The 144,179-nt window shown below is 37.3% G+C and overlaps 1 protein-coding gene across 7 annotated transcripts; it reads left to right on the top strand.

Moving 5' to 3' along the window:
- Positions 1–29,280: 29,280 nt before the first annotated feature.
- STXBP6 (syntaxin binding protein 6) lies at positions 29,281–126,754 on the top strand. Of its 7 annotated transcripts, none has more exons than XM_058026759.1 (8): positions 29,281–29,414; positions 47,287–47,359; positions 61,252–61,350; positions 65,498–65,683; positions 101,566–101,696; positions 103,492–103,657; positions 122,372–122,529; positions 123,685–126,754. In XM_058026759.1, the coding sequence occupies exons 4-8, from the start codon at positions 65,530–65,532 to the stop codon at positions 123,706–123,708; spliced, it is 633 nt and encodes a 210-aa protein (XP_057882742.1). In that variant the 5' UTR covers positions 29,281–29,414; positions 47,287–47,359; positions 61,252–61,350; positions 65,498–65,529; the 3' UTR covers positions 123,709–126,754. The 7 variants fall into 7 exon arrangements, with proteins under 7 accessions (XP_057882742.1, XP_057882743.1, XP_057882740.1 ...); XM_058026760.1 differs by lacking the exon at positions 47,287–47,359 and adding an exon at positions 35,822–35,898; XM_058026757.1 differs by lacking the exon at positions 47,287–47,359.
- Positions 126,755–144,179: the final 17,425 nt, after the last annotated feature.

Here is a 144,179-nt window from a genome sequence, read left to right as displayed (position 1 = left end):
AGGAAGATAAAAAGAACAGAAGAGGGTAATATTTATCAACACCTGAGTTTTCTTCAAGTTAGTAGGCATATTATGTTCGTTCAAACACTTATACGGTATTGGTACTATCTCAACATGAACATGCTTCAAGAGAAATCTTGCCTGTTTTCCATCTTCAAAAGTCTCACTCACTGAATATAAGCCAAGGTTGACTCAAAATCTGATGATTCTTTGCTTCCAGAATGTTCATATGGTACAAATTCTATATTCTGTATTTTATACTTTTGGGAAAGTATATTCTGTTCTAAAGGTAAAATAACAATTTGTGGTTCAAAAAAAATTAACCGTAGAAGGACCTGTAGCTTCACATAATTTTGTTATTTAGAAGATCTGTGAAACATTTCTCCTTAAAGTCAACCTTGCATACTGAAAGTGTTTAATTATCAAATTTATCTTCCTCGATGCGCCATTTCCTCAGTAAAATTCCATAGTTAAAACTTTGACCTCCTTACACTTTTTGATGATTGCTAGATGCAATTTCAAATAATTAACAAAATTAATTTGTTAGTTTAACACAAAAATTCAATACCACTCTTCTCAAATATCCTGTCAAGTAAAAATTAAGGAAAAGTAAACCTACAGAGTTGGAGAGACAGTGAGGAAAATGTGAGGGACTTGTGATTTTGCTGGTGTCTGGAGTTATATTTTGGTATAAGAGGTGAAGAAATGTTCTAAGAGACAGATGGATATAATAGGCATTAAGTTTTTACCTTTCTGGGAGTATTTTTCAGCTTTGAGGTGAGGTAATATTCTCTTTGAAATATTTTGTAGTAAAAAACTGGGAAATTTATCCTCAAGATCTGCAGACAAGAACAAGCATGATGGCAGCCTGAGTGTTTAAACAGCTAAACATTTAAATGTCATTTTAGGCACCTTCTGAGCACTGGCTTTTTGTTGTTTTTTCCTTAGAAACACCACAGAGAAGCCACAGTCCTGTTTTGCTGGCAGTGCATGAAAACCTGCCCAAGTGCCAGGCCCCACAACAGAAATCTGCTGCGCTCAGAGTGCTGCCTGTGCTTCTCAAATCTGCAGTCACCCATGTTCAAGGACCAGACCCTTATCTGATCAAATCAACTTAATGCTTCCACAGTAAATGCTTTATGTTCATTTATATCAGAAGGAAGGACTTCTGTGGATAAAGAAAAATAGAAAGTAGTGTGAGAAAAGTACAGAATTTGAGGAATTGCAAATGTAGTTGAAGATTTCCTTGCAGTGGAACTTTTTATGGATTTGCAAGGCATTCTTGAATATAACATTTTGGAAAAATGAGAGAGGAAATCAGTTGGAGACACAAAACATAACTTCGCATTATTCTTTGTGAGAAAAATACAGACCTGATCTCTTTCTGAAGATCTTACATTGAGAAGCTGCATTGTTAGCAAAGGCCCCAGTCTCAGTAGCAGTAGTTTTAAAGCAGCAATTCAGACAATAGATTTTCTTTCCATTCCTTGATCATTACCTTAAGTAGAGATTTATCTAAAAGCCATTTTTGGACACTGTCCCAGAGCACAGACTTCCTTTTTCTTTATTGGTACTACTAAAAAAGTAGAACCAATAGCTTCACTACACAGCCCATATATTACATACATTCAGCATTCCCCAAATTTTAATGGCTATAAGTGAAACTAATGACCACAAATGGATTAACTTGACTTGATTGCAAAAGTTAATTTTAGAGGTTGAAAACATTAATGTCTTATTTCAATGAGCTTTTAAAAGCATGGGACATAATGACTTTCCTGTGCATTGCTTTTAGGGTGTTGCTGAATATTAAATATAATTTTATTGGATAATAATATGTCTCTGCTATCAAGAAAAGTGACTCAGACTGGAAATGTTTCTACTTAACATAATAGATTTTCTATAATAGTAGTTTCTTCAAGTCGTCACCAAAGAAGTGGTGTTTCTCACACTAGACTACTTCTAGTATGTAACTGAACCAAACTTGCAGGAAATAAAGCATAATTTTCTTGTAAGTCAATAAACAGGATTAACTGATGCAGATTAAATTATTTCTTTCAGAGATCCACCGTGCAGGAAAAAGAAATAAATTACTTTTTAAATTACTCCTATTTCCTCAAGCTGTTTCCTGCTGAGTTACCAGACCTACAGTCACACCTCACATCAGGGAACACCCAATTTGGCAGTAGCTGCTATATCTGCTTTTACAGACAAGAATGCACCAATATTTTAGATATTAAAATTAAACTGCTTCAGTTGGGCCACAAAGAAAGATGCTTGTTTATTAATGCAGTTCATATAAAATTCTGTATTCAGTCTCTCATTTTCATAAGACCTATGAACCAATAGTACTAGTTAAATCAGGATAGTTAGTTAAATTAGTTAAATAAGCATTGGAATAAATATTTTAGGAGAAATCAAAGAACTGTTTTGAACTTTGATGAAACCTTTCTCATCCTAATGACTTTTATTACTTGAAGCTGCTGCTGGCCAGCTGTGACACTGACCAGATTCTCATGCAGCAGTTTCTTCTCATGTGTGAGAGCTTGTGATTAGACTTTGGGTGTAGTTATGTGTGTAAAAATGTGATCAACAGCTCATATCCCATCTGTGCCTACTAATTCCTCCCCTGTCCATGCTCAGTGTGAAGCTGTACCTGTAAAGGTGACAGGGGAATGTGGCTGTCCCTAGAGCCCACAGTCCGCCCCTGCACTGTAACAATGGGTTCACTGCTAGACAATTCAGACAATTCAATGTCTCATTGCTAACTGTGAGGCTTGGAGGAGGATTGGTCATGCAGCATACATCCAACATGCTGGAGAAAAGGTTTCCTTGATTGCTTTTGTCGGTATGTTCCTTGCCTTATTTAAATTATGCAAATAAACAGGAATTCTGTTAAGGAACAAGGTAGATCTTTCACTTTCTGCTTACAGGTTTGTAGTGTATCTTCAGTTCAATTTTCACACAAAATTTTTAATAACAGCTGTTAATTCATACATGTTCTTTTGGAAATAAGTGTCAAAACATTTTTTATCCCACTGTGTAGTGGAGCACAGAGTGACATGAAGTGATTTGGCCAGTGTCATACAACAGGTATCCCCAGCCCTAAGTTTTGCAACATGCTTTCTTATGCCTAGTACAGAAAAAAGAGAATTCTGCCTACTTTGATTCCTAGAAAAAATGCATTTTCTCTAGAAATATAAACATAATTTTTCTTCTTCTCTTCTAGTTCTGAAAAGCAAATTGATTCTTCCCATATTGGTCATAGATACCTGCAGCTAATAAATGCTTTTAAAAACTAAGTACCCAGATTTTATTAATTAATTTCAAATATAATCCCATGCAAAGTTGTTTGCATGCACCAACTACAGTTCCAAACTATCTGATCAGGCAACAAATAAACATTTTCCTTTGAGAGCTCAGATCAGCTTCAGTATTCCATGCCTAGAGAAAAATTCTTTCTCAAGAATTGTCTATGCTCAGAAACCAAAATGGAATATAATTTTCTTTGACTTAGCTTCCTCTTCAAGCAGTTTCTGCACAGCACTGAACATACGTCTGTAAATTAAAACATTTATTTGTGCATGGAGGGCAACTGCATCAAAAATTATGCGCAATAATACCATGAGCAAATTATCACCATAATATACATATGCATAAATCCCAGTTTTCCATTGTACATGTCTACAAAAGAAATTCTCTGTGGAAATGTACCCTGATGCAAATTTCAGGATAACAATATTTGAATCTTTATTTTTCGTTCTAACTGGAGTTTATTAATCAACATATTTAGTGTGTCAATACACACTCTAGGGAAAATTTTAATGTAGTTGTGCAGCAACCTGGAGACTTATTTCTAATGTTCTGATGCATTTTTTCAGAGGTTCTGTAAGTAGCTGTGATGAGTCAGATGGTGTCCACAAGCAGAACTGTTAGAAAAGTTGCAAACTATGTTCAACTGGTTTTCACATGGTGAGTTAACTTTGGCTAAAGGCCAGACTCCCACTTGGCTGTTCATTCCCTCCTCCTACTCAGCAGGATGAGGAGAAAATAGGATAAGAAAGATTGTAACGAGATAAAGACAGGGACATCAGTTACCAATAACTGACTTGAGGAAAATTAATTTAATTTATTGCCCATTAGAATATTTCAGATAGTGAGAAACAGAGAAAAATATTACAACATACTGCTTCTCCCCACTTGCCTACGTTCAACTTGACACCTTCACTCTGCATTGAGCTCTGGAAAATTCAAAGCAGCTCGGTTTAAAGAAAGAATCCTTCTTCTATAATGCTAATAGCTTACCTTGTTTCTTACACACCTTCTAGAAACTTAGTCTCTAACACATGACCTTGGTAGAATCACAAATTCTTAGGATAAGCTTATGTGGAAGGGACATACAAGGAACATCAAGTCCAGTTGCTGGCCCTGCACAGAAACGCCTGAAGAATCACATCATGAGCCTGAAAACATTGTCCAAACACTTCTTGAACCTCATTTCTCTCTGTGATAGGTTATGCTAAAAGATAATCAGTATTCTCATCTACGGAATGCATCCATTTTTTTCCCCCATTCCAGGGTGATGCTTTCCCAGATTTGATCAAACTTTAAAGAGTTTCTTAAATTAATGTGAACTTTGAAATTCAACTGCATAACTGTTACTACAGTAAATAGACACCATTTGTAGCACTGTAAATAGAGCTTCCAAGAAAGAAGAACTATTGAGCCACAGACAGATGGTATCTGAAATTCTGTATTCATTTTCCTGGTTACCAGGAATGGGTTTTTTTTTTTTTTTTCCTCCTGGCTATAATAACAGCTATATGTTAATAAAATGGCAGTTTTGTGATTTCCCTAGACATCAACATTACCTAGCAGATTTTGGATTTTTTTTTTAACTCTCTAGCACTTAGCATCTGTGCTATCTTGGAGCCTCAGGTTTCATGGTATAACAAGTAAGGATCTTGTCCTCATTAATTCAGGGAAAAACTTTGGAGTACAAACAATAAAAGGTAAGTTTAAAAAAAAATAAACAAAAATATAACTCCATGTGGAACCCAAATGGATTTGTAAGACAATTCAGCAGCTTTAGAAAGCTTTAGGGCCTGGCAATGCTAGATGCAAGCTTCCACAGTACAGCTATTTTGTCTTTTTTAAAATTTTCATTTGTTTTTCATTGTTAATTATCATTGTATATAATTCATATGTTAATTTTCATTGTTAAAATTTTCATTGTTTTTCATTTGTAGGAGAAACTATTATTTCATCTGATTTAAGACATATTACATAGAAAAGCACTTCTGAAACTTGAATAACTCTTCAAGACTCTAAAATAATAACTCTCTGAAATAAAGATGCTGACAGAGCAGAAAGTGAGAAGGTTGAAGGCTTAAAAAGAGGAGTAAGAGATTTATGTCTGGAACAGTTATACTTTGAGGGGGTTCAGCAGGTAATGTCAGACAGAAAAGAAATATTTTTTTCCAAAAAAGACAGTAAAATCCCTAGAATTCCAAAAAATTGGTTGTTATTGCAAAATGGGGCAAATTTTCCATCATATATTTTCTCTGATGCAAACTATGCATCATATATTTTCATTGTATATTAAAACACATGCTATATATGCAGTTTCAATATATCAATAATGTTTAGTCAGTTTGGTGACTTATAGAATTCATAAGTGTTTTTACCAAAATATTGCTGAAAATGCATATAAGAATAGAGTCAAAGCACTAATTAAATTTTACATCAGATTTACTGAAGAGTCAGCTAGGTTGTTCAATAAACATCTTCAGCACATGTAAGCTGGCACAGATGCTGGGAAGAGCATTCCTTGCCACCACTAAAAACATGCTCCTGTTCTCATTCGTCCCATCCTTACACCAGCACAAATGTCTGGGTGTGCTTGTACAGTGTGCAGCAAGAGAGCTGCACAGATAAAAATGGAAAGAAGGAGAAGAGGCAAAGGAATCATTTTCTGTCAGATCAGATCCTGCATCCAGTTCACTACTTTGACACATGAACAAATTTTGGACACATCTGAGCCTTGAGAGCAGGGAGCATACAGGTAAGGAGTGAGAAGGATTTCTCTGGTGGAAGTGGTGACCTGTAATTGCTGAAATGGCTGCTGAGAAATTTTCTTGTGAGAATTGCCAGAATCAGATTGTGGTATAAGCTTACTGTGCTACTTCAAATATTTTTTAAAATGACAGTTAGAGATTTTATTAGCAGCATTTATTTGTTGCAGGATTATATTGGCAAGTAAATCAGACAAATATGCAGTAAAGATCAGAATGAATAACCTACCACAATCTTACTTTTCTCTTACAGTTAGATTTCTTTTCTGCTATATTACAGGATTCTTTCTTATACTTTAGCCTGGATTCCATGATTTTCATCTATTCAGTGATACTGCCATCTTAGGATCTACACATGGTCATACAGAGAAAGGAGTAAGGTGTTAGGCCATTTACACTGAGATGTGGGTTAGTCTAGACTCATTACAGTTCATTCTGCTGTATGAGGAATGCTCTTTGCTGTGGGGCTTACTGGAGCTGAAGTACTTCTTTAAGTCTATTTTTTACTACTGGTAGAATGGCTGAGACTTTTTAGGTGAATTTAAAAGAGGATTTCAAAATAAAAACTTGGCTTCAGTTTCCTATTCTTAAGAAGTCACAGAGGACGTACTATTTTGCTTTTTATAGAGGCTGTGTTTTGAGATGTAAAGCCATTTTCCAAATACTTGAAAATACAAAATGCTTCCATACTGTTGGAGCCTCCTTTCAATATCTTTCAGGCTTAGGCTAAAAACAGAATTACCTTCTCCCTGAAGCACAAGGCCTCCTCATATAAAATACTGTCCATGCATATATTTAGAGGTAAAAATGCATTGTAGCCCTTTAAGAAGGGCGGTGAACTTCTCCCTGTACAGCTTGTTCTCTCATAATGTATGAAGTTGGGGAAAAGAATGGTATCTTCTCCTTTTGGCACTAAAGCACCATGTTTTTATACTGTCACATTTCAAGTCCACCATGGCTACAACTGAGTATGCTCAGTATGTAAGTCTGCAAGTGAGTGGGTGAGGAGTGGCTTTGTGTCTGTGCTGTAACATCAACACAAGGACAGCTGCAGGAGTTCTGGAGATTAACTATCCACTGGTCTTAGAGATAGCTGTGTCAGCTGCAATATAAATTTTACTGGTTTGAAGCTTAAATATATAGAGAATAAAAGTGCTGGAGAATAGATAAAGCAGAGCAGGAGTAGTTTTCAAGGTACTAAACAGACAACTTGGTGCTTGCAATTAAAAAAAAGCAAACAACAGACATAGTACATAGGGTTTGCAAATGCAATTTCCAATCTATCATAGGAAGTTCATTTCATATTGTGGAAATTTAAGGCCCTAATAATTTTCTATTAATCACGCCTTAATATAAAGAAATAATGATAGCTTCATGAAATTTTACTGTGTTCGTGTATATTTTTTTCTGGTTCATGTATATTTTAGTTCTTCCAGGGTTGATAAATGCTGGAAGAACTAAAATAATAAATTTTTTATGACCAAAGGGTAACTGCTGGACTGGGTACTGACACTGATACCAGAACAACTAACCTGTTCATCCAGATGTTTGCCTTCCAGTGTGGGAAGGAACCATTCACCTCATTCTTCTGACTACTGTCTGTTATGGTTTGGGCCTGGCAAAGCCAGAGCCCCCATGAATCTACCCTCTACCTGATATCTGCTGTGAGATGTGAGCAGGAATAAGCAAAGCAGGCTCCAGCTTAAACATAAAGAAAAGTTTATTAACTAAACTACACACAATTACTAAACTACACACACACACACAAAAAAAAAGAAATCACAAGGACAATGAAAACTACACAGAAACACTTCCCCCTCCTCCTCCAGATCCCAGTACAATTCATCTCCCAAAATTATCCACACTCCCAAAATTATCCACACTCGGTCTGGCACCACACTTTAGAAAATCAAATCTTCAGCTCATGAAGAGTAGACGGAGTCCTTCCTTGTACCACGGACTTCTTGTCACAATTAGCACCGCCCAGAGTCCTGCTATCTTGTGACATCTCCTTTCCATGCCAAGGTGCTCTCACCACCAGGCATGGGATGGGGCAGAGGCCTGCTTTCAGGGTGGACCTTTTTAAGGATGCCTCGTCTCGTTCCAAGCAGAGCACAGTCTCATCTCTGGGACCTTTGTCCCCCCCATTAGAAGATTAGAGAACAGTAAGTGAAATTACAGCATTCCTTGAACAGACTAAACTTTTTGTGTTTAAAAAAAAGGTGGGGTCAAAATGGAAGAATTGTGCATATTTGCAGAATTCTAGCCTGTTTGTCAAAGGCTTTTGCTAAACAGTGGTAAGATTGGACTGATCTACAGTGAGAGGTGAGCTGTAACTTGACAAAATAAGGCTTGACTTTTTTAATCAGTAAAAAATATGAGTTATAAGAAAAAAAATCTCAAAATATGAGCTTTATATTACACTAGATGAAGGGCATTTCTGTGTATATGTGAAAGGTAGATTAGTTATAAAACTATTTTTAAAATTGTGCTGACTCCATTTAAATTTATAATGCCTCTTGGAATTAAACTATAAATATTTATGAATTATGTTATTAATTTCTGTAACAAGTCAGATTTTATTTGAATATTTTTGAAGCAAAACTATTTCCTTGGGTAATGGAATCCAAATGATTAAATAAAAATGTTCATTTATAATAAATATCTAACATGAGAATTTGCAAATAGTTGTTTCCTTTGGTTTTTATCTTCTCTTAATACCTATCATAATAAGCTGTGAGCTGAAAAAGGTCATTTGTACTATGACAAAGATGTTCAAGTGGTGAATTAAGCCCTTAAATTATATGGAATACTAGAATAATTTTTTATCTGAACAAATCAAGTTTAATCCCCCCAAGAGGGCTGACTTTCTAGACATTAAATAAAACCAAAGGAAATATCTTTAGAACTTGAATGTCTTTTAATCTATTGTACTGAAACTAATGGCAAATAATTTCTTAAAATGTCCTTTTTATGAACTATTTTTGTCTGTTTAATAGGCTAAATGCTATGGAAGAAATCTGCAGAGAACTATTACCAACCACCAGAAATTTACAATTGATTCATTTCTAAATTACAGCTCAATAGCTATTAGAAGTTAGCTAATACTACATGAATCCTTGTTCAGAGAAGATATTGAATTACACATAACTGAAAGCTGTTTATACCCATGATAAAGGGAGTTTGATAGGATATTAGAGGACAAAATGCCAATTGTTTCAGAGTCATTCTAGTTCACATACCTGTGATGCATATATTAGTGACAAAGTTAAAAATATAAAGCAGCAGGTTTAGGCAGTAGCCAAATTTTCCAAAATTTCTTTTTGAGGCGTCTTAGCTTCTGTATACAAAGAAGACCAAGAAAATAAGCTTAAAAATGAAAATCTATGGAAAACATTTTGAGGGTGTGGGAGTGTTAAAAAAAAAATAGCTGAATATATAAATGTACTTTTCCCCAGGAATAAAAGGGGAAAATTACACATAAATATATAATGAAATAATCTCCTTCTGCTGCTGGAAAAACAAAACATGTTGATGTTGTTATTTTCTGTTTTACCTGGTGGGTTTTTTTGTGTTTTATTTTTTTGGGGTTTTTTTGGTGTTTTGTTTTTTTTTTTAATGTATCCATGTTCCTAGGAAAAAAAGCTTTTTCCTATATGAAGTAATTTTAATAGTAATATTTCTCAACATGAAATGGCAAAAGCTTCCTTTTATAGACAAATATTGGTAAATCATGAGAAAAGAAATGACATTCCTTTCTTTTTTTTTTTTTTTCTTTTTTTTAACAAAACCACCCAATACGTGTGGTTCATCCCGTGTGGTTCAGAAGGTGGCACTGTTCACCCTGTTGAATTTAAATGCTTGTGTGGCATATTGGAACAGGGAACAGCTGTCATTTAATGAAGTAATATGAATTCCTTCCCCGTCCATTAGCACATATGTCAAGCAAATGGAAAAGTAAAATGTATTTTAACAATTTTCTTATTATTCACTGATATAAGTCAAGTAATATCCTTTAACAATTCCAATTATGTTTCTTACCTGCCTCTCTGTGCTTTTAGTAGGTAAATAATTCTTGTTCACACAATGGAACTACAGACTGCAGAATTTCATTATGAATATCTTTTCTTAATTGTTTTTCTCATTGTCAGATATTTGTTATATGGTCTATTTTGTTCATTCTGCCCTCAAGTATACGCCAAACACAGTAAAGAGAGCAGGCCCTGAATACCTCTTAACTCACTCAAGTAAATTATTTTGTTTTCTCTCATAAAGAAAAGACTATTTACAGTTTTCAGAAAGGGAAAATAATCCACTTTCTAGCTGTATCACATTAACTGAAAAACTGTAAAATAACAGATGTCAGTGCAGATTGGATTTATTTTTCCAATATGCTTTCAAATGAATGAATGTGAAACTGTTTAATACTTGTTGTATCTCAGAAAGTTGGTTATATTTACATGATTTGAATGTCTGTTTTTTTAATGTTAGAGCTGCAGTCACGTATGTGGGAGGTAACTGGCACTTTCCCAAAAAAGGCTAGCTGTATGAGCTTGTCATTTAAGATGACAGATATCTTTTATTTCCTATTTATTTTGTGGTTTCATAAATCAGATCTTTTGTTGCTGTTGTTGTTGTTGGAGTTTTTTCATAGTTAGGTACTGAATGTGTATTTCTACTCACAGGAGAACACAATAATCAGATTGAGTCTAACAATGCTCTATGGGCAATGAAAAAGGCTCTCCTTCTCCAGGGAGAAAGACATTGTAGTCTGCTACAGTCGTGTTTCTTGTATTGTTGTTGAAGCTGTACAGAGATGTTTTCTTCTTGATGCAGATAAAGAAATAAATTCATTCATGGTTCATTACTTGTTGGCATCGTGAGAATGTGATAAAACGGAATACAACAATAAACCAATCTGCAGAGCTTATGGTCAGGAAAACAAATAATGTTATTGTCCTGTTACTCTAATCTACACCCTTGGATGCTGTGGAGTCACATGTACTTCCCTTAATGACACAGATTTTTTTCCACTTCTGTGCTATGGTATCAATACAGTTATGGAAGAACGAGCTGAGCTGGTCTCCAGCTTTCCTTCTACATCATCCACACTGTCAGCTTAGCTCTCTGTCTGCAGAGTCCTCATTAAAAGGGGAGTGGAAGGAATGAACAGATTGCTTTTTTCAGATTCCAGATGGAGTTTGTAAATCTGACAGGTGAAGAAGAGAAATGAGTTGGAAAGAAAAATTTTTGTGCTTGTGAAATTACAAAAATCTGTCTAGAAATTATTGAGAAAATGAATATTGGATAAATTGGGGTTGTAAATTATACTCTTCCTGAGTATAACAGTATCTGAGGGGTTAATCATTCAAAAATGCTTGAAATTGCAAATATGTCAGATGAATACCAGCTGAGATCCTTGTCCATGAACAGATTACTTTGTGTAAAGACTTGTGCTATTAGGTGTTTCCAAAAATTTTACACAACTTAATATGCTGAATTCTTTTGTGACCTTGTAAGCACAAGGCTGTAATTTTCCAGATATGTGTATTAAACTACACTGCACAGGTGTCTCACCAGGTAGCTCTCTAGCTTCAGGTCACTCCTTATTTGCTTGCTTGCTTCATATCTGACTGTGCTGCTTATTTGAAATGAACCAGACTTAAATAAATACGGCAGTTAGTTTATATGGAATCATCCTTGCTATACTTCCATACATCCATTTGTATGGAATCATTTTGCACATTTGCAAATATTGCAGGCAATGGAAGTCAGCTTGAAAGCTTAAAAGCTAAGGTTTATACTACAAGCCACTAAATTTCTATGTTTTCCCAAAAGGTAAGGAAAGAGAAGGGGGAAAACCTATTAGCATGTGATAATGAAATATATAACACTGCAATACAAATTTTCTTTATCAGTGTGAATAAGTATGTGGCTATATCTGACTGGTCTCTGCAAATCCAAGCTAAGCAGCTATGCAATACTACTGGCAGCAGCAGGTTGAGATGAGATATAAACTATTAAATATAAATATGAACATACTAATCCATATTCCAGATTACAGTGTGTCATGGTAGAGCCTTTACCTGTTTTGTAAACCCCTCCAGAGTACAGAGAGGTGAAACAAATGCTAGGTAAAATAAATAACTATATGTCACTGGGTTGAGCACTCCAGTACTTTAGAGTATTTAAAGACTAACACTACAAGTAACTCACAGAAAGTCTTTCATATTAATTATGATCCAGACAGGAATCATAATGTTATAGAAAGAAAATTAAATATGTTCAGAATATGATGATAAGAATTAAACTACTTAATTCTGCACAATAATATATGTTTTTATAGAATTACTTAAAGATATAAGGAAAGAAATCTTACTTTCTGTTAGCCTCTCACTTTGGTATTACACCGTTAATGTTAAATTTAAAAAATAAATCTAATTTTATTTGTGAATTTTTTATTATTTTCCCCGGTTTTGTACACCATTATTCTTGAAATAATTTATTAGTTTTGCATTTTCTTATTGTGAATGTTCTTATGTTATGTTTCTCTTGACTTTTCATGCAAGAGCTGAAAATTGAAATAAAAGGAATATTGCATAGGGTCAGTGCAAATGCTTATCTAATCCTTGCAGTGGCTGAGAGTGCATGCAGAAGAGCACAAGAACCAGGGTATTTATATTATCCTTTCTCTTTTGGATTCTGGAAGATCAGTAAAACTGGAGGCTTAAAAGAAACATTTTATGTTTATCAGCTATAAGTGGAACTATCTTCCTAAAGTTATCTTTCTCTATTATTTTTTAATACAGGAAAAAATTGTGTTTATTTTTCATTTACTGTGCTCTACCCTCCTGCCTTTATAGTAGAGACTGAATCAAGATGACTGTACTTTCTCCTGAAAGAGCAGCCCCAGAAGCTGTGAGTCCATCAAATCATGTCAAAGCACCTAGAAAAAATTGATATGTAAAAAGCTATTTCTACAGCCTGAAATGGGTTATTGTCAGGGCTTCAAAATCTGGATATAAATTTCTTCTGACCACAGAAGGCCTGCATATGGGTCAGAGCAGAGCAAGTGCTCTCAAGGAATATGAGATTCATGATTTTGCTCTCAGTGGATTGTAAACTGCTAAAGGCTGCATGCCTGCAGTCTGCATTCAGAAAACTCTGTCTCCTTCGTATTCACCGAGGGATATCAGACTCCTAGATGTCCTCTGGGGAAAAAATATATATATGCTGGGAAAATAAAGGTCTTGTCTCTGCCTCAGGAAAGTGTTACACTGATGCTTTTATAAACTGTGGAAGTATATTTGTGACCTGCTATGCTGTCTTGTACACTAAAAATTCTGCAGGCTTTTCTTACAAGATGTTATTTTTCCTTTAGTTTGATTTAGAAAGGAAAACTACCTTTTAGGCTAGTATTTCACACCTCTACTGTCTGCAAAGTATGCAGGAAAAAAGGATTATTTAGTCACTGAGTCAGAGAATTCTAATTTCTCTTCCCATTTTTTATCTTTTTGCCTTAATCTAAGCTCTTTAGGAAACAGACATATTATCTATTCTCACAAAGGCTCTGGTAGAGATCTATTAGCAACATATTTCTGAATTCTTCAGATTAATATATGACTGAAATGAAAAGTGCCCTTACTGACTATAGAAAATGCAGCTTGTATTGCCAGAATACAGCTTTTTTCATTGACTTAAGATAGAATTAAATTCTGCTGCATTTGTGTCCAGGGTGTGTATTAGTTAGGTAGTAAGAACTACCAGAGTCTCATTTATTTTGTTTCTGACCAAAAAAACAAGCCTTCTAAAAATATACTTAAAATATTACTTGGGCAGCCTCTAACAGAGCTTGGCTTTGAATTAGTCACCAAGTATTGAGAGATAATTATAGCACTTAGAGTGAGTGTGAGGAATTGTGGTTCTAGTTGCTGAAGCAGAGATAATTGCTGTGAACAGACTCTCCACCCATGCCATTCTATAAACACTCCTAGAGTGTTTGGGAGAGTGGTGAAGAGATTCCTGAATGTCCACGAGTTCATAGCCTAGAGCATGAAGAGAAAATTTGTTTCAGTGAAATCAGTGGTAATTTTTTCTTCCATAGCTGTGTCTTACTCTACCAAACTATGTGAGGCTCAGATGTGTTTATCAGTCCATCTCTGCAGTGTTAGCAGCATCCATCTGACAACAATACCTGCTTTCTGCAGAAGTATCCCCAAAGGATCGTGACTTCCTCATGACCCTCTCTTCTCTTTCCACGTCAGTCCCAGATGTCCTTACAAGCACCAGAAAAGCCACACAGGAACTGAATAAAAACAGTCCTCTCCTTGCTGATGCAAACCCCCTCGTTTCTGGTATCTAGCAACTCACTGGCATGTGCAGGTCTTTTTTTGTCCTCAGGATATGAATGCCCTCCATCCCATTTACATGGGAATATTTGGCATGTAATAAGTTTTCAGGTGGTCCCCACAGATGCCTTGATTACCACCATACCTTTTTTCTCCAACTTACACTAAAACTGGAACTGTACATAATAGCAATCTGCTCTATGTAGACTGCAGATAAAAATGCGTCCAAGGACTCCAAGGTTTGATGAAGATGTTGCCTAGGCTGGTGCCAGAACATGTTCTAGAAAACTTGCTGTTGTTTCTCTGTCCCCTTGTCAATCCCACAAGCCTTTTCATGTTTTTCTCAAGATCTCTCTTCTCTTTTTCCCACTTTCAGACTGGCCAAAACACAACTCTGAATTTGGCAGCAATTCCCCAAGGAAAGAATTCATCCAGATTTTTCTCCAAATGCAGCAGAGCATGTGGGGATACTCTGAAAGAATATGGAGAGGGATTTCACATGGAAGGAACTATGAAAAAATGCATACCAACTGAAAAATTCCCAAGTAGTAAGTCATGCATGTGATGACTCAGCTGGCCTAGGGAGCTGAAGCACTCAAGGCATCTCTGTTTCAGGTACAGACACTTGGACACTTATGTCAGATGTCCTTTCCACAACGGCAAGAGAGCAAGGAGCTTGTGAAGAGCTCACTATCCATTCTCACTAGGACAAACATGACAAATTGGTAGATTTTCTGAGACCAAGAATAGAAAATGAAGGCCCTTCCTTTCCTCTTTTCCTATACTTACATTTCCACCTACCCAATGGAATATCTAACATAACCACGCTCGCTCTTCCAGAAACCTGAATCTACAATGTGGAGTTCAGCTACCTGAAAGCCCAGCATCTAAACTTCCTTTTGGAAATAAAAATAAACTCCCATAGTCCCCTATCATCATCTAAGAAAATATAAGAAACATTTTCAAAGTATGACCATATACTGAAATAACTTTTGTGTCAGACACAGTAGCCTATGAAGATGTTTTCAAAATACAGTTCTGATTCAAAGTGCTCTTCATTATCTGAGTATGGACTTTTAACTTTTTGTGTTATGATTTTATCATATAATGAAAAGGATTCTATTGTTAGACTTGTTTCACCATGAAAACTGAGTCTGAGTTTGTGTCCCATCCTCCATTTGATCAGGCAAGTGTATGTTCTTTATTATAGACTCTGTGTGTTTTTAAGGCAATTGCATCTTATTTGCAGATCTCTACATTTTGGAAAAAAAAGCCTAGTGCTCTTGTGTCTACATTAAATGAACCATATTTTAAATATCTGAGAAAGAGTTTTCATTTATGATGTGATATCAGGAAGTAGTTTTTGTCAGCCCAGTCAGCAAAATTAGGTTCTAATGGAATTAATTATCCCCCACATGAGAAGCAAGCACTTGCAATGTGCCATCTTAAGAAGCAAAAGCATAAATTTAAATATGATTTTTATATGTTTTTAAATTAAAAATCACATTACATAATAATATTTATTGTCTATATACAATTTTTATCCTAGACAAGTTGTTGTAATACAAAATGTCAATTCCCAGCTAATTGTTGTAACACAAAATGTGAATTCCCAGTTAAAAACATGAATTCTTTTTTGTATTTTAAGTTGCTTCCCCTTGAAATGACATTGCAAAAAAAGATTTTTGGGAGTAGTTTTCAGTGTTTTTCAATATTATGTGCTTCTTCTGTGGGATTTTTACCTAAAAATAACTACCTACCTTGATATCTGCAAGCTCTTCACTCTGTCTATTTTAAATATTTTTTGCACACTACAAAGTGGCAGTATATTTTTAAGGAAATGCACTTATGGTCCTTTGGTGCTATATTCTGTTTCCAAAGATCTGTAAATAAAAATTACATAAAACTCAATAGTGGGTGGTTTGAGTTTTTTTTCTTATTTCTTCTGGCAATTGTCTGAAAGTATTGACATCAGTATCTGTATATTTATGTAAAGTTCTTCAATAATTTTGACTTTAGGGAACAAGCTCATTCTAATATTTAATAGCTAAATTCAAAACAGACTCTTTGTTCAGCTCGCTTTGCATTTTCAACAATTAGTTGATCAGTTATGATTTTTGAAAAATCTAATTACAGTCTCAGAGCTGTAGGACATCTTGGATTTTTTAACAAAACCTTATGTATTGAATAATCTCTTTACTCATCATGAAAACTGAATAAATATTAAATAAAATTTTTATTTTATTATAGAGTCGTAGAAAAAATTACTGAATCACCTTAACTAACATCTTGAAAGTAGAAAGTGAAATAAATATTGACTGATTTTAATGTCACATTGCTTTGGACTGTCAGGATGACTAGCTCTTTAGAAGAATTCCTTCATGAGAGCTTGGGGCATCTATAAAAAAACACCAGAACACTTGGGTTAGACCAGTTATAATCTGAGTAAATTGTTAGGTTTTGAGTTAGTGATTCTTCTTCTTCTTCTTCTGGGTGCTGATTGGTGAAGAACTGAGAATTAAAAAGAACAGACATGACAGGCAGCATCATGTTCGTAACCCAGATACAACTGGGGTGAGAAAGCACAAAGATGATCCCTTCTGTACCTGTCACTCACCAAGATGATGGGCGAGAGCTTTTGAACTGGTGAATGCCACCTCCCGAAATACCTTGTCAGACGATACTCAGCAGTAGCCTTTCTGATGGCCAGAGATGTCCCTGTCTACCTCCCCAGCTGCAGGGGGAGCTCAGCACAGATTTGTGTGCATGGGCATCGACTCTCTCATCTGGAAGCTGCCCCTTCACTGACGGCCACACTACAGCCCTCAGTCAGTTTTGTGCCCAGGCTCCAGACACCGCTTGGTGCTGGTGTCTGGGTGTTTCTGAGAGACATCTGGCAGTCAGATGCATTGCCAGCTCTGTTCCCTGCCCACCGCTCTGCACTTTTTGGAGAGCTGGGAGATGTTCTGTGGCTGCACAGCTCCATTCCCAAAGCCCAGCTGCTCTCAGGTTGCAGACCAGAAAGGTTTCTAAAGGGGACGCTGGAAATCACGGGGCTGAAAGGCAATGCTGTCCTGACAGTGATGTTTCTTTATCAGGGGCTATTTTTGCAGGGCAGAGCTAAGAAACAGAAGAGCCTAGGAACCAGCTGCCAAAAGCCTCCTCAGTGTGCCATGCAGATAAGCAGAGGAAAAACACCAGGCAGTCTGGAATGGCTCCCACATGCCCCCAGAGCGTGCAGATGTAAATGCCATAGTATGAGCTTTTCTGCACTCCTACCTACTCCTATTCAAATCTGAACTACTAAGTGAGCTGAGGCCATAGGGATCCCTCTTAAATCAACAGGAATGTATGGCCCTAGGTACTCACAAAATCCTTTCTCTCCTAAAAGTTTATCTCTAGTTTAATTTCATTTTTTTCTTACGTCAAACACTCCTTCTAGCTAAAGTTCCCTGATTCAGAGTTCTCACTATTAACACCTGAGAAAAAAATCACAGATCAGTATTTTGAAATCAAATATGTTCTGAAAACGGTCAAGGGATCCATGACGTTTTCAATTTATTTAGTTTAAACTGCATTAACTTCTAAAAGTGCACAGTGCAGTTCTTTGTATATAATTCTCTGTATTGCTGCAGTGTACCCAGTTATCTCGGGGAGAAGGCTTTACCATTTTAAATACTTGTATCTGCACTGTTGCACAGAAGAATATTAAACACATGCAAACAAAAGATTGCAGCTGAAAAGAAAAAATGTCTTGTGAATTTGGTTTACTGACTGTAAGCAGTAGAAGAGTGTTGGAGGTTTTAAAATCCTATACATACATATATATATAGATATACACACACACACACACACATATATATACACACACACACACACACACACACATATATATATATATGTTTGTATGACAACAGCTGAAAAAAAATGTTTTTCCAGTCATAGAAAGATGTTTTACTGGTACATGAGCAAAGTATTTGCTTTCATCAGAGCAAAATGGAGAAAATAAGTTTGAGAAGATTACAAGATCAAACAAGAGGTAACTCCATGGAAATTAGGGAGCTACAAGAACAGAGCAAAGTCAAAGTGCACATTTCAGAGTAGGGCCAGCACATCTTGATTATCAACATTGATATGCAATGGAAAAACACAAGTTAGCTGCAGTAACATTCTCATTCACAGAACACTAAAAAACAGGATTTGGACATTAACAAGAGTGCATAATTTCACAGTTTTCTCTTCCTCAACTGCCCTTTTTATTTTAAGTATTTTTAGCCTGACTACTTTCTTCACTTCCCTTTAGAAGGAATCAAGCCTCAGGAGGCAGAAGTTGCACAACATGGATATTTCATTTATTTTTCTTTCACCTTAAAAAACCAAAAGTTTACCTTTAGATACAAAAGCAAAAGTATACAAGAGATATCCACACTTTTTTCACTTTTTTCACTTAGGATGGGTGCAATGAAAGCTCATTTTAGAGCTGCTTATTTAAACACTAAAGTGCTCATAAAAGAAAGAATTTATCCTGTTTGCCAGAGATATGCAAGTTAAAAATAGTATGGCAGTGAAGCAAAACACATGATGACACTGTGCCAGATGACAACTAAATGGCCTAACAATGGAAAGCACATTAATTCTATATACAGTAAATTTTTTCTCAAATGCTCTTATTTTCTACACAGATTTTCTCTTCTCAGTTATCCTGTATGATAGCATGAACCAAAAGCAGAATAGCTAACAAAACAAAGTGTTAATACAAATTAGAGATATGATACTAGACCTTGGTGTTCGGGGAGGTGGGAGGGATTATTTTGTAGGAACCAAATTCTAGATTTTATCCATTGCATATCTTCATCATTATTTCTGTTAAGTAACAACAAAACTTGTTAAGAAATTATCAAACGAAAGGCCATTCTAATATTTTGTATATAATTAGTTGAAATGCCTCACAGGAAATACTTCTGGTAACAGTACTCAATGTGCTTTGAGAACTGAATTTATTCAAGAGTTTGTTTGGTTTTCATATTATGTTTTCTCTTTCTTTTATCGACAGAGGATGTTTTATTATTTTTTTTTCTTCTCTTAGTTTGCAGAAAGTTAAAGTTAGGGAAGAGATATAATTTAGAATCCATTAAAAAATAGGTCATTATCAGAAATGTTAAACACCAAGCCTAATCAAGACAAAGTTTAAAGTGCAAAAGAGGTTCTTCCTACCTTATGCTAAGAAATGTTTACATCAATAATTAAATGAAAGGAAATTCGTCTATTGTTACTATTATACAGAGACTGAAAGCTTTTCAGAACAAACCACACTTTAAAATTACCTGAATATCTAGAAGAGCAAACTTCAATTAATTGGAGAGTTTATGATCCTTCTTGGGAAGTTAACATTACTGGCCATAAATGGGTGTGCAATTTAAATAATTTTCTAACACTAAGGCAAAGTATTCTTATTTAAATCCTCAAGACTATAAATTTTTAAAGTACCTATCCATTACATGTGCTCAAATCCCTCAAATGCAGTATTGTCAATACAGTAACCTCTCCTCAAATTGATTATGTCTGTATATTGGCTACAGATATTGAATCAACATTTTTAGTATTTAAAGAAACCTCATGGTGTCATCAGTTGTATTATTTGGTAAGTGCTTTAGGGTCAAAACCACAGTATTGATCAGACTCCATCTTTGAAAGAAATAAACAGACTGAACATCTATTGCCTTACCTTTCTGTGCATGCATATGTGTGTGTCTGCACACATACATAGCTGTTTATTTTGACAAATATGGTTTCATTTGTCCCCAGAGGAAATGGTGGCATTAATCAGCTAATTATGAGTGCAAAACTATCCATTGGGCCTTTAATTATTTGTCAGAGTACACAAAGCCATTTCACCTGACTGATTTTTTTAATAGTTAAAGAGGCTGAGTACTATGTTATGTACGGGCTGAAAATTTATTATCTTAAACACAAAGTGAAACTCAAAAATTATTAAGTATTCACACTTGCTGCTTTCTTTTTTTTCTACGCAGTGGAACCTTTTTATGGCTGGAGATGGAGCTGACTGAACTGCAAGGCTCCTGGCTCTGCAGCAAGGATTGTGCAATCCCTGTTGCTGCTCCAGGGTTGGTGGGACACAGAGAGGATGCACTGGCCTTGCACTGCTTACGCCTCCCTGCGAGCGGCTTTTTCGCCTCTGCTGCAGAAAGTCTCAGGGCACTTGTACTTAATCCTCAAGAACTGTGGTTATTTCAGAATGTGACAATCTTAAATAGCATCACCACAGAAATATATGCATATGCAGGATATAGATACATATTTAAACATTTTAAAAAAGTTTATTAAATAACTTTTTAATTTCCTTATTAAGACCTCTGATTTTACTCTTTCTGCCTCTGAATACAAGATATAATTTACTGTTGATAATTGGGCAATGCATCTTACAGCTTTCAGATCGCAAGTAGGTTTCTACATAATAATCCTTACTATTCTAAAAATCATTCTCTGACATTCTCCTACTTTCATAAATCCTTATCCAAGCAGCATGTCCACACAAATTATTTCTAACCTAGTTTCAGCATGACCTCTGGAATTGGCAAACAGTGAACATCTTTTACTGTTAAATGCCTTAACAGGGCCTGTGGCTGATTTTACAGCAAGACTCAAATCTATCCCTGAATTTAACACTATTTCATACATTAAGTCTGTGACAATTTTGAAACTATTTTCAATTTAATATGTCCTCACAAGAGGCAGACATAAGGTCAGTTGTAGAAAAACAAAGATAAAACCCTATGAAATCTATTTTAATGTTACAAATCTGTATTAGAAAAAAAAATTGTCAACACAATTCAAAGAGCAATGATGCAAAATTATTTTTGGAACGACTTTTTGTATCTGCCTTCTTGTGTTTTATTCAGGCTGGTTGCAGGAAGTAAACTCATTAGAACAACAAATCTAAGGTCTGGAGAATAAAGCCTGGCAAGATCTCAAAGCTTCTCAAAGATTTATGTTCTTCTACTTTTTGACTGATGCTGAATCCACTGCTCTGTAGATACTAATTTTCTGATTTTTTATGGTTTAATTTGGTGATTCTTAAAAAAAAAAAAATATATATAAGGAGAAATATTGGTGAGTAAAAATTTTTACAGTTCAGTGTGTAATCCAAAAGCATGCCTTCTCATTGTGTTCTGCTTACGATGAGTATTTATAAGCAAAGGTTTCACGTTTTTTTTTTATAAGTAAGTGAGTCCTTTCAATTTTTCTTATGACTTACTCCTGCTTTGAAGATTCAGAAATACACAGCTTGGAAATCCTTGAAGGATTTTACATGGGATGTCACAAGAATTATAAGAAACTTTCTCAGTCTCTGAGAAAGACATCTGCCCACCATGGTGACAGAGCACAGCTTTGCAGAAGATATTGCAGTCCAGGTTCATCTCCTCGTGTCCCACTCAGGGCTGTGTCAGGATTAAACCTTCTCAGGCAGGTTTTGAATGTCTGTGCTGGCCTCAAAATAATCCAGATCCAGAATGTCTGTGCTGGTTCCTACAAAATAATCAAGATCCTACTCCCAGTTCCTCAGGTGGACACTTGAATCTAACTCAGTCATGGAGTGACTGGAAAATATTATTATGTTGAGACCTTCAGAGGTAATTTTGCCCAAACTCAAAGCAGGGCTCACTTTAAGGACAGATTTGCCCACTCTAGTGATGGCTATTCCACTGCTCCCCTGAGCAACCTCTCCCTTGGTTCTGAGAGAGTATCATCACTCTCATGCCCAAGAATTTAGTTACAGATGTGTCTATGGACACAGTAGTTGAGGCAAAATTATTATAGTTACATCAGTAAATCTCATTAAGAAAACAAGCCCCCCTTAACCACAAAGTTACAGAACAAAATGTACTGTTTCAAACCTAACAGCTGCCTTGAAATCATGGCCACACTTTTAAAATATACTTCTAACTTTACATTTCTTATTCTTGTGTATTATTTTATGCATTTAAAATGTTTATTCAAGTCTAAGATGCAGTGTTTTGCATATCTGGCCTTTACTCGGAAAGGTAAAATATACTTTATAAACTGTTATGCATGCCATTTGTCAAAAATTGGAGTAACTCCGTTTATTGGTTTAGAATGGTAAATTTGACCTGTCATTACCTGTGGATTTTCACTAAAAACACTCTTTTCACCTTCAAAATATCTACAACTGCTCTGGAGCATATGTTATCCACATCTCTCATCCATGGCTCCACTTATATTAGAAAATCTGTTAATCTCACCACTAGAAAGTAGAAGGTACTCTTCTAATTCTGAATTGTAATCAGACATGAGATATGAGATGCTTGTTTTTTAGGTACAATGTATTATTAAATATGGATTCCTTTGTATTGACAATTTTCTGTAAATCTTTGTGTTTATAGCTTTGACTGTCTCATAGAATCATAGAATTACACTTTAAAAGGAATGCAAGACTCTGCCTAAATTATTTTCCTTTAATTAAAATTCAGAGAGTTTATATATATATATATATATATATATATATATATATATATATATATATGTATGTATTAGGTATGAGTCCAGGCAGTTGCACACACAAGCAAAAGCATTCAGATAGCTTTCAAAGCCAACTGAAAGTCAAGGTGGTTTGACCTTAATTTTGTCACTTGCATATGCAAAAATAAAAGTCAGATTAAGGAGGCTTTGAAAACTGCATCTTCATAAACAATTGGGAAACCAACAATATGATATTGATAAAAAGACTACAGTTTCCAGAAATCTATTTTCAATGCCTTCTCTAGCATATAGTGGCACATATCTTCAGTTATCTATATATATGGTCTTTAAAACTACCTCTCATTACCATCAAGCTATTTCAAATATACTATTTAAAAAAAAATACCTATCTGAAGGAAATATATTTCATGTCCATTTTATATTTCAAATATAAACCATATAATGGTTTACATATTAAACAAAATTACGGTTCATAATCACTGAAATAACACAAAGTAATGGTTTTCTAGAAGAACAAAACTTTCCCAAAGCAATCAGATTTTTCTCTTTTTTTTATTCACAGCTGCAAGATGAATAGAAAAATAAACTTGTTTCTTTCATTTGTATTATCTAGTCTTGGACATAATTTAGCAAAGAATACTATGGAGCTGATAAAACATTACACAAGTGCTTTGTACAGGCATCACAGTAAATTATGCAGTGCTATTTGCTTTTTCTCCCCTTTACCATGAAGGGTATTTTTTCAAATAATTGCTGTTAACTTTCTATGAACTCTTGACTCCAAAGCAAATAGCAAAATGTAAAAGTTTTTAAATTAACTGTCATGAAAGCATATTTCTAACCTTTCTAAAGTCCTTGGATGTCATACTCAGACCCATGATATTTAACACCACTGTCCACATGGCTATGATACTAACCATTAAGTGATGATAAATAGCAAGGCATGCTGTGCAAATGATATATAATTTTATGTTGCATTCCCCATACCCTATTACAAATCACAGCAGAATTTCTGTGGTTAGGTCATATACTGTGCTAGGCCAGGCAGCACATGATGTCACTCCCCTGATAATCATAAGCATTATGCACAGATTTTATCTACTGGTCAAAAGAAACCTGTAATTAGTGACTAAGCCAACCAGATCTAATAAAATGACAGGGTCTTTCCAGTCCTAGAAGCATGGAAAAATCAAATCTCTTAAAAGCTTCCACTGCTGCCTAACACATTGTATGTCTTTTCAGAAAAGTGCATGTTCTAAAAGAAATTTAGGAAAATATCACAAACATTTCCAAGATGTCTGAGGCTCCCTTGTGCCTCCTCACCCTGCTCAACCTTGCTGTGCCTGCAAGTCTTCTGAGCCACCACTGGTCAATGAAGGCAATTACTCACCTCATTTTCACATAGTTATTTTTAAACTCGTCCAAGCATGTTCTGACAACACAATCCAGTACCTTCATTGCAGGAACTGGGACAATTTTAATGTATCCCAGTAATTAGGGATTTGGACTGTCCACATATAGATACACACATATCTATCTATGTCTCTGCATATCTTGATGTTATCTTAATTAATTTGAATTAAAGGTTATTTATTTTGGACAGTGCTCCTACTTAATGAAACATTTTAATTTTCAATTGGCAGGCTTAGACATCTGAGTTTGCAGTTAGAGATACTGCTTTTAGCGTAAACAGGAAATTAATAAACACCAGAATATATCAGTGAATAAAGAGTGAACAGAAAAATGGTGAAATATTTATTTCTCTTGCCTCATTTTGTCTGTCTTAAAGAAAATAAAACCATCTTTTGACTGTGGAACAGCATTCTCCATATGCTGTTCTTTTATTGACATATTGGAGTAGTGAAACTTCCTGCTCTTGTTTTATGGTGCCATAAGATGAGAGGCCCACAATGAACCTCCTTTGCTTTACATGTCCCACAGATCCTGCTGTGGAATATCCCATATCCTGACATGCTTTTTTGCTCAGCCTGTCTTGCTTCCTATGCTCAGTCCTTGTGGCTGCTCTTTCAGCCGCACAGAAGGAATACTTTCAGGAAGGTGTTTGAGGGGAGATATGTTTTTATCATATGGGAAAGGAACAGTCCTGGAGATAAGAGAGAAGGAATGCCTCCTCTGCTACCTGCCAATGCATTCTGCTGCTGAAAGAAGTGCAGAATTCCTGAATGCTCCTTCCATTGGTAAGAAAGGGCTAGAAGCAATTCGTCAAATGACCCTACTACCACCAAAAAGTCTCTATCTATTATTATAAACATCAATTTTGCATTGCATAGACACATAATGGGTTTTTTTTTGCAAACAGTAGTAAATCATATTAATTCTCTGGATTGGCTTGTATTAAATTTCTTTTTGTTTAGCAAAACTTGCTCATACTGAGGACTTCTACAAGAAAATACGACTCAGCAAGGATCATGGGAAGTATCTTTTTATGTTAAAATTTTATTTGTATCTTCCACAAAAATACAGAAGAAAATCTGTCCACTTTTCTACATATGGAGGCATTCTTTCATCATTGGAAGAAACAACACAACCTATTTATTCTGAAGCAAAAAGAAAAACAGTGGTGGTCCTTCAGATGACACAGTGGGGATGTGCTGTAGTTCTGCATTGGTCACAGATGAGTAGCTTCTGCTTTTATCCACGCTGCACAAGGGTTTACCCCTCCTGCCACCAGCTCTTCAAAGGGCCCCTCTTGACCCAGAGCCTGGCTGCTCTCCCACTAGGCAACAGGAACACTGCCTGCCCTAGAGACTGCCCCTGCCACCACCCAGCCCCTGACTCTCTCTACTCCCACCCACAGACTTGGTGGATTTGCCATGAGGGGTTTCATGATCTGAGGACTAGAACAATTAGCTGGGGGGGCAGTGTATGCAGGTGACTCAGAACCCAGTGCTGGCTCCTACCTGAGAATTCCAAAGTCCAGGACACAGCTCCCCTCTCTATATAGTTCATCAGGAAATTGTATCACACACTTTCTTATGATCCATTTTCTCTGTCTTGCCACTGTAAAGCACTTAAATTGCTTAATGACTTTGGCTATGCACTAAGCATGAGGCCCAGCACTTGTCATTAGCAGCCTTGTACATTCAGTTTATGCCACATATCTTTAAATAATGCATTTAAAAATTATTTCCTATATAAGACTTCGGGTATCCTGCACTGTTAGTGCTGTGAGGAATTGTAGATATCTGCTTGTTAGTCCTTTATCAAGCTGCTTATCAGTGACATTCTGGTAGTTCAACTGCATAACTGCAACAGTCAGACTTCTGCTCTCTAGGCCCACAAATCACTTCTTTAGCCTTAATTCTGAGGTCACGTTTCTCAGAAATAGTTTATTATCTAAATGTAATTTTAAGTATCTTGCACACAAACCATTTCAATAGCCTTATGTGTTCCTGGAGCAAAGGCTAAGGTTTGCTTTTGAATACTCAGATGAGTCTTATACACAGAAAACCACCAATATCTCTATTTCATCTCTATTCCAGTGGAACTGATGAAGAGGGAACCTTTCTGAATCTGGACCTCTCTCCTGATCCCACAGGATTACAGGACATACAGGCAAGCTCTGACTTTGTTTCTCAGATCTCACTCCTACAAATAGTATTCTTCTTAGAGATGTGCTTTGGTACAATATTTTAAAATTATTTAAAACACTATCACTACCTCGGTTCAAGCTCTGTCTCCTGGCCAGAGATTGCTACAAGGAATGTTTATGTTAGAGGTGAGGTTTGTTTGTACTGAGATAACAGACTATGAATTGGGGTAGGAGAGACACAAACATGTCCTGTTCTACTATCAAGATGGTAAGCTCTGTGAAGAATTCTGGAATACTGCAGTGGGATTAACCTTTCAAATTCATTCATCTAACTGGACCCCTTAGGCACTTAAATAATTTTATGTGGTTGACTGACACATTTTTTTGTGTTGCTTACAGCTGCTTCCATGTGGAAACCCACTTGCTTTCCTTGCTTTCCATGTGGAAACTCACTTGCAACCCACCTGTTTGGCATGAAGGTTGAAAGCTGCTGGACATTTTTTGTGTGCTAAATCTGTAACTAATAAATTTATCCATCCATAGGAGGAGAACAATGGCTGAGCCCAAGCATGCCACTCAGCCTGACAAGCCCAAGGACACTGAAGACATTTTACAAGCATACATGTCACTGGAAATGACAGGCTATATGCTTAAATATAAACTCAAGGCCAGCAATACAATTTACATCAATACATTTCTAGCAACATCAGTCCAGTAACTCAAATTAAATACTATCAGTTCAAAAGAAAATGGAAGCAAAAATTAGACAAATTTGAAAAGTCTGAGTAGCTGCAAGAATAAAAGCTGGAACTTTAATTTCTACTCTTACCTAAAACACATTGCTTGCAAGAGGGGAACCTACAAGAGGGGAAAAAAAAAAAACGAACCAGAAAACAAAAGAAGAGGAAAAAAATCAAAAACAAAATGAAAAAACCCAACAAAACAAAAAATTCCCAAAACCCAAAGCTTGCAAAAATACACTAAAAAGAGAAGAAAAAAGGGGTGAAAGGCTGAAGGGCTGAAAAGTGTCATTATTAGTGTTCATGAAGACATATTCAGCTTTTCTTTTGGTTTCTGTAATCAGGCAATACCCATTGTAACTTCAGCATTCCTAGTCTGTATGGCTGCACAAAAATTAGAAAATAACATTTTAAATGACCCAGTATTTGGATAGTAGATAAAGATGCATCACTTATCTGGATGTTCCCAAGTTTATCTTTCTAAAAAGGTCATGCTAAACTCTTTGAAGGCCTCAATCCTCAGATTCATCAGAAAAAAAATACCAAACCTTGTTTCCAACTTTGCCTTTCCTACCTGTGGCCTGTCCTCCCTGTTTTCCATTCATGGCTATCCATCTGGCCTGAAATTCACAGATGCTGGAGACACTGAACTCTACTGGCCATAATACTCACAGAAAAAAAGGGATCTCTCTTTTGAAAAATTGGTTTTAATACAGAGGGGCACCTGAAGGCCACTGGAGGTTGAACTTCTAATACATAAAATAGGAAGACATTTGCAGGAGGCTGTTGCCTACAAAAGTAGATTGACCTATTTCCATTATATCCATGCAAAATTTATTGGAATTAATATGAGTCACTGAATGGATTTCACAGCATTTCTAAGAGAGATCTAAAGGAACAGCAGCACAAGTGAGTGTAATGATCTGAAAAACTGAGGCTGTAGGGAACTGCCACTATGTAGCATCAACAACCATTGATTAAATGACAGGATCAAAACACACACACCCCCTGAGGAAACAGTCCGCTTACATTTCTATTCACTAACGGAAGTCGTACCAACTACAATTCACATTGACAATCATACAAAAACTCAGCGTTAAACATTGTAAAATAAAGTACAAAAATATTTTGCAATGTTGTGAATGTTTATTTTCTAACTGACTGGTTCATTATTTCCAAGCATTACATTCCCAGCATTGCCACAGTGGACACACAGCAGTGCTTGCGGCCCAGGATCTGGACACGTCACTGACACCCAATGTAGAAATACAAGAGCAGAATTTGTTTCCAGCCTTATCCTCCGAGCGTGGAGGAGCAGCCCGCTGTGATTCGTGTGACGCTTTAGCGGGAGACAATGCCTTCCAGGAACGTGGCTGGGGGCCTGGCAGCGATCGCACACCTGACCGCTCCCGGGATCTCCGCGGGCCGCCGGGAAGAGCCGAGCCCGACTCCCGCCCGCGGGCTCTCTGTGCCAAGGTGAGAACGCGTGTCTGTTCCCAGCACGTTTAGCGCTGCGAAACTCGCCAGAGAGCTGAAAGGGCGCTTTACACGTTCATTTTGGAGGTTTGCCCGTCTAAACTCTCAATTCCGGCGCCGGGCTCCTCCGCCTGCCCCAGCGGCTCCGGCGGGACTCCGGCCCGCGGGAGCCTTCCCGGCCGCGGCGGGAGCACGCCTGTCCTGCGGAGCGCTCTCGCGGAGCGGCGCTGCCGCCGGCCCGGCCCCACGGCGGCTCCACGGCGGCCCCGCGGGCGCGGAGGCGGCGCGCAGCCCCCGAGCAGCAGCGTTTGGGGTTCCCTCCCTTCAGCGCTCCCAAACTCCGCTCCAACGCGCTTATTTCCTCCTGCCTCCCAAGCCAGCTTCCTGCCCGCGCAGCCACCGCTTCTCCCCGGCATCCCGCCCGCCCCGCCGCGCCACGCCGCCGGTTCGCGGGCGGCCCGGGACGGTGGCGGCGGGGGCGGTGGGCGGCCCGCGGGCGGCCCCGATTGGCGCAACCGGCGCACGTGGGGCCGCCCTCACGCCTCGGCGCTGGCAGCGCGGCCGCCGCCGCGGGGCACGGCAGGGCAGGGCGGGGGAGCGCACCGGGCTCCGCTCCGCGCGGGTCTCCGCGCACCGCACCCGGCGCTGCGGCGGGGAGGCGAGAGAAGAGAAGAGAGAGGAGTCAAGCCGAGGCTGCGGAAAGGTGGGTGTGGAGGGGGGCAGGCGCCGCGCTGCGGGTCACGGTGGCCGTGGGGTGGGCGATGTGCCCGTCGGCTCCCTCGGTGGCGCGCCGCGCTCGCCCCGTTGGGGCTGCCGGCTGCGCGGCGCCCGCGGGCGGAGCTCTCGGAGGGAGCGGGCCGGCGAGTTAGTGATCAACTCCGCGGCGGCGTCCCCCGCCCCGGCACGGCGCCGGGACCGCCTGGGCGCGCCGGGGGTGCCGGGCCGAGGCAGCCGGGCGTGCACCCCGGGCCGAGGCGGCCGTTCCCGGGGCCGCGGGGCTCCGCCGAGCGCGGCTGGGGCGAGGCGGGCGGCGCGTCCGGCAGCGCAGCTCTTCAGCCCTCGCCGTCGGAGGCTGCGGGAGCGGGGGGGCCCGGCCTGCAGCCCCGGCACGGGAGGCTGTGCTCCGACACCGGCCCCGAAGTCTGCCTGGAGCCGCTGCTGCAGCCCGGCAGTGGTCGGTCCCTGTGGACCGTCCTCGGGAGGCTCTGCGGGTGATGGAAGAGAAGCACAGAACCGGCCAGTAAATGTTAAGCTGATGCAGTGCTCCCCTTCCAACACGATGTTTCAAGAGCAACCTTGTCAGTCCAGTGGACCGACCGCCACCACCTTCCCCGCTTTCTGTTTGAGCCAGCTTTGCTAATGGAAAAAAGTAAAATTTACAGTAGCTTGTAGTCATTACCCACTTGTGATGGATAATCCACAGCTGATGAAATCTGAAGTTCAAGGAAATATTTACCATTATTTAGAGAAATGTGTTATTCTTTTTTCATCATATTTTGCCCCCTGTCAAACAGAGGAGCTTATGTTTAAGGAATTGCATCACTTTGCAAATCCCTCTATCTTTCTCTAAATATAAGCTGTCTTAGGATGTCTTCAACTTGGCTGTTTTCCTTTTGTGAGTCAGAGCTAGTGTTACTGCTTTTCATTGCTTGAACGGGCTCCACAGACCCATGACACCTCTCTTCAGAGTTTTAAGAGTTGTTGCTCATGTGATGGGGATCATCTGGCGACTCTGCTTAACGTTACTGAGGCAGACAGGACCTTTTCCAGCCTAAAATACTGGAACATTATGATAAGGTATCTTGATTTTCTTTTGATTATGACATCTAATAAGTGCTGCAGTGACTAACAGCAGGGGAGGTCTGTAACGTGTCATCTCTTGTAAGGGAGGAGTAAGCTGAGGGCAGGGATGTTGTATCTTGCTGGTGATGCATTGCGTTAGCAACCCAGAGGTTTCTTTTTCACATCTGTAGTTTCCAAGCACACTTTACCTCTGATTTTTTCTGTAATTCTAGTAAGTTATTTTAATGAGGTCCTAAGAACTCAAAACATAATGAACACAGAATACTTGTGGTAGTTTGAGTGCAAGTAATCATAATGAGGTGTTGGGCTTTATTTTATTTTTTTCCCCATGCTCTGTGAATAGGAATTTACAGCTTCTTGCCCTTAGGAAGAATGTCCCCCATGGGGCTGATCTTGCTCTACTTGGTAAATACTTGAAAAAGTCACTTTCAGTGAAATGTTTAAGGCCTTTCTGCTTGAGGAAATGCAGTTACATTGTAGTCATGCTGCCTTAATTTCCGATCTATTACTCTTGATTTTTTCAGGACTATGCCTTAAAGTTGCATGGCACCTTTAAAAATATGCTGAGGTAAAACAGTGAAAATAAAATGTACTGTAACATTTTGAGTGTAGAGTGAAAGCACTATTTTGGAAGTTAGCCCAATCACCATTTTGTGATAGCTTCCTCAGGTGAAGAAATTTCCAGGTGGAAAAAAAAGGCTGTGAAGAATTGTGCAATGGAAAGTAAGGGGTATCTTTCCCTTGAGTAAGAGTGCTTTCTTGGTGACTGAGATTTCTGTTAACTTGCACATGTTGATTTCTCATCTCTATTTCATTTATTCTCAGGTTTCTGAGTGTCTCCTAGACATGGTCTGGATAGGAACATGTAAAGTCAAGGAAATGTGATGATAACATGGTGTTATGAGGTATAGAAAGGTCAAAGAGAGGTACTTTATGGGTTTTTTTTCCTTTGAGATTTGTGTTCAGATCACCTCAGTCCTGTGTGGATGTGGGATGTTTGGACAGTGAAAATAATATAATCCATTTATAAAGTCCTCAGTCTGAAGGTTTTTTTTTTTTTTTTGTCCTAGTTGAATATTCTTTCTTTGTACTATTTAAGGCTTCTTTTACTAGAAGTTCACTTCTTAAGTAAGATGAATTCATCAATAGGTACTTATTGTGTTTCTAGTATTGTTATTAGATTAAAGCATACATTTTAGAAAACTTAAAAATACCTTTTTATTAAAAAATGCACCTTATAAGACTATATGGGATATCTTCTGTTTTATAATTAATAAAATTCTATTAAATGCCAGCTCTGCAAAATAGTAGCTGTTAGTTTCCTTTGGGGAGAAGCATGCTGTCTAAGTAATAGTGCATTTGTTCTTTCTTTCTTCTTTCATTGTAACTTAATGTCTATTTCCAGTGTCCAGCTGGTAAGCTAACATTGCCAAGGTTGTACAAAAGTGTATTAATCACAGGTGTTCGGATATTATGGTGGTAAGAAAAACTTGTCTTCTGTTTTTAACCAAGCAGGAATGCCATAGCTAACATGTGTGCAGAGAAAAATCAAGTCCTTCAGGGGAACACTTAATTTTCCTAGTCCTGGGTTGGTGATCTGGTGATGCTGGGGATTGGAAAAATGGATGAAATAAAAAGCCTTGACATTAATATATATTGTATCCAGACATGCCAGTGAATTCATTAATACACTTTTGCATATGACTGCAGAGTTAGTGCTGCTTTAACTGTATAGAAGCAAGTTTAAATTTAGGCTTTTGGTTTGCTTGTTTCTTGTTCTGAGTCAGGAAATGCAAACTAGGATGTATCTAGTATTTTATCAGTTCTAATAAACATTGTGTGTTTGTTTACGGTTTCTTGTTGTGTAGCATTCCTTGGTTATACAGATCTTTAATCTTATCCCCAACAAATTTCTTAAGCTTGGAGAAAAGGAGAGGAAAATAGTAATAGTAATTCAAAACAAGAACTATGTTAACAAGAGATGGGACTATTGGTTTTCCTGCCTAAATGATGTCATAGAACATTTAGGCTGTAGTGTGCAGGGAGAAAGTGGTTTTAGGGAGGTGGGAAGAAGGACATTGCCTCTTACTACTTTTTTCCCTCCTCTGGGTAACCTGCTATCACAGAAAGGAATGATGATTTTTCAAAAGCAAATGCATTTCTGAAGCTGTATATAGCAGAATTAGACTCATGAAATATATGCACTGGGTAACTGAGAGCCAAAAAGATATCAGACCATTTAACGAAATAATTGTATTCAAACTCTTTCAAAATTGCCAGTATCCTCTTCCATCCTGAAAAATCTTTTCCCAGTCGTCCAATTTCTTTTGCAGTACACATTTGTTGGAGGCCCAGCTGACTTCTGGCATGTTGTTCATTGTGGTGCTCTAGAGCTCATAGTTGAACATTTAGCTGCCTTTTTTTCCATATTAAGCTTAGGCAGACGTCCTCTTCACCTGAGGTTTTTGACAAAGATAGTGCTGTGGAGCTTCTTTGTCATAAGTATAAAAGATTCCTTTGTAAATGGGATTGCATGACTATGAGTTAGCTTGATACATTACATATTCCTACTTTCCCTTTCATCATTTTTCTTTGCAGATAGTTTTGGGAAAGGATTCCTGCTGTGCTGAAGCGCTGCAGGTCTGGGAGCAGTTTGGACTGTAATGTTCCTGTGTTCTTTACAAGACAGCAATTGGATTTCTGATGCTTGGAAGACCCAGGTTTCTCTATGTGTGTGTTGTCAGTTTCAGACTTTTATATGTAGATAACAGTGCTAATCTACTGTCAACAGCCCCAAGGGGAAAAAAAGCAGACACTTCTGTAGTATTTTGATTTCCTCAGTGAAACAGGAACACTGTGGGAGTTCAAGGTTGCGCAGTGGTGCACAATTCTTACCAGTGGCTGTGAATCCAAGTTACTGAAGGTTTTTACGGTCATGAACTGCGGATTAAAGTCCAGCACTAAAAGCTGAACTTGGGGGTTTTTTGCCCTTTTAACTTGGTTCTAGTCTTGCTGTAGACATGAGAATGGTGCCAGCTCCAGCAATCTTTTTTTTTTTGTTTTTCTGCCTTTACTGTCTTGTGTGGTTTTAAACTTCAGACACTTTCACTTCATTATCTCTTCCCAGAGATTGCACATGTTTTTTATATATGTGAAGTTTCTAAGTAGTGTGAGACACTCTGTGTAATTACAGACAGATCTGTTAATAATAGGGCAAGCCCCCAGATTATGTGTATCTGTATGAAACACTTAGGATGGAGAGACTTTGGAAAACAGGTTTCTGGGTAGGTTGAGTTTTTCTTGTCTGTGCATAAAACAGTGCAATTAAATTTATAACAGTAATAAATAAACTTGTTTTGGAGTAGATTTCAATATAAGAAATTAACATACTCCTACTTAAGCCATGGTTAAATTATTAAGATTCTGCTGCTGTGGAAGCAATTCCTTTTTCTTGATGCATCACCATGAGATAAAACTGGAACTGTAACTTCTCTAGAATTTGGTGCTTGCCTGCAATTCATCTGCAAAAAAGAAATACTTTTAATTTCTTCTTGCCAACTGTGCTGGCCAACAAGTTTTTTATTTACACATTTTGGTTTTGGGTCTCCTTTTCACAGGCCATTCTGTGCTATGTTTGCAGGCTGTTTTAGAAAACACTCTTTGTATCTTGTGAATACTTGCTTGGAGAGCCAAAACAGTAATTCCTTAACTTTACTTATAGGTTTTCTTCAGGGTTGTTGAGGTGCAAAATTGAGATGTAATCTAATATTTTTCCTACCTTTCCACTTGCTAGTGTATTTAGGAGGAGGGGAAGAGCAAATAACTGGCCATATGCAGTATACGCTTGGAAAACTCCCTCTTGGTAATTAATAGAAATTCTAGGATGTTCATGTGCTTCCTCTTGAATTGTTTGCCTTTAATGGGCCATTATATGAGCATATCAACTTTCTGTATTCATTTAAAGCTACACAATGCTCAGTTCAAGATTGTTAATCATATTTGGAAAAATATTATCAGTTATTGACAGATTTGAATTACACAGAGTGAGTTCCTGTTAGTATTTACTTGAGCTGGTATGGCAGGTTCCTGACAGTATAAGAAAGTGTCCAAGAGTTTTGATATACCCAGAGGTTAGTGACTAGTCTGTAAGCACCTCTGTGACTTAAATATAGACATGGCAAGCAGTTTTTTGAAGTGGCAGTTTGTTCAGTGTAGGTTAACAATCAACTCTACCCTCTAACAGCAAACACTTGTCAGTCTGTGGGATGCCATGCTGGGGCCTTAGGCTTTCAGGCAGTGTGGAGAAAGGATGGGTGCTCAGAGACGTGCTCTGCTCATGTGTGACAATGCAAAGGGGCTTCTTTCTCGCTTCCTGCTAGCCACCAGCTCCTTGCTGGTAGGCATCCACTGCAGGTGGGCTCTGCACCTGGGCCTTTGCCACGTTTTTCATTGCATGAAAGTTACAAGATTCAGAGAGACAAAAAAGTGTCTGGTGTCTTTCCAGAGGAAAGGGCCAACAAAAAACTTGTATTCAGGTGCCCTTAGTGTCTTAAGGACAGATTTAAAGGTGGGTGCCTAAACTACAAATTTACAATTTTAATTTACAAATTAAAATCTAGATCTATGCTGAAGGGGTTGCCTTAAAGAAGCGGTCTGACTTTAAAAAACAAAAACCCCCCAGAAGAACCGTAGAACAGCTGATTTTGGATGGGACCTCTGGAAGTTCCTTTTTACAGTTTTATTATACCACTCTCTTTGGGAGAAGAGCTGTGTTAAGCTTAGCTTTTTTTGGGCAGTGCTCTCAGGCCCATGGTGTGATTCTTGGGCTTGTCTGTGCAAGGCCAGGAGTTTGACTTCATGATCTTTGAGGGTCCAACTCAGGATGCTCCATGATTTGTTTCGTGAGATATAGAAAGGAAGTTGCAGCTTGGAAATATAGAGGTTCGCTAGTATGAGGGGATATCAAACAAAGAAGACTTTTTTTGTAAGCAGACAGCTGAGTGAAGTCAGAGGCACATTCACAGATGGAATGGAGTTCTTGGTTACTGGAACTGAAATTTTCCTAACTTACATTTTTTTGAACCTTAAATGAGGACCTTTTAAGAATCATCTTACATTGTGCCCAAGCTATTAATTTTTGTCTCGATCAGTACAGAATTTCAGTTTCAGTATGAACACACTTTCAATATGTTCTTTGAAAAAACATTATTCTTGACTGATTTTAGTAAAACTCACAACTTAAGAAAATTAATGTGTCAATTATTTATTTAAAACATTGGTTTTACTGTAGCCTGTGTGCATTTTCAGCTGTTCAGAAGTGACTGTCAGAGGAGCAAAGAATGATTCAACAGCATATGAGGTGCTGGATGCTTCCCACATCATTGGTAGTGTATGATCTGTAATTGAAAAATGTAACCAAGACTGAATCTTTACATGTTTTCATGTTTCTTTTTCTGGGCAATTGACTAGTTTGGCTATAACATCAGACTGCGTTTGCTATAAGTTGGGGTATTTGGATCCCTTTCAGTTTACCAGGGCCTGAAATATACATACCGAAATTCACAATGGAAGTGTTTGTTTTGAAGATTCTGATTTAATTTGACTCCTGTGGAAGCTAAAGACTGTAGCTGACTTCACTGGGACTTGAACAGAGCAGGTAGGCAAGCTTTGTCCCACAGAGTTTCTTTAATGTTTCTGTTTCCTGTGTATTTAGTAAGGCTTCAGATGTTCCTTTAGTATGTAACTATAGGGCTGGGTAATGTGTTTCATAGATGCTGAGATGCCATTACAGTATATAAACTATTGTTTAAATATCCAAATACAAGATTAAGGATTTGCCATAGGTGATCAGTTGTACCTTGCAGAGTTGTTAATTAGACACAGATTGTGTTTTTGACTGAGTCTGGGCTTAAAATGAGTCTCTTTTATGTTAGTTCTGCATTGACTTGTGAGTTAATGCTGTCTACTTAGGCACCTGATTGTCTTCTGACCTGAGGTGTCCACATTTCCTGTCAAGTCAGTGGAAGGAGTTGAAAGCCTTGGGGGCGTGAATCACAGCATTGTAGTGTTTCACAAAATAGTAATGACATTACTTCAGTAAGCAGTGTTAAAAAGCATGAACAGAAGAAATAGCTTTTATGTGTGTTGGGAGTAAGGCAATACGATTTTGTCACTGCTGTGTTAGCTGAAGGTAGCTGTGTCTGTTGGGTTCCACCGCATTTACACATCTTGACACGCCACTGTCCCTGCTCACCCCAGTTTGCCAAGGTCATACTGAATTGTGGATGGTTCTTGTCCCCAGCCCAGGAAATCAGATGCTTGGGGGTGTCTCTTGAGAAAGCTTTGGGAAGGTAAGCTAATTGATTATCATTGAAATTTTTCAGGAGGAAGCTAGGACTTAGGACTTCTAACTTACTTTAATGATTTGATGGGATCTGAAATATGGCATTTAGTGTCTTAAAAGTAAACTCCTTGTGTCCAATGATATTTTAACTCGGAGCCCTTATCTGACCAAAGGCTAATGTGACAGCCTTTAAAGGATTAAGAAACCAGTGTGCCTATACCTTGATACAGGAATTTAGTAGATAGGAGCCATGTATAGGGCACCTTCAGGTCCTTGTGAGATTACATAAAAGACTAGTTTCATGTTCTGTTTGGTTGCTAAACAGTGTTTCATTTTAGGGGACAAGAAGTATGCAATTAAAAAATATTAGACTTCAGTAACTTAATTTTTTAGGGGGCAAACATTATGCATTTCAACCTCCCAAAAAGAAAACTTTAAGGATAAGCTCTGTAAGCTAAGAGATATACTGGAGTTAGTCATGTCATGTAAAAGAACAGTGCATTAAACTGCCCTTCTTTTTCTTTCAGTGGTGGTTATTGTGAAAGATAAAACAGTTTTGGAGTGGGAGTATAAGGGCTTATGATGGTTCCAGATGCTTGTGGGTCCAGTTCTACTCCTAGTTACTTCTGTATAAATCTTCTCATCATTCTTGTAGAAATTATTGCTTATTTGTGAGAGTGGGCAGGTCTAAGCTGAGGCAAGGCTTGATCCTGTTGTCCTTGGAGTGCAATAACAGTGTATCTGCATTCCTCTTAAGGGGCTGATGAGACCACGTTTGTAACTCTGCTTTCTGTTCCTCTCCACTAGTTTATTAGGGAGCTGGTTTAGTTTTCTGGATGTTTGGGTAAAGAAAACTGAGAATTCTCCAGAAGTATCAGACACTTATTTCATGTTTGTTCCCTGTGGAAACTTGTGAAGCAGGATATAGTGAAGATGCTGACATAGCTTGTGATTAGCTTGTTTCAGACAGTACTAGCTGATGTCTTCAAATCTTAACTTGGTAATACTGACTGGTTTTGTGTGTGAAAGTAGGCTTGGTGTTAATTCAAAAGCTAAATGTGCAGTTTTGTTTTTGCTTTTTCTCTTCTATTTGGTTACAGTGGAAAGTGCAGGAATGGATTGTCTGACAGTAACCCAGGTACCACTTCGGGTGCTAAGTGAGGCTTCCTTCCAGCTCTCTCTGAGCAGTGATTAAGTTGAAGAATGCATTTGTGCAGCCCTGTAACACTGACCTGATGGTCCCATAAGTGCTTAGAGATGCCAAACTCTCCCATACATTCATGAGCTGGGTGTGGTGACCCCTCATTTTCTGCAGAAGGAAATGATTGTAAATGAGTTGTTCAAGGTGATATCTGTAGTAAAACTGTGATAAGACATCTTTCTAGTTCTGTTTTTATATATTATCAGTGTATCAGACTTTATCTTTTAAGCAGTAAGAAATTTGTAATCAACTCTGTGTGCATTTGAAGGCCTCTTAAAAATTTGTGAATTCATCCCATGGAGAATCTTGCCCAATATATAACACAAACATCTTCTCTTTCCCGCTTATAACAAACCTGTTACTTAGGTTTTTAGAGTAAAACAGGCAGTGGTGTATATGGACTGTTCTTCTGTCTGTTTCATGGTGCATCTGTTGTGTCTTCCTCTGTGTCTGACATAGTTTGTGCATGTACCCCACACATAGTCTGTGCATGTCTCTGCACAGAAGGAAGTGAATTTTCACAGGTGGAGCAATAAAAGCCACCCTTGTGAAGGTGTAGTGTCTGGATGTTTCCTAGGGAGCTGGTTTGGTGGCTGTGAGCATTTTCTCACTTCCTGCTGGTGACAAAGCAGTAAATCCCAAGTTGTTTTTCCCTATGTTCCCCCCACTATGTGGTTTTATTTCATGTTTGTACAGCACATGCTTATCTGAACTTCAGGATGTTCCCAGCTTTGACATGAGCACTCATACTTACTTTTGCCTTTTCATTTAAACATTTCTCCTCCCTCCATTTTCAAAAGGGTGGCATGAGATGAGGTTGACAATTGATGTCTCTTATGACTAAAAGGGAACCTTGCTTTTCTGATAGCGGGGTAAATACATAATTTAGCGTGCAGTAAGAGGAAAGTGCTTTTCATTTCACTCAGTGAGCTATGCTGAGGACGGGATAGTAGGGGTTCAGAAAAGTGGAATCCAGACTGTGATATACTGTATTGTAGTATGTTATGCTGAATAAAATTTCCTGAAAATAGAAAAGAGATATTAGAGGACTCCCAGGAAATGCAGCAATTCCCCTAGAAACATGTCTGAGATGGGAGGAAATGAGAGTTCAGTACCACTGAAACACAGAGAGGTGCAATGAGTTGTCTTCTGAGGTGTGGGAGCTATGGGAGGTATTTATCTGATTAATGAACCAGTAGCACTGGTTCAGCTGTCTTCCATGGATGAGGATTATTCCTGTAACATGGTCTCAGCTGTGTCTAATCTCCTTCTAATGTCACTCTTTGTTTTCTGCCTTTATAATTTTGTCTGTTTTTTTCTCCATTTCTCACTATTTTTTTATCTTAGCATCCTTTGTACATTATTTTAATCATGGGGCTGTTCTCTTTCAAACCTCATTTAGCAGTCCCTAGGGATTTCTTAAGGGCCTTAATAGGTGTGTATTTTCCTGTCATGTGTCAGTTTGAACATTAACTTTGGCATCTTTAGTCAAAGATTGTTGACTAGAGATTGATTTCCTCTATTTATATGTGAGTTCTCACCTTTCTTCATGTTCTTGCTTCCTCATTTAAATAATTACCCTTTTTCTAGTTTATCTTAGAAACAAGGTGACTTTGGGTAGAGTAAGATGTGACCCAGATGACTGGAAAAGGGGAATAATTTTGCCCATCTTGAAAAGGGATAGAAAGGAGGATCCTGAAAGCTACAAACTTGCCAACCTCACCTCTGTGCCTGAGAAGGTCATGGAAAAGATGCTCCTAGAAGCCATGCTAGGGCATATTGAGGACAGGAAGGTGACTTGAGACAGCCAGCATGACTTCACCCAGGGCAGGTCCTGCCTGATCAAGTGGCCTTCTGTGTTGGAGTGACTCCATCAGTGGACAAGGGAAGCTGTAGATGTCATTTATCTGGACCTTTGACATGCTCCTCCCCAACATCCTTCTCTTTAAACTGGAGAGAGAAGGATTTGCTGAGTGGACTGTTAAATGGATAAGAAATTGGTTGGATTGTCACATCCAGAGGGCAGTAGTCAACTGCTCAGGGATAAGGGACATCAGTGACAAGAGTTGTTCCCTAGGGATCTGTAAAGTGTGTTATTTAGTATCTTCTTCATTGATATAGACAGAGGGATTGAGTCCACCTTCAGCAAGTTTGCAGGTGACACCAGGCTGAGTGGTGTGGTTGACACACCTGAAGGATGGGATGCCATGCAGAGGGACCTGAACAACCTCAGGAAATGTGCCCATGGGAATCTTAGGAGTTCTAACAAGAGCAAGTGCAAGGTGCTGCTCCTGGATTGGGGCAAGTGCACACAAGACCCAGTGCTGGTGCTGCTCCTGGGTTGGGGCACGCCCCAGTCTCAGCACAGGCTGGGGATGAGCAGCCCCAGGGCAGCCCTGCCCAGAGGGACTTGGGGGTGCTGCTGGCTGAGAGGCTGCACATGAGGCAGCCATGTGTGCTGGAACTGGATAACCTTTAAGTCCCTTCCAACCCAAGCCATTCCATAGCTCTGCAGTTGTGTGACTTACTTTGTAGTTTTCATTTCCCTCCACTTGCAATTCTACTCCCTTTTCACAATGTTTCTTCTGAGTTGCATACTTTAAATGAAACAACGAAGTTATTGATGATAAGGGGTGAAAGGTAAGTGTTCTACAAGTGCCACTGTGGTATGTTCTGGATCTTTCCAGATATGTTACTGCATTCTGTGACAGCATGTGAAATATTCCACACACATTGAGTAAATAATAGCCGTTATGAATAAATGCTTTTAAATTAGCAGAGCTGGATGACTTGTTTCTGAACATCTTAAAATGAAAAGTCTGAAGAAATGTAGATAGAATAAGGAAAGACCTGGAATTATGTTAGATATGTAATTAAATGGTTTCTTCTTATTCTGTTGTGGAACAAAAGAAGCCAATGCTTTGCCAGTGCTGAAGGGTCACTGAAAAGAAAAAGACAAATTTGAAATTGTGGGTGGTTGTTTGCCTCCGTATGGTGCTGGCAAGTCTAATATACTTTATTATGTGCAGAGTATTCTGTATTTAATTAAGCTTAAAATGTGAGTAATGTACATTCAAACACAAGAGAAATGCATCTGTTATTTTTTAATCTTTCATTGAATGGAGCAATTGATTTCAGTGTAGGATTATCTGTATTACAGGGTGCAGGACACTGAAGGGCTGCTTCCACTTTTGGTTGGCATTTTTCATTGTTCTAAAATGTCTGAGCACTTTAAATATGGGCAATATATATATAATACTTTGAATTTTCTATTGTGTTTCTTTAAAATTACTGGTTAAAGGTTATCTTTAGTACATAATTTACATTATTTCTAAATTAATTACATATGTATGTGTACCTGAGATCTTTGCTTTTTAAGAGGTGAATTTGCATCTCTGCATAACCACAATATTTTGGTTTTTTTGTTTTGGTCTTTGGTCCACATGGACATCTGAGGCAAAAACATTTTTGGAAGGTTTATTAGCAGTAGATCCTTGCTTGATTCCAGATGGAAATCTCTCAGTTCTCTTGGGGGTCCTATGAAATTGTTCTTTCCTACAGTAATAAAATAGTCTCTCAAGTACAAATGGTGCTAGAATTGTCAAGCTGAGCGAGCAACTAAAACTAATGAGTTGCAAAGAATTCCAAGTATGCATCTGGTTTTAAGGCTATACCCACAGTTTTGTGATATCTTTATTTGGGAAAACATCTCTTGCTTTCTTTACTTGCTGTGCAGATGGCCATACAAAAGATTGGTCTTTGAAGAAAGACTAAAACATCAGTAGGCATAGTAGATAAAAGCACAGAATGCACTTAACACTCCATTTCTCAATTTCAGAATCTTTCTCATGAGGATTTAGAAGCAGCTCTTATAATGATGTAGCTTTTGAGAAATTAGTATCCTTGTAAAAGCTAGATGAAAGCCTTTTAAGAAGTTGTAAGAGCAATATTTGTACCATGTGCTATGTGCCTACATTCATGACTCCTTTATTATAGATCTTGATTTTTACGGAGCTGCCTGTCCTTGCAAACCTTTCTGTATGAAATTTTCTTGGAGAGACAGAAGGTTCTAAAACACTAATAGATCTTGTAGTCTATAACACAAGTGTACTTTGCAAATGAAATGCTTCTTTCTTTTTTCAGCAAATGGAGTAATGTGAATACTTTTTTGAAGAAAAAACCAAAACCCTAAGCTTCCCCTTCCTTCCTTTTCTCCCTGACCAAAGTATTTTGGGATATTAGCTTTAAAAATGTAGTTGACTCTTCTTTTCATTTTCAAAAATGTTCTAACATGTAGACAAGAATAGTAAAAATTTTTAATCACTGCAATCCTGATAATATCCCACTTTTTAAAAAGTTATTAGTTCTGTTGGACTCTTGGAAGTATATGAACTTATGGAAGACTAAGTTCAGCTACCTTAGTGATGAATGACCAGAAGAAAGCACATCTAAATTCCATTTAGGGTGCACTAAGACCTTAATAAGGATGTTGCTTAGTGGGTCTTTTTTTTGAAACTTCTCTTCCTGTCTGTATACAGTGTGTTTCATTGGTGGCCTTGCTGTGCTTGTCAGGCTGAATAAAGGCTGTTAGTTCATATTGTGACTCAGCATCACCCCTGAAATGTATACTGTACATCTGCATTGTATGTAAACTCGCTATTAAAAAACCCCAAGCAACTTCTTAGTATTTCTTATACCTACCAAGGCTTAGATTCAGACCTTTGAGTTTCTGGGTGGGTTATTTTGCTTGAAGACTGAAACTTACATAGGCAACCCTGAGAAACTGTTGTGATGGTAACATGATAGCTGATACTTCCTGGGTAAGGATGAAAATGTTATTTGCAAAGTGAATGTGTGCAGAATCAAACGGATCTGCCTTATCTCTGTGGGGTGTGGGAAATTTTTGGTTCATTCGAGGTTGATGTGCCTTTGTCTTTTGTTTATACTGTGTTTTATTTTATTAGTGATAACATCTATGATAAAATGCATGGCTGAATCCTTGCATAATGGGAAAGCTACTGAAAGAGCTCTTAAATATAAGTAATTATCTGTGAGGCTTTACCTGCCTGTCCTGAAGATCTCTCCCAGGGATTTCTCCAGTTGTTGAACATAATGAGCACAGACCATCATTAGCTTTAAAGATACTTGTGTGCCTCACAGGATTCTGGGTCCCTGTTGAATGAATGACACTTACTGATTGTCTTGGAGGAAAACATTTCTCCTTTCTTTTGTCTGTCCTGTCATTGTTGCACATTTGTTTTTATATAAAAATCAGTAGGGATTCCCTTCCTTTTCTTGTTTTCATCTTTCTTAAGTTTCTTTCTCATTGTTCTGGTGTTACATACTCGGATTGCCTTTCTTTTATCTTCTGTTTCATTCCTTCACCAAATTTCACATAGGTATGGGTGGTTAAAAAGACTATTGCATCAGGTTGCCTACTCAGGTTACAGCATGATTAGTGTGAAAGCTTGATATTGAAAGGAGAAGATTTCAAAGATAAGTGTTAAATTACCAGCAAAAATGTACAAAACCTTGATATTTAACAAGGTGTAGAATATCATGCACACTTCAGTAAAGAATATTGATCACAGTACTCACAGAAGTGTATTAATAATCTGGATAAGATTTTAGCAATCTAGAACAATCAATCCTAGTTGATGCTAATTTGCTTAAAAATATTTTCCTTCTGACTTCAGTGTACATTCTCACACTTCTCTGGCCTTGCCACTGTATTGTAACAGGGCTTACACCCCCTGAGTAAAGCTATTTTTAATTCCTTTTAGGAATTAATAGAGGAGGGAATTGTGTTTCTGGTGAAGCCAGAGCTGTGTACAAGGAAGTACTAGGTCTGAATTGTTCTTATTGCAGTTGTGAAAAGGCATCAGAGCAGTAAATAGTTCTGTTGTATAGCAGGAAAGACAAAAGACAGTAAACATTTGCATTTGATCTTGAATCTGATTTACTTAGTTTATTTAACAAGGCTATCTGCTTTGACTGTAGAAGAGCAGGAACTTTTGGTGATAAGGCAAGTAGCAATTTGAGTCTCCATTTATGCCTTTCCTCTGGTGTTTGTACCTTGGGCTTACGGGGAGTCAGATACCTTGAAGCAGTTAATAGATCTGCAAAAGCTAGAAGGAATACTGCTCACATTTGAATGCTCAGCAAACATATGTACGTTATTTTAGGAAACCTGACAGGTCTTAGAGTAAACTTAAAAGTCACCAAATGTACTGGTACACTGAGAACACATCTCCTCAGTGTGAATACAGCTGCACTACCCTCCTGACTACTGGGAGATAAGATCCTGGGAGGGGTGAGTTCTTGTAACAGAAGGCAGAGAAAACCTGCTGATGTTTGAAGGACCTAGTTCTTTCTGTGTGTGAAGTGCAGTTAGCATCATCTTTGCAGTACAAGGGAAGAGAGAATGAGGTAACCTTCTTGTGAGAACTTCAGAGTCCACACTGACTGGGTTTGAAAGCACTGTATGAAAACATTCTGCAGTTTGCTGTCCCAGCCATAGTGTAGCCTGGGAATAGGGCTGAAGACTATGGTTAATATCTTGGGGTGTTGACAAGTTGCAAATGAAAAAAGATTACCTGGGCTTGAAGGGAAGATTGTATTCATCTTCTTTCATTGTCAATTACAGCAGAAATAGCCAGAATAACATGTTAATTTCAAGTAGACTGTTCAGTGTAGATTTGAAAGCTCTGAAATATGTAGACTCACATTTGTTCATGAAACTTGGGTAACTTGAAGCAAGTTGGGAATGTTGTTCTCCGTTTCACCTGCACCCCTCTATTCACATTTTGAAAATATATTGGGATTGTACCACTGATTTCTGTCATGTGTGATTGCAGTGTTGTAGGTTTCTGCCTCTCCTTAAATGAAGGTGGGAAAAATGACATCATTCCTATTGTCATTGAAAGCGTGTTGTTGAGTAATAACAATGAGGGCATTTTATTAGAGCTGTAAAACTGTCCCAGATCTCTCTCTCTAGTCAAAACCTTGTTCTTCAAACAAGACTGAAATACTCCAAAATGTAGTCTTCCAATATATGTGAACTAGAGGACACAGGCTCAAAGATCAGACACAACATAGTGTAAGCACTTACTGAAACTAAGTTTATGTAAAAAGTGGTAATTTCTTTTTCTGTTTTCTTTGGGCTAAAGCTAATAAAAGCAGACTTGTGTGGATCAGAATTGGTAATATTCCACAGGTATGGCATTCAGATCCAACACTTTGCTCCTAATTTCTTTTCTTCTGTATCACCTGCATAGTACTGCTGTCTCCTTCCCCCCCCCCCCCCCCCCAAAAAAAAAAATGTACTCTGGAGATCCATAAATTGGGAAGTTATTTCATCTTCTGTAACCAGCTAAGTTCATTATCACTTCTGTGTATTCAGGTTGTGGTATGAAATTTGCAGATTTGAATTGCTCAAGACATTCCTCAAAACTATATTGAAACAGTAAGCACAGGACAGGAGTTACAGCTTGATGGAGTTGGCACAGGACAGGAGTTACAGCTTGATGGAGTTGAAGTACAGGTGTTGAACAGAAAGTAGTACTGTGGTGAATAAATAATCATGTGCCTGGATTATCATAATTTTAAAGGATATTGGGGCTGATTTAGCATAGAGACAAACTTTTTTTTCTTGAACTACATAATGAGAGGAAACATTACAGTAAGAGACAGACTGTTCCTGCCAGACACTAGAATTATGACTACATTGATAAAGTTAGTTGGGATGATTTTTTTTCCTTTCTAAGGTGGAGGTGGCAATTCCTCTTTTAGAATATGATTTCTGAGATCTTCTGTTAATATGTGCAACAGTGAGACTGCCAGAAAATGGCTTTCTAAAAATGCAATCTCTTAAGTCAACCAAATGTTTCATTGCAAGCAGTTTCTTTTAATCCACAAGTCAGTAGGCATCAATCCTGTTTAGTGGTTTGAGTTTTAAAAGGAGAACATTGATGTCACACTGAAGCTTGCATAATGCCAGTGGTGGCTGCCTAATACAGACTATTTCTATGAGCTGTTCTAAATTCTAGACTTCACTGGTAGTGCAGATACTGTACATAATTTTATGGAAATAGAAATGGATGCTCTTCTGGATATTCTTTTTTGCATTGTTTTCAATGTTCAAGATTCAGAATGACCAAAGATGATCCTTTTGCCTACCGTTTTCCACCAGTGGGCACAGCAATGTTTGTAAATATTTCCAATTTAGCAAAACAAGCTTATGAAGGTAATCAAAGAAAGGTCAGTTTGAAATAGAGCAAGAAGAGAAAGGGAACCTTCCCCTGTGATACTGTCCTTCTACTCAGGTGAGAATGGCTTGGAAATGTGACCTTTGCATATGGGTTTGCTTCTTTTTTTCCCTTTTTTTCCCCTGTTGGTTATTAATAGAGTGGGTATACTGGAGATTAACCTATGTTAAGCCCTCTGTTATAGTATGTGGAGTGCGTCTCTGAACTAAAATGGGAAGAGGGAATCTTATATGGGCCAGAAGGATACAATTTATGAATGTGAGTTTTCAAATCTAGTGTTTCATTTCAGTATACTTTCAGTTTGCATCTGTTTATGTACTTGACACAGTATTACTACTCATAACTTTAGGATTGACCATTCAATTGTTGTTTTTTTTTTTTTAATTTTGTATTTTGGAGCATTTTGTATTATTAGACCAACTAAAATGTAACAGTTTGTCGGTGAAGTGGATAATATCTTTTGCTGCTCTGGCTTGAAGGAAGAGATGTGTTCTCTGCTCATTGGGTTACCTCTTTGTTTTGTATGATTGTGTTAGAAGGTGGTAACTGGCACCTTGCTTTTTCGTAGTATTTAAGGAAGCCTTCTATTTAATATAATTTGCTGTTCTTCAAGGTAACTAATTCACATGTGCAGTAATTCAAAGGAAACCAAAAGGAGGTTACACAGAATTTCACTTTTGGCAGTGCTTGGTAAGCATGTTTCATCATCCCAGAAATTCTGTTCAGTCAAAGCCTAATTTTGGAAAAGAAGAAAAACTGTCTGTTTCTGTCTGGAAATTGCTTGATACAAAGCAAGCAATTAAGCTTTCTGCCTAAAGACTTGTAATTTGTATTTGAAAAAATTAATAACTGTAAGGGAAAACTCAATAGGAGTTGGAATCTTTCATTTGATTTCAACTGTCACTAAAGACTTTCATTTCTTCACCTAACCTCTTTTTATGAATATGCTCTATGTTTCTAGTTTCCTTCTCCTTTGGGAATGCTTGATGACTGTCATTGTGGATTTTTATTTGAGTGAAAATGACAACTTGAGTGTAAGTGACAGTTTTCAAATCCACTTTTAAATAGATACAAATTTTCCAAATTCTTTGTAGATTATATCAAACCCCTTGCCTTTAATGGGTCTGTAGGATCTCTTCAGCAGATGCCAAGGAGTCCATCTTAAAACACTGTCAGGATCACCATTTATCCTTTGCCCATTGTACTGTCTGTGGTTTGCTGCAAAAGTGCTGAGCAATCCCAGCATGGATACCCATGATTCACGAGTCTGTTGCATACCTTTATCTTGTGCATAAGCCCTGCAGTTGCCTCATGCTTATGTGTCACAAGCACAGGCATGAGCCTGGTGTGTAACAGGGAATGCTCAGGTAAGAGAGGAATGCTTGGCAGAGCACTGCAATTAAGCTTGGCGCAAACAGGACGTGTCCGTCTGTCAGATATGAGCTGTGCGTTCTGCGACCAAAATGTCCAAGTAAGTGCTCATCCTTTGCGTGGACAGATATGTGGTGTTTTTGATCCGTCAAATGCTAAATGACAGAATCATCATGTGCTAAATGGAAAGCTCTTACTTTTTTCAGTTTTAAATTTCGATTTCAAAGATTTAAATCTGTATTTCTTCTAATGCTGTTCAAACTAATTTTGTCAAGACAGGGACTTCTGATTTTGAAATGTTAGATTACTAGTTTCATTACTACTTTTTAATGCATTTATGCACCCTGGCAGTGTTTGTGAGTTTGAAGTATTATGCAGATGCAGCTGAGGTATAAATAAATGACATTAGTAGTAAGTTAGACTAAAGGATATTAAAACAGGCCAAGCAATTACTTGTTCCATTTATTTATATCTTGTATGCTTAAGGGGCGTTTCCTTTGGTTTAGACAGATGTAGCAATGACATTTCCTGATTTCATGTCCTGGGGCAAAAAGATACCTTTATACTACTATATACCTAATATTAGCTGCAGCTGCAGTTAATTCTCTGTTCTTTCTGTTTCTAAGGCCTGCTTTCCCAGCTTTCTGAAAAGCTTCTTACCTTTACTGTTTCCCACAGGAGGTTACCTTGAGTTGGTGTTAACTGCTTAGAGAAATATCAGTTCTAAATAATGTATGTTTGAGTTACCCCCAGTAGGGAATGGATCTTTTGAAATACTTCTGAAATCTATTTCCTGAGTTTCCGTGGAGTTTAAACTTCTTTCTGAACAAAAGCTTCCTCATTCTCCTGTCACCAAAAATGAGTTGATCCATTGTTTTTGGTGTTCTACGATAAGTAAGTCTTAATTGAAATTATGCCTGTCATTAGTACCTGTTTATTTAGGTTTTATTGATATTTTCTGCTTTGAATTTCAAAACGTCGCCTCCTTATGCAACAGAGAATGATGTAAAGAATCTTTTTTATCTGTAAGTGGGTATAAGAGTGCTTGTTTACAATGGGCAGTTGTGCTTGTCATTTTATATATTCACTGACCAAACAGGGAGCAATCCTGTGGAAAATCCTGTGGAAAATAAGCCTTTGAAATTCAGCAAGGTTTATTTTGAAATATTACCTCAAAATTTCTCATAACTGTTCAGGGAGAAGTTTGAGTCTTATTTTTTTATACCCAGCATTTTGAAAAATAGAACTAAACTATTTAGGCTTGTAGCCTAGTCTCTTACTGCTAGTTACATCTTCTAGTATCTGTGAAACTGCTTTTTTTGAACTGCTGCACAAATTGCTCAAAAATCTGATTTTAAGTGTTAATTCCTCTGTTATGTGTACACCATAGCAATGCTAACTATTTGAACTTGTTTTTCTTTCTGTTCAGATGTGGTTATAGGTTTAAGGTTTTATTTTCTGTTTTAATTTCGAGTTTACTGTCTTAAATTCAGATGACTGCCTACTGGTGGCCATATGGAACAGGAACCATTCTTAACTGTGAGCGAGACCATTTTGTGCATAATTCTCCTTTTTGGCCTGCTCTATTTATCATCTTACTAGAATGGGATTATGCTCCCAGGATGTTGATAAATGTTGATGAGTTGTAGTTTGAGCGCTATTATGCATATTGTATTTGAATAACCAGGAATTTTTATTGACACATAAAGGATGTATATGTCTCTCTAATTATCATAGTGTTGTTGAAGTGCTTATCTTTTTGTCTTGACTTAGAGTGGAAGAACTGGCAAGGCTTGGCAGCTCCTTTGCCTCCTGTCTAATTTGGGTTTCTTGCCAGTGTCACTGAAGCAATTTTTAATGTGCTCTTATTAGACTAGAATTGCTTGTATCATTTTTCTTTTCTACTAAGTCTCAGCTCAGAGCTTGTCAGCAGGATTATGTATGTCCTTGTGATGCTGGTGTTTCAAAGAACGTTATCAGTTACTTTGGCCCTGTGCATTGAGGCTTGCCTACAGGAGGTGTGGTGACTGAGGGAGATGCTACAGCCTTTTTAGGTCATCCTTAAATCAGGCTGCTGCTGTCATTCTGCAGAAGTTTTGCAGCCCTCCCTCTGAAGATCTCCATCTGCAGTTTTGAAGTCCTTGCTGCCCTTGCTATCCACATATAAGCAGAAAGTTTTTGATTCAGTGGTATAGCTTTTCAGACGCATGTTGTCTTCTTTCCCACTGCTGAGCTGGGCAGTCTCTTGTATAATTATCTTTTATTTGAAGAAGAAATAACTCCAGCTGGCTACTGCTGCTGCATTACTGTGTGCAGGCAATGATTAGGTGTTCTGACTTTCCTTCCTTGTGCTTCTCTACTCCCATTGCTTTTTCTGTCCTTTGCTGCTACCTTCTGCAGTAGTCACTCTCATTATCTGCCATCCATTACTTAAAACATTCTAAAAGCAAGTAAAAATAAGTTTTGTTTGCTTGATTCCTTTGTTTTCCCTTCCCCTGTCCTTATGAAGTTGGAATAATTGCACAGGCTTTGGATCCTGTTTGCTGCTTAGTGCGTTTACTCAAGCTGTTGCTGGTGTTCCTTGTGCAAACAGCTGCTGGTGGTTTAAGTTGATCTTTTGTTTCTCACGTTGTTAAACCTGCCCAGGCGCCCTGTGAGCCCTGTGGTTGTGGCACCAGGAGTGGTGAGGAATCCCTGGGGCCCGGGCTGTTGGGTGGCCTCAGCCTGGGGCATGGGACACCTCCCTGGGGATGAGGGCAAGCCCAGGCTGGGGTATCAGCCCACCAGCAGCTGGGGGGGCTGGATCAGAAGAAGTTCTGCTGAGAGGAACTTGGGTCTCACAGGGCTATAGGGATGGCCTGAGGCCAGGCCGGGGTGTGGGCCCACAGGTGGGACTGGCTTGGTGGGGCTCATGGCTACCTGGAGGGAGCCGGAGAGGAGCCCTTTAGAAAAGAGTAATGCAGCAATAGGACTGTCCTGCTTTATCTTTTGCATACAAAGTAAAGCCTGATTATTTTTTATTATGAGCAGGACGTACTGAAGGAATTAATTCATAAACAAAACATCTGTCTCTCCAGCAGTTTTTTTTTGCTGGGATTGGAATGAGTCATTTGGGTTTGGGAACTGTGCTGGTCTCAGCACAATGAGATCACCAGAAGACTTAAGGATTTTCACTGTGTTTTCCAGGAAGAAAAAAATATTTTGTGAAGTTAGTAAAACTTACCCTCCTTTTACATTTGCACATGGCCACCTACTTTTATGCCTTTATGATATTGGGAACTGTCTTCCAGGAGAGCAGTTTCCTTTTATTCTCCAATAAAGCATTACAGAGACTTGGACAAGACTTTCTATACTAGTAAAAGTTAACAATCTGAATGTGATCACAGGAAATGAAGAATGTCAGGAGTGGTAAGGAGCAGTATGTTGTTGCCAATTCAGTTTTGGCCTAAACTTATATATGGGTAAATACCATTGTTGAGGGAAAAAATTTGAGTTGACTGACTAAAAGTAGTCCATAAATGTTTAAAAGGAAATAAGATTTTAACTGTAACTTACTTGAAAAGCAGTGTTACGGCGCTAGGAGATGGAAAATAGTCATTGAAAATGAAACTGTGTTCTTCTGCACTTGCCTTTTCTGAGGTTTTATTTATGAAATGTTAGTTTATTTATCTAGCTAAGTTATTATTTACTTACAAGAAGAAATTGAAGTGATCAGTGCTTTGCTGCTCAGTCAAATTGAATTGACTCAGTTAATTCCTTTTAACTTTTATAGGAGCTGTAGCAGGTTTTTTAATACTGTCTAGCAAGGCTATTGTAGCTGTATTCCCTGGATTTGGTGCTGTAGCTCTTAAGGTGAGAACAGTCAGTAATTTTGTTGGCAGAAATGCGCACAGTCATGTTAGCGCAATCACTTTGCACTTGATCTTTCCTTCCTAACACTTTATACAATTCTATAAATTTGATTTGTATAGAAACTGATCCAGTCTCAGGCCCTTAAAAGAATCTAGTATTTGTACCTTACCTGCTGGATCCCACGTTTGAGGTGTTTTGTTACTGTGGTGGTCAGTGGCGCTGTCTCCATGTCTCTTGCATATATTCTCACTCTGAGATTCTCTGTTTGACAATCTCATTAAGCAGTGGGCTTCTGTGCTCCATTTATTAGTAATAGGCCCTTACATAGTTTTCTTTCCTTTTCAGAGTGGAATTTTCTATGGGGGTTTGAATTTTCAAAGTTTATTTTATATAAGTCAATATGTCCTAGATGCATAGAAGTTGAGGAGGAAGACTTTTGGAGCATGCACTGTTACTTTTATCCTTGGCAAGGCTATTAGGGCACAGGAGTGAACTGCTTCTTGACAGTCTTTGACATTTTCTTATCTCGCCAGCCCCTGGCATAGCTGTAGTCCAGCATGGTAAAGCCCAGTCCTGGATTTCACCATGCACACTGACACTCTATGGAATGGCCTGTGAGGACCACCTTCAGTGCTTCTGAGGGGAGAGGCTTGGCTTCCACTAGCACAGGAGTTTCTGTAGTAAAAGAAACATCTTCCTCAGTGCATGAGCAGAGACTTGTGAAAGCTGAACAAAATGACAAGATATGTACTCCCAGTGCAATGTGCTTCTCTTCTGATGGCATCGTAGCATTTTGAGAAGTGGAGCTTTGTCCCTCCCCTTTTTATCATAACCTATGTTATTTCTGTTATTTAATAAATTATTATAAATAACTTATTTATGTTATTAGTTTGTTTCCTCTGGTAGAGTTTGGGTTCTCTCTGCCTCTGCTCAGAGATGATTATGTTATGTGGGTAAAAGAAGTTTTACCCTTCTGTCTGGAATGCGGAGACATCTTTGTTAATCTCTTGTGGTAAAGTAGTTTGTTACTCTGTCGCTTGCCAAATGCTTCTTAATCAAGGTCTTGTGCTTGGAGTTATACTTGATTTTTACTGGTGTTTCAACAGATATTCTCTGTGTCCCATCTATTCTTCACCAGAAGCTGGGATTGCTCTGAAGTTTCTTGACTGTAACTGTACCCATACTGTTTGAAAAAAAATGTATTTGTTTCACGTACATCCTACCTTCCTTGTACCTGTGCTCATGGTGCCTATCTGGATAGCTAGTGCTTTAAGGCAGATGTAGTAAGCCTTTTGTTTATTATGTACTTAATGTTGGCAAAATGCTGTTTTCAGTGTGGATCAACAAGCCACAGAAATAAGCCTTAATGTCAGTTTCTCAAAGTACATTGTTTGTCTTAATAAGTTCCTATATACCTTAAACATGCAAGCATATTTTAGGTGTTGGAAGTTGTAAATGTGTCTTGTGAATTTAAAGCCACCTGTGTAAGTTCTTAAGCTTCTTTGACTGTTGCGTTAGCCATTATGAAATGAATATGTTTGAAGTAAATTGTAAGAGTGATTAAGTCTAATGAATGGCCAAGTATCAGGTTATAAAGTCATGCTTATTTACCTACTGACTATGTGCAATGAAAAGTAAAGGGTAAAGTGAAGCTTGATTGAATCATTCATGTTATTAGATTAACCATTCTCTTTTAATGTATCTGATTGCTAGATGGGTGATTTTGAGGAGTTACAAGTCTGGAGATAATGCTACTGATACCATTTATGAATTTTATGGGTTTTGTTGTTACTATGTCTGCAAAATATATGAAAGGAAAAACCTATAGCTAAAACACCACTTGATTTAACATAAGATGTACTTAAAATTTTTTCTGGGTGCTGTATGTAAGCAGTTAATTACTGAATTATGGAACTGCATTTAACTACTTACATTGATTGTTGGATTACAAAGACAAAGTAGTTTAATAGCTTTTAATGAAGTGTGGTGTTAGGATTAGTAGGGGTTGTGGGTCCTGTTGAGTAAAGAAAGAAAAAGATAAAAACTGCAGGTGAGTCTGTAAGTTCATTGTAACAGGATGTATTATTGTCTCTGAAATGGAGTCAGGATTCAAAAATAATAAATTCTAAGAATGTAATTTTAGGGCTTGGTTCTAAAGGAATGTGCAGAGATGAGGGTAAGGTTTGAAGAATGAATTAACCCAGTGAACTGTAGATTACTGCCAAGAGTAGTGCATATTCCTTCCACAGTCTCACTGTTTTGGTACTAATGTGCAGCTGCAAATTTTAGTATTGGTTGAGTGTTCTAATGAATCAAGAAAATACTGGGAGATGAAGGATGTTGACCCCTTTATTTGGTAACATCCCACAGGTTATCTGGCATAAGCCACTACTGAAAAACTTCTTTTGGTTGAGGACTGGACTAGATTTTTTTTCTCTGTGAAACAGTATTCTTATCTGTAACTGCAAATTTCTGTCCTTGAGCAATTGTAGGAGTTGCTGCTATTGTGTAGTGGTGGTTAGGTTTTGTATAGGAGGAGAATTTTCATAAGGCTGTTTATTGTAGAAAAAGAGTGATTTGAGATAAACACATCTGTATCTACATGAATTTGTTTTGTAGGCTGCACACCACAGCCGGGCCTATGTGGCTGTCAGTTGTTTTGCCTTACCTTGTATTCAGATGTCTTAGTTAAAGATGGAATATATTTCTTCCTGTTGTTGGCGCAGAATGTATTTATGGAGTAAAAATCATAATTCTGTATGGAATTTGTGCTCATTTTTTTGGTTGGATGCCATTTTATCTAGGGGTTTGGCCATGTAAAATATGATGTGGGCTGGTATGAAGTTGATTTTGGCACAGAATTGTTGCAGAGAATTTGTTGCTGTAGACCTTGTGAGTTACTATACATACTAATCTGATAGGGGAAAATTGAAAATGCCACTCAATTTTAAAATGTGTATTTATCAATCAAGTGTGCATTTGGTGCTAAAATTACCTTTTCATAAGCCTGTGGAGATATACTGAGAGATTATATTATTTCAAGGTCCATAGCTGTGCCTGCTCTTTAGAGACAGCATAAATTATTCATTACAAAGTGGTGGTTGACATTTAAGTTGGAAGGGTGTCTGATATATTGATTGAGCTGGTGTCTTCTGGGATTTGTCTGAAGGAAGACATACATTGTATATTTTGTCATGATTTTGGTTGCTTTTTTTTTTTTTTTAACAGCCCTCTTACTTTGACATGTGATATTGGTAGATGTCTGGTGCCTGTAAGTCTAAGATCTGTGTGCAGTAAGCATGGAACCACTCCTAAATGTATGAAGTGAATGATACAGGGAGTTTGTGTTGAATTGTCTTGCTGCATCCCCACTCCCTGGACAGGAGGTTTCTTAGCAAATGTAGGTGTTACTCTTTCATCCATCTTCTCACACCCTCATGTTGCATTGTCTTAGTTTCAGGCATGCAGAACAGACATGATTCTCCTAATGTTTTCACTTCAAATAAAGGCATTCCAGTCTCTTCCTTGGCAAACTATAAAAAGACAAAATAGAAATAGAGAAGGATATTTTTCGTTTGCTTGGGCTGTCTAGGTTACCATAAATCTTTCATCCTTCACTGTGCTGTTATACTGTTGTTCTCAGAATTTAGTGTAGAACTGGAAAATTTCGCTGTGTGTTTTACAGGTATCCCATACATTGATTAATACCACACTGATCTGTAAGAGATGCTAATCTAAAACTTAATGGTATGTCCGCATCCATAAACCTGATGAAACCTTCCCCTACCTCAAGAAGTTCCTACTTGTTCCCTGCAAGGAACAAGTATTTTTATTTTGAAAGAAGACTGTCTTCTTCCCAAGAGGCTATCACTTGACAAAATTTCTGCATTGCCCTGTTTGATGGAAACTTTCCAGCTATTAAAATAAAACAATTCTGCCACTGATCACTGATTGGAAATTACCATGAAAATAATTAAGGAGGACTTACTTGAGAGGAGATGAGAAAAGCCAGTAGTTTCCTTTCTAGGTTTTTCTCAGCTTTCTCTAAGATTGAACAGGTCAGTCCTCAAACCCAACCAACCAAAAATAAAAACCCCCACAAAACCCCATAAATTTCAATGTGCAAGGTCTGTTTGCAGTCATGGTTTTCTTAAATAGATTCTGCCAGGAGAGCAGAGCTAAGTATCAAACATAGTGGGGGCTAGAAGCCGTGGATGACACTTTAATCATTTCTGAGCTGATAACATCCCTTGAGCAAAACACTGGATCAGACCATTTTATTTTTGTTCGTAATTTCTTAAGTTTGCAGAACACTCTGCAATTTTGCAAGCCTTGTTGCACTCACCCATTTTGAAGTGAGTGATCCTTGTAACTGCTGGAAGATTCTTGGAAAGAAGTATGCAACATGTCAGAAATGTGTTCAGGTTGTGTTATTTGCCAGAAAGAAAAACTATTTATTTAACTGCTGCAAAGTATCAGCACATGGCCAACAGATGGTTTACTACTTTTACAGTGTTTGTTTTCCCTCAAGAAAAACATTCATGTAGTAGTTCATAGAGGTGTGTCTGCTCTTACAGATATCTTAATGTCTCCAGAACTGCATACATTTCATTCTTAAAAGCATTATGCATTTTGTTAGTAAGTTATTCTTCTTAGACATTTGGAGTGATTGTTAAAACCCCACTATTTATATTTACCAAGGAATGTTGATTCACCTTAGATGGATGAAATAAAATGCTTTAATACCTTGATGTTATCTTTTATTGTCTAGTCCCAATGTATTACTATGCTTTTGTACTTTTCCTCAGCATTAAAGTAAAAAAAGGAACTTTTTCTTTTTTTTTTCTGGTGTGGGTGTTGCAGGTTGCAGTTTAGAAAATTGAAAATATATAGCTTGAAAGGCCTGACTTTGTTCCCTCCTTCTCTTTTGGGATATTTAATTTAATGGATGACTGCAACTTGTACCAATATCAGTTATGTGAGGAGGAATGGAAATGGAACTGGGAGGATTTGTAAAACCTGATTTCAGAGTGTACTGAATTATACTAGTTGGAGAAAGCAAATGGTAAGAGTACTGTGTGCCAGCCATCAGTTCAAACAGTTTTGTAGGTTTTTATATTTTTTTCTTTAAAACACCTTCAGCTGATGCTGTAGGAATAACCTGTCTCTCTGGCAACCTGTACACTAAATTATGAATCCATTTAATGTATTTTTTCAGTTATGAGTACTTAATAAGTCAGAATCTTCCTGTGAAATGTCTTGACAGCGTAGGTGATGTGAGTTAGTGTGTTGTAGTTATGGGCTCTATACTGCAGTAATAGCATTGCATCATTTGTTTTTTATATTCCTATAGGCAACAGTTCTGATAGCTGTGTAACAGAGACAAACTTTTAACCTGACTTTTGCTACCTCTCTGTTTAAGCCAACAAATAGTGGAGTCAGTATACCAAGAAGTTGTATACTATCTTGAGCCCCATTTTTTTCTTTTCAAGACCCATACGAGCTCCTGTTTTAGCACTTTTTAGTAAGCTTGGTTCTTTGTAGCAAGTTTTGATTTTGAAAAATTTTGTCTAGATTGGCTCCATGCCATGTCTTCTGTCAGTGATTTCAATATTTGATGAAAGTCCATGACATTTTGGGTTCTTCTCTCTTTAAAGCACGGTTTCATGATCCTTGTAAACTAACACTGCTGGTGGCCCACGGGAGCCCCAGTCTTACCACCTGCACTTCATTCCTGTGTGCTGACACAGAGCTGTGGAGTGCACTGTATCAGGGAGCTTGATCTGAGTAAAACCAAAAGAAATCACTATTTTTTAAAGATTGCTTAAAACTGGATTAATTCTCGTCTAGTTCAGTGCACTACCACAGAAGCATTTATGTTGTCATAAGGAAGAGAAGTACAAAAGGAAATCAGTAATTTCTGCCAGTACAAGTGCTTGTGGTGGTCATAAGTTCAATGAGAAACAACACAAACTACTAAAAGAAACTGTGCATGTTCTAAACTACAGCCCTTTCAACTAGTTCCCCTTTCCTTGAGGAACATGGCTGCTCCTTCTCACCAGTATCCTTTAATTTCATTTTTTAGTGATTTTTCTTTGCCAAAATACAGACAAACAATTGAACAAGCAATAATAGCTCAAATGCAACTTCAGATCAGTTGATTTGGGTTTGTGATAAAAGTATTAGGCCATGTGAATAAGTTGGAGCTGCTTTAATGGTGTCTCTGATGCTGTCTCATGTGATATTAGTCACATTGGATTAGCTAAGGAAATTGAGTTCACATGAAAGTAGCATAAGATGTAGAAACAAGTGATTTAGACATGTATTCTAAGGAGTTGGTATCTTTCTAGTTCTTACTGAAGGAGCGAAAGAAAGCTGTGTTATGTCTCAAACCCTTTTAACTGTGCCAAGTGATGGCACACAGAATGTACCTCCTGACTTTTGGTGGGTGTCAATCTAGAGAACTGCAAGTGTTAAAAGACAGAATTGGACTATAAAACTGTTGTGCAGTAGGAGAAATAGCCTTAAAGCAGTAAATACAAAAATCCCCTGTTAAGTTGGAATAATTAGTTATTCAGGTGTCAAATGTCTTCTTTTTTCCTTTCCCACAAACAGATTGAAGAACATGGTAGATGTTGAAGTGAAGCTCTTGTGTTTTGCTGACTATTTATGGCAGTAGCTGTGTAAGGCAGTAGCTCACTCCTTATAGGAGTCTGTAAATCTCGAGTTGGTAGGGGCCCATAAGGGCCACTAAGTTCAACTCCTTTCTCCTCACAGGGCTATCTAAAACTGAACCATGTGATAAGGGCATTGTCCAGATGCTTCTTGAACTCTGATAGGCTTGGTAAGGTGGCCATTTACCTGGGGAGCCTGTTCCAAAGACACAACAAATAGTTCTTTCACTTGACTCTGGTACCGTCAATGAAGCTGTGAGTCCAGACTTAAGGATTGCATTTCAGAAAAGATCTAGGGTAAAGGGAAAAGGCCTAGAGAGGTGAGGTGTTTGGAGGAAGAAATCTGTGAGGAATGGCAGAAGAAACTGTGGCAGTTCCTCCTGCCAATGAAAGTCTAGGGCTGGATGTAATAATTGGTCTTAAGATGTAAACACTTCTGAAAGGTCATAAGAATGAAGCTAACCTCTTAAGACTACGATGTGCAATGTTGTTATGCAAAAGTAGTAGTTCTTACTGTTGTGAATGTCCCAGTGTCCTGAGGGCAAGTTTCTAGAAATGCAAATCTGGTCTCTCTGTGGCTTTGTTATAACATCTGGTAGTTCCTAAATTTCTTGGTGAATCTGTGTGATTAAAAATGTTCCTGTTAAAAAAGGATGACTCTAGCACAGGCTTCCAAGAAGTTCCTGACTGACTTTTGGTAAACAGTTTTGTAGATTGCGGGGTGCTGTTTAATGTGGTGTTGTCCATCTTTATTTTCAAATTCTTACATTCTTGAAATAATAATGACTTTCAGATTGTGGGATTCTTGCAAGGAGAATCTGAGTGGGTCCCTCTCTAACTGTTGCTCTTTACTCAGAAAGACCTGGAGAGGGCTGTACCTCCTCTACAGAGATGCCTTTGCCTCCCTGGGGCAACTCGCAGAAGCACCTCCTGCTTTTCGCGCCAGTTCCAGGGGAAGGCACGTTTAGGGAACACAGCTGCTTTTGGCAGTTAAGAAAATGCTGAAAGGATCAGTGTCCACTGATTCTTGCATTATTATTTTATTAATTTCTTATGAATATAGTCTTGATCCAGAATGCTGTGAAAACATAAGCAGAAATTAATTTTGATTTGCTGCAGTTCTTCAATATATATTTGTTTTCTGCACACCTGTTTAAAATAATCTACTAACAGCCTGCAGCTATTCACACACAGAATCACAGTATAGAAATGTTATGTCTTACATTTGAGTTGGATTTTTCCCAGATTGCAGTATTTTACATTCTTTTCAGTATTACATCCATTTTGTGAGCTGGAATCTATAATACTGTTTACTAGGACCTTAGCTTCTAGATGTGGAATTGCTGTTTTCTTTTCAGAACATGATATATGACGTGGAATATACAGTAACCCGTCCCTCAGTATGTTTCTGGTGCCTTATGTCACCTCCTACTTAATTTTCTGTACCATTTAGAAACAGTTTAGGGGCACAGTCTCAAAAGAATGAAGTGATACTGCATCTTCTGCTTTTGCTGCATTTGCCATGAGGAAGGTATTACTTACCATGATGCTCTGTGTATGTATTTCACTCAGCAGAGCAGAGTGCAGAAATGAAAGCAGCTGCTCTGCCTTCCACATCCAAGTGGGACTGGTTCTCATTTGCCCATTTATGGGATTTCTGTGATGTCCCTGATAATCTGTCTTTGTAAGGAGATGTTTGGGTTTTTTGTGAGGTGATAGGGGAGGGTGTACCAAACTTTTAGGTGTTTTTTTTTTTTTTTAAGATTGTGTTACAGATTGAATAAACTCAAAAGTACCTTCCTTTTTTTACTGTCTCTTTATTAATATGCATTCCATTCAGAGCTCTTTATCTCTTTAAATCTGTAGGTCCATACTACTTGCACAGAATCCAAATCAACTTCTCTTGTAATGAAAGGTTATAGGAAATGCCCAGGGCCTCAGACTGCCTGCCTCAGGTGAAGAAATGTGTTGAGCATTGAGGCATTTATTGCTTCTGTCTGACTGTAAGATCCTATTAATGTGCACTTCTCCTCTCCAATTTTTTTTTCCTTCACCAAAAACATCACATGTTCTCAGGCCACATAATATGGTAGTCAGTATAGTCTTTCATGGTTTTTTTGCTTATTCTAGGAGCTTTTGAGAAATTCAGTGATTCAAGCAAGGCTTCAGGAAGGTTTCAGTAAACAATGCTGCACAATTTCTATAATCAAACAATGTCTTGATTAAAAACAAAGTTAAGGCTTGTATTTCAAATTTACAGTAAATTCTGCCATGTGTTCGTCTTGGATTAGGTGGGCTATGTTATAAACCTTCATTTAGAAGACAGAAAGAAGTTACTGCTTTAGCATGTGAGATTCAAGTTTTGTGTTTAGGAGCTGCTGCTCTCTGAAGTCTGCCTATGTCCTATTCAGATTGATTGGGCAGTTTATTTTGTAATTACATATGTAAGTAAAAACACATTTCTTGTTTCTAGTTTGAACTGCTACAAATACAGTTCTAATTTAATGATTTTCATATTTTAAAATTAATACATTATTGAAATGAACCAGTCTTTGCTGAGAAGTTATTTGGAAAAATAAATTGGAAATGTGACAGCCTACAAATAACTCTGGAGAATGATTGAGGCTTTCTCAGTAAATACTTCTAAAAGTCATAAACCCATGTTAATGGGAAGTAATGAAATTTTTCTGGCTGCTGCAGTGGCTGCTGATATTGTCCTAATTCAAATAAATATCTTTCAAGCAAAGCTAGATTTGAAAATAGGATGACAGAAGATGATCTGATTTATTTTTTATGATCAAGCCTTTTAAAGATTTTACCTTGACTGTTTCGGAATAAGGTTGGTCAACTGATTTGATCCCTGTATGCAGAGCTAATTAAACTTGGTGTTATTCCTCTACAATAAAATTACAATGTAAATGTATTGCAAACCAACTTTCAAAACTTGTGTGCTTTAATATTTGTTCTTTGAAGATTTATAAATAAATTTCCTTGGGTTTTAAATGTGGTTTTTTTTTGCTTTTTTTCAGAATTGTACTAGCTATTTGTTTGAGATGACAGCAAATACAGGATTTTGATGACCTGTAATATTCAAAGTACTTTAAACACTTCCAGCAAGTAAATACCAGGCAAGTATCACAATAGCAAAAGTTCTTTTGGCAACAGTGTGTCTTGCAATTATTTCCTTAAGTAAATGTCATCTTTCAGGATAGTTGCTTTATTAAAAGCAGATTTGAGTGCTTGCTAGAGTTACTATTCCAAGAATAGTTGGTTGCTCAGATGATTTCTCACTGCAGGCAGCATATCAGTGGTTAGCCTGTCCTGTGAGCCCTTCCCTGTTTGTGATTAAACTGAAGATCCTTAAAAACAGCCAGGTTTAGCATACTGAACATTTTTTTCCTTTTTTTTGGAAACCTTTATGTCCTTTTCCAGCTCTTGCTTTGTATTGTAATTTACTCCTATTTGAATTCTGAATCCTGAGGATTAATTTCCTTTCTGCATACCTATACCCTCAACAAAGATACTGTAAATCCCTTTTTTTTCCACTTATTTGCATAGAGTCCTATGAAACATGTGGGTGTAAAGATAAATTAGCCATTTGCTGGCTGTTTGCCTGAAAACAGTCTGAGATTCTGGCTGACCAGAAAACTGTCCAGCTTTTTTTTTTGGTTATTGAACATGTGGGATGCATTAAGGATTCAGCTTAATTATCTTGGTTTTATTAATCTTCTTTTTAAGAAATTGCCTTTAATTGTTGCCCCCTCACATACTTCTAGAGGAATAGTCAGCTGTTCACAGAGGGAGCTTTTAGTGATAGAAATATAGTGGAGAAGAACTGTAGTAGAGAAAGATGTGAGAAGATGCAAATGAGCAGCGCATTGCAGGCACTTTTTCAAATCCACACAGGAATCTTTCCTCTCTGTGTTTCTTCTTTGTGCTGGGGCCACAGTGTAAATGCTGACATTCTGTTCCATAATGCTATAGTAGATGGAGTGAAAAATTGCAGAAGAAAAAGGGGGTCTTTGTTTAGCCTAAAGCATCAGTATAATAATTTGAGTGGAAGTAAATATGTGGAACAAAGCATGTGAGGCAGGAAATGTGGTCTCTTTCTGAACTCTTAGGTTTACTGGAACATTTAAATCCCCCTTTACCTCAGAGGGGACAATGCTGCAAGCACTAATGCACTGTCTGAGAGTGCTCAGAGATCCTCCAACAAAGTTTCTTTAAGGATTTTATTTTGTATTTGAGTACAAATGGGAGGAAAAAAATTTTGTTCCAGTGCATGAGTTCATAGGGGCCTTGAGTGGAAACTGCTGATGGTTTGAATTTGTCCTGGAATGTGCACCAAGAGAGAACATAATTGTGCAAAGAAATATGCATATACAACATAAAGTTGTGCATGTACAGGCAGGGGTTTGGTTTTTGATTTTTTTTTTTTGAGGAAAAGAGGGATTTTGTTGGAGAATGGGAAAAAATGAGACTTAATAGTGTTCCTTGAGGGAGTGTATTTTTTTTTTTAAGTAAAACTGCCGGATTTTTAAAGTAAAACTGCCAGAGATTATTATCTCCACTTGTGAAAACAGGGAGCATTGGAAGGCTTTACTAATTTAAACAGAGGTCTTCTGCATACCTCTACTAGTGCATAGGTGAAGGCTGCTTATTTGAATTCAGCTGCTGATTTTTTGACCTATGAAAAACAACTTCATCTAAACTATATTGACATCTCAATCTCAGAAGTCTGTTTGTACACAGGCACAGTTAGTTATTTTCTTCTTTAAATAAATGGGCTTTTGTGGTTTGTGTTAGTGTCAGTTTTCACATCAGATTTGGCAGCTGTGTCAAGTACACTCTGTGTTAGATTAATTGTTTGAATATGGCTTCTGAAGCTGTTGTGAGCCCAAGTTCCGGGTACAGAAGGATCAAGATCACAGTCTCTGAAGTCAGGAGTCCACACTTTAGTTGGAGGTTCCAGTTACAGTCCAGGTATCTGCTGTGTCTGTGTACAGCTGCTGGTAAATGTATACAAACCAGTTTAATGTCAAAGCCAGTGGCAGCACGCAGCAATAAACCACTAACATTTTGTGATACTGTAGGTAAGAAAAACTTGCATCTTCTCTTAATCTCTACATCCCTGAGTAATCTTTAAAGTCATATTTTATTTTACAGTCCGTGACCATTAAGAAAATTTCTGAAAACATCTATTCAGCAACTCAGTTGCAGAATTAACAGCATCAAATCATTGCAATCTGGAAAGCACTTTTTCAGTTGAATGTCACTTGAGTGTCTTTTAACCTGACAGTACTTCTGTGTGTTTTCCCAAAAAGCTAATCATTGAAAATTCTTTAGGCACATGAAAGTCTGGGTTTTGCAAAGATTATCAGTCTCTAGTTCAGTCAGGAGGGGGTCTGTGTGTTTAAATCCATTGTTGTTAACAGTGGCCTTGAATTAAAAAAAGAAAAAAAATTAACCCAAAACTAATTGCAGTGTTCCAACAGTTTAAATGCTGGTATGATGTACTCTGCAAATATTTCTATAATACAGAAGAAGAGAGAAGTATGTGATGAATGTGAAACCAACACATTTTCTTTCAGAACTTTTTTCTAAGTAACTGCCATGTAAGTTTATTCTTTTGATTCTGTTGTTATGTGAATATATTCATTTTAAAGGATAAGTAACTAAGATGTTGGGGTTTACAAGATCACAGCTTGTCAGGAGCTATGCATTCTTTGATCCCTTGAAATTGGTCTGGATTTTTCTTTTGATGGAGACAATTTCTAAATCCAATTCACTTTTTTAAAGGTTCATGTAAAATGGCACAGGATTCTGTTTGCATCCCAAAATTAGCAGGTGATGAATGAAGTTTGGACTAAGTTGTGCTGTCTCATATGTAGTTTTTTTTTTAAATTTTCTCATTTTTTTAAGATAAGGGAATGTCATAAGTAGTGACAACAAAACGTTGAGACTGAAAGTGTTAAGGCAAGTACCTTGCTGGTAGTATGTGCACAAAAAATAATGGATCTGTGGCTCTATTGGGTTCATAATCTAATTTGACTGTAGTTTATTTACATTTATTTTAAATTATGGCAAATATCAAGGCAGAATTATCAGGTAGTTCAGACCTGAGTATAATCATCTTCGTAGTAAGGATGTCAAAAAGATCTGTGAGCTTGAAAGTTTTAGTAAAACAGAAATGTGTAAATTAATGTATGTGCATTGGAGTGCCATTACATTGGGACAATTAAAGGTGTGATTCAACAGTTTCTGTGAATGAGGGCTTGTGTGTGTGTTACAAGAGTCAGTGCAGAACCAGTGGGAGTTACAGCTTGCACAAAGAACCTGTTAATGTCGCCTCTCAGTTCTCCCTCCTTTAGTTAGGCCCCTCTCCAGGCTGTGGTGAGGTTTGCTTTTTGGGATGTACATGACTAAGCAGCTTCCCTCCTCCCTCCCTGTTCTCTACAATAATTTTTTCCTATATGAATGTGTATGTCTCTCCTGAGACAAACGTCTCTCCTAAGTCAACTGTGCTGTTTTGTTACGAAACACATCGAGGAACTGACCTGGGTCAAAATGACACAGCCCAAAAGCAGAGGTGTGGTTGTGTCTATGTTGATGCTGATGGTGTCTCTGACACTGTTTCCTGTGCAGTTGCCCAGTCAGTAATTCCAGAGCTGAGGGGACGAGGTGCTAAAGCTGCAAGAGCTGTGCAATCAGGTGCTGTCACCAGGAGCGGTGCTCCCGAAGGAACAGTCTCACCAAGTCTGAAGCTGTCTCTGTGCTCTGGGAATGTGACTTCTTGTGTGCCAGCACAACCACGGTGCTCCTTCCCTAAGCCCTTGCAGAGCTTTCCCTGTGTATGTGGGACACAGATCTGAGTTTCCCTCAGTTATCAGAGGGGGAATTAATGAAGCTTTTATGCTGCATGAAGTTAAACAGGGTGTTTCTCTGAGAAGATTTTGCAACATACTGAAGTGCTAGTGCTTCTGCCCAAAATAAGCTAAGCTTGTATGAGCAAATTTAAGAAGTGTGGAGAACTTCAGTGAAGACACTTAAATACTTTGAAAATTCTGCCTTTACAAATAGGAAATTATTTTCTAAATTCTTTGAGGCATTAGAAACTTTCTTTAAAGGTCAGAGTTTTTAATGCCTGAGTAAGTAGATTTTGATATAACTTAATAGTTTCTAATATTGTGGACTTTGATACAACTTGAGAGTTTGTAATATTGTTTTATATTTATGATTTTATATTTTATTTTTATTTATGATTTTTATTTTTAGAGAGCACCAGTCTGCTATACTTGTGATCTACGATGAATGCTAAATCTGCAATCAGCAAAGAGATTTTTGCCCCACATGATGAAAGGATGCTGGGAGCTGTTCAAGTGAAAAGAAGAACAAAAAAAAAGATTCCTTTTCTAGCTACTGGGGGTCAGGGTGAATATTTAACATACATATGCCTGTCAGGTAAGTTTAATGACTTTTGACATCCAGTTATTTCTTTAGGTTTATCTTTGATTAACTGAGCAACTGTTGTCTGTAGCCATAAGGAGCTGGATTGTTCGAATCTTCATAGTGTAATGAGAGAATTGTAGCACTTGTACCTTTTGTCTTGAGGAACCACATGCTCTAGGCTGTTCATATTTATATACTATAATAAATTGAACAGGCGGTTTCATTGTTTAAGAACCCCTAGGTGTTCTCACAGCACAGCTGCAGAGTATGAACAAATAGAATATTCAGTAACAGTCTTTCCTTAGCCAGATTAAGATATTTCTTAGAAAGATGAACTTTTCAGGACATTGAAGTGATATACAATGTAATTTTTTATGCCATGTTTCAATGACTGCCAACTGAGTGTGTGTGAGTACCTTTGGTATTTACGATGATTTAGTCGCTTATGTTTTTAGGCATATCAGTTGCTCCCTTTGGGTGTGTGCATCTTGCTGGAAGTACAGCTAGTGGCCAAAAGCAATGTGACTCTCAGAAAAGTACAATTATGTTTGAACTAAATGAGAGCTTCATGAATCTTTCAAATTGTGGTGTTATTTTTTTAAATAATGTTAAAACTTTCAAAGCACAGGAGCTAAAACTCAGTGACTCTACTACTGTTCTATCACATCATACATCTGCCCAAAAAGTGTACATTTACTGAATGTTGTTGAGATGTATTCAGATACATATGTACAAATACTTCTGTTAAAACACAAGCTGCAGAGGAATTGCACACACATGCAGAGGTCAGCGAGACAAAACAGAGGACCTTTCATTTACAGCTGAGTATTCTGCTTGTCATTGTAGGATCATAGAATATCCCGAGTTGGAAGTGACCCACAAGGGTCATCAAGGCCACCTCCTGGCCCTGCATTTTGGTAAACCCAAAAATGGCACCATGTGTCTGAAAGCATTTCCAAATGCTTTGTGAACTGTGCCAGGCTTGGTGCTGTGACCAGTTCCCTGGGGGCCCTATTCAAGGGCTTGAACACCCTCTGAATAAAGAACACTTCTCTGATACCCAGCCAAAGCCTTCCCTTATAGAGTTTCATGCTATTTCCTCAGGTCCTATCAGTGCCCATGAGAGTGAAGAGATCAATGTGTGACCCTCTGTTTCCCCTTCTGAGGAAGCTGTAGACCACAGTGAGGCCTTCCCTCAGTCTCTTATTTTCTAGGCTGAGCAAGCCAAGTGACCTTAGCCATTCTCCCCACATAGAGAACTTCAAGGAAGGATTTAAAAATTTATTCCCCTAGGCTGTTCCATAGACTTGTGGTTGGAATACTCTGTGTTAATGTAAGAACTGCATGCTTCAGTCTTCTCAAGGTGTAGAGGAAACTAATCTAGGCCTCTGAACTCTTAAAGAAATGTTTAAATCATTAATGTTTTTAAGCAAAGCTAAACTCTTCTTTTGGCAGTCATATTTTTCAGATGTCAGTCCAGTTTCTTTTTCTTAAGTCTTCTTGTAAAGAGCAATCACATTCTAAGTCTGTGCAGTAAGTTTTGGGATACACAGGTGTTTGATACCCATGTTCATGATTAAAGGTTAGAGATGTTCTCTATGCTTACAATTTTCTGTAGGCTAAATATTCCATGGATGGATTTTTTTGTCTTTTATTTTTTGTTATTTGATATTCGGTAAAACTTAGCCCTCCTTCTGCTTCCCCACCCCATATTCACATATATCAGTCAACATGGATTTTAAGACAGTGAATGGTCTTAAATGCATTTATTGTTTTACTGCCACAACATATTATGAGTAGGGAAGAAATAGTGGATGTCCTGACTTAAGCAGAGTTTGCCACTCATGATAAGGAGAAGCATTCAGGTTCTAAATAAAATTACTTTGTGGCAGACACTGAAAAGCTGCATATTGATAGTGCAAGAACCCTCACATATGGCTCACTATTCATGGTGTTTTGCACTGATCTGAGACCAGGTTTTCTCATACATATTTATAGTTTATACTATGAGAGTACAGTATGATTGGTAATATCAGTAGGCAACAAAGTGACATGGGAGAGGACTGCCTGGCTGTGTTTGATGTCACATTCCAAAGAGCCTGCTCAGCAAGATTATGCAATTCAGTAGGGTCAAGTGCAGTTATGTATGTAGTCTGGAATCATCAAAGGTGCAAAACCACGCATTGGGGAGCCAGTGATTCTGCCACTGTGTAAAAGAAATCGTGATGAGGATAAACTGTGAGTTTTGCCTATTCCTAATGGCTGTGAAGTAACAATGCTTTTAGTTGTAGCACGTTGTAACAGAAAAAGTTTCTGCTTGGTAGGGCTAAGTTAATGTAATCATGGCAATTTAGCTGTGCCCCAAAGGTTCCAAGATGGATTGTATCTTGGGACAGCAGAATATACTTGATTACCTTCCTTTTTTGATGTAGTGTGAGGCAGTGTACACTGTGAAGCAGTCACAATGGTGGCTACCTCTGAATTTGTATTTACATTTCAGGCAACATTTCATGTGCTTTAGTGCTGAGTGTTGCAACCTCTTCCCTGGAAATGCCTTTATCAGCCTTTGACTCTTGTCCCAGGTTTGCTATGTATTAGGTAAACAAAGTGACTGGAATATCTCTGTGTTCATAGTTTTCTTGGACTTATTCAGTTTGGCCTTTGCTGAAAAGAATTTGATAATTTACTCTTTAGAACAGAATTTGACAGTTGAAAGAATAGAAACTGACTCCTTATATCCTTAGGGGATATAAATATAAAACATCGTGTCTAGTTGTAGTTTCATCCAAGATATGGTACAGAAAATGAAACATCAGCCACTGTGACAGCTACTTCTATTTGCTGCTCACTTTGAAACTGAGAAATTACACAAATGGTTATAACCAGAGTTAAATGTTTTCCTTTCAGTGTTGAACTGAATTTTGGTGTTGAAAAGACATTTTATCATAGTTGTTTATTTGAATTTCTGGAAGCGTGGATAGAGATGCTGAGCAGGGAGAATGCCTTTAGCCTCAGAGATGGGCCAGTGAACCATTAAAAGAATCAAATATTGAGCAGCACGAGATGGAGAGTAAGGAAGATTCTTCTTTAGTATTGGTTTTTGAAGTATGTACTGGGTTTTTTGATTGTACAATATTGAATACTGAGATGTTAGAAGTAAACATTAATGCTTGAAAGAGGCATAGATAAAGCCTGTAATCTGAAACTGGACACAGATTAAGCTAAGAAAGCTGTAGCAAGACTGCTTGATAGCCTGGTGGTAGCCAAGCAGCTGGGTTACCTGCAGCTTTCTAGCCTAGTGTTGGAGCTAGCCAAGTTAAACTGGCAAACAGAGCCAAGACGGATCTTTAAGGAGTTATTTAGCTGAAGAAGAACAAGAAAGGAGTAGACAGATGGGAAACACAGAGGTGGGGTGGCTGTAGGCAGAACAGAGAAAATGAACACTGGGATTTTTGTAATGTAAAAGAGGATTTAACACAGAGAAAAGACAAGAAATTCAAAGCTGAAAGTGGATATTTATCACCTCCTCCACACTAGCAGACCTAGTGAGAGTTAGTGGATCAGGTCTAAGTTTTAATTTTGTCGTCATTGTCTTATGTAATTGAAACATAATTGTTTAAAATAGTTCTTAGCCTTATTTAGAATTCTGAATTAAGTATAAAATGCTTAAACGGTCACTTCAGAAATATAGGTCATTGGCCTACTTGCCAATGGCTGGTATTTTCCCTTCTGTTTAAATGTTGTGAGAATGTTAGTTCAGTGTTCATCATATTCGCTTTCAATCTGACCCACTTAGATGTCAGATTCTATTGTATATTTGAATATTTGTACAAAAAAGGTCATGACTGACATAAGAGAATTGGTCAGCCCAGAAGAGCACACCAGCCAAATGATGGTCTGGTCTTCTGCAAGCTCTGACGTGGACAGCTGTTTGCAGACAGCTGCAGGCCAGTTGTGGTGCTTTGCCCAGCCCCATGGACCCAGACTGGATCATGCTGGACATCTGGGCACAGACTGGGATGTTCAGCAAGGACTGAACAAAGTCCAATGCAAGTTTCATATTGTGTTTTGTTGTGAAAATTCAATTTTTTTTTTTCAGAATAGAGAAAAAAACCAAACAAGCTTCTTTCTTCACTATCTTATCTTGGTAATGGCTTCTTTAAGGTGAAGGTTTGATAGTTCAGGTATTTGTAGGGCAAGTAATGTCTGGCTCCTCTTGCTGTGTGCTCAGTGACCTAAATTTACTGCTTTAAACTGGCCATAAGTTGGATAATGGAAAGCACTGATGTTTTTCAAATTGTTGCAAAGTGTGGTTACATTCATTATATTCATGTACTGTATTATGTGTGTCTAAATAAATATATATTAAATGTACACATACAGCATATAACTTCTAGTGCTAATATTAACAAAACATAATTGCCTTCATCTATTTATAATAAATTATTATGATACTGACTATAGTTCTTAACCAAGACTCTTTTCCTTCCTTTGTCAGAACATATTTTGTCTTTGTTAGGTACTTCTGGTATTTTAGCTCCAAGGTTCCCATGAGGAATTTTATAAGGTCAAATATCAGTTGCTCATAATTTTAAAGAGATTTTAAAATCCTTTCTTAAGGGTCTTTGAAAAACAAGACTGGTGCATTTTGAGTGGAAGCCAGATTAACCTTCTCTTCTTCATTATTGATTTTTCTGTATATATTGAAATAGAAGAGAAAATGATGAACTACTTTGGAGGGTAGGATGCATTTATTGATTGTATCCTTAATATGTCTTGATGCTCTGATCCCTCCTGATTCTGAGTTGTCCAATGTAATATAACCAGTCCTTTTCCACAAGAATTTTGTGTAGGAGGGCATCTTTTTACAGCAACACTACAGAATTATGTATTTGAAAGCATTTAGTCTTAAGATTTGTGTGTTTTGGTTTGCCTTCTTTTTTTCTCTTTTTAAGGTGGAGGAGGAATGTATGTGTGTTCCTGTGCATCCTCCCAATACCCTACTTGAGCTTATTCACATGTAGGAAATATTTTCTAAATGGCAAGCTGAAGACATGGTTATGTGTCTGCTGTTCAGCACTTTTTTTTTTCCCCCCAAATTCCTTCAGAATGATAAAGCTTAGCAGTTTACTGTGCATCAGTATTGTTCCCTAGAGCTCAGTATTGCACCCAGTCCTAATTAATATCTTCATTTATCATCTGGATGAGGTGATCAGGTGCATCCTCAGACAGATTACAGACTACACCAAGCTGGGCAGGAGTGTTGATCATCTGGAGGGCAGGAAGGCTCTGCAGAGGGATCTGGGCAGGCTGGATCAAGGAGCCAAGGCCAGTGGTATGAGATTCAACAAAGTTCCAGATCCTGGAGCACAAGAGCCCCAGGCAGCACTACAGGCTGGAGACAGAGCAGCTGAGAAGGTGTCAGGTGGAAAAGGATCTAGGAGGGCTGGTCAACAGCTGGAGGAACATGTTCCAGTGTGTGCCCAGGTGGCCAAGAAGGCCAATGGCATCCAGATCTGTATCAGCAACCGTGGGGGCAGCAGGACCAGGGCAGTCCCTCTGTACTCGGCATTTCTGAGGCTGCACCTGAAGTCCTGTGTTCAGTTCTGGGCCTGTCGCTACAAGGAAGACTTTGAGGTGCTGGAGCATGTCCAGAGAGGGGGGTAATGGAGCTGAGGAAGGTTCTAGAGGGTAATTCCTTTGTGAGGCAGCTGAGGGAATTGGGGTTGTTTAACCTGGAGAAAAGGATGCTCAGGGAAGATGTTACTGTGGCTGCCTGAAAGGAGGTTGTAACAAGGTGAGGGTCAGCCTCTTCTCCCAGGTAACCAGTGATAAGACAAGAAAATGGCCTCAAGTTATGCCAGAGAGGTTCAGGCTGGACATCAGGAGGAACTTCTTCACAGTGGAGCTTCTTAAACATTGGAATGGACTGCTCAGGGTGGTGGTGGAGTTACCATCCCTGGAGGTGTTCAAGAGAAATGACTGGATGTGGCAATTAGTGCCATGGCATATCTGACATGGTGATGTTCAGTCAAAAGTTGGACTTAATGATCTGAGGTGTTCTCCAAGCTAAATGAATCTGTGACTCTCTGAGCCGTTTTAAAAAATGTGTCAATACACAGAATTTCTGTTACTAATGTTGCTTTCAATTCTATTCTGACTTGGTCTCTTGAAATTGTTTTTCCTTCCACCTCAATCAGACATAAACTCCTTGAAAAGATTTCCAAAATCTCAAATGAGAAATCTTGGAAAAATAAGAAAGGAAAAAATGTGAGCAAAACAAAGACATTGAAAACAAAAACATTGGAAAATGTGAGGCATCAGATCTGTTTATTCAGTCGTATGTAAATTTGCAATAATTAAAAGGAATAAATTCAATATTCATAAATACAAAGCCAGGTTTGATGAAACAAGATTTATGCATAAAACAAATTGGTTGTAAAACTGTAGACTGGAAGTTGTACAGTGGGAGCTGCTTGTTGCCTCATTCATCATAAAAGAAGCTTGATGATATTATTGGACTTTGTGGGCATTTTCATGGAGGTATGCAAAAATTACATAAAAATAACTACATGAAGTAGTTATGTTGCAGACTCCCTCAGTCATCTCCGTGTTCCAAAGAGAAAGGGGGCTGTGTAGAGCTTTATCCATTTATTGTAATTACTTGTGCTGGGTAGGTTTGTATTCCTCAAGAGCTGGCAGCCCCTTACTTCAGTGGTGATGATGTATTTCAGTGCCATGTTTTGCCCAGAACGTGGCAGATGCTTGCATCAAGTTTAATGCCAGGTTAAAATGTTTGAATGTCATGATGTCTTTTGAAACAGTTTGTTCACTCTTGGTCCAAGTGAGGCTTTTGGCAGGGTTTGGTGCTATCTTGTATGTGATAAAAATGCAGAGCTGGAAAGTAAGGCTGTACTTAACAAATTTTCATGGTAGCTGTCCCTTCAAGTTGGAGTACAGCAACCATGCACATAAGACCTGTGTGAGTATCCCCTAATTGCTAGCTTTGGCAGAAGCTGTTCTTGTGGTACCATAACAGTTAAAACTGCTGTGTTTTGCTTTGCAATGGGATTCATTCTGAACAGTCTTAGTTTTTGTAGTGCTGGGGTGTAGTATGTATAATACCCTGACTCACTGCATTATGGATTGTTGAACTAGAATCATACTGGGCAGAAAACATCTGGAATGTTCCCTTGATGTTGCATTTTAGAAAGCATTTCTGTTGATTGCTGTATAGTTCTGCTCTTAGGAGTAATATCATCTTGTGAACAAAACCAGAAGTTCTCTTTCTGCCTGACCAATGCTTACAGTATTAGACTCTTTTAGTAGATAAACATCAGATTAAAATCTTATCCTTTTATAGTACTCCAAGCTGTATGAGTCAAAGCCTGTAAATTTGCACCATACATCTGGCCTTTAAATACTGTACTGTGGAATAATTTTCAGCGTGGAGCAGCACGTAAGAAATACTTAACAAAGGAACTGCTAAGCTGATTAGAATACTGCATCAAGCTTCTCTATCATTGGGTAGATTTTATTGTTGCCTTGACAAAGAGAAAGATGAATAATGCAGTTCTGATCTCTAAATATTTTCTGTTTGGAACTTTAATCTGTAAATAATCCTTTTAAAGCAAGTAAAATTGAAAAAAGATCAGAACTGATGATTGATTTTCTGGTTTGTTTAGCCTGTGTCCCCAGTTTATGCAAACTGCTGCCACAGGAGCTCATATACCAATCAAGTAGCAAGACAGACCTGAAAAATGCAGTAGGGTGGAATTAGTTAATGGCTAAGTCTGTCTGATCGTCCCTTACTGTTACAATATCTGAATGTTTCAGACTTTTGCATTAAAAATAAGCTCATATTCTCATGTATGCACGTATATGTGCTACTGTGAACAAGTGCTCTGCATTTACAGCAGGCATTGTTTTTCCTCCAGCCTACTTGCATTTAGATTTTTAGTAACTTGTTTTTGTACTCTGATTATGCATATCCTAACAAGAAGGAAAAAACAACATATGAAGGGTGGGGAGGCTGAGAGAATATAAACTATGCAAAGTTTTGTTGGCCTTGTATCAGGGAGGAGCCTACCCATTAGTCCAAGTTAAAACAATCTCTAGTAACTGTTTAGTTGGAACAACTTCATAGAGAAAGTCTGGCACACCCAGTCAGCTGCTTTTCTGTTCATTAGAGCTCAGCAGCACACAGTAACTCTCAGATAGCCTCAGGGAGTGACAAAGTTAAAACCCTACAAATTCTCTAATGTTGCTGTTTTAAACAAAATTTCATTTGGGTGAGATTTTCAGGGGCTGAGTCTGAGAAAACTTTATAACATTGCAGAGCATACTTGTCAGGCAGTAAAGTTCCTTGGGCATTTTTAGCCCCTAATTCTAAATAGTTATTGGAAAATTACTTTAAGCATTTCATTCTCTTTTCACTTTGTCTACTTAGACCTGTCTTGGGAGGACAGGCTCAGCTGGAAGGGAAGCTGCAACATAAATGTCTTGCTGGATGAAATAACTGGTAAATGCTTTTCCTGGATAATATGATATCAGCCCCTGCTGTGTTAGTTTTCTTAAACCTGTGCCTCATGTCACTCTGTGGAACACAGATAGTGTGGAACACACATAATAATGGCAAGAGCAATTTTCTGTGACTAGATCAATGGCTTGGAAGGGAATAGAATGTTAAAAGAACATTCTCTTACTTCTAGCAAGAGAAGGGTTTACAACATGTATTTGAAGCAGTTATGCAAAGTATGCTTTTTCTGAGTGAGGCAAAAAAAGTGGAAGCTGAAGTAAACAAAAGCTTTAGACCTTCAGATACTATATTTATTCACTTGCATTAATGACAGATTGCTAAAGAAAATTTAAGTGTCTGGGAATATCTAAAGTTGTCTAGAATACTATCTGAGAAGATTTTAGGCAGCTGAAATTTGTTGAATTTGCTTAAAAAGAAAACAACATCTAGATAAAGAATGCTTAAAAGTTCTGGAATAATTTCTGTTCGCCTTTATTTTTGTACTCATATATCATTATTTCTTTTAAGAGTAGTTTTCTTAGGTTTAGCACACATAAGTTTGCCATACAAATATGGAAACAATCCTTCAGCTGTACCATTTCAGGGAATGCTGCATTTTTTCCCAGTGTCCAATCTGTAATGAAAGGTAGTTGGGAAACAAAACAAAAATTTTCTTTAAGTATGGGGAACAGAAAATGTGTCAAGGAGATGCTTTGAAATATTTTAGGAACTGGGAGAAGGCAGGGTATTTACAGTGACATTAGCAAGAGTCTGAACTCATAAACCACTGTGTGTATTGACTGATAAAGAAATTCATATTTTATTCATTTGGACCCCTAAATTATTTTTTTAATTTGAAAATAGGTATTCCTTTTGTCTCCTGTTTTCCCCTGACCACCTAGAGATAAAAAAAAGTAAGCAAGTTTGCTTACAAGTTTGTCTTTGGATTTTGTGTTGTACTTTGGAAGTATTGTGAATCACATAATTCCATAAATTCCATTTAGGTTGGAAAAGATCTCTAAGGTCATTGAGTCCAACTTTGAGCAGTCATCACCTTGTCAGCCAAATTGTAGCACTAAGTAACATGTTCACATCTCCAGGGATATGTTCTGTGATCTGTGTTAATATCATTTTTAACTAAAAGTGAGATTTGTTTGTGTTCCAGCTAGAACCTGATGTATCCTAATAAAATATTTTTGTGCCTAGGTCAAATAGCTTTTGTTCTGGCCAGGGAGAAGGGTGAGGAGGGGAAGAGCAGAACAGAAAGAATCAACGTGTGCAACTACACCAGCTGGTTGAACTGCATACTTCTCTTGCCTCTAATGATGTGTTGGAGCATGAGTTGCCATTGTGCAAGTTAGGATTTTCAGTCTGTACTGAGATACTGTGAGGACTAAAGTATGTCATGGTTGTGAGAGTTTGTGATCCGTGTGATGAGAAACAACTTTTCTTTAAAGGCTCTAATTGCCTTTTAAATACGATAAAAATGTGTCCTTGTTTAATAATTTTTCAGTCCTTGTGTTACACTAATCAGAGAATAGCAGAATAGCCGGGGTTGAAAGTAGCCTTAAAATAATCATCTGGTCCAGTCTTTATTTGTTCAATAATATATTAAAAAAATAGTGTATAGTGAGGCACTGGTGTTGCTCAGACTGTCTGCTGGAATTATCCAGAGCAGCAGCCTAAACAAGTAGAAATGGTGTCAAGAATAGTTGTAACTATTCATTTAGGTAGGTAGCACAGTCTCAAAGACTTCAGTGACCAGAGGTGTACTACTGCTTTAGACTGGAAATTTAATGATGTGTAGAAAATCTTGTAAAAATTACATGTATCTGTGACTATCTGCTGTTCTGCTTTTTCTATTGTGTTTATCCATAACCCACGGTTTCTCACTGATTCAGCTCAGTCACTTCTTTAAAGAATTTCATATGGTTCTCAGGTCTGTTTGATGTGGACCTGTTCAAACAGCATTTCTTTTTTTCCATTTGCTTTTTTCTCTCTTTAAAAAACACCTGCATTATTTAGGGCAATCAACTTGGTTTCATGATGTCTTTCCCCTTTTCGCATATCTGTAATGCCTTTAGAAGATGGGAAAAATATTTGAAATTCCCTCTTTCTGTGAGTAGCTACAATTCTAAAACAAATCAGTTGTGAACAACTTCTTTTAGTCGTCTGATTTGTGGAAGTTTTACTTGGGCAAGGTTTCTGTTTTGTTACTTCCACTTCTAAAATGTGCCTTTTTCTTTATGATAAATTAATTGCATTATTTAGCCATGGCTATTGCTTCTTGGAGAAGTTTCAGTCGCTAACCATAGTTGTTTCACTTCAAGTTAATTCTTGTTTTAATTTTGCGCACTTCCTTCCTGAATGTGAATATTCACTAGTAGCAAGCCATTGTCCCCTTGGCTCTATTTCTGCTTAACTCAATCTCCAGCTGTCCAGCTTTGTGCAAAAATCTCTCCTTTCTTGAAACAAAACATAACACTAATTCTCTCTGCCTATGCCAACTTCTTCTGTTCCTTACACTAGTAATGTTGCTGATTGTTAACGTGATGAGATTATTCCACCCTCTTTTATCTTCCTGCTCTTTTTAAAGAATCCACTTTCTGGCTTTTCCATCTTGCAGTCAAGCTCCTAATTTTCAAAACCTCATCTGCTCTTTTGGACCATATTTTTGTTTTTCCTTGTTTTTCCCTTTGTTTCTAGAATCCTGCTGCAGCTGTAAACCCAGGCTTCCGCTATGCCATTTCCGTGAAAATTTGATATGCTATCACTTGGCTACATTCCAAGTTCAGGAGGAAGGAATCACTTGGAGTACATAATTCCTATTTCTTATTTTCTCTGACCACTTTGTCTGCGCTTCAGTTGGATGTTTGATGTTTCTGGCAGGTTTGGGGAACTCCATGCTTTGTTAGTGATTGGCTAATAGGAGATCAGAAGGTATCCAGTTGAATTGTGTAATATTTGATTAAGGCAGTCCTAGGAATTGCTTTTCAGCTCTGTGCAGAAAGCTTCTGCACATAACAGAAGGGCAGAGAAACTGTTCCTACAAAATGGTTGGAATTTTTTTGGCCATAGAGCTAGGTTTTAAAACTATTTGAAAAAAGTAAGAAGCTCACAGAATAGTGAAGAAATAATGATTACTAGAGCAGCCTTGTAGGGCTGTATTTTTGTCAGTAGTGAATGTCCATTAGGACACATTTGTAGGGATGGAGTACTGGAAAAAACTGTGTTGCATTCTTTTAAATGTTTGACATTTATCTGTAAACTCCTATGGTTGTGCTCTGGCTTCCTTTCCACCTGTTTAAGTGTATTACTCCTTCCCTCTAGGAAAGCTCTTTGGCTTTATCATTCATGCTTCATTCTCTTTCGCCTGTTAATCTCAATGAAAAGAGAATTTGCAGCATCTTCAGCTTTTTTTGTCTTCCACAAATACTGTCACATATAACAAATAGTCTATTACATTGTCCATGTGTTGAGGCTTAAGTAAATATGGAAGAAAGGGGTACAAATTGAATTCAACACATACACCTTCTTATGTTTTAAAATTAGCTTTAGACATAGTTCCTCTATTTGTTATAAGTTTTCTCACAGCATTTCTTGCAAAAGAATACAGATAAAAAAATCAGTGATATGGTGACTTCATTTTTTCTCATAAAATACTTTATCTCTAATAGTGTGACATGTTAATAACACAGTTTGTCATAAAACATCTGCATGTACACAGAAAATAGAATAGAAGAAATGAAAATTCTTTCAGCTTTAAAGTGCTGCCTAAGCAGACAATTAAATTTAATCATTACAGGAATGCATCAGTTTGAGGGTTTATATTAAAATTGTTTTCCTAACTATAGAAATGTTTTTTAAAGCATGGGGTTTGTTTCATTTGGAACATACTACAAATATCTCAAGAACTAGATGGAATTGATATTCAGAAAATTCTGAAAATTTAATATAGGCAAATGCAGCTTTGTCAAGCTATTTCGTGACTATGTGCTTTATCTGTCAAAGCAATCTGACTCAGAGTACACATAGAATTTCCTAGAATAGGAGGAACTTGACTGACATGTCCTTTATTATAAGATGTTATTTTTACTGAATCAGTAGTTTCATAATCTAGTTATCAATATTCTTGAAACAAAGGCAGTTGCCACCAAGTTGCTAAGTGACTATAAGCTTTCATGAGGGGTAATTAGTACTGTAAAGAAAAGGGGTGGACTGCTCACTTTTGATATTTCCAGTATAAATCTAAAAATTCTTGTCTAACTTTCCAGGTTAATTCTTTGACACTGGTGTGGCTGCAATTTGTACAGAATTTAGTTTTGTCATATTGGATAGTGAGTACCAAAAGATATCTTACAAGAACCCTCAAATCATAATGTAGTTGATTGTAGGATTGTGTTTCCACAAGGTGTGGTACTTCCTTCTTACCTAATTGTTGGCTAGTGCTTAGTTTCATTTTAAAGCAAGTGGAAGCAGGATCTTTGAGAGTTGCAGGATCTTTGAGAGGTACAGGTGTCTGGAAGTGTCAGGACTAGCTGATGCCATACTGTGCAAGGTGTGCTCAGTACAATGTGCAGCCTGCATCTTAAGGTGCAGCTGGGTAACTCCTCTGCTCATACCTGCTCTCTGGCCACATCTTTTTAAGTGGAATCATCAGCCACCGGTGAATGAGGCTCAGAACCTCTGAGAGGTCTGAGCACATGTTCATAGGGCATGTGTTCATAGATTTGTTATTTTAGCTTTTGGTAGTCATTGTATTGAAATGCAATCTGGATTAAGGGATTAACCAGCGTAAATTAGAAAGAATATTATTCACTGAATAATATGCCACAAAGAATATTATTCACTGGAAATTATGATGGCTGCAGAACATCCAAAATGGGATTTAACAAGTCATCAAGGTACTATTTCTGGATATTTCAAATGCCATGAGGATCTGCAGGAATTTCTTCACCAGTATAATTCAGTAGGAAAAGAGTGAACAGTAGTAGTAGTAATAGTAATAAATGAGATGGCATTCCTTTCAGTGTTGACAGTAATGAATTGAAAAAGCAAACTGAGGCCTATAAAAGGAGTTTGATGTACTAAACTGATGTTTATCAATAGATGGAAACCATGTGTTGGTAAGGCTTAGAATATGGAAGGGGTCAGTATAATATATGAGCGGGAAACAGTGTTTGTTATGGACATCTCTAAAGAACTGGATGTACTTTCAAAGGAAATGCAGAGTGATGTCACATGTTAGCCCTTTTCATATGTGAACCTTTGGGATTGTTTTGTTGCTCTGAAGTGCAGAAAATGTTTCAAAATTACTTTGTTGTCTTCCCCATCTTTTGGGTTGTACCAGTAAATGGGTGATGTACAATTGATTACACTTGTGTAATCTGTAAAACCTCCGTCTATGGGTTAGCATTGTCATAATGCAGTAATAAAATTTAATGGTTTTCTGCTTATGCATTGCTGGGAGTTTTTTAACTCTGCAGGGTCATTCATATGATAATCAGTCTTTACTGTGTCTTGTTTGTATTACATATTCTATAGGATCTCTGTGGGTAGCATTTGTATAACCTTTCAAGATGCAGCTGCTGCTGATGTTACTGAATCCTTTTCATTATGTATTCATTACAGAAAGATAAATAAATAGGTTTAATAACAATGGCAAGAGAAATCTATTGCAGTCTGGGATATACAGATGCAATTCGTATAGCCTTTTTCTTTATTTTGTGTTCAGTTCTAAAGTTCTTAATCATTAATACAGCAAGAATCCACTATGAATTTGCTGTATAGTCTCTTAAATTAAGTTTAAGGCTGGCCATCATAGGATCAAATAATGAGTTACTAAAGTCTGGGATTCCTATTAAAGCCAACTGATTAGTATACTATATTGGTAAAGGAAATCCCTGAAAGAGATATTAATCTGAGAACAATGGTAGTATGTACTGTATAAGATTCTGATTTGAAAATAATCTGTTAAAAAAAATCTCATTCACTTTAGTACGTAGGGTATCAGAATTTCTTGCTTGCTCATGGAAAATCTTAAAAATAGAGGAGTTACCCCTCCTACAAAACACTACCAGTAATACTGTACATTTTTTTAACTTCTCAAGATACAACCCCTCCTGAGACTTGTTCAGCAGAGGAGTTGGTCTGAACTGTGTGTGTGGAAGGGTAAGGAATTACAGGAACTTGAAGTAGATGTTGAGACGACTGATTTTTCTCAAACAGCTACAAGCAGGGATAGAGAATAACTCAGCCAAGTATCAGTATGTTCCTACTCCAGGGACTTGAACTAGCTAATGTTATTCCTAATGTTATTCCAGGCCATGGGCTTTTGAATCCATGTTTACTTGCTTCAGTGAGAGAAGTACATGCAACTCTGATAGCTCTCTATCTTTCTCAGTGAAGTATTACTTGAGTGAGATTTTTGTGGTGTTGAGGAGGACTCCAGGCATTCTTAAACAGAATTTGTGTGTTTATACATGACATTTTTAGACTAATAGGTATGAAAGAGCACACACTGGTGTTTCTCAGGATGCTGGTATGTAGCTCAAACCCCTAGTCTCACCCCTAATGCAGCAAATTGTGTGGGGAAACCTGCAAATATTAAAAGTCTTGATCTTATGTGTAGGGAAGACTTCAAGGTGGAAAAAAAGAAGGATGTATCTGAGGCTGAGTGCAGGGCAGGTCTGTTGCTTAGATTTGTTTTATTTTCAGCTTTCTGACTTGGTTTATGAAGAAAATCCTGAAAAAGCCTTGTTTGATAATGTTAAAATAATTGATCTGCAACAGATCACAAATACTTAAGTAGAATTTTTGAAAAATGTACTCATGTATTGTGTGTTGGGATTTGGTTATCCCAAGAAGTTGTGGATGCCCCATCCCTGGAAGTCTTCAGGACTAGGCTGGATGAGACTTTAGGCAACCTGATCTAGCCTGCCCACAGCAGAGGGAGATGGAACTAGATGATCTCTGATGGTTTCTTACAATCCAAGCCATTCTTAAATTCTGTGAACAAAGTGTGAATGTATTTGTGTTTTAATTTGATTTTCCAGATTAGAGTGATTTATCTTCTTACCCTGATCTGTAATTAAATGCAACTGGTGGATGCCCTTCAGGCATATGTGAAACACAGTATCTTAAGCAGCTTCATAAAGCCATGTGTTTGCATTCCTGTCTGAACAGCAGCATCTCTAGCAATAATCCAGAGAACTTGCCTCAGCATTAATATAGGTACTTTGGGTGAATTTAGTGATATATCCAGTGGTGCCTATTGTGCTGGTAGTTGTAAGGTTTTAATTATCTACTTCATGCTGTCTTTCTTTTGTAACTCTTACAACCAAGTCTAATTGGCAGTGCTGCCATGGGAGACTGTACTTAGTGTTCTGTTGTCAGTGGTTTGTTAAGGAGAGAAATGTCTGGCTGACATAGCAGTAAAAGACAGGTAAGATGTAAAACATGAACAAAATTTGCATGCTGTTTGAGTAATGGTATCACGTTGTGCTACATTGTTTGGTGAATTGGAAAGTGGATAGGGTCCTAAGGCATTTATAAAACTGAAGGAATTGAGTTGCTTGATGACAGCTTCATATTTAATTGTTTGCTGAAAGACATATACCCTTTCTTTTAATCTTGTATGTTAAGCTGTCATAATTTCAGATAAAGTTATTAGGTAAATATTTAAATTAATTAAATGTCAGAAGATAGAGTTCAAGTCCTATGTAGTATCTTGAAAAGTATTATAGGAAACACAGGTCACGAAACTGTTTTAAATTAGCATGGTCTGTTTTCTTTATGAAAGTGTATTAATGTGGTATAACTTCTGACAACTTCATAGCTTCTCACTCAACCTGCTTTTTAACACTTGAAATAGTTTTAAGCAAGTCTTAAATCAACAGGTGGATGACAACTTGAACCAGAACTTACAAAACATTAGATTAGAAAAATGTCTGTTTACTAAATTGATGTTTAACTGATACTTAGTCAGCTCTTATCCAACCTAGTGGGGACTGATATAGTCCAAGTCATGAAAGAAAAGGAATTAGCTCAATAATGTACCAGGGGATGTTTCAAAATGAAGAAAATTACCAAAAAAAAAAAAAAAAAAAAAAAAAAAAAAAAAAACCAAAAAGGAAAAAAAAAACAGAGCAAGAAATAAAGTCTGAAAAAAATCTGTAAAGCAAGTTCTTCAGCATAACTCTTTTATTTCTTTGGTGGCTCTTTAGGGAGTTGCCATTCTCTCCCTCTCCAAATGGCACTGCAGTTTGTGCAGTCATATTACTGATCCAGGTCAGGAACTGATTCAACTGAAAAATATTTTTTCTTTTCCTGTGTTCTTTTTCATCCTGCTCACTCTGCAGTCTGGTTCCACCTGTGACTGAAAGCCATGGCATGGGACAGAGTGAAAGCCAAGGCAATGGGAGGAGGCACCTGCCAGCAGTACCTGATTTATGGCATAGAGGTACCGAACTTGTGACCGTGACCTCTGCTGCCTCTGCACTGTCGCTCTTGTTTGGTGCTGGTGCAAGTCCTGAACAAATTGATTCCATGCATTTGGCCAAGCTGTATTTGAATTTATTGAGACCAAATGGTGTCTTCATAAACAAGTTATGCACATATTAAAAGTAAAAAATAAAAATATTATGTGTTAATAATCAAAACAGGAAGAAAGTAAAATTCACAAGGCTTACTATGCAAGGGCTTTCCTAAGCAGCGACAAGTGGTGTTACCCCGCTGCTTCAAATGTGCTTCTCCCCTTACACTAAAATAGTCATTTCCATAGGCTCCCCTTGATGAATCAGTTATATATACTAGGATATACATTTAGAGGAACTTAGTGACATAACAGCCCATTATATGAATGAATATATTCACAAGCAGCAGAGCATTCTCATCAAAAGTATTAACAGCTCACAACCCAAATAAGTGTTTTGGTTCAGTCACCTAAGCCTCACAGATGGCTAGCCCATTGTAAAGAGGATATCTGTCTTAAAACATTTATTTCTACCAGATTTATGTGAAATATATGATTTATTTCCTCGAATCTATTGTACTTTATTGTCATTGAATGAAGACTTACTAAGTATCAACTTTGTATTACATCAATGTTGAAAAAATTTACATAAATAAAAATATTCATTTTTATATGCTTGGCAATTGATTAACATGTCATGAGTTTCAAAAATAGATGTATAATATATCCTTATCTTTCTAAGGGAAAATGTTGATTCTGATTGGTAGCATCAGGTGAGTTGGGAAGAACATATGCAATTATTTTTCTTGTCACATTCTAATCCTTGTATCTTATGGTGGGATATCAGTAAAGGACTGCTTCTCTGTAAAACAGAACTATTGCATCAGATAGCACCCTTTGTCATAGGAGTACAATACTAATGAGTGTGTTCCTATGGGTGGGCACATGCATGGATGACCTTTCTCCAAGGTCTTTTTAAAATTAAATTAGTAACTTATGTCTGGATAATTTGACCAACACAGAAGTGTGGAAATGTTTCTGCCCCTTTTTTAGATTCCTTTTTCTAAATGCCTAGTATGTAGGGGTGTTGTAGCTGTGAAAAAACACTTGGCTGATAATGCACTTCAGCTCTCCTTAAGATACATTGGTGTGATTTAATTATTTGCTTTAAAGTAATCTGATCCTGGTTGTATTCTTATACTTTTTCTAGTCATATTCAATACCTGTTAATCAGGGAATGTTCCAGTATAACTTGGCACACAAAATACAACTGAAGCAGACATCCCTTTAAAATATAATTAAAACCTAGAGACCTTACTATTCCCATGTAATTGTCCAGTAATCCTTGAGCATTTGTAATCTGTTGAGATGCTTCTTTTAAAAGTCTGCTCATCCTTACTGTATTTCTTGTGCATCATGCTGCTGAGTTTTACTAGGGAGAGCAAGATGCTAAGATGGAAACCTTCAAATGAGATAAGGCTGCTCTGCTCCCTTCCCCTGTAATTTTCGTCCTTGTATCCTTTTAGTCTAAATGCCTTTGCTTTCTTTCCATGATGTAGTTTCTATGGCTATATTCTGGATCACATTCAACTTCTTGTGTTGGCAGTCTTTGCAATTATACCACATTCAGTAAATCTCTGAAAAGGCTAAATTGACTTCTAAAGAGCCTTTTGAAGGCCTCATTACCATCATTTTTTGTCCTGACATGCTAATAGGAACACACCCCTGCACTTTTAGCAGTGCCAAATTATTAAGTAGTTGAATACCTGTTCCTGTAGCATCTAGATTTTCTAAGGTAGTGCTCTTTTCTTTTAGTATCAAATAGCATATTCTGTATAGCTGTGATAGAGTCAGTCTGTGGGAAACCAAGAACTGGGATGCAGATGTGTTTCCTTAAGAACTGTTGAACCAGCTGATGCTGCAATGTACTGCTTGTACATAGCTGTCTCCAACAGACAAAACCTTTTTGGATACATAGGTAATCTTGTGGATTTAAGACCTTAGTTCATGTAAGAGAAAACCATTTCAGTTTTCTCAATCCTGGGAGGACCGAAGGGTTCAGTGAGCATCTCTTGCTGATGCCACGGGAGATTTTGCAGCAAGTGTTATGAACAAACAGCTCTTGCAGTAGTTAGGCAAATCAAATGACAGGTACTAATTACTGTGTCCCAGTGGTTCTCAGGTCCCATTTACTGTTTCATGAACAGAGACTTAAGTTTTGAAAGACAAGTTATTGCTTCTTGAAAAGCCAGTGACAGAAAAAAGGCCAAGTAAGGAAGAACTCAAATAGAAATGGTGTGATGATTTCAATATGTAATTTTAATTAAATTTTTTGAGTTCTCAAATGATCATGTGAAAAGATGGAATGGGGAATTAAACCCCTTATAGTAAGGGGCCCTATTCTTGATCTTTTATTTATGTATTTTGGGGTAAAGCACAACAACTTTGGTTTTAGTAGAACATCTTATCTAGTAGCAGAATGCTGTTCTGAGTGAGTGTAAGCTGAAATGGCTGTATTTGCAACGGGTCATTAACTGGGAATAACTACCAGATGGAAAAGTAGTGGAAGTTAATATTTGTGAAACAAGGTAAGGTTTCTCAGTAGGAGAATTAGCCTGTAGGGTGGGCTGTGGTGTTTTTCCTCCCTTCCCCCACCCCCCTTTTTAAGGTGCTGTGTCTAACTGCCACTATTAATGTATAGTTAGGCAAGTCAGCTATTGAATACTGATAATTTTTAAAAACTTGTGTTTCTAGGAAATTTCTCTTAAATTTCACTCCAGAGCAACTTACGTGATATGATAGCTTTATTGCTACAGTCTTGGGATTTGGAAATATCCAGATGATTTTCCAACCTTCACTGGGAGACAGGGTCAGACCTGCAGAAATTATGATAGCTGTTGACAATATGCTCATATTGTAAATTCTTCAAAGTTGTGAAAGCAAGTCTTTAGAGTGTGAAGCAAACCCTGTGTGGTTTTTTTAAGTACAAAGATTTTTGCATTTTTATTTCAAGCCTTTTTAAAATTTCAATTCTGTTTCCAACTTATAACTCTAATCTGAAATTTATTTATTCAGTAAGGTTCTAGTATGCAAAAGAAAGGAAAATAAAGGTTTGTTGAATGGGTTTGTCTTTGCAGGGACTAATTTTTGATTTTTATTGCTCCTATGGCAAAATAGTAAATGCTTTCCCCCTCTCTAACAGAAATTCTTCGGCAGCCATTCTGTTTAATTTTTTTTGTTTCTAAGGAATTCAACAAATACTCTTGAGTTTTCTAGAAGGAAAAGGTCTGGAAGTGCACTGTATTTTCTTGGTGGGTAGAGGGCAGAGAAACCAGCTATAAAGGCACCACATTTGGCTTGCTTTGAATTACCTTGGTCTCCTTAAGGTGTGTGCTTATCTGAAAGAAACAAAACATTAAAATTATTCACTGTTTAGAGCTTATTTGCACCAAAAAATGGATTCCTGGCATTGAGAGAGCCAACTACAAAGTATAGATCTTAATAATAAAACAGGTCTTGATGCAATGTAGTGAGTTCTTCCAGGCTGAGCAAATCAAAGCAGTCGTTTATTGCTGAAGCAGGACACAGTTTGGCACTGCATGGATGAAATTGTCCTCAATGTGTACAAACAAAAAAATGTTAGCCTTAGGCTGTGTGTGTATGACAGTGGTCAGGAGCTGTTTTCTCCTGAAACATTGGGCAGGGACATGAAGCTCTGATCCAGTTCTCTTTTGATGTCTGGGCCTGGCTGGCTGGGAAATCATACAGAAGAGAACCATTAGGGGAACATAGATTGTGGCAAAGCTCCTTGTCTGTTCTCCTTTTATCTTGACTTAGGAAGATTGTCATACCGTTGTTGCAGTGCTCTGATAGGAAAGGGAAGTGTTAGGAGTCTGAACTGTGCAGACAGTAGTGGTGTGTAATACAAATGTGGGGCTCTAAGCATTGAGAAATTGATAGATGGGCTGCAGTCCTGCATCTGCCAGCCCCACTTCCTGAAACTGCAGAGACCTGAGCCCAGTAAAGTAAATAACCTTTGATTTGAAATGAGACTTTCACTAGCTCATACCAGCATGCTTTAGACTTTTTACAGTGTTCTTTTTACTGCTCAGCATTTTCCTTTAGCCACCTTGAGTCTGTCTTTGTCAGATAATGATTATTTATTCTTCTCTCTATTTTATATTTCTTTCCTTTTTAGTATTGGATAATATATTTTGTTGAAATGATCAGTAATTCCTTTTTAAATTGATGGTAGCGCAGTCTTTACAAACCTTTTCGTTCATCTATTGGGTTTAGTGTTTCTGGTTTTGCTTCTAAGCTTGAACTTTTTAAGTGGAATTATATGGATTTGTTGCTGTGGTACCAATAATGCCTTGTTCAGCAGTATAGCTGGCTTCCAGGCTAGAATAGTCACTCTTGAATATGTAAAATTGTCTCTGCATGAGAAAAAGGTATTACACAGGAATATTGGTTAAAGGTTTTTTTTTTTTTTTGTTATGTAGATGGGAGTGGTCTTAATAGAGTTGCACTGAGAAAAGAAGCCTCTGATCATGGCTATGCAGTCCTAATAAGTTCTTTAACCATGGCAAGGGGAGGAGAGGAGCACAGGGCACAAGGAAGCACAGATAATTCAGTGGTAAATTCTCTGTATTCAGAAAGAATGTGAAAGGGTGTTAGAGTATAGAAGATGATGTGTTTCAAGATAAGATATGCATTTTTTTTTAATTTTTGGCATAACTTCAAAAATATATATCCTTGCCAAAAATACAAAAATAATCTCATCTAAATCAAGATGGTTGGGGTAAGGGGCAGAGGAGAGCAGTCTAAAACCTGTTTACTAGAAATAGCCATTCTTTGGCTTTTATGTAAGTCACTATTCTCTGAAGTAAGTCCTGGTTCAACTTTTTAAGTGCCATTTAGGCATTAAAAACTAGAAATAGATTGCTTGTGATGCTTACATTTATTTACTAACTATCCTGTTACACTGTTCTCCATTTATTTACTAACTATCCTGTTACACTGTTCTCCAGGACTTATTTTTTTTAAATTTGAGGGTTCTTAATAAGTCTTAAACAACATAAGTCTTAAAAACAACATTCACTGGGAACTGCTTATGATGCTGAAGTTACTTCTCTTCTTGCTTTGGCTGAACTTTGTTGTTCTTTTGCTTCTTTAATCCATAAAACATCCAATCTTAAGTCCTCGGTATAGACAGTCATGAAAGGATTGGTATTGATTGCATCAGTTGATGAGTGCCTATAAAGGCCATGTGTGTAAATCAGGATTGGACTGGGACTTACACCTCTTGACAGCCTGTCAACCAGCTGGACAGACTGCATAATATATTGTAGTCTGTGGAGAGGGACTTCATGTCTTCTGTCTTCAGTAAATGCTAAAGTTCTCAGTAAAATAAGGTATCTTAAGTCAGTTTTGCTTTTAATATATTGACAGTGATACACCAGAAACTTACAATTTCACAGTATTTAAATTTTTTTAATCTGAGTCAACACTGTCATATTTTTTCTGTGGAATTATAAAAGTGTTATTCACTGAGTGTTTTTGAGGGATCAATTTTGTAATTTACATCTCTGGACAAAGTTGTTGAAGCTTAACCTAATTGACAAAACCTGCAACTTAAAAGGAAAATTTGTTTCTTCAGGAAGTTTTGACCCTTTTTTGTTAGTCAGCTCTCATCATATTGTTTTTGAATTTTAAGTTTAAAAAGTAATTATATGTGCCATTGTTCTGTAAGTATACTTTTCTCTTTCTTAATGCTTTTAAGCTCAGAAGTCAATACATGTAAATTACGTTCTGAATGTTATGGCTTCGGTTCTTAGTTGATTGTTTGATCACATGGCAAATGTAATTTCAAAGGACATTAGCTTTTTTTCTTACATTGACTTAACATCTGTATCATTAATTGATTTACCAGGGAATTACTAATCTGCATTGAAAATACAAAGCATTACTAATACTCTAGTATAGAGATTGACAGCAAGGAGGCGTAGAATGAAGTAAAATTTTGAAGTATCTTCTAAAATATGTCCTTAACTCATGTAGAATTTGCAGAAATAGTTCATGGAGTGTCTTAGGGGAGGTGCTTTGATTTACCTACTGATCAGTGTTCAGAATTTACTTTCTAAATTGCCATAGCTGAGTATGAGTGCATGTGTTGCAGTGATACTGATTTGCTTTGTGAAGATATTACTCAGGATGCAGTCACGTGTTTTGTCTGCAGCTGTTAATAATTTCAGTAATGCAACTGTATTTTCATTTCAATTTTTATAATAAAATTTTATATTGGACTTTTTTATTTTGGAAATGCCAGTTATTGTCTTGAGGAGAACATGGCTAGATGCTGGTCTCAGTAGCTACACTATAAAGGTTTTATATGTTCAAGACTTGGCACGCTTAGAAAGACTTTTATTTCACAAAGAGTAATGGATTAAGGAAACTGAAAAACCTATGGAGGTATTATTGCTACTACTGTAGTTCAAGTTAAAGCCATTCTGTTCATGTCTTAAACAGCAAATTTTAGTGTAGTTCCAAGCCCTTGAAAAACACATTGATACATTTAAACTAAGCAATTTACAGTCAAGATGACAGATTTTCTTCTTTGCTGCACCATTTGTCTTGTTTTATCAAAGAGTATTTATGGATGACTCAAACAGGTTAATTACAGGACAGCCTTCATGGACTAGGCAGCAGACAAGCCAAAAGTCATGGTGATTCTTGGCTGTAACTGTGCAGTGGGAAGAAGCTATTAGCAGCAAATTTACAAGCTATGAGGCTTAGAATAATGGATGATATTAATACTATGTATTAGAGGACAGAAAAATCAAGCAAGTGCTCTACTGTACCTAAAACTTAAGAAGAGACAGAGGACCTTTTCTTTCAGGATGGGAATTTTCTGTGTTAGAGGTATATGAAGCAGAGAATAAAAAACCTCCCAAGAAGTCATAAACTAACTGACAAAAAAACCCTTTTTACAAAGACAACTGTAAATACAAAAATGTCTGTAAGTTGTATAGTAATAAATTTCATGCAAGAAAAATAGGAATTGTTTTGCAAATGTTGACAATCCGTTGTTAGTCCTGGTGTTTGGAGATTCTTCTCTTTATTTATATGTTTAATTTTGAATGGAGGCAAGAGAAAAAAATTATAGTCTGGTAGAAATACTGTACATTTTTTCTTTTACTTTATTTCCCTACCTTAAAGTGCTTGCAGTTTTTACAGAGTGGTCGGCACAGTAAAAATGTCTGACATAAGAATATAGAACTTGATCAGAAGTAAATGCTGACAGCAAGAGGGCAGTTAAGTTGAATAACAGAGTTATTTCTGGGTAGTGTGTCATTTCTGTGTATTTTTAGAGTTCATTCAAGCTCTCACTATAAGCTTAAGGAAAAATTACTTAAATTGAAAATTGCAAATCAAATTTAATTTGTAAATCTGCTCAGCACTAGGCCCTTAAACACTATGTTTCATCTGATTTTAAGTGTTAGACCCTGAACTTTCAATAATTAAGTAATGCTAAAGTAAAGTATTGGTGCGGGTAAAAATTGTGTTACGTAAACTGACACTAAAAGACAAAATATCTATAGCTCATTACATTAATATTCTACATTACAGCAGTAAATTGATGCTTGTAAAGGAATGTATGAATACCTGAGTAGATCTAATATCACTCACTTAGATGGGAATAGTGTCGTGTAGCACAACTTTCCCTGTCCTTGTAGGCAGCTGGGGTAATTTGTATAGCAGAGCTGGAGCTATGAGGTGAGAGGAGGAGCTGAGAGGAGCACACGGGGCTCAGAGCTGTGATTCTGTGTCTGTGCAGTGGCTCAGTGTCACAATGGGATGGCTGCTGGTGGCATGGTGGCTGTGGAAGCTGCTCTGCAGCCAGTCCTGGTTCATTTCCTTTTCCATTACTAAGATAACAGGATGTGCTGTGTCCCTCAGGTTTGCAGGTGATGCCTAATTGGAGGGGAGGGAGGTAGGACTTTCAGTAATGTGGCTCGTGTGGCTTTCAATAACGTGGCTCTAGATGTGGGAATGGGGAAACAGAAAGGGACTTCCTGATGTTTGGCCAGGACAAGTGTGAAATCCTGCACCTGGGCTGGAATAATTCTCTGCTGGAGTAGAGGGCTGCCTGTCAAGTCAGGAGAGGAAAAACAATCCCCATAGGAAAGTGAAGTTCTTCATTTGATTTACTGTCTTTGGCAATTAAGTAACCTCACTGAATGATAATGTTTGCCCCAGTTTGAGCAGGGGTTTGACTAGGTGACCTTGGGAGAAGTCAGATTCACTTTTGTGATCCTAAATTGTATAAATGAGCAGGCAGCTGTGAAGGAACTCTGGCATGTTTTGACAAAGTAATTCTGGTCTGTATAAAATCAAGAATGTTTTGGTAATCTGAGTGCTGTGTACAGGCTTCTTAGAGTTTCATGATGGAATTGGTACAAGCAGCATACACTTTTCTGCAGAAAGAGCAGAGTGTTAAATTCAGATTAAATCTCTGTCAACAAGCTGGATGCTTTTGAAGACTGTCACGTACCAGTGGCCTTTTTTTTTCCCTGAAGATTGAGTTTGGATATCTCTGTTAGTCTTGAATTGGACTTTTCTTTGAATGACGAGTACAATAAATAAGAATCAGGATGCTGTTAAATGCAACACATCTAGTGAGAGATGAAAGGTTCTATCAAAAAAAAAACCACTTGATTTTATATTTGCTCCCTAAAAGTATTGTCAAAAGTATCTCTGCTCAATCATAAATTAGTTGGTTATCTTTTCCAGAATTTAGCAGTGTAGTGTGTCAAAATTGGAACAATATTATGCTGTGAAAGAAATAGTGTTTGATTTTAATTTTCCAGAGTAATATCCCTTGTGAGGAGGTCTGACAGTCAAGTCTTACTTATTAAAGTTGGTATTTGAATCTTACTTTGCTTTGCAGTGGTGGATGTTACATGTTAATTCTGAAACTATTGGATGGACATGGTTTTATTTGGTGTGTTTCTGTATCCTGCTGTAGAATGGGTGGACCTGATATGTTCTGCTTTAGGTTAAGTGTGGCAAAAGATGTATGAAAGTGAACACAAATTACCCATTTTCTCAAGATTTAGGCAACAAGTATGGTGGGTCTTCTCAACAGATTATGGTAGATACAAGAAGTGGCCTCATTTAGGGTCTTCCATTTTAAACAAATCAGAATACTTATTTTCATCTGGTCTAGTTTGAACCTTCTAGTGTCTGGCTGGAAGAACTCAAATGCATTTTCTATTTCAAGTGTGTTTCCAGAGTTTCTTGTGAAACATATAGCATGGTACATATGATACACTCTGTTACCTCCAATGCACTGCAAGGGACAGAAAAAAGTTGGTCAAAAGATGATAAAATGTCACGAGACAAAAAAGCTGCAACGTCACATTTCATTTTTCAGGTTGTGCTCTTCTTTCAATCTGCTTGTGTTTAGAGTTCATAAATTCAAAGATATACTTTTAGAAAGATTGCCAAAACCTGCCAATATTTTTTGTCGGTTTTTTCACATTTTCACAGTCTTGCCACGTACCAAATTGCTGGTCTGCACCTCAGTTTCTACTTTAGGAAAGCTGAAAATCAGTTAGAAGGGTTAAGTACAGGGAGATGTAGTGAGCAGTTCGTCCACTGTAAAATACACCCCTCATGTTGCATTTTGGATGAATGCATAGTGACAAAAGTAGGAGCAAGCCTTCAAGACATTATAGTGTTGCTTGTAGTATCAGTTCTCTCAATGTTCAGATTGTTGGCAATTTTTCAGCATTTCTTCATATCCAGACTGTGTTCTTATGGCCTTTTTCTTTTTCTCCCTCCCCTCTTTAAAGTCATTTTACTGTACTTCTAGTTTGGAGAAGTGTCTGTCCGCTAAATGCTAATATGGTTTAGGGCTTTTTTGCACTATTGTAACATTGTATTTTTTTCTCTCCTGATATATGATTTATGGAGGAGTTTTTTTTAAATTTGACTGCAGTACTACTAATGTTCTCTGTAGAACCACCCACCAAGACAGCAGGCAGCTCCATCCATTGTAGACCTTGTACCAGCATTCTCAGCATGGCTGGAAGCTAAGGGGGCATGTCTGGTGTCTCAAGTTCAAACTGCAGAGTCCTAGATAGTGAAACTACTTTAAATATTTGAGATTATAGCTCTCTCTGATCCAGACTTTTTATGTTTCATGCCTGTTCTTTGGGCATTTTTTTCTTCTTTCACAGACAGTCTTTCAAACTGTTGCATTTATCTGCTATAGAATATCTTTAGTCTTAACCTTTTGAATGTAGAAGAAACCCAGATCTGAGGAACAACTCTTCTTTTTTCCTTCCACCTATTTTTAATTTGGCTATAAATATAAATGTATTTCTAATACACAAAATCTGCAAAAGAGAATAATTGGATTTTCCCCTCTCAAGGGCTGTTATTAATGTACTATGTCTAGGAACAGTATGGATATTGCTTTAAAAAAAGTATACTTCCCTCAGTGTAAGTTTCCTTTACCTTATCCTTTGTGTACTGTCAACTAATTTATACTTTCACTGGCTCTTTTCTGGTAGGAAATTGGTCCAATTTAGTCAGGCAAAACACATGCTTTCAGATAATTCATACTTATCTATTTGGGCAGATAAAATCCTATTGTTCAGGTACTTCAAAACAAAATTAACCAAGCAGTAGTGCTGTTAACAGACATGAGTTTATTTCTGGCTTCATGGCAGTTTTTTGTTTCAGATTGGATTTTTTTGATAGTTGTTACTTTGTAGAGCGAAATTAGAATGTACCTCTCTAGTAGTAGCTTCTATTGATTATATTTACAGACTGAACAAAATTAGTTCAGTCCACATAGACTTGTTGAATAATACTTCAGTATTGACCTGGAGTCCAAAATAAAACTTTAAAATGTTTCCAAGCTGAAATTTATTTTCTTATTTGGCTTTATATCACATTTTAGCTGTACCTTTAGGTACCTCCTCACTGATATATTTCTGGGGTGTTTATTGGTTTGGGGATGTGTGTATATGTGTGTTTCAATTTCTTCATAGCTTTAAGTGGTTGAAGTCTGACAGACATTTTTAGTTGCTTATATTGAGATTTAGATGTTTTCATAACACCTGTATGTGAAGGGTTCTCTAGAATTCTCTCGGACAGACTGAGTTACAAGTGCGTGGAATAATTTGCCCACTGCTGTTCTGACTTATGCCATTGCATAGCAAAAGCTGGGGATTTTGTCTTGGATGACTGTAGTAGCCCTTTCTTACATCTGCTAATGAAAAGTATTTTTTTAGTAGCAGTCTCATCTGCTGTATTTTAGGTCATTGATTCAGTGCAAAATCAAGAAAAACAGAGTTTTCTAAGTAACTTTGAAAGCTCCAGTAAACCCTCTACCCTCTTATAATGGGATTCTCTTAGAATGTAGGATCTTAAAAGTTGTTGGCCAGTTTGTTTTGTAACCTGAAGCCTCTCAAGTTATTTGAGCAAGCTTAGAAATTGAGCACTATTTGTTAAATACCATTGTCCTTGTATGAGTTACTGAGTAACAAATTCAGGCTTTAATTTTCCAGAGCCTCTTCCTGCCTCTCAGGACACTTACTGTGAAGTTCAAACATTGTTTTCAGGCTGGTGAGGTAATTCCTAGTGTACTCTCTGCTAAGGATGCACATCTGTTAACTTGCACGGGAATTTTGCCAAATTCCACTTAAGTTGACATGTACTTTTGTGCTATTGATTTTAATTGGTTCCTCACAGTTTCAGGTGCTGAAGTGACCAGAATGTGATAAAAGGATGACCCACATATGTATTCACTATGGTTTGTGTCTTGAGCCTTGATTTCGAAAATAAATTGAAATGAGATTTTCTGCAGTGTGCATACATGCTTACAAGGTGATTTTAAAGTATACTTGCTGTTCAGCAAAGTCTTTGCAGAATGCTGCCTGCCTTTTAAGGGAAGGAGAGCAAAGAAGATTGAGGGTATAAGTGATCCAGAAAAATAGAGTGAACTGAAATTCTCAATCACCAAATATTCTCCAATTAAGAGACAAGACTCTATCATGCCAGGAAAAGGTGAACTACTAAAATAAAATGCTCTAGGTCAGGATCAGCTGGAGCTCTGTTCTAATTGAAAAGGTCCCCTGATGAAGATTTTGGTGTCTGTGTTGTGAGAAATTCATCATTCTTCCCTGGGACATGGCTTGAATATCTATTATCTTCCCTAGAGTGACCCTGCTTTGGTAGATCTGCCTGAGCACCATGCTGTCCTCTCAACTAGGTTTTAACTAAAAACACACACAATAAATCTGCTGGTTTTGACTAGAAGTATCTTGAGTCCTCAGATGCAGCTGACTGTGCGCAGGAAAAAGGAGGTGGGAAAAGTTTGAAAGTTGGCTGCTTTGCAATATAAAGTAGTAAAAGGCAATTCAAACAAAACCTGGAAGTTCAGTCATCATTCTGGAAGTGAAAATGTGTTTAATAAGATTCCTTTGCAGATATTTGCAGTTAAGCAGAAGCTTTCTCTCTGGTGACAAAATGAAGTCTGCCATTCTTGCCACTGTTACCTACATTTGTCTATATAACTGCCACTATGAAAAGCAGCTGCCTTGATATCAGTAACTTAAACTATATTGCTGTAGTATTTTAAGAATCATTTAAGCAAGTTATTAATTTAAAACTGAAAAATTTCTATACTTATAGCTTTAAAATTTTGATAGAAACAAAAGATGAGTCTTCTGCAATGGATATGGATGATGAGGGGTTCAGGTGTTTGAATAGTCATAAAGTTTGTTTTTAAGGACAATTATTTACACAGTTCTGTGAAAAATAAATGGGGGAGGGGGAAACAAAGGCAAGGCATTCTGCCTCTGAGTAGCAGTTTTTTATTAATACAGTCATGTTCAAAGACTCTCACTTCAGGCTTATAACACTTCATGGTGTCATATGCATGAACAAAAATAAGTATTTTTTCATTGCAACTCAAAGCAATTTTTTTTTTTTCATTTAAAGTCACCAGAACACTTTTTTATGTAGTCCTTTATCTTAAGAAGATACAGCATGTATCTTAACCTGAATTTCCAGGTTAACCAATTTTTTTAGTACTTGATTTTTCTTTTACCAGTCAACAAATAAAGATAACTTGCATGTAGAAAGAAAATTTATTACTTACATAAGACTTCATTTCAAACAATGTATGAATATACGTTAATTAAGAGAAAGGCATTTCATAGATTTTTATCCTGAAGCATGAGGCTGGCAACTTATGGGCAGTGATGCAGTAGAGCTGATTTAAGCAGACAGATGATGCACATTGTTATCTGAACTACTGAGAAGGGCTGTGGGAAAACCAGTATGTGTTTAGACTTAGGAGTAGTTTGCCTCTTTTGTATCTGAAAGCTTCTCTTTCTTCCAATTTGATGTCAAAACATTATGCTGTGCCTAAAGAAACAGAAGGAATTAATGTTTGGTTACACTGCTGTGTATTTAGGGCCATTTACATCCTCATGTCCTATTTGGCAAGTGGAGAAGGTGGGACTGTGCTGCTTGTCCCTGCTTTCAACTCCTTAGATCCCAGATGGTAAGAAAGCAGCACTGTCAAATGAAGGAAAGAGGAAATATGGGCAAAAAAAAAAAAAAAAAAAAAAAAAAAAAAAAAAAAAAAAAAAAGGAGATGCCATTCTGAGAAGTCAGGCCTCAACTTACAAACATTTTGACCAGCAAGTGGGAATTTAATCCTGCCCCAGTTTTAGCTGGTTTTGTTTATTTTCAGTGAGGCTAGCTGTCTTTTGCTGCAAACATATCCTTTCTTTTCTCTGTACCTAAAAAAATATTAATCCTGGAAGTGGCAACATAAGTCTGAATTCTTTTTGCCACAGTCTTCTCAGAGCATCCTTTTGTATTATATATAGATCCTAGAGGTCTAAGAAGTGTGGCAGGTGTGCAAGAGGTACTAGTTGGACAATCACAGTGGGAAGGCTCAAAGTTCTAGAATTAATTCAGACTGCACATTAAATCAGAACAGTTGAAACTGTTCTGAAAAAACATGAAACACTACGAGTTTTGGTGCTCAAACTCAGAGCTGGAATTGATAGGTAGCAAAGCAGATTGGAAACAGTTTTCCTAAAATTCACATGTTATACTAAGACAGTTTCATGTATATCTGGCTCTTACTCCTCATGACCTAAATAAGTCAGAATGCACCTGTTTGCTCCATCTTGGTCTCAGCTTTATTTTTCTGATTGTTGGAAAGGTATTGTAGGAAAATCTGGAAGTTGCCTGCCAAGACCATACTTTGGGGACCATGTGACCTGAACAGTAGTAGCTTGAACTACCTTGTAGCCTTGCAGAACAAAGTAATACAAACTTCTACCATCATAAGGGTTAAGGGAATATGTGTGTGTCCTTTCCCCTGCCTAGTCTTCATTTCCTTGCTTTGGGAAGAGTGTAAGATTTTGAAATGAGGGGAAAACAATTGTAAGGATGTCTTAGTGACAGAAATACCTTCTTATACTGTAGGAATAGAGATAGATCATCTTTTCTTTCCTTTTGCTTTGGAGTTATATAGGTAAGAATAGCAAATGGGGGCCAGGCCTCATAGATATCTTAATGCCTTTTCTTCGAGCCTTTGTATTTTGACATTTGAAAGAAAACCCAAGAAATGCTTCTTTCTCAATCTTCTGGGGCATTTCTACAAGTTACTTGTGCTTTGTCCTCTGAGACAACATTGCAGAATTGAGTAGCAACTGGACAAAGATACAAAAAAGTCACCAACCTCACAAAGTCTTCCATCATAAATTGTTGTAGCTGATTTCTCACATTTTCTTACTTCACTGATAACTCTGTTGCTTAAAAAGAAGAAATCTTATTTTCATCTATGACATGCAGAAATGCTATATGAACCTACCATTTATTGATGGCTTCCAAATAAATGTATTTTGTCCACACTGCTACAGCTTGTTATTTTGAAGGCACAGTGTTACAGTTTTAGAAAAAAAGGCAAAGCAAACAAAAAAAACCACTTAAGATTGAAGCATAACTTAAATATTGGCTTTTATTAAGATAGATGATGATTATGTAAGATCTTAGCAAAAATGCCTAAATGATTTGTTGGAGAGGGAATGCGTCTAGGTATATGTAATTACTTCAACATTTTTTCTATTTTTTTTTTTTTAGAAAATACTTTTTACGTGTTTGCAAGATAACTCCCACTCAGTGGCTGGTGAAGTGCTCTAGTTTTTTAAGCAATATAATGAGCAGCTAGTGAGGATGGTTTTCCTGGCTGCCAAAGGGTTTCTCAGTAGTTACAGTGACTGCCATATTACTGTCAAGCTGTCATGGACTAAGTGATGGTTTTAAAGCATGTTTGGTGGGTTCATGAGAAGCTGATTTTTTGAATGCTGTAGAAATGCTAATGTTTCCTAAAATACTGCCACACAAAAGGTGAAATGCAACTAGATCTGTTTGGCTGTGCACAGTAATCATGAGTGTGAGATGTAAAGGAGGAGCTGCTGTTTTCCCAAGAGGATTGTGCCATTTATTTTAAGACTGAATTTCTGCTTAAGGTGATGACATACCCAAGGTCCTTGTAGATTCCTTCGTGGAGGAGTAGCCCTCTTGGCCTCTCCCAGAGTTATGTGGTGGATGATACAGAAACAGTCATCTAATCAAGATGCTTTTATAATTCATCAATAATAGGCATTTTTGGGAGGTGATGAAGTTTGGAAATGTAATGTAAATCTTTCACTGCAGTGCAGAGCACTAATGGCTCCAAATGAAGACAAAGCTGCTGTTTATTGATTATTAAAAGTGCTATATAAAGAAGTTTGGAAAAGTAGATTTTGGATCTGTCAAGTGAACCAGTTTCTGGAGATGCTGAGACTGGACATTTAGTGTTTAAATATCATCTGTAAAATTTTATATTCTCACCTTGAAAGATTAATGCCCCCTGTTTCCAAGAGCATTTAAATGTATGTTATGTATAAGCCTTCAGAACAATAGGAAGTTTGCTACATTAAAGTTTAAGGCTATACATTTCATGATTGGTTATCCATGAGACTCTGAGAGGGAAAAACATATAGTGTTTCCTGGTGTCAAACCCTTTGTTTTGCAGAGCTGATAGTGTTAATTGTATGTGTGATTTACATATAGTAGGCACAATTTTTTTCTTTTTAATACAAAACTCATTTAGCAGTAGATCATTGCCCATTTTGCATGGAAAGAGAATAATCCATAGGCCATAAAAGTTGAGCCACTGTTAAATAACCTTCAATTAGTACTGATTTGTAGAAGATATGTGAAACTTAGTCTAGTAGAATGCTGTAAAGTGTTTGAATACAAGCAAAGAGTAAATTTAGGGAAGATAGGCACATAAACTTGTACAGTTTTTGAGTTTGTTTCGCACTCACTGTTGTGTAGGTTTGAAGTAGAAGCAGAATCTGTATATACCCTGTAGGTATAGATAGGTTTCCTGACACCCCTGCTTAATTGGGATTGTTACATTTGGATGCATGGGCCATGGAGCAAGCAATGGATCTTTAATACTAATCTCACTTCTTAGTAATAGCAGTCTTTGCATTTCAGTAGTCATTGTGGTCTAATTTTGCTGCCACCTTTCTGATACTACATTGATCTTCTGTGTTCTGTACCATTTGATGTAAGATTCTAATCACCTACTTCACTATGCACCAGTTTGGCTCTCAGTGCTTCCACTGCCTATGAGATTTCTGGCAACTTGTTTGCTACATTCTTGTCAATAGGCTGATCAATATACTGAGTCCAGCTCTGCTTTCCATTCCAAGGTAGCTTCTTAAAAACAATTATCTCCCTTGTGGAATGCTAGTATCTCTTTTTTCTTTTTCCCTGCTAAAATTTCCTTGGAATGAATTTTCTGTTTATCAAGTTGGTGTTAGGACTTTCACAGACACACTCAGAACTGAAAACATCTAAATCTGAGATACTGAATAGAGCTTTTCATATTAATCTGCTTTTGCTAATGTATTCCAAAGTACATTTAAAAACAAGACACTGATCTGTGTGTTTTAAAATTTTCATCCTAAGAACCAATATTAACTTTTTAACTTCATGGAATGATAAGGTATTACATCAGTATTTACTTAGTGTTTAACTGTCTTCTGAGTGCATGCTTTTTCAGAGTGGGAAGCCTGTTAATTTTCCTGGATATCTGGGCAAATGGGGTGCACAAAAATAAGCAATCTTGCTGTTTAAGTCTTGATTATTTTAGAAGCTCTCTTTGACTGCCAGCATCTAAAAGCAGAGAAAAGCAACTTTTTCCAATAATACTCTTATTTGGTGGACCATATGGGTAAAATTATTTTTGGAAAGAGTTTAGGTAGGAAAAAAATAGATGACACACCAGCTTTAGTAGATTATGCAATACAATGATTATACAAATTATTCCTTCACTGAAATTGGAAATGTGTTTGGGAGTGACTTAACGTACAGCAACAGAAAACTGGCATGTAAATAAAATACACATTTGGCTACAGAAAGTGTCTAAAGCTACTTATAGAACTTCCATGGGGTTACACTGATTAAAAGAATATTTGTTTAGAGAAAGCATCTACTGCAGGAAGTCAATTTTCCTGCTGTTGAAAAGCCAGCCTTATTAAGTGCTCTCTGAAAACACGATTCTGACTTAATGATACACTTATTTGAGAATTGTATTGCTTTTTTTTTTATTCTTTTCCAAAATCAGCGCAGACTTCTTTTTTGTGGTTTAATAAGTAATATTATTATTCATGGTTGTTTGTGGTACCTAATATTTTGAAGGGAAGGTGTCAAAAAAAATTTTAGTTCCTTAATTCTTATACCTGTTTTTTTCACAGACTATTGTCTGATTTGATGGATTTACTATGTAGTAAGCACATATACCTATGTTTCTTGGCTGGCAATCAAATGTCACAAATGTTGGTGGTGTTATACAAGTATGTCCTACGTGTACTATATTTTTCAATCAGCAATATGAAATTTAGTCTAAAGTAACAGGTTTTTTTCATAAGGTGTATATACTTACATGGTCATATGGTTGGGGTTTTTTTCCTTCTCTATTTTCCTAAATTGAGAGAAAGAAACTAGTAATACTCAGTGCTGGATATGAGACACTTAAGCAAATTAGCATGGGGGAAAGAGAACAGTAAGGTAATTGATGGTGCACCTTTCCTATGAGGAAAATCTGAGAGAATTGGGTTTTTTCAGCCTGAAGAAGAGAATGTTTTGAAATGACCTAATTGCAGCCTTCCAGTACCTGAGAGCCTAAAAGAAATCTGGAGAGGGACTTTCTACAAGAGCATGTCGTGATAGGACAAAGGGAAATGGCTTCACACTGCAAGAGAGTAGATTTAGGTTTGATATTAGGAAAAAAAGTCTTTACTGGGAGGGTGGTGAGGCCCTGGGATAGGCTGCCCAGAAAGGTGGTCAGTGCCCTGTCACTGGAGCTGTCTAGGACAGACTGGATGGAGCTCTGAGCAACCTGACCATGGCAGGGAGATAGGAACTGGGTGATCTTTAAGGTCCCTTCAAACCCAGACCATTCTGTGATTGTAAGAATGAAATGGAAAGACCTTTGTTGTAGTGCTGGGTGCTGGGGTTTTTTACAGAATGTTGGTAACTTAAGTTGATAATGGCTAAAATATATCCAATTTTGAGTACTAAACAGCTTGTTTGGCATCATACCACCATTCTGAGAATAAGGAATATGCTTTTCAGTATGTTATCTTGGAAAGATAATGCATTCTGCTGTCAGAATTGGTGACATGTATTTGCTTCATGAGACACTGTAGAAAATACACCAGCAAAACAACTACTGATAAGTGAAGTAAACAGCATGCTCCTGAATCACAAAGCCCATTTTAGCTATATGTTTTTCTATATGTTCAGTGACAAACAAGAAACCAGCCCAAGCATCTATTACAAAGGTGAAGCAATTTGAAGGCTCCACGTCATTTGTGAGGAGAACGCAGTGGATGCTCGAGCAGCTCCGCCAGGTCAATGGTATAGACCCTAATCGGGTGAGTTTGAACTCTTTTCTAGAGAATGAAAATTGAGCTGTTATCTAACTGATTTGGGAACCAGGCATTCTTTCTGTTCAAAGGGTATCTGGAAATATAAGATACAGGTTTAAGTGCAAATTCTCAAAAAAAGAAATAGCTAAGTGGGATATGTGAAGTAAATTTTAATGGGAAACATAGGAGGAGACTAAAACTCAGTCCTATGGATTTTTTCTTCTTATCTTTCCTTACTTTCCTTACTACTTTCTCTTTTCTTTGTAAAGAGCCGAGTAAGAGCCTTGTTTGCTTCAGCTTTAAGCCTCTTGAGGTCTATTTTGGCATGCAGCTGTGCTATGAGATAGAGCAATAGGTAGAATTAAGTACAGAGGAGGTTGCTGAGATTCAAATTTGTGCAATCTTGTGAATCCTGCATTTTTTCTAGGACAGTCCTTTCCTCAGATATTTTGGTATTCCTTATCTTATGCTAGAAAATGTGGTAGTGTCCTTTAGCTGCAAATGGCAAGTGAACACTGATTTAAACAAAAAAGTACCAAAAATAAAATAAAATAAATCAGCCCTATATTAAATAATTGTGGAATTATTCCTTTAATTTGGGCTATGCAGCTCACCTTGAGCTATCTCAAGGTGAGGTTGTATGAATATGTCTTGGGCTTATGAATGCAATTCTCCAGTACTAAAACAACATATTTAGAAGTTAAAAATGTGTCTCATATTATGTGCTCACAAAATGATTTTGTGTTCTTTTTATAGCAAAATATTTTTGTGACTAGCTCCCTTGTTTCTTCAAAGCTGTGCTCTGATCAGCCACCTAAGCATCTTAACTATGGTGCACCAAATTCTATCACTCGCCAAGTCTTAGTACCTAAGTCCCTAGTACCAAGTATAGTTATTACCTAAAGACTTGGTACAAAAAAGAACCCCTTGTCCACTGCCTTATGAAATGCAAGGAGTGCAGTTATGTTTTCTGTGGGTAAAGGGACTATGAAAGCAAGTGAAATGACAAACAAGTAAGGGATAAGAGTTTTAGGTCCTTTTACAGCGTCTGCTATGCAGCTAGGTACATAACAGATTGAAAGTCCTACCAAGCTCTTAAGCTTAGAAATGTTTCCTTCAAGCTACTCTCCTTGTGAATTCCCAGGGTTATCAGCTGGAATAGAACATTTACTAGATCAGCTTGCAAAGCAGTGTTTCCCAAATATTAAATGTATAGCATGATTCTTGCATCAATTCCTTTTATTTTGGCAGCCAAATCTGGTATAGAACTGCACTGTGATTTGTTCTGGGAGTGGCCTTTTGCTCATGTTATCCTGAATCCTTTGCAACACTTTATGAAAATGCTTTAAATACAATAACTAGGACTTGTTAATTGCGTAGGACTTAGCTTATTTGTTTGGTTGAGCATGGAGAGTAGATCCACATCTTCTATAACGTAGAGTGACTATAAATTTTGTGTTGAGAGACATAAATGCTTGCATAATATAGACGACACAAATAACTGTATATCTGAAGATAGCAATGGTTTCTTATGAGAATTTAGCTTTTAATTTTTTGATCTAAAATACAATTTTTTTTCAGATCTTTTTGTCATAGCTGACTACTCCTCATTAAAAATAACAGTAAAAGAGCCCTCCTGGCTGTTTGGTCTTTTTCATTCAAAAATATGCAGTAATACCAGGATGGTTATTAGTTGCATGACCTTTCTACTTTTTGCAACACAGTATGTTTGATAAAATATCTTACTCTAAGTCATTTGTAAAACAGGTATAGTAGTAGTCTTCTTTCTTTTTTCTTCTAGGATTCCCCAGAATTCGATTTACTATTTGAAAACGCGTTTGATCAATGGGTAGCAAACACAGCTTCAGAAAAATGCACATTCTTTCAGGTTCTACATCATACTTGTCAGCGATACCTTACAGACAAGAAGCCAGAATTTATCAACTGCCAATCTAAAATTATGGGAGGTAAGTGAATCAAAGCTTAATACTTTGCAGCTGGACATGAAATTATTTGCATGTGATTTATTCTGTGTTCAGATAATCTTGCAGCCTAATGACATCTTGAAATCATGGGTCTGAACACGCTAACTTAGCAGTAAACTTCTAGGCTTCAGCATTTCTCCACCAAGCACCACTTCACACTCTTCTGTTACCTTTTCATTCCTTTTATTTTAGCTACTGAAACTGATAACTATTGATTGACAAATTTATCTGTATCTGTTTTCTTTTAGTGTCTTCTCAAACTAAGAAAAAATGTGCAAAATTTCTTGTGTGTTCCCTGATTCTTCCCTTTTCCATGTGAATAGAAGTTCTTTGTTTTCTTCTTGGTGTAGTGGTGAGGAGGGAGCTGCATTAGTGGGAGAAGATATACTCTACAATTTTTCTATTTCATATATGAAGTCTCATGTTGGTTATCTGTTTGCTAACTTTTCTTACTTCATTCCTTCCTGCAAATAAGTTGTTACTAATAAAGCAAAACTCATTTTGCCTTTGAACTTGTGTTATTCTTTTAAGCTTGACCTGTCCAAAATCGAGTTCCTGATTCAACTGACCCAGTATTAAATTTATCCTGAACAAGTGTCATCAGAGTGGAAAAAACTGCCACTGAGGTTCATAAATAGATGTTTAACTTCTACTTTTTCGACACACACTAGACTCTACCATGTCCCATGAATCACACCCAAATTCTACCTTTGGCAGCTTCCTAGATAAAATGGGAGTATTTAGTAATCCTCTGATAGCAGGTGATGACCATTTCCATATTCCTTGCATGCCATTCTGACTGGGCACAAGTCTGGTCTGTGTATGTACGCACACAGTGCTGCATACAGACATTGTATAGGAACTAATGAATCTGCTCATGGATGCAGTCCTTCTGCTGTTCTTCACACTATCAACTTTTCCCTCCCACTGGGTGATACACTCCTATGGGTAGGTTTAAATTTGACAGAACCTGTACAAACTGTAAACCAAATAATAGTTGACTAAATGTAAGTGACTTGCTGTGTCAGCCTCACTGAGCCAGCTGTTTGTATCAAAACCCATTTAGTCCAAAACCTGAAATACCAAGAGGATTTTCTGGAATGTATGTTGAAATGTGTTCTCAAGCTCAAATTCATCCCGACTAGAGAAATTAATGTCCAAATGTAGCCAAGCAAACCAAACATAGACCTGAGGATATAGTTTGAACTATATGATATCCAGTTGAGAATTTACAACTTGGGGTTTTTTGTTGTTGCTGTTATGTTGGTGCTTTTTGCTAACTAGTCAAAACAGTATATTCAAATCATACTTAAATCTTAGTGCAGTCAGATTTCAAGGCTTGTCACTTCATCCCCTCAGCCAAGGCAGCATAACATTTAAAGTGATATTCTTGTGAACCTTCTGGGGATGTGAAATTAATACTTTTTCTTTTTGATGGTTTGACAATTTAATTTCTAATACTCTACAAAATTTTTTAAAAATAAATTATTAGAATATATACATGCATGCATTCACATGGTTTTTTAAGTCATTATATAGATATGCTCATCTCTAATAGGCATGTGGGTAACATGTATCTTGTAGCTAATACATATTTTCAAAAATAAAAAAAATAATTGCCACCAAAGAACAGTTCTTCCTAAGTGGAACTGAAGATGAAAGAACTTGAAGGGATTGTTTACAAGCCTACTTATCTCATTGAACCTTGTTCCTTCCTAAAGGATAAATGTGAAGAAAGTGAAACTCATGCTGCTCCTGTTTCTGCAGGGAGTGCTTAGGAGCTTAGCTTTAAGTAAATAAGGGTGTTCTGGTGGAACGCCAGATCCTCTTCATGGCCTTCCTCCTTTTACCTCCTTTCTCTCTCACACACAGTTACCCATGCATTTCCCCCCATAGACCAGAGCCCTGCTACTGACACTCCTTCTGCAGAATCATTTTTTGCCTTATTTTCATTTGTGTGTCATGTAATTATGGTCTGCAGAGTTAAATACGCTAGACTATTTTCTGTAACTTGATTAATGACATCAGTACTTGCAGCAATAATGAGAACTGACTGATGGTGTGGGTGCTAATTCTGAGAACAAAGAAAAAATTCAAGTTTAGGCAGACTGTAACAAGATTCCTCCTACTAGTGTCTTAAACTAAATATTTCAGGTTTGTCTTATGTTTAGAATTTAGGTGAGCCCTGTCCATAGCTTACATCCATTCTGGATGTTATCGTGGAGAAGAAAGGCAGGCTTTGGGGCTAGAGGCCTTTTTTGACTGATTTTTCCCCTTGTGTAAATTTATACCATACAGGTTCTGATACTGGAATGTGTGTAATTTGGAGTATCTTTGTGTTATGTTATTTGGTGGCCATGTTAGTCGGGTTGTATTGCTTTTGCAAAGCAAAGTTGGAGATGGCTGGTGTGCAGAAACCCTTAGAGGTTGTGTTCATTGGAAATGCTTGATTCTTGACATAGCATTGAACTGACACTGAGGATGCATTTGGTTCTCATTTCTGGATAGAACCTTGAGGTACAGTGATTGAAACTCTTCAGAGATTAACTCAGGCCCTATAATAAAGAACAAACATTTGCTGCCACCTTTAGATGCATATTAGAAATGCATTTGGTTTTAAGCTTTGCCCTACCTCTACACATTGATATTTAACAATTTTTCTGCTGAATTAATCAAAATATTCTTGGAAACCCAAAATGATGGCATCTTTACCTTTGTGACCTTTTCTGTAGGACACCCTGCAGGAGTTATAAATGAATCACTATGTTTCCTCCAAGAATAAAATGCCAGTGTGGGAATGGTAATGAGTACTTTTCCCATACAGTATTACTCATCTTGGCTTACCACATTTGAGACCTGCTGAGCATATAGTGGTGTTTACCATTCACAGCAAGATTAATGACTGACCAAAGGAGACAAACAAAAACTTGTGTTAGAAATTGCCCTGAGCATCCTGGTCTAGTGTGTGGCATCCCTGTCCATGGTGGGGGTTTGGAAATAGATCCATCTTTAAGGTCCCTTCCCACCCAGGCCGTTATATGACTCTGTGAATTAGGATGGGAAAAAAGACAATTGTTGTCCTCCCTTCCGTCAGATACCTGGTAGTTGGTTGTTTGTTTCAGTTCTCACCTGAAAGACATTGAAAACAATGTATATTTAAACATACTACTCTTGCAGACATTCACATGTAAATTAATTCTGATAGAAATGAATTTGACCCCCAAAAAATTAAAAAACTAACAAAAAGCAATAACTACAAAGGTGAGTTATCTGCAGTATCTGTTATTTTGGTGGTTTGCTGTTTTGAAATGACCAATAAAATTTAGCCATGTTCCCATACAGAAACATTTTTTTTTTCAGTTTATTTAGGTATTTTTTGCCAGCATATACCAAATACTCAGTTATTATCATTCTAGAGATGAAAATATTAGAAGTGTTTTCTGCTGCCTAAGACTATTTCAGATGCTTGCTCTTATGTCCTGCATATTCATGTCAAAACTGATCCTGCTTTGCAGTTTTACTTAACTATATGTATTTTACTGATCTTAAACACATAAGCCATGTATTGAGATTCAAATTAATAAGAATAGTTGAGATCTTTTTTGAGATAGAAATTTGGCATATAATCTGAGCTCTAAATTAACTTCTAAAAGAGGAAACTTGTAAGGAAAACAAAAGTACATTATGTTTTTGCAAAATCTGTAGGGATACATAAATTGAGAAGGGACATTTATCATTATAAAGGTTGGTTCCTTTTTCTGATACGTATGACTCTGAGACAAGGTAATGTAGAAAGCATTAAGCAACATATTTGCTTGACTTTCTGAAGACTGAAGGTTTAAGTAAGATGTTCTCTTCAAGATGCAGAATAATGCTGTTTGCCATAGAAATTGGTTGGTTTTTTATTTGTTTTTTTTTTTTTTTTTTTATCTAGTTGTTAGATTTTGATGTTTACAGAGCCAGACTGGGGCTCTGTGCTTTGTTATAGTTACTGATTCTGAAAGTGTCTGATTGGTTAGACTGTCTTTTATGCTAAATCTTAATTATTATTGAAAATATTGCTTACTTAGAATTAATTATAAATGTATTAGATTAGAATTTAAAGTTTTACAAGTTTAAATATATTTTTCCATTTGGAAAGTGGGTATAGATTGTGTTAATCTGAAATTGATCCTAGTTAGGTATTTTCTTAATGTATAACTAATACTTATTATATAGTAGCAACCTGTCCTGGCATCAATGCCAGTAATTAAGAACATTAATGGGAGAAGATAAGATTTTCTGTAAGGAATTTGTGACCTGTCCATTCATCTCTTAATCCTTGTTGTGTATATTCTCCAGAACTGCTAGAACTGTAAAACATAATGGCTTTTCTGTTTCTTTTAAAGAAGGAAAAAAAAAACAGTTCTGGGTGACAGACAAATGATATCTGTAAAAGGGAAAATTATTTCCTAATTTCAGTAATTTGATTAAACTTTAATACTGTATTGATGTAGAAAGGCAGAGACATCAAATGCTCTGATGGTGTTGAACCCTAGAAGAATCCCAAAGTGTGTGAATGTATTTGCCTTGGAAAACTACAAATAACAGCCTTTTTTTTTTTTAATTTGAACATTTATTAGCACTCAGACCAGATCATGACCAAAATAAAGTATAAAGAAAATAAGAAAATCCTTACCTATGAAAATCCTACCTGTGAGAAGGGAAACTAGCCTGGCCCCATGGTGTGTTACAGGGAATGAACACTAGAGATCACATCCTCCAGCTGCACAGTTAAGATGAACTACGACTGCCTGGACTCATAAACTAATGATGATATTGATTAAAAGGTTGCAACATGTTTCAAATGCTCTCTGCAGGTAGATGTTGTTTGCTTTGCTTTCCTATAGAAAGCTGATGATAAGTAAGCTGAAGGTTGATGTTTTTCTTCTTTACTCATGGATTGGTCTTAGCACACCTGAGTTATGACACGCTCAGTTTGTCAGTCCTTTCAGCCCCCCTCAAGGACTTTTGAGGCACTTCTTACCCAGAGGTGGAATTTATCTTCAATGTAATTTATGATCATAGTGGCAGAGCTATTCACTGCCACTTTTACCCTGATTTCTTTTACTAAGATATCTTTCACTGTTTTACCTCACCTAGCTTCATTAGTTTAGTGTTTTTGATAGATTTTGAAGGTGCAAGTCTGATTTACACATACTCAGTATATTTATACTTACATGGATAAATTTTTATATGGATAAAACATAGGCTTAGGTTTGAATATATATTTTACAGCATTTTGGAATTCATCAGTTTTTGCCTAAAATGAGATGGATGTCAGTTCTGTTTTGTGCTGCTGAGCATTACTTGATTGGTGAAAGCTATTTTCTGGTCACCTTTGTGTGTAACCAAGCAAGACCAGACAGTTTTTTGTCCTATATAAAACTTCCTTTAATCTAGCTGACCTCTGATGTGGAAAGGTGATTGTCCATGTTCATAATGACTTCAGAACTGTTAGAAATGTAAAATAGCATTGCTTTTCTATGTCTCACAAAGAAGGAAAAAAACCAACCTTGTTTGATGGACACATTGGTAAAAGGGAAAAAACCACCACCTGAATGCCCAGGTTTCAAATGTTTCAAAAACCTGTTTAAAAACCTAAAATCTTCCTTTTCTGTTCCTGCAACCTGGTATTTCCTATGTTTCAATGTTAGTTCACTGTTACATCATTTAATGCAGCATTTCTCGCAGTCTGGAAAGTGAATGCATGTGGTGCATCAATAGTAATAACTATTCAAAATACCTCTGTGGAACACACTTCGTTGAATGAACCTAGAAACATTTCTCAATATTTCTGAACTTCATAGATTCTTGAGAATAATTTTTGCATAAATTCTCAGGTTTCTTGAGTCCAAAAAAGTCAAATGAAGCATTAAATAATGGTTTTTTCTTAATGACATTGCTCTCAATATTTGACTTTGTCTTGTATGTAAATCACACAGTCGCTCGCTCAAATATGTTGCTGAAATAAGCAGACATACATTGTGCTTAATGAATTGCTGCAGAGTTATCATTTTCTTACCTTTCTGAATTTTAATTCTTTCCAATCTGTCAGAAAGGATCTGTTTAAAGAATCACTTCTTGATCTTCTTATGAAAATCCTGTATACTATGTTTTTCATTATCAGTCCCTATAAAAATCATAAGGCACTACATATCAGAACAAAGTCAGCAGGAAGTGTGAATTAACTTGTACTTGTTGTCCAGCATTGTCTCCATTCCAAAAATCATTCTAAACTTAGTACATTGTAGTTCCTCATGACTAGCAGGAATTCATTAGTGTTGACATTTTCAGTCTTCTGAACTTCTTCTGCTGACACAAGTAGGATCAATTCAGTATGTATAATGGCTCTCTTTCTACTTCGAGCATAGGTCATTTCTCTTCTGAAGCATTTTAGGATTTTCTTTATCTTTCACAGTTCCCGTATTGACATAAGTGGATGACTGTCACTGACATCTTTTCATAAAAATCCTTTCTTTAGGATTTTTCTCCCTCCTGAGAAGCTGTGGCCTCAGCAACAAAATGTAAACAATGGTTATCTGCTGCTGGGGAATGCAACAGGTGTATTCGTGATTGGTCTTGGGTGGATGTTTGGATTTGCTGACCACTCACGGCAGAGCTGCTCTCACTTTCTGCCTGGACACAGACCTTTGTTATTCATTCCTTTTCTGTTCTTAGCTTAGCTAGCCTTCTGAGAACTTTCCTTCTATTTCTTTTTAGTATAGTCATAATGTAATATATATCATAAAATAATAAATCAAGCCTTCTGAACATGAGGTCAACATTCTCATCTCCCTCTTCATCCTGCAACCCTTGTGACCCCTGTGACAGATGACCTTGTTTGGATAGTCTTATTTACTAACATAAGAAACACTATTAATTTTTTTTACTGCTGAACAATAAAATGCTCCATATTTTCATATCTTTCCTCTATTTCAATTCTGTGTACATAATTTTTTTTTTAAGTCTTTTGGCAATGCTGATGCTTAAAATAGCCCATTTTAATTCTCACTCTCTTTTCCATCCCTTGATATTGTCATTCTATCCTAGCTTATTTATATATATTCAGCATCCACATTTGAATAGAATGTTAGTCTCTATTCTTCTTTGACTTCAAACAAAAAAATCTAGTTTTTAAGTGTCTGGGATCTTTCATTTGATCTCCAAATGTACATGTATATGAAAGTTTGCTCCTAACCCAGCTTTCTAAGCTCTTTAGATTTCTGACATTGAAGAGTTAAATATAAAATATAGAACGGTAGACCATTTGTCTAGGTAGCAGAGAAAAATGTCTTCCTGGCTACTTAAGCCATTTGAAAAATAACTCACAGAATTTAGTTTCAATGACTTGATATTTTGATATTCATGGATTAGCATTATTGTTTAATATAAAATATTAATAAATAGAACACAGTGTGTAGTCTTGGTGATGTCTTAAGATCAAAGTGTTGGATTTTTCAGAATTACTTAAAAAAGGATTGTTTCAGACGTCCCACTGTGTTATGATAGTAATTTCCTAAGTAGGTTATTTATTGATTTTTCTGTTTCTCTTTACAGTATTTAAACTCACTCATAAAATGCAAAACAGATTGGATGTACATCACCTTCACTCACTGTGGACTTTATTGCATTACATATTTTTCTTCATTAAATAATATATAGTTGATGGATCTGTATAACATTTTCTGTTCCCTCTCCACTGCCAGACCACTAACATCAAATGGGTTTTTTCAACGTTTGCTTTTATTTACGTTTGGCAAAGATACAAAATTACTACCTCAACCAGGTGCTGGTTTTGGAAATCAGTAGATACCCTCAGTTTGCACACCTGTATTAACACTATTCTTTCTGTTTCCTTCTCCCCTCCTTCCTTCTCCTTTAAGGCTGGTGCTAAGGTGGTGCTTTAAAACTGGTTATTGATTTGGTCAGGAAGGTGCAGAGTGTGAAGTTCTCTGCAGTGTTGACTTAAAGGCTGCCAGTTTGGAGAATCATTGCTGGCCTGGACAGGTGTTTAGTAGCATATGCTTTCATAGCATAGCAAATTAAGGTCTTTCAGACTCCCTTATCTCCCTTCAGGGACCATAGCAGACTTCTCTTTGTTCACTGTGAGCTTCAGCTCATGGTTAGTTGGCTGTTGAGAACCTGGATACTGTGATTGCTCTACAATTTTTTTTTCCCCATCTTAAAATGTACCTTGCACATCTAAGGAGCTGACATGGCTAATGAGAGCAGAGGAAGAAATTTATCTCTGTTGTCAATAAGGCTTATCTTGTTTTGTTGCTTGCTAATGAAGATGCTGAACAGTCAGGATGATCATTTTGCCTCATATATCCTCTGTAATTGGTAGGACCTTTTTAAAAGTATAATGTTGTGATGCACAAAGTGTTCTTTGTTATTGTTAGAAATAACTTGCAAGCATCTGTTTAACTCCCAAGGTTATAGGTATTATTTAACTACTAGCAGGAATAAAATACACGTTTTCTTCATATAAGAGTTGAGATAAATTTGCTCTCTTTTTTACTAAAAGTACAAGATTTCAGATACACAAAAATAAATTGTGGGCAATGTAAATAATGTTCAGAAGCAATGAAGTGACAAACTAGGGTTGTATTAGAACATGCTACAGTATAAAATATTATATGTTACTATGATATTATAGGCTTTATTTCATTGCAAATCAGTAAGACTGAAAAGTATGGGTCAAATATGAATAGTTTTACTGAGGTTTAAAATGCATTCATAATATACTGGGTTTGTTTTTTTTTTTTCCTTTTTCTTTCTTACATCCTTTGAACAAAATACCAGATTAGATTAATTTTTAAGTCTCTTTGCTTCAGCATAATACACAATATTTGCCTGCCTTTTTATATTTAAATTTGTTCCTGGCCAGTTTTTGTATTGATGGATATTAAAAGATCCAGATGTGTCAGAAGAAATTGCCTAGCCCACATGGGAACAGGGGAAAGTACTGTAACCAGTTTAAATTTGGGATCATTTCTTACTCTGAAACCTATATTTCTTTTCAGGGTAGAATAAGATTTTTACAAAGGTAAAATCAAAGGACACATTGATTGTGTCCCTTGGGAGTACAATGATTCTTAATGTTGCATGATTGGTAAAGGCTTAATTCAGTGCAGAATATGTACCACTTATATCAAAATAGTTGCCAGGCTTTTTGAAGGCTATAAACTTTCCAGATTCAGGTGCAAAGACTTACAGAAATGTTTTGTTTACTTTCAAAGAAAGTGAAAGTCCATGGCAATCCTGCTGTCCAGGCTGTGAGACTTCTAGATTTTATGGTCAAATATAATTTGGGAAGTAAGTTATGTTTGAAAGATAAATTGAGAGGTTGATGTTCATATTTAAGTTCAGATTCAAGTTTTCAAAGCTGGAAATCCAGTGAAGATTGTACTTTTTATAAATGTACTGTCTTTCAGATCACTTAGGCATCCTTTCTGGATGATAATTTAAATATTGAAATTATCTAGAGAACATTCAATTTTTGTGGAATTCATTAAGTTGTAAGAGTGTATCATTTTAAAGGATTACAATCACAGAAGTACTGTTTCTTATTATCTCAAGCTGTTTAACAAGGCTTTCACATGGCTGTTTAAGAGAGGTCAGTGAGAGATGTTTTTTTCTGTTTGGATCTTTTTAGTAGCTCTTCCATCTTTTATTCAAGAAGCTCTTAACCAAGGCTGTCAGCACAGCACCAATATGCATGAAAGGATGTGTAACAGTGAAGAAGGAGGGGAAGAACGTGTTTGTCCTGTGGACCTTTATAATCAGCTGTTGTGTTACAGATGTGATGGGAAGCCATGGGTTAATGTTAGTCTAGGAAATGTAACTCTGTGGTAATGATGATTTCAACAAAATAAATGTACTCAGCAAGGAGAGGCAGCTAATGGATGTGTGAGGTAGACCATCCGTTGAGATTTCATCAGTTGATGTTGAAATTATGTAGCATCCTGAGTTAGATGCTCAGACTTCACTAAATCCTTTATAATTATTGTGGTGTTTCTTGAGTATCATTCCAGACTAAGTTATTCCTTATTGTGAGCAGTTTCATGGCAGTCTTAGCAGTAGAAAAGGTTTGCCTTCATGTCTTCAGTGCTGTGTTGTAGTAATGAGCAGCTCTTAACTTTTTTTTTTATGGCATAGTTCTTTCTTCCAACAAAATCTATGATTTTGATTGGTGAATATAGCTAATGTGTGGGAGTTGCCTGAACCTTGACAGACTTAGGAGAAACTTTCAGATCAGCAAAACCTGTAATTGCCTCTTGAGCTTTCTGTGGTCACTTGTTTCATTCTAAAGTGTTGTTTTCAGTGATTCAGTACAGTTTGGAGGTGGAGGAAGAGATTGGGTTTTTGTAAAGTGCTGTCTATAAGAGCAATGTTCAAGCTGGTTTTTATTGACAGTGGTTGATTGAAACAGATGAGAGTAATGTGCATAATTAGCAGAAAAAGCTATTCAGACATAAACATACGTCAGTCATACTGGCCTTAGGTGATTGGGATGGTGCTAAAATACTGTCCATATAGCTCCTGCATTTCCCTGAGGAAGGGCTGGCACAGCTAGTTGCTCTCAGGTCTGATGCTGCATTTTTCATTTGATGGTTTGCAGCCATTGCTCTTGACTGATTTTATCCTGACCTTGAACAGTTCTTACTCAGTTTTCATTCTTACTCATGAGCCATAACTTTATTTTCAGTTTATGTGGTAATAGAAGATGGTGATTTTGAATATGCTGCTTAAGTGGCAAACACAGAATTTTCAAACTCACTTACCTGATTAAGAAATAGGAATGTGTTTACAAATACACTGTGTTCCATACCTCCATTGTTGCAGGTTAAAGCATTATGTTTCTCAATAATAATTAACACTACTTAAGCAGAAGCTCAATCAATAGTATTGACACAATGTCTGCAGGAACTACCTTTGTTTAACAGAATCCTGTGGTTCATTTTCAGGGCATGTTGCTCTCTAACTCTCCTACCCATTCTAAAAGAAATGTCAATACTTCGGTGAATTCAATTTGAAACAATACAACAAAATTGCATCAGGAGATGTGTTAACACTTTAGAGTGCCTTGTCAGGGAAAAGTGTGTTCGGCTTTCTGTTGGTTTTGGCTGTGATGGAGCTTGTTTTTCTTCATAACAGCCAGTGCAGTGTTGTATTTTATATTTGTGACCAAAACTGTGTTGGTAACACCCCAGTGTTTTAGGTGAGGTGTGCTTACACAGTGTCAAGACCTTCATGGTCTCTTCCTTCTGCCTTGTCCTCCATAAAATGGCCTGGGAGGGGACACAAACAGGGAATCTTACCAAAACTGACCAAGGAGATGCTCCATAACATGTAACAGCATGCTCAGCAATAAAACTGGAGGGGAAACTACCTTTTCCCAAGGTAGACATTGCTCAGGGACTGAGCATTAGCCCAGGCTGGTGACTGATTCTTTTTGCATCATTTATACTATAGGTTTTCATTAAAAATAGATTTTTTTTCTTTTAAATATTAAATATAACTTTTCATAGTAGTCATTGGTTGGGGGATTTTCTTATTCTATATGTAATCTGTTACATCATTCTGAATATTCCCTATGGAAAAAATATTCCACTTTTGAATCAAACTTGTTTGTTTGAATATTTCAGTGTGTGGTCATGAAGAAATGTAGTAAGTACAGCATTTTATTAATGGCAGAAATGGCTGGAAGGATTTAACAAAAAAAAAACCCTCACATTTTTTCTTTATAGAATATCATCAATATCAGTAAAAATTGACATGGGAGTTATCCCATTTCCAGTTATTTTACCTGTCAGCTGATCAAAATCAGCAAAGCTTGCAAGTTTTTTCAGTGTTCACGATGCTCACAGCTCTCACTTGTGACCCCAGGGGAGCAGCATCTAAGATTAATATTTAAATTTGCCAGCTCATTGACAAACAGAAGCTTGCATGGTGCATAGCTGCTGTTCTTTGTTTTAATTACACGTTCTGCTTCTTGTCAGGTTGGCTGTAATATGAGATCCTGCTGAATTCCAGAACTTTTCCAGAGTAAGCCTCTTTAACACAAAATTGTCATAATGGGTAAATGTCACTTCACAGTAAGGTTTTTGGGCATTATTGATTTTATACTCCCCAAGAAAATTATCCTTTCTAGAGAACAAATCAGACTTTCTTCCTGCAGGGTTTTCAGAGTTATTACATACGAAGTTTTTTCACATTTGGATCTTCAGAGATGAAGTTTTTCCCATTTTCTTCCCTCTGGAGATCAGAGGTCCCTTATTGGGCTAGAAGCCCAATCCCCCCATTTAAAATTAATCATCATGATGGAATGTAATTTAATACTGATTTTAATTTGTTGGGATATATCTATAAGAAGATATTTGCTTAAAAAGAATAAATTTGCTGAAAATGCAGTAAAAGTAACAGCATAATCCACATACCTTGCCCTCACCCCAAGATTAACAAGATTTTGACCAGAGTAATGATCAGAGACAAATTCCTATAACAGAATGATGCAAAGATAATGCTAAAGTAATTTTTCTGATTCTACTGCTTGGAATTTGACTCTGTAATTAGTTAAGCTGTTCAAAAGTATGAATAATTTACATGATATTGTTGCTGTGGAGTACTGAATAAAAGAAAATCTCAAGAGAGCAGGAGGTATTTTAATTATCAAGATACCTCATCAATGAAAAAAATCTTTTTTTGTTTTACTCTAATGGTCCCTATATCACTGTTTAAAATAAAAAGGCACTAGCATCAGAGATAAAACTTCCTTTTACTTATGACTGTAGCAGGAAAACTTGTGCTACTTAACTGCCCAGAGAAGAGATTTTTCTAGTGCCTTGCAGAACCACAATAAGGGTTGGTTTTTTTGTAATACAGCTTTTTCTTGATCTAAGATTTTGCAAGCCACACTGAGAAATGAGAATACACTGTGTTTGCTAAGCAATAAAAATGTTGAACCCTTAAGGTTATTCAGGTAATTTATTTTGTCATGTTTTGGGGGGTTTTTTTGTTTGTTTTTTAAGACCTCATCTTCACAACATAATTAAATTTTATTTCCAATGGTCTGCAGAAGTCATTCTGTTCATGTGCTGCTTTCAACTTTTTGTCAGCTAATAGTCTGCTGTGTTTCAGGCTATGTTGATTTTCTTTCATTTTTGTGTTTCTGGTTTGCATATATTTAAATATGGGAGTTAAAACACCAGAAATCATCCAGATGTATTTGATATGTTCGAGATGATAGTTTTTGAGCTAAAAGTAGGGGTGGTTCTTTTTTGGAGAAGTTTATGGAAATAATTTAGTCAAGATACATATAAAGATACTCTTTCACTCAAGAAAACCCCAAAGCCACAAATAGTATTGTAGACTTGGAAAATATATTAGTTAAGTATCACTATATATTTATTTTGCTCTAAAAATTTTATTGAAAATGTCTGCTGATTCTTGCATTTTTATAATTTTCATAATTGTCCACTGATTTTTGTTAACATCTTCAGAATTTTTCTTGAAACATAGAGAACATTCAAATCAGATCAGTGCAAAATGTATTTTAGTCTTGTATTTTGTTTTTTATAGCAGCATTGTGGTTTAGGAATGGTTTTCCTCTCTCTAGTGCTCCAACTGAAACTGTGACAGCATTCACTTCCCCTCCCCCTCCAGCAGAAAGCACAAAAGGCAAAGATTAGTGCTTGAGATAAGAAAAATTTACTGAAAACAATAATGAGAAAATGAACAGTGATAGCAAGAACACTAATTACAAATAATCAAACCTAACTGCATTTATTTCCTTCTCAGAAGTAGGTAGTTGCTAAATGCTTTATTAATGCACGTGTAATTAAAAATGAATACTCGTGTTTGCAAATCAGTCACTGTAGAGTCTGATCACTAATCTAGAGATAAATCTCTGCATTGAGCTGAAATATATTTGATATGGCTAATAAAGAATGTGATGAACCTTTTATGAATGTGTGATAAAACAAATGATGCAATCTAAATAATGGTATCTCTAGAGACCAATTAGTTTCTTTGCATACTTGATTACGACAGTATTCCTGTATCTTTCAGGTATTGGGCATGGTGGCTAAAGGATGTATTTTTCATTGTGCATGATAGAAGTCCTAAAGCCGACTTCTTGGGGTGTAAGAGCCTCTTGATACGGACCTACAAGGGTTATCAAAGTTCAGCACCTGGCTCTGCACAGGACACCCCAGGAGTCACACCATGTGTCTGAGAGTGTTGTCAAATGCTGCTTGAGCTCTGTCAGGCTGCTGCTGTGACCACTGCCCAGGGGAGCCTGTCCACTGCCCAAACACCTTTTGGGTAAAAAACCTTTTTCTAATATCCAAACTAAACTGAACAGGTCAGTCCGTGCCTGCCCCTCCTCTTCCCCTCAGGAGAAGTTGTAGACTGCTGTGAGTTCTGTCCTCAGTCTCCTTCAGGCTGAACCAGCCAGGTGACCTCAACCACTCCTCGTATGGCTTCTGCTCTAGATCCTTCACCACCTTTGCAGTCCTTCTTTGGACACCCTCCAATAGCTTTACATCCTTTGAGTGTTGTGGTGCTGAAAACTGCACACAGGACTCGAGGTGAGCAGGGCAGGACAATCCCCTCCCTTGCCTGGCCAGTGATGCTGTGCCTGATGCCCCCTGGCCCTCCTGGCTTCCAGGGCACTGCTGGCTCAGATTCAACTTGACATTGACCATGGCACTGCTCTCCAGCATCTTGTTCTTCAGTCTATACATAAATCCAGGGTTGCTTCATCCCAAGTGCAGAATCCAGCACCTTCCTTTGTTGAACTTCATGTAGCTGGTGATTGCATGGCCTTCTAATTTGTCAAGGTCTTTCTGCAGGGCCTCTCTGCCATGATGGGTGTCAACAACTCCTCCCAATTTAGTATTATCTGAAAACTTAGTATACATCTGATTCCTGCATCCAAGTCCTTTTTGAAGATGTTGAAAACTGGGCCCTGCAGAGCCCTACTTGTGACAGGTCAGCAGCCTGGTGTCATCCCATTCACTGTAACCCTTTGCACCTGAGCCATGAGCCAGTTGCTCACCCATCATATGCTCTCTTTATCCAGCTGTGTGCTGGACATTTTGTCTAGAAGGATATTGTGAAAGACAGTATGAGGAGCTTTACTAATGAAATCCTAAAGGAATCCATCAGCATGGAAAACGTCTCTCAGGATATTTTGAATCAGAGTAGTTACCTCCTGAAGAACAGCTTAAAAGTTTTGCAGGTTGTAGATTATTTATTCATATGAATGATTTTCCAATATGTCCAGTGCAAGGCTTGCTATTCCTGCAGTGATACTAATACAGGGATGAGGCATAGTCAGTCATACCAGCAACCACCTACACATGCTCTAGAAATACACTGATGAAATTCCATAGTCTATTGACATGTGGGTTTCTGAGTGGCTCATAGATGAGCGCAGATTTTTTTTATTGTTTTACTGACATTCCATTGGTAAGGATACTCCAGAAGTAGTTCTTAGGAACAGTCTCAGAATAGCAGCTTCTCTGCAAGTCACTGCCTGTGAGAAAATACAGCAGATCTTACCTGGAGGGAACACAATATTGTGTTAGCTAGAGGGAAAAATAGTTACTGTCACTGTGCCAAACTTTCAAGTTCATTCTTCTGTGCTGAAAATAACGTGGAGTAATAGATACCAATCTTTGGCCACAAATCTACAAACAGTAGGAGTATAGAAAATAAGGAATATTTTTAGGACTATAGAAAATGAAAAATATTTTTGTTCTGTAGTTACCTATTGACATGATAGAAGGTCAGCAATATGTTAGTCTGCTCCCCAACACATTTTAAAACTTCAGAAGATGCTTAGTTTTATAAGTTTGTCCATGTAGCCTACTTTCCTTGAATTCAGCAGAGGCTTTGTGATCTTGTAAAAAACTGATTTAATTCAGTGTTGGGAGCTTTTAAAACTCTTGTCCTAGAGAACTAACACGATACAAGAGGCCAAAGCCATTAGATCACACCACCAAAAAAGGAAAACTATTTCCAGTGCAGTGTTGCTCAGTACATGTGTTTATTTGAAAAGCTGCCTGAACAGAAGCCAAAATAATAACCTCCTTTAAAAAATTATGAACAAAATAGCAATTGACTGAAAAGTTTCAAAGTAAGAAAGTGTGCAGGATGTGAAGTTGTTTGGTTTTACAATCAAACTCCTCAGTGTCTGAAAGGAGATCACTTCAAAAGATTATTCTGTATCTGCAAAGTTCCAGCTCACAATATTGTTAGATATTAATCTCTTCAACAAGCATGCCAGTATTATATTCCTTTTCTAAATGCAACAATAGAAAAAAAACCCAAACCTGTAGCAGTTCCACATCTACTTTTTTTTTTTTTTTTTTTTTTTTTTTTTTTTTTTTTTTTTAACTCCTGATGTGCAAAATGTGACAATATTGGTATTTAGGAGGCCAGGATGTTCTTTTATGGCTGTTACTTATATTGACTCATCTGTGAGTCACTTTGTGTAGGTTCTTAAGTCTCTCCCTCACCCCCATAGTTTAATACTAGTTGAGTTTTAGCTTAAAATTGCAAGGCAGTTTTCTTTATCTCAGGAATTCCTGCATATGCAGCTTGTACCATGCTTCACAGGCTACTCAGGGCAGCCTTTAGCTTCACTATTCATTGTTTGTTTGTCCTTTCTAAGGAAAGGATTATCATTTGAAAACTGAGTCTGAAAGGATTGTTTGTTCTTTTTTCTAATGAAACTGTGTGCTAGTTTCAGCTGTGTTGATTTTTTTCTCAGTGGTTGGTACAGTGCAATGTGATAGATTTGTGCTGAACATGGGGTTGATAATATGGAGATGTTTTTTGTTATTGCTGAGCTGGGCTTGCACAGAACCAAGGCCTTTTCTACTTTTTGTTCTGGCCATGCTGGCAAGGAAGTTTGGCCTGCATGGGAGGTTGGTAGGAGGAGACACAGCTTGGACAGCTGACCAAAGGGATATTCCAGACCATATGACATCATGCTCAGTGCATAAAGTGAGAGGAAGAAGGAGGAAGGGGAGGAAGTTTGGGGTAATCACGTTTGTTTTCATGAGGAACTGTTTCTGTGTGCCTGCTCTCCTGGAGATGGCTGGACCCCTGCCTGCCCATGGGAAGGAGTGAATTAATTCCTTGTTTTACTTTATTTTAGTGCTTAGCTTTTGCCTTCTCTATTAAACTGTCTGTATCTCACCCCATCAGTTTTCTGATTTTTACCTTTCTAATTCTCTCCCCAGTCCTGCTGGTGGGAGAGTGAGCAAGGGGCTGTGTGGTGCTTGGTTGCTGGCTGGGGCTAAACTACAATAAACTAGTAGCAAAGTAGCCCTTTAAATTGATGTTTGGATTTGATTTTTTAACCCGAGAATATTTTTGAAGTAGGTACACTTCCTCAGATTAATGAGAAAAGCAGTCAGTGTGTTTTTGTCTATTTTCACTTGTCCTTGTATGCTGGTAAGAACAACAGAGTTTAACAGCAGATGTGCTGTAGTGCTCGCTTTGACTGTTTCATACCTTTACCACAATAACTCATTTAAGAGCATTATATATTTGGTTTTAACACTGTTGAGAAAATGAAACAGCCAGGACTACCAGGGTATCAAGCCTGGCCAACATGGATTATGAGAGGAAGGTTCTGCTTGACTCTGCTGATGTCTGTCTATGACAAAGTGACCTGTTCAGTAGATGAGGGGAAAGCTGTGGATGTTGTTTATCTAGACTCAGTAAAGTGCTTGACACCATCTACCACAGCATCCTTCTTGATCAGCTGGCTGCTTGCAGCTTAGATGGGTGGACTCTTTGATGGATAAAAATGTGGGTGGATGTCCAGGCCCACAGAGTTGTGGTGAATGGAACTAAATCCAGTTGGTGCCCCATCACTAGCAGTGTTCTCCAGGGCTCCCTTTTGGTGCCAATTCTGGTTAACATCTTTATTGATGATCTGGATGTGGGGATTGAGGGCACCCTCAGTAGATTTACAGTGATACCAAGATGGGTGGGAGTGTTGATCTCTGGAGGGAAGGAAGGCTCTGCAGAGGGATCTGGACAGACTCAGCAGTGGGCTAAGGACAGCAGCATGGGGCTCACTAAGGCCAAGTGCCAGCTCCTGCTCTTGCCTGCAGCAATCGCAGGCAGTGCTGCAGGCTGGGCAGAGTGGCCGTCCCGCAGAAAGGGGCCTGGGGTGCAGGTCAGCAGCAGGCTCAGTGTGAGCCAGGGCTGGGCCCAGGTGGCCAAGAAGGCCAGGGGCATCCCGGCCTGTATCAGCAATGGCGTGGCCAGCAGGAGCAGGGCGGTGACCATCGCTCTGCACTCGGCGCTGGTGAGGCCACACCTCGAGTGCCACGTTCAGTTTTGGGCCCCTCACTTTAAAAATGGCATTGAAGTACTGGAGTGTGTCCAGTGAAGGGCAACAAGGCTCTGAGAGGTCCTGGGAACTTGTCTTTCGAGGAACAGCTGAGGGAGCTGGGCTTGTTTAGTCTCAAGGAGGCTCAGGAGAGATTTCATTGTTCTCTACAAACACCTCAAGAGATTATAGTGAAGTGAGACCAGTCCAAATGGCAAACCAGCTCTAGAACGTTATAAATTCAATTAATTGTATTTATTACTGAGTACTCTAATGGCTTCTTGGTGTTGCAGGAAACAGCATACTCCATTCAGCAGCAGACAGTGTGACGAGCGCAGTACAGAAGGCAAGTCAGGCCTTGAATGAGCGTGGTGAAAGGCTAGGTCGGGCGGAAGAAAAGACAGAGGAGCTGAAAAACAGTGCTCAGCAGTTTGCAGAAACTGCACATAAGGTAAGATTTCAGCAGGATAAAGTCAGACATTTGGCTGTCATAGTTTGTTGAATGAAAGCATGTATCTATACTTTGTTGTATAAAGGCTTGAACTTAGCTCAGGGTGGGTATTGAATCCTCTTCGTGACACCTTCTTCACCTTCTTTGCCTCTAAAAAATCCCTTCCATTTGTTGATGACTGCTCAGGATCTCAAAGTTATAAATTATGTAAAAGAAAAACTTCTCAGAGTTGCCTGCCACATTTAAAAAACAATTCTGTTTGAGGAAAGAAAGGAGAGTGTTGGTTTAAGTTCTTTAGTGCTTAAATGCAATTCTAGTATATCACTACAAATATTAATTTCTTTTAAAAGCGTATTTGTAACCATATCCTTGAGTATCAAAGGTTTATGACAGTTTAGTTTGAGTCATTTATTGGTTATCATTTCACCATTAGCAAATGAGTGAATTTTAACTGCTGCTACTAGTTCTGATTTCTACGTGATTTCCCAGACAGCTCACTCATCTCAGTTTTGTTAGCATGCTATTATCTACAGATATCAATTTTTTATTATATGGAACCTAACCCTAAGCTCTCTGCCTGGTTTGCAAAGGGCGTTTGTCTACGCATTTTTTACAGGTTTTAAGTCGCTTCATCTCTTTCTTCTCCCTCTCATTCCCAGTTAAGTGCATTTTTGAATTATTTGAAATGGAAATAATTGGTAATCACAGAGGTGGAAAGGCAATCAGTCCTTTATTTTTCATCATTTTGTAGTGGCAGAGCTCCTGAATATGTGTTTTAAATTACTTGTCTGGAATTTCTGATTGTTGTTAATAATCAAAATCACTGGGTCAAAATTACTATTCTTCTAAGCATGTCTTTGTTTCTGGTGTCTTGCTCTAGCCTTCCTCTCAGACAGCAAAATAATGGAGCATAGGGAAACACAGCTGGGAAAGCAGATAAATCCTGCCTTCTCAGCATGGCAGAGAGAGGCTTTGCCTGTGTGTCCCAGGAAGGGGAATGACTGTATAGCTCTATGCAAAGAAGTTAATGGATTTCAGGCATCTTTTGAAGAATTTGTGTTACAAACTCCTCTTATCCACACTAGCCACATTAGATTGATACAGCTCTCGTTCTCGGCGATATCTCTTTAATTAATTTTTTTATTCCTTTTTCAGCTTGCCATGAAGCACAAATGCTGAGATACTGCCCAAAGTTGAAATCTTCTCAAGAGAAGCTGAAAAGGCTACAATCAGCAACTTTTACAGGAGATTCAGTCTTCTGTGTGCTTTTTCCTTCCCGTTCAGTGGAGATGCATTCTTTCAGTTTCTGTGCAGGAAAAAGTGTTGCGTTTCTACTTTTCTGACTTCCTTCTGTTCCTCTTTTTTAATATTGCTACACAGTCCTGCAGTACTTTCTACCTGTGTTTCAGTTGTTACAGGAGTGAAAGCAGACATTGGAAAAGGACCAAATGACAAGCTGATCAGGATTAAAATAGTAATATTCTTCCATGGTTGTATAAAAAGAAAGATTGAACTGATTGTGGACATGTGTGTGGAGATAAAATCCAAAGAAGGGGTATAATTTTCTTCATTTAATGTAGCATCAGCAGAATGTGAATGAACATTAGAATTAAACATCTGGGGTTGTAGCTATAATGGAGGACAAACTGCTTTGTCCTGGGAAAAAGAAAAAAATTGTTTCTTCTAATGTAGGATGTGCATGTGCACCAGCATTCAGAAGTGCATATCTGAATTTCATTCATATCAGCATTTTACATGTTGCTATTTTCACTTTCAGATTGATTATTTGAATAGTATGCTGAAACCTAGAGAATGTATGCTTGAGGTTTCAAAATAGAGGAAAAAAGTAATTTGTACATCTATACGCACATAGCTGTGCCTCAAACACAATCTACAATTCAGCAATCTTGATATAAAATAGCGTTTCCGTTTACCCGTGATTGTGTGGCTAAAGGCCCATGAAAATGAGAATGCAAAGGCCTGGGAAGATGAGAGCGCACTATTTTCAAGACATCTGTTTTTCATAAATTCTCCAGTTTTTGGAACACTTCAGAAATGTGTCTGATTTTAATGCCTTCTCTGTTAGCAAGTTGTCTGATTTTTTAATATAGAGGCTTTCAAATAAGCATGTCTTGGTACATTAGAATCAACTTCTAGTTTGAGTCTCAGCTTTCAATATGTTGTCACTGGAAGGATGACTCTACTTCATCTGCATTCATTATATGCAATATATGCACTGTGTTTCTCTTACAAAAATAAGTAGGCTACCTTTTTCCTTCACAGCTGTTTCCTTAACATTTTTAAGATGGTCTAATCTGCTACAAGAGTGAAAAGAGAAAAATATGTTGATTTTTTTCTTTTCTTAAACCAGTAAGCTAGAAAATAAATCCTTGCAGGAGGTACAGCCTTCATCTTCTGAAAATGCCTGCTCTTCATGTTCACCCTCATCTTACCAGAGAAAAGCTGGCATTATATGAATGTACTGTATTCATTGTAGAATATGATTTTTGCATTATTAATGACACAACAGTCTAAAATCCTCAGAGCAGTGCTTGTAAGAGAGATAAAAGCTACTGTAGTAATTGAGAATATTTTACTTACTGCAACCTGAAGTAACTGAAAATTTCATGGAAATGCCCATTTCATAAAAAGATGCTTGCCTTTAGGAAAGTATTCTCATTTGAACTAAGGACACTGTCTAGTTAGCTGACTGCATTCAAACTTAACATCTGTTTGGGTTTTGGGTTTTTTTTCCCTGTAATTTAAACAGTTTTGTATGAAGCTTTTTATTTAATTTCACACGGGGAGATGAGAGAATGGGTCATCTGTGTAGTACCATAGGATCATTTAGCTCTATTTAGCACCAGGCTCAACAGTTACCAAATCTAGCACCCACTGAAAGGGAATTTGGCCACTTCTGTTATAAATCAGAACAGGTTCATTAACAATACAAGTTCTGAACACTCTGTTGAGCTGTGTGTAAGTAATGCTTGCCCTGGAAATATCTGAATGCTGTTGTAATGACTGGGTATTTCTGCAATTAACCAGGGAAAAAGTCTGTTTTTTAAACCGAAATTAAACTTCTGCTAGATACAAAATGTTAGGCTGTTTTTTTTTAAGATGGATTATAGGCCAGTCAGGGAGAACATTTTTGACCACATAGCTATCTTCTTGTCATATTTTCCATTCTTTTAAAACTATATTCTGCGGCTAACAAGTCTCTCTCGAGAGAAGGAAATAGATTCTAAGCTGATGCCATCAAGCCAGTCCTCTATGCTTGCAAATAATTAGAAGAAATGTCTAAAACCCAGGTCAGATAAACCTGAAAATAATTAACTGTCTAAATTTAGATCAAAAGGCATATATTTTCGAGTGTTTACATAAATATCAGCTGGACAGGACAAGATCATAATTGCACTGCTAAGTTCCAGACCTCTTGTGAGCTGAACTGCACTAAAACATTGCTTTAGTCTCACATGAGTTTTTCAGCATTATGGGTTGTTTTGTATCTTCCACTTAAGTGTATGGTTTTTATCATAACTCAGGACTTTAATCCAACCATCAAAAGCCATTTACTATGGGAACTTTAGGTAACCTAAGTCTTCTGAATGAAGGAAAAGTTGGTTTGTCTGTTTACTTTGTTCTTTCTGTTCATTAAACTACAAAGTTTGGTAGTTTTTAGGAAAAAAATCAAGGTGTATAAATGTTTATCCAAAGGTAAATCTTAGAGCATTGCAGTTTCCTTCTGGAACTTAGCTTGTAGTGTATAGAACCTAGTGTTATTAGTCATGTATATAACATATAATATGATTCAGGTTAATGTTTCATATGAAAGAATGTATTTGTAAATTGTAACAATATTAGTTTCTTTATCTTTTTAAAGTTCTAAACAGAATAAAAATGATGTATTGTTAGACTTGACTGCTGTACTGCAAACTCTGTCTTAAAAGGTTACTTTTGTGTCTAGCAAAAGTTGTGTATTATGTGAAATATTAACAAAAATGTGTGCTCTTAAAACTGATCTTAAAGGTAGGTAGGTTTTGTCATGATTTGCCGGAATTGTAATACTTGCTGATATCTATTGTAACCAATTCCTTGGAAGTTCTCAAAGATGTAGAAATTATTTTGTGCCATTCTGGGGAGAGAAAAAAAAAAGTGGGACCTGCTCTCAGCTCACTACTGGAAACCCTGATTTTTGTCATTAAATACTGTACTGTGATGAAAACTGTGTTTGGATTATTTGAGTTCTCTATTCAAAATATTAATTGTTCTTGAGTTAGGTTTTTGTATTTCACTCTAGCAAAATTATATTGAATCTTAGCAAAACTGAATAAAAATTATTTTCTGCTATAGTGATAAAAATTTTCTCTAGAGTACTGTAATTAAAAGAGAAGTAGTGGAAACTACTTCTTAAAGGTTAAAGCATTTCCTGTGTAAGCAGATTCCAAAAAAATAGTTGCTAGAGGTTGAAGTTAGCACCCTACCTAGAGGCTGTGTAGGTTAAAAAGAATCCTGGTAATTTACTTTGCATTCCTATGAAATGCTTATTCTGAAGTTGTTAATACCTTCTTTTGGCTATCTAATTTTATTGATAATTATTTTTATCAAAGCACAAGCAGTTTTAATTACCCTATAAGAATAAAACTATAAGGGTAGAATTCATCTACACTTAGAGAAGCAATCCCTTGGATTCAAGTGAGGTCTACTTGCACATATCCAATACAAACTGCTTTTGCTGCCATCTCTCTTTTCAGGCTTAAATGTGATCCCTGTGATTGTAATCTCAAAAATTTCTTGTTGACAAGTACTGGCAACTGTTCAATTACTCTAGTTACTAGGTAAGTTTTGCTTGAATTCATGTTATCCATAGATGTTGAATACCATACATCCCCAATGCCCAACCTGTACGAACCTCTTGGTAAAAGAAATAGATCTCCAGTGGATCAGAAGCTAATTTGATCTGGACAGCATTTTGGTGTAGATTGAACAAAATGTTCAGTTCATTTTTGAACATTCTTGTAGATCAATTTCACCATGTCATTTTATACATTTATGCTACAACTTCCATAACTTATCAGACTTATTTGTTGCTGTGTGTAAATTAAGGAAAAGATAGGGCTTTGTTTGTCATCTTTGATTCATGGAAGAAGCTCAAGCATGGAAGTTTGCTGATTCAGTATGTTAGGTTTCCTAAGTAAAATATATGTTAGTATGTTCCTGAATGGATAATATTTGACTGAGAAAACTGTTCTTCAGCTACAACTCGTGGCATCTGTGAAGATACAGATACACACTACTTCAGGCAGAGCAGGAGTGCTGTCCACTACTTAAAAAGGCTTGCAATGTCTCAGATTAAAAATAGCTGTCTCTTGTTTCATAGTTCCCCATGGAAGTGGTCAACTACTACTGGGGTAAGACATTAATTTATATAAACAGTAACTTCCCTAATAATTTCAAAGCATCAACTTCTACTTTGTGGCACATCATTACAGCCTGTTTCGTGCATCATCTGGAAGCACTGAATGCTATTTAATGTCTCTTTCATTTATACTTTTTCTATTTGAGCTGTTACTGTCTTTTTTTCTGCTGTCACCTCATGCGGTCTAAATTGTGGCAATATTTTTTAATGATGGTGGCTAGCTTTGGCAGGGGTTGACATGGGATTACAGGCCCAAAAAGTATTTCACTATTTATTTTTACAATAACTGAACAAAAGTAAACTGAGGGTAAAGGTCTGTTACGTGGAGGCAGAGTATTATGTTAGATCTTCAACATTCAGGGCCAGTATCCAGAGTAGAAAAGTAACCTTGTTAACTAAGCAAGTCAGGTGGCTTTAGAAGTGTAAAAAATCCATATATAGCAAAATACCAATTGATATTTTAAACTGTTTCAGAGGTTTCTGGTAGCTAAAAGTGTGATAACTCACGCAGAGGACTTGAAGCCTGTCTTGTGTTGAAATTCTGTTGGCACTAAAGAGGAAGAAACAGTTTTTATTTGTGTCAAGTATTTTCTCTCCTGAGAAGAGAAAGAAAATGTGGTAAAAAATAAATGAGAAAACAGTGATAGTGTTTCATACTGTATTGAAAACAAAGTCTTCAACATGTGCAACTAACAATAATCATGCTGATTTGCAGCCAAACCAGTTGGGTTTTTTTTCCTATTTCAGAAAGAATAGGCATATGAAAGCTTTCTTTGCTTTGGCATGATGCTGGAACTAGGACTTCTGCAGAAAACACATTTACTTGTCAGAAGTATTAAGATTTTAATGAGAATCCTTTCCAAAATTTTTACTGGTTTTATGAAAAATAGCATTTGGAAACACTTCTTTGTTTCTGTGAGAAAACCTAGAATAAGGAAACATAAAAGAGAAGGCTATTAGATTTATTTGCATTTTTTTGAGGATTGTGAGAGACTTGTCAAAAGCATGACACTATTGCTTTTTAGGAATAAAGAAGTGTAAGCAGTGTTCATGCTGCCAGTCTGCCTGAACCTGAGGAGGGGTTGTGCAAGATGAGGGACAGATTGGAGACTTCTGCATCACCAGGTAAGCAAGTCAGAGGAGGTGAAGAGGTAACTTCTGAGAATGTCCCAGGGAAGGGGAGAAACGTACCCCTTACCTGGGAAGACACTGCCATCGCTCCCAGTGTGTCTTCCTCCACTTCCTTCTTGCCCCAGCTTTAATACTGAGCACAAAACTGCACAGTGTAGGAATATCCCTCTGGTCAGCTGGGGTCAGTGTCCTGCTTGTGTCCCCTCCCAGTTCATTTTTCAGCCTCAACCTCTTTGAGGCTGACGAAACAGAAAAGGCCATGACAATGTGCAAGGCCTGCTCAGCAATAACTAAAACATCCTTCAATTATCAGCACTCTTTCCAGCACAGATTTAAAGCACAGCCCCTTATTTGTTACTGTGAAGAAAATTATACCAGCCAAAAGCAGCAGACTGTTCAGTGTTTTCTCACAAATAAGTAAAGAACCATTTGCAATTTTAGCAGCAATTTTCTTCAGGACAGTTCTGAGGTGTTTTAAACCCACATAGAGAGAAATGTGAGTGTCCTTGGTCTTTTATCTTACCTGTTCTTTTCTGGTGCTTCCTCATGTGCACTTGTTCAGTGTTTGAGACAAGCTGAAAACAGGTCTGTTAAAAGTCAGAGCAATGAAACTGCATGACAGGTATTATTCTTCACTGAGGCCATAAACAATTGCTGAGCTTCCAGTGTCTGAGTGAAATAATAGCTGTATGTATGGGATCATTTGTAAGACAGATGGCTGAGAAAGGTACCATTTATCTACCAGGCAAGGTTTCACAACTTTTGGCCTCCATTCTTGTCAAAACCAGCATTAATGGGTTAGCTATTTGCTAATCACCTAAACTTAGGAGATGTTAGATTAAAATATTTTTTTGTTCTGCAAGTCTATTCTAGGTGGCAATCTCTGCAATAGCACTGGAAAAGGAAAGGGAGGTGGGGAAAAAGAGGTTATGTGTTTATATTCATTGACTGAGTAGGCTTCATAGAATCCGTTCCTCTGTCTAGCACAGTCCTTTTGCAAGGTTATTTATGGCTCCCTTTAATACTCCAAGTGTCCTTCCTCATTCCCACTTTTGAATAGTCTTCAATATTCAGTGTTGTGTTTTTGCCATGTTGCTCATTTGAAAGTATCTCATCCTAAGGGATGGCTCCACAGCTGAACTACCAGGATTTCTAAGGCCAACATGAAGTACAATCTTTAGTGTTTGCATAGCTCCTCTTGCATTATTTATTAACTGCAGATTGTTGCTGTTTGTAGATGAAGATGTAGGCATGTACTGCACATGAAATGAGGATACTTCACATCACAAGGGCAAATTTGGAGTGAAGGTGTTTCAGCATGCCTGAAAAATTTAGGATAAGATTTCACAGTCAGAAATTCAGAGTGCTGGATTACCAGCTGAAGCGTTTCTTCCTTATTCTTGTGAAAGGCTTTTTTTCCAAAGTCTGTGACGAAGCTGTAATAAATGATAGAAGGTATTTATCTTAAACATAGTAGATTTCACCCTACAAGATTTCAAAAAGAAATATCAAATTTGTTTCATATAAAATAGCCCTGGAAGTAAGTAATGTACAGTAAATTCATGGACCAAAGTAGAACTGAGATCTGAGAATATAAACTCCAGTTTCTCCAGTCCTAATCAAAAATTTCAGGATTATAGTGGAAATACTTCTAGTTTCTAGATTTGTTAAAAAAAATCAGATACAAAAGCATGCTTCTCTGTGTCTTGCTTTAACCCCTCTTAGCAACCAAGCACTATGCAGACACTCAATCTTTCTCCAGTGAGACTGGGAGAGAACCTGAAGAATAAAAGTTAGAAAACTGTGGGTTGAGATAGAGGCAGTTTAATAGATGAAGTAAAAACCACACACACAAGAAAGCAAGACAAGGAATTAATACAGCATCACTTGTTGTCATTTATATTGCAAGAGTTCTTATTGTTGTCTCCTTAGTGTAAGAGTTCCATACCTCCTTGATGTTTCTCATAGGCAGCTCCTCCAGGCACTGACTCTTTCTTCTTCTCACAGCAGCCAACTGACTCCAATTCCCCTCAGCCAACCAATTTTATACCACTCTTTTATAACACTCTTCTGATTGGCTACAGCTGTGGCCTGTTAAAGTCAGGCCTGCTCCTAATCTTTAATAATTAGCCCAGCTGCAACTCTTTAGGGGTAAGTTTACTTTATACACTACCTTGTTGCTTATTTTCTTATATTCTAACCTCCTACAATCCCTCCAAATGTCCTTGCCTGCTCCTATGCTGAGTGTGACACCATATGGTCTGGAATGTCCCTGTGGTCAGCTGGGGTCCCAGCTGTCTCCTCCCACCCCCAGCCCCCCACCAGCCTGGCAGTATGAGAAGCAGAAAAGGCCTTGGCTCTAAGCTCTGCTCAGCAATAAAAAAAACACCTCTAAATTATCAACCCTGTGTTTAGCACAAATCCAAAACACAGCCGTACACTAGCCATTGTCAAGGAAAACAACTCTACCCCAGCCAAAACCAACACACTCACAGACATTTGTTCTTCCTGCTCTAGCAATACAGTACCTTTCATGGCATGCAGTACATGCTGTTTGCAAGGATCAATCTGTTGTTGCAAAACGTATCTGGAGAAAGAGAGGCTCCAAAGGAAAGCTGAGAAAAAGCAGCAATAAAATCTCATTGCTGCTCTACTTGGATTTTGCACTGCAAGAGCAAACATCAGCTTTGAGGCTGAATGCCTTTGTATTAATGAAAGAACCCATTTTAAGGTATTTTGGGGAATGCTGTGTCTGTATGCCTCTTCTCACAGGCTTCAGCAGCTGTGAGGAAAAAATGTCTGTTGCCTTGTGCTCAAACAGTTCTCTGACATTCTCCCATTTAGTCTAAGGACAAAAGGATCTCTGTGTCAGAGACACACAGTGCTTAGTCAGTGTCAGCTTCCATTAAACTGCCATTTTGAAACACATAAACCCTCCCTCCTAAAAGCATGGGAAAAGTAATTCAAGGAAAAGGAAATACATCATAATAAAGTACCAGAAACACTTATATTCTAAAATGATATTTGCTATAAGAATTCATACTGCAAAAAGTATTTCAGGTAGCCAAACTTCAGTAGTTTTCTCATCTCAGCAGAATGCAATTAAAACATGCTTCACAGTATTTTCTATCCCTTCATTTGGAATTTAGAAATCAAGCATTGTGATTCTCAGTTGAAAGGTATATTACAAAAGAACAATATGGTGCAAATGGGATGAGAGTTCTCATAAAATCAAGACTTACCACTATACCCATGGATGTGACCCATGGGGGAGTCATTTGGTGAGCACTGGAGGCAATAGAAACACCAGTCATGCTAAAGAAATGAGGAGAGACTCGGCCACCTTGAACCTAAATGAGCAACAAAAGTCAGCATTTCCGAATGTGAAAAATATGTCATTTGTGGCTGTCATGAAGGAAATGATCAAAGCATTCATGTAGAATGCATAATCTTATAGAATTTAAGGGAAGTTATGAATAGAAAATTAGGGAGACTTTGTTTTCTAACACCAGTTTAGCTGTCTCTAATTACCAGCATAGGTAACTTCATTTTCAGATATGCTCATAATGGCTTTAACTCAACCATTTTCAAAGGTAATGCTCAAAGCAGTAAGCAACTTTTCCGTTCCTAATTAAATGTTAATGTAATAGAGCTTAGTTTAACCCAAATGTAAAGCAAACAGATGTCCTAATTTTCCTTCCAAATAGTCAGAAAATACAAGAAGCTGGTGCTTGGTCATCCCTTCCATATGATAGATCTTTGCCGTGTTGACAGTTTAATATTTCACCAGCTCTGCTAAGATTCCTTGTCCTGTAGTGGGGTAAAATGAAAGCTTCTAGTATCTGCTGTCTTCACATCTGGACTTTTTCAGTTCTGAGATTTTTTTTTAATATTACTACTGAAATAGCACAAAGTCTGTGTCTCAATTTTGTTATAATATAGTTTCTATCTGAAATACACCATCGCGGATTTAGTGACTGACAGCTTATGCTGTGAACTGCAATGACTTGTCAAACCAATGTAATGTTATCAAGTTCTAATCAAACCCTTTATATTGGTAAATATTAATTCCTCTTTTAACTAGAACTTGTATTAAAATCTGTCATACCTTTGACATTCCAAGGATTGTAAATCAAGAAGTAGCATTTTGCCAGACAGACAGCGATTCCCCAAGTCAGACTGCAAAGGCAGCTACTTGTGCCAGGGGAACCTAGGAATCTCTCCAAATAAAATAGCTTCAGGAGTTTTCTTGCTAAATCAAAACAATGATAGAAATGCTTAGGGAATGGTAGTAATAAGGTCTTTTATTTTTTTTAATTGAAGAGAAGGGTTGGCTGGAATCCCTAGAGAGCTCAGGGCAAGGGCTTTCTAGGAGGTGATCATAGGTAAGGGTTGTTTGTATCATCATAAACTCCCTAGGCAATTTCTGTGCCCCAGCTTCAGCTCTGAGGTTTTTGTGAGTTGCAGCACAATACATTAAAGCACTTCTGAAGAGGATGTACAGAAAACAGCATGCTGTCCAGAAAAACTTTCAAAGATTTCATATGCTATGTCTAAAACAAAGAAGACATGCAAATACAGTTTCTTTTTATGCAGTAACATTCTTTTAGAGAGAAATTCTCAGAAATTGTTTCATTTATTGCAATGTATGCTTAATTGGTTGGTTTTGCTGCTGCTCTTCTCTGTGTATTAAGCATATTTTGTCAATCTTCCCTGTATGTCTTAGTAATTAAGACATAAATGTGGTGCATTTAACACTACTTGAAGGACAATTTTGCTGAAGTACATGGAATTTTGTGATGGTCTTTTTTGTAGTGTTGCAAGTTCATTCAATGATATAGAAAATAACTTTCAATTTATTGATTTGGCCTCTTAATTGTTGCAAACTACAAATACGTTACAGATTATATAATAAAATTTATTATTGCTGTAGGTGTTCTTAGCATGATAGCTAAAATTGACCTGGCGTCAAGGATACACTTGGACACCTCTAGATTTGAGATTTCAGTTTTTGGAGTGGAACTTTAGGCTGGATACAAGCCTTGAGTTAGGTAAAAATGGTCCTCCTCCTCTTTTGCCTTCCCTTTGTTTCCCTTGGAAAGAATGGAAGCTGGCACACAGGATGGCACTGAGCCTTTTGAGATGCCCAAGGAAAAGAGCAAAGGGGATAAGTGGCGTAAGTGGCACAGTACATTCTTCTTCAGTGTTGACAAAGCAGAGAGATTGAGACTACCCTGCCCAATATGACAAACTGTGTTATTTAGAACTTCCTTAAAAACAAAAAACATTTGTTTATGTCTCAAAAATGTGAGGTATAGGAAGTAGAACCCAAGAAAGAGATTACTTCTGAGATCACCATAGAATGGTTTGTGAAGCATAGGCAAGGAATGCAAGAAAGAATAAAGAAAAAAAGAAAAAAAAGCAGATCTTTCTGTTCTAGGATTAAGATCTGAAAAGTAAGGGGTTGCCAAATTGTAATTGTTATAAGAAATAAAATGGAGTTTTCCAGACTTTCTGGAGCATCTGAGGAAGAGATACGAAGAAATCTGTTTTCTTAACTGCAATGGTTGTTTAAGTTAGAATTCCAATGTCCATTTGAAGTCAGAGGAGTTAAAACTCAAATGTTTTGGCCAACATGGCTTTGGGTCACAATAGAGTTACACATGGCAATGCAGGCACTGGATCAACTTATCACAGTCATTAGCCTCTGCAGGCACAGCAGTTAGTTTCAATTTCTAATAAATTACATCTTTACTGGATTGCAAACAGAACAATGCTGGAACAACACTGGCATGAGGGAGCCCCTCTTTGGATGTTTAGAGGTTTTTTTTGTTTAGATAGGTTTTTTCCCCCATCCTCCCTGGTTTTGTATTCACTTTTTTCAATCAAAATTACGTCAATTTTTTATGCAAACGTTTATCTCTCAAGGACAGTCCCTGGAGTTTGGAATTGACTGCAAACTTGCACAAGTCTCATTCCCACTCAACTAGTACTTCTTCGTGGCTTTTTATGGAAAGGAAAACAATTCACAAATGCACAGAATGAGTTCCTAGGTTTTCCATTACATATGCACATGCAACATCAAAACCATATTCCAATACATTATATCTCTAATTTGTAATATGACCCCAAGGTGACTCATTTTGCACATAAAAATCTTCTAAATTCCTGCAGAGTTTTTTAACCTGTATCCCAGTTTTTCATTTGTATCTCAGTAAGATAAATTATGAGGTCGCTTGAACCAGGAAACTCAAAAATTTAAAGATTGTCTAAGAAAATTATTTCTGAAACAGTCGGTATTTGTCTATGTGACAATAAGTATTTAGCAGTCAGCTGTGTTATTGATGAACTCATCTATTGTCATTTTTGTTTGCATATTGTAGCAATATTAATTTTAATTGAAAAGAGATCTAAAATCTTTAACTCTTTAGGATAAATTGTCTTAGTCTTTACAAAGAATATAGGAAGTATTAGTATAGAATTAATGCATTACCAATAAAAAAATAAAGTAGAAAAAAATAAAGGAATTTTCCCATCAGAATTTAATTTCAGATGTGTTTCTGAACTACAATGTTTTATTAATTGATCTTTAACCTGGGATAGCTGATTGTTGGTGATAATTCATTCTTTTTCCTTAAACATCCTTCACAAATAATGTGCCTTCTCACCTTGCTACAGTACATAACTGCTATTGATTACCCGCTCTCTGTTAAATTCAGCTTCTGTTCACACTGAAGGGCACATACAAGAGTTCTGACAGATTGATCAGGACATGCAGAAGGAAGTTTAAGGAGATGATAGCTCTGACCTTCAACTAGGAAGCCAACCCAAGCTGCCGTGTGAAGTGTGTCCTTTAATTACCCAAGTCTTTGCACTGATATTTTCTCTGACTTTAGAAATATATATTTACAGTATTTGTGAATGTTTCTATAGTAACACACTAAACAAAGGTACACAAAAGGGTGTTAATTATGCCTGGATAAAAAGAAAAACTGAAAAACCCCCCAAACACCAACACAAACAACAACAAAAATAAAAACAAAAACAAAACAAAACAAATCAAAAATCCCAACCAAACAAACAAAAACAACCCTAAACAAGCCCCCTTCCCTCCCAAAAAACTGACCTTAATTTTGGCTCTTTGAATTTTAGATTCTTTTTAATAGTTCAGTTCCTAGAAATAATATAGAAATACAATGCTGTTATGGTTTAACCCCAGCTGGCTGCTGACTGTCATGCAGCTGCTTGCTCACTTCCCCTTCCCTGACACAGTTGGTGGGATGGGATGGAGAATGCAAGGCTGAGCAGCAAGAAACCTCTGTGATTTGGTCTCTTTTTAGATGCCAATTACTGGCTGGTGCTGTATTGTTGGGGAAGATTATTCCAGGATATTGGAAGCACGGCAGCTTGGTAAATGTAGAAGAGGAGGCAGGAATAACTCCTCTTGCTGCAATAACTGTTGTCTTTATCCAAAGAAGCCTTCACATGCACTCAGGTTGTCTGGTTAGCCCAAAAAACAAAAGGCTGGTGAACTTGTTCAGCCTTTGCAGTTTTATTGTAGTCAAATGGAAGGACCTGGGACCCTGTACAGGGAATTTTGCTCAAAATCTGATAAGCACATCAATTCTTTAAAATAACATCTTTCTAACCCTCATCCAAACAGCCATGTTGTCTGCATCAAATACATTTTTAAGGAGCTTGCCATGAAAGTGTGTTTTTTAACAAAGCAGAGGTAAGATTTTTGTATTAAAAAGCTGTCTCATGTATTTGACCAGCAAAATGACATATGGCTAGAAAATACCATAGCTAATGCCTCACCATGGCAAGAAATATGAAATAAAAACCATCTGGGGTATGAATTCCATGTGAACAAATTTTTTTTCCCTGCAGAAAGTAACAAATTTGTTCAAATAGATGCAATTTTCTCTCAAAGTAATTCTGTTGGCAATTTTTTAACCTCTTTTGCTTGTTATTTTTTCTGATATCTTACCTGAGCAATAATTCAGTTTTTGTGGGACAGTGCCTTTCACCCAAATGTATGCAACATTCAAACTATCAGTGCTGGAATATGCTACTATTATCTTTATTACCACCTCTTTTGCTTATTACAGTTTTGCTATCTTTTAATCCCCAGCATGCTCCTCTTCATCATTTCTCTTTCCCTACAAAGAGACTGTAAAGCTCCTATGATTTGGAGTTTGTTTTTTATTTTTTCCCCCCTATTCTTTAGTTTTCCAGGTGAGAAACTCCAAACATCTTATTGTTCACAAAGTCACTAAACCTGTCTGTTACTTTTGTTATGTAAAAGTAAAAAATTTCAATATTGCTTTTTCACTCATTCTCTCTTCCACAAAAAGAGGTCTGACATGAGCTAAAAGTAGCCTGGAACTGCAGGATAAGAAAAATTATCTGTAAAATGTAAGCAATGGGGAAAGTCTGAATGTATTCAAGTCATTTATTTTAGCAAAGAAAATCAGAGAATACTTTGATGACTTTCAAATATATGAAAAGACAACATGAAGAACAAAAGCAATAAAATGTTTCATAATAGATGGCTTTAGAAGCCATGGTATTACAATTCAGGAAAGCAGATTTAAGTTAGACAATAGAAAATATTTATTAATTGTGCAAAAACCGTTGAATGGGCATTACTATATTACATTTAGGCAATAGAAAATATTTATTAATTGTGCAAAAACAGTTGAATGGGCATTACTACATTACATTTCTGAAAACCAGAAATGATGGCACTATGATTTATTTTCTCTCAGGGCAGATAACCTCAATATCCTTCCATCCATATCATTAATGGTTCCATGACTTCTGATCTCTTTTCTATTAACTGTTCACTTAAATAGACTCAATCAAACTGGATTTCACATCGTCATTATCCTTGTACTGGCTCCCCAAATGTACTCATTACATCATGAATTAAATTAGATTGTAAGTGACCTTTCCTTGAGGACTGCTACAGAGTGTCAGTTCAGTACATGCCACTGTAGAAAAAATCTATTGAAGTTATTCTGAACTAAATCTCTCTCTCCAAGGCTTCTCGGAAATTGGGAGGAATGAAAAGTATGAAGACCAAGGATGAGGAAAAAAAATAAAATTGATTGGCTTGTCACACTTCTGAATAGTCTTGGGCTATGTCACTGAACACTGTAAGCAGGGTCAGAAGTCCACAAGTTGCCTTTAATCAAAACTGACTTGTTAAGATCTTTGTGAGTGTACAGCTAAGTTGTAACAGTACAAAACATGGATGTGACTCCATGCCTAGCAGCATTAGTATGTTACTTTTCTCTACTTTCCTTATCTTATTCACACACAATAGTGAGCATGAGTGTAAAAACTTCTGTAAAGTTTTTTCTGAATGTAAAAAAAATGCCAAAATTCTCAGTAAGGAACTGCTAGGCTGCTTTTTTGTTAACTACCTACAGAGCATTTAGTGTTTTGGGTTGTATCTCCAAGCGTCAAGAGCGGAAGAAAGATAAAAGAGTGAAGTGTATACGTTTCTATTAAATACCTCTGCCTTACCCTGTGTGCAACTGAATACATTACACGGCTTTAGAACTCGTGTTTAAATTAGATGTTTCACATGCAATTTGTGCATGTCAGTGTCTGATGCTGCCTAGTGGGTCAAAAGCAGTGACCCACTAGATTTTGATCAACAGGATTTTCTGATGTTAATTTTTTCAGAAGCCAGTGATGGTAAGGAACATCTCAGTATGTCCCACTCCCAGCCATGTTTTATCCCTTAAATATGAGATAGTATCTCAGCTGACAGATAAGGTGAAGATCCTGGTAACATTGTCACGCCTTCAGGAGCTAAGGTACATGGCAGGTAGGAAAAATTTCCATTGCTGTTGCTTCTAATGTATCTGCTCCTTGGCCAAAACAACTGGCTTCCTTCTGAACCTCTGATACTGCAAAATGAGACTTAATCACTTTTTAAAGTAAATTGACAAAAATTTAAATGTTGTTCATTAAAAATTAAAGAAAATAGGCAAAATTCCAAACAATACTAGTATTATTTCTTTATTTTTTAATATGCTTCAGATGGTTTAAATCACAAATATAATTTTTTAACGAGTAATTGTTGATTATTTTTACTAAGTCCTACAGACATCAATCTACATCTTGTGCATTTATTTCCTACATTGTTTAATATCAAGTTTTAGAACTAGTTGATGGTCAAATATATACAAGATTAACCTTGCAATGAAACATGTTTCTGACCTGTTATCCAATGCACCATATCTTTAACTCCTGTGAATGGAACTAAGGGGAATTAGTGAATGCCAAAAGATTAAATTCAATTGCTATTAGCTTTGTTTTACAAAAACAAAAGTGTTCAGAAATGAGTGAATTAGTGGCTGTGATTGGCTTCTTTTCACTTTACAAGTAAAACAAGATTCATTGTCTGGTAAGAAAGTGCATTAAAGAATTATTTTTAAGTTTAAATATTTGAACTCTATGCTCCTATTTTATGCATTTTTCTTAGCTGTATTTTAACATAAGAATTACTTCATCATATTTTTCTATTTGAAACAGAAGGTCATGCTTGGTAAAGGTCTACTTTAAATCACGTCCATTAAAATTACTCCTACTGTTTTGGAAGTGATTGGAACAGTGGGTACTTTTGCTGGAATCTATTTCTTCTCTTTCTGTTAGAATGTATCAAAGTCTCAAGAGTAAAAAAAATTGTCCTTTATACCAATGGTGTTCAAATTTAACAGGATAACACTTCAAAGCTATTTTCAGAAATATGCTTAAGGGGTTACATTTCTACCTGATACAGCTCTGTGGCTGATGGTGGGTGATTTTGTCACATAATACTTACTGAGTTCAGGATTTCTGGATTTTTACTTGTCGTTGGTAACCTGCTGTGTTCATAAAGCAGATTCTGCTTTCTGAGAAGGTGGTAATTCAAATCTAAAGGCATAAATCACCTTTGGATTTATAGGACTAAGCCCACACATTTTAATTAACTTTGTTCATGATTAAAACCACTTCCATGTTATCTTCGGTAAGTGATGTGTTTGCACTGATGTACACGAGGGGAGAATTTGGCTTAAGCTATCCTGATTAAAACTTTGTCCTTCCAGCTGACTATGCAGAAGCAGAAGAGAACTCTACACTTTCTTATATAAAATTGCAACTTTCTAATATAAAATTGCAAGAAGCAAATTCTGACAGAAATGAAAGAATACATCCCTTTAAGATATAGGTGAAAGGTTAGGCAGAAAAAATGAAAGGTCTTCTTGCTAGCTCTCTCAGTTTCCTTTAGGCTTTTCCCACTCAATTTCTTAAATAATTTCACTGTAGTCTTGGATATTAATGGTGAGATAAGTAGGTAGCATTAGGCAGGAGACACAAGCTAGATTCTGACCACATGTGGGTTTTTGCGATCCCATTTTGCATTTTGTAAAAGCAAGACTCATCTTCAACAGGCTTGATCATAACATATAGCCACATCCTCTCTGATCAAATTCTCATTGCAATTTTAATTGGATGTGATATTCTTTATCACAGATGTTGAAAGAGATGAAAGATGCTTATACCAGTAAAGAAATGGTAATCTTGTTAGTACCTTCAAGTCTGTATTTTCGAGACGCTTTTGTGAGTATGCAACTTTGATATAAGTGTACATGCACATATTTATGTGTGTACATAGACACTAAATTTGCAAGATCAGGCTTTTGATAGTTAGAAAGAGCCAGTCTGCTTATGTACAATAAACTTGTAACTAATTTTCTTAGGTTTGTGGTTCAGTATTTGCAGTCACATCACCAGCTTTTCTCCACAGATCTTTGGCTTAGTTCCAGGCATGATAGTATTGCAGATGTGACTCTGTGGAATTTTCATCCATCTTTTTGCCCTTTAGATACAGTGGCTGAAGAATGAGAAAAGATGACTGCAGGGTTTAGGCAGGTAATGGTTTCCTTGGGGAACGGGTTTCTGTCCCTATTATTTCATCTTATGTGAGTGTGATTCTGTGCCTATTTCATCCAGTGCATTTCTTTCTAATGCCTCAAGATGCACTTTTTTGAGTATACACTGATACAGCTGTGCTTCAACCACAGTGGGTGTTAGAAAATGTTACGCTGCTCAAAAAACTGAGGTCCCATAAATTTTCCAATTCATGAACCTAAAAGTAATAATGTGGGACTTTTTTTAATCTGCATATAAAGTGGGAAATAATGCTTCACACCCTAGTAAGTACTCTGAAAATCAATACTACTTGAGAAGGACTTGGACTATATTCAGGGATAAACACCACAGAGAAATCGTCGCCAAACTCATCATTCACTGTTCAGAATAGTGTTTGGATGATGGATCACATACAAAGTAGGGACTGACAGCCTAAACATTACATTAAAATCAAACCCAAAAATTGCTGCTTTGTTGCTTCCTTACATGCAACTAAATGCCAAATAGTAAATATGCATTATTAAAAGCAGAAAACACCACAGATCTGCAAGGAAATGCTTCTTGTAGTAATATGTGGTTTCTCAAAAGTTTAGTAGCAAAAAAGTAATTTAGTTGATTCTTTTTTCTTTGGGGCTGGTTTTGGATGAAAACCTCAAGATTTGGCAGTGTGTGCTCACAGCCCAGAAAGCCATCAGCATCCTAGGCTGCATTCAAAGCAGTGTGGCCAGCAGTGTGAGGGAGGGGATTCTGCCCCTCTGCTCCACTCTGCATCCAGCTCTGGAGCCTCCAGCACAAGAAAGACCTTGATCTATTGGAGCAAGTCCAGAGAAGGACCACCAAGCTGATTACAAGGCTGGAGCACCTATTCCTATGAAGACAGGCTGAAGACAGACCTAAAGGGGGCTACGAGAAGGCTGGAGAGGGGCTTTTCACAAGGGCCTGAAGTGACAGGACAAGGGGAGATGGCCTAAAGATGAAGCAGCGTAGGTTTAGGTTGGGGATTAGGAAGAAATGGTCTTTTTGTAAGGGTAGTGAAGCGCTGGCACACATTGCCCAGAGAGATTGTTGACTCCCCATCCCTGGAAGTGTTTGGAGCCAGGCTGGATGGCACTCTGAGTAACCTGTCTGGTGAGAGTTGTCGCTGCCCAAGACAGAAGAGCTGGAGCTGGATGACCTTTAAGGGCCCTTTCAACCCAAACAATTCTATGATTATTTTTTTCAGACTAGTGTTGAGCTGCCAGTATACAATGAAGTCATTTATACAAGCTTTTCTTCTACCTTGGACATTGTGAAAGGCATGTTTCTCAAGGAAGGACAAAAATAATTTCATAATCACAGGTCTCTAACAACTGGAATTTCTAGAGATGTATCAAATATTTTGAAACCAGTAACATTATTTCAATAATTAATGACAATTCTTTTTCCAAAATGCTCGACTTCTATTAGATGCTGTAAGGAAATTGGTGTTGTCAGACCTGGACAGCACAGCTGAATTCTGAAAATCCCTTGTATACATGTGCAGCTCTCATGGCATTCACATGGATCGGCTTGCAGGACCTAACAACGCATTCTTGTATACAGACTAACATCTATATTATTCTATACTGTTATTGTGTTATCTGTTAGGAGACCAACTAAGACTGGGTCTGTAACAATAAGTATTAAAAATGTTATTTATCATTTTAATTTTGCTTTTAGAAGCACTCATAGTGGCCAGTTAAATAAAAGTATAATCAGAAATTTTCTAATTATTTTTTATTTAATTTCATATGTTTTGATTTTGCTATTCTGAAAACACTGAATGTCTTAGTTTTCAGTCCAGTTTATCTGTTTTAAAAAGAAAGAAATTATATTTAAAAAAAAATAGAGCTACGGGGAAAAAAATAAAAAGTGGTGACATTAAAATTCCAGTATTATAAAAAGATAGGCAGATATTGCCTCTCGCTGAAGCTGGTGGAGACACATCTGAGATTTCTCTATTCTGTTTTGGAGCTATAGTTCAGAAGCTCTGTATTTTAATACTTAATCCAAATATAATGAGAAAAGCAAAAGGCTAGCTGAATAAGGCTCTTAATATTTTTTGTATTTGGAGAACGAGTCAACCTCTAACTGCACTTTTTATTATAAAATACAGCCATAAGCCCTGAAGATTCTGAAATAAAATCTGTTTTGACATCCTGCTAATAGCTGTTCAGATTCCACATTTTCTTGTGTCACCACACCGCAGCCCAGCTGCTGCAAACGATAGATGCTTTCTATTTTCTTAAATTGGTTTCCAGCCCCTGGATGGTTTGCTGTGCAAACGTTGCTGTCCTAGAAAGGTTCATGGCATCCTTTCAGAGATTTGATATGCTCACATTAATTTCCTCCATGCTTTTTTTTTTTTTTTTTTTTTGTGAATTAAGCCTGGCACAATTTTTACTCTTTGCTTTTGATTAAACATAGGGGACAAGGACTGCAGTTCATTTACTACTTCTCAAGTAACCATGCTGAAGTGCATTATAGAGCATGATGTCTGAGGAGGTGCTCCTGCAATCTGCACTAAGCAGGCACATTTGCAAATTCATGAGCTATTTTTGAAATTCATGAGCCATCCTCTGCCCAGTTTTTCCTTTTGTTTTCTACAATAGAAAATTCAGAAGATTTACATTTTTTTTCTGAAAGCACATTACTGCATCTTTTAAAATATAAAAAACTTTAGAATAAAATTAAAATATGTGTATAATAAAAAGGTCAACCAAACATACATGACTTATGGTCTTCTTCCTTAGCCACATTTTTTTCTTCATTCAATGCATTTCCAGGTGAAATCATAGGATATATTCAATTTCATTCCATTTCATCTTTTTTCATTTACCTGATTTTTTGGTTGGGTTTTTTTTAAAGAACAAATAATTCTGTTCTGTGAAATGTTCCAATGACAAAGTATTTGTCTATGCTTATACATTAGCATGGGAATTATACCTGATTATGAATATATGATTATGAATAAAGGTGTGTATTTTTGTTCAGTCCCATCCCAGGGTCTAGGCATCTCACCTGATAAATCCCATCAGGTCTCCACACTGAAGAGTTCTCCTGGTCTTGGGAGAAGGGTGTGTGGACAGCAGTAATCACCAGGTAATTTATTGGGCCTTTCTAAATGTAGGACTCAGGTTTACATGGACAT

Source organism: Melospiza georgiana, chromosome 6 (genome assembly GCF_028018845.1).
Source record: "Melospiza georgiana isolate bMelGeo1 chromosome 6, bMelGeo1.pri, whole genome shotgun sequence".
NCBI classification, from domain to species: Eukaryota; Metazoa; Chordata; class Aves; order Passeriformes; family Passerellidae; genus Melospiza; species Melospiza georgiana.
Note: the sequence above shows the minus strand (reverse complement) of the source record. Positions and strands in the feature narration are given on the sequence as shown.

Excerpts from the sequence above, each read along its gene's own strand:
- STXBP6 (XM_058026764.1), top strand. The coding sequence starts at position 65,530 with ATGAATGCTAAATCTGCAATCAGCAAAGAGATTTTTGCCCCACATGAT. Across the intron at positions 103,658-122,371 it reads CCAATCTAAAATTATGGGAG|GAAACAGCATACTCCATTCA; the intron begins GTAAGTGAATCA and ends TTGGTGTTGCAG. Across the intron at positions 122,530-123,684 it reads TTGCAGAAACTGCACATAAG|CTTGCCATGAAGCACAAATG; the intron begins GTAAGATTTCAG and ends TTCCTTTTTCAG.